At 37.2% G+C, this 129212-nt stretch overlaps 2 protein-coding genes and 2 long non-coding RNA genes across 5 annotated transcripts; 2 read left to right on the forward strand and 2 right to left on the reverse strand.

The window, feature by feature from the left end:
* Positions 1 to 13253: 13253 nt before the first annotated feature.
* On the reverse strand, positions 13254 to 17517 carry LOC137030618 (uncharacterized). Of its 2 annotated transcripts, XR_010896440.1 has the most exons (5): positions 16982 to 17517; positions 16817 to 16880; positions 16455 to 16543; positions 16065 to 16139; positions 13254 to 13796 (listed from the first exon to the last, which is right to left on the reverse strand). It is a non-coding gene; the product is annotated as an uncharacterized lncRNA (long non-coding RNA). The 2 variants fall into 2 exon arrangements; XR_010896439.1 differs by lacking the exon at positions 13254 to 13796 and having other exon boundaries at positions 15905 to 16543.
* Positions 17518 to 49385: 31868 nt separating this feature from the next.
* On the reverse strand, positions 49386 to 51447 carry LOC137030083 (uncharacterized). Its single transcript, XR_010896384.1, has 4 exons — positions 51364 to 51447; positions 51240 to 51277; positions 50519 to 50621; positions 49386 to 49772 (listed from the first exon to the last, which is right to left on the reverse strand). It is a non-coding gene; the product is annotated as an uncharacterized lncRNA (long non-coding RNA).
* A 2023-nt stretch (positions 51448 to 53470) lies between these two features.
* LOC137030623 (adipose secreted signaling protein) lies at positions 53471 to 86452 on the forward strand. The gene is made up of 6 exons (XM_067401039.1): positions 53471 to 53994; positions 66909 to 67007; positions 76304 to 76446; positions 79864 to 80002; positions 82074 to 82199; positions 85218 to 86452. Exons 2-6 carry the CDS (start codon positions 66989 to 66991, stop codon positions 85316 to 85318), a joined length of 528 nt encoding a protein of 175 aa, XP_067257140.1. The 5' UTR covers positions 53471 to 53994; positions 66909 to 66988; the 3' UTR covers positions 85319 to 86452.
* Positions 86453 to 90733: 4281 nt separating this feature from the next.
* On the forward strand, positions 90734 to 112608 carry vax2 (ventral anterior homeobox 2). Its single transcript, XM_067401547.1, has 3 exons — positions 90734 to 90983; positions 94205 to 94392; positions 112114 to 112608. The coding sequence occupies exons 1-3, from the start codon at positions 90734 to 90736 to the stop codon at positions 112606 to 112608; spliced, it is 933 nt and encodes a 310-aa protein (XP_067257648.1).
* The last annotated feature ends 16604 nt before the right edge of the window (positions 112609 to 129212 follow it).

Raw genomic sequence — 129212 nt, forward strand, 5'->3', positions numbered from 1 at the left:
CTTCTGAAATGCCCTTCCCTTTTCTGTTAATGTTCGATCTCTTTCACTTCTACGAGGTTCTGCAGGCTGTACTGTTTGTTGTACAAAGGTAGACTTCTCTGATTTTTGTTTTCTTTCACTTGTTTGTGACATCTTACTTATCTGGAAATTGCCTGTACACACTAAATTTTAGCTGCGTAGTTTACAGCAGAATTATTATTTTTTCTTTTCTTTCTGAAGTGAACGATCAAATTAAATTAATGTCCTTTAAATCAGCACTTCAATTTAAGCAAACAATGTAAAGGCTTGGTAATATTGTATGGTTGATTACACTTGACAAAAAATTCTTATGACCACACTTTAGTGAAAATGCTTAGAAGAAAAACTCTTCAAAATACTGAAATGTATATATCAGCTTACTCAAAAGTGCACAAATAAATTGTTTTCAGGTTATCACTTATTTCAACCACAGTTATTATTATTAAGGTTTCACACAGTTCCTTGTAGTGCTCAAACTTATTGTCACCTTTCAGTACACAAGCTTTAGTGTCTGCCTTATGGACGTCTTAATGAAACACTGATGAACTGCAAGTCCTTAACGCAAATGTGGGCTTATCTGTGTGAAGTTACATCTCTTCTTGCCGAGTTGTGACACAGCAGGTCCAGGCCGGGCACGAGCGGGTTCGGGAACGTTGGCGCAGGTCCGAGTTTGACTATCACTCCCTCCGGGAAATAAACGACGCCATGGTTCTGGATACTGATGGATTTATTGCCTTTATCGTTCTTTTCTCCGTTATCACGTTCATCGTCAATGAAATCCACCGTCAAACTACAGTATGACAATGTAAAATAAACACATTTACATATATTGCAAAAACTCTATACAAATACACTCGGGGAACACAAACATAGCCTACTTCACATACCTCGCTGGCTGCATATAACCAAGAGGGAATGAGTTCTTGAAATACCCCGATCAAAATACAAAAATGAAAAACATGCTTTCTTCTTTGCAACTTCTTTGTAACTTTAAATCCACATGCAGAGATATTAACTTCGCACCAAAGTCCGTTTTTTCCTGTTGCACCTTTCAATGTGTCCGTGTGTAAGGCATATATACTTCCTTCTTAACATAAGCACTCAATATGCATGAATTAATTTAAACAAACATAACAAAAACATGTTAAAAACGACAGAAAAAAATATGTATGGAAATTATAGAACATATTAATTGAAAGAAATATGTACGGCAGTTATAACTGGTGTGACCTACTTTATTATTAGTGAATTTTAAAAAATTAAAATAAAAATGGATTAAACTACTTAATTTAGTGAATATATCATGATTGACAACATGTGGATTGATACCTTGCAGCAGCCATAAAATGCTTTTTTCATGAAAAATGTCACTGGTGTTACTGTCACTGGTGTTGTTTATAGAAAAAAAAAACTTTATTCAAAGCTATTTATTTAGTTATTTTGCATAAAATAGCACTAAATAATGTGATTCTAACTTTTTTTTCCTATTGTTAATCCTCCTTTGGTCAGATATGGCTAAATTGAGGGTATTTGGCTAAACTGAGAAGCAGCGACTTTATGGACAGCGTATACCCAGCAAACAAGGGACGTCCCCCGGACGTTGTGAACGTCCTTTAAGGTCCGCGTTTGGTCCGCTTTGTAACGTTCGCTGGCGGACGTTCGGGGGACGTCCGCGTTTGGTCCGCTTTTTAACGTTCGCTGGCGGACGTTCGACGGACGATCGTGGAACGTCCGCGTTTGGTCCGCTTTGTAACGTTCGCTGACGGACGTTCGGAGGACATTCAAGTCCTTGCCAGTTTGCCAAAGTCCTACTGACGTCCCTCATCTGGTATTTCCATAACAACACTTGTAAAAAAAAAAAACAGCGTTGCCTTTTATCAACAGACCTGATACCTTGAAACTCAGACAAAAGGCAAATGAAACTAAACCTACTGGATTTAAAGGAGGTTGTGTTCCTTAAAAATCCCTTTAAACATGATAATGGATTTACAGAATGATTGTTTTGTTGTGCAGGTTGATATTATGGTTTTACTTCAAGTAAAAATAGTAGTTGAATTCGGGTCATTCCACAGAAAAGTCCACTTTTGGTATGACAAAATGTCTTAAAATGTATTTCTTTTTCTAACGTTTAAACTTAGACCACATTATTATATTACACACTGACTTTATGAATACAAATGACAGCTTTATGATTTATTATTATTATTATTATTATTTTGTGCATTTAAAGACAGCATGTACCATTTTTTTGTCACTGGTGTTACCATACTTCTCTGGTATTTTAAACATTTTTATGAAATTATATTTCTCAATTTTTTTTCAGCACATGCAGTCAGAGTTACAGAAAAAAAGATAATGAAAAAAATAAGGAGATTGTGTTTTTTTTTTTTTTCAATCAGGTTAGTTAAAAGTGATTGAATTATGCTAATTTAATTATGCATGTATTTGCTTTAACAATGGAAATATTTAATTCTTGAGTTTAGCAGAATTCAATGACTGTAAAAGTATTATCATGTCACATATGACACATTTTATTTAATGAGACAGACAAAAAACAGTAACAACAGTGACACAATGAATCACCAGTGACAGATACGACCAAAGATAGCTTATTCTTCAACTAATCAAGGAGAGGAGACTAAATTTTTTACATTTTTTATACAATCAAAGACTTTTCATTGACACTTAGTGAAAGCAGTCAGTAAAAGATCATAAACAACATTTTAAAAATGTCTGTAAAATACGCTGTCCATAAAGTTGCTGCTTCTCAGCTTCTCAGTTTAGCTAAATACCCTCAATTTAGCCATATCTGACCAAAGGAGGATTAACAATAGGAAGAAAAGTTAGAATCACATTATTTAGTGCTATTTTATGCAAAATAACTAAATAAATAGCTTTGAATAAAGTTTTTTTTTTCTATAAACAACACCAGTGACAGTAACACCAGTGACATTTTTCATGAAAAATGCATTTTATGGCTGCTGCAAGGTATCAATCCACATGTTGTCAATCATGATATATTCACTAAATTAAGTAGTTTAATCCATTTGTATTCTAGTTTTTTTTTTAAATTCCCTAATAATAAAGTAGGTCACACCAGTGACTTCAACTAAAAGCTTCATATGAAATTATGATTTTCTAATTAAAATTTCTGATAACTGAAAAGAGATAGTGGACTTTCCATTCCATTTCCATTTCCATTCCTTTCTTCATGGATCTTCAGGAAATAGGAAGAAGGTAGTCAATTGATGTCAACAGTGTGATTTTTATTTCAAAATAAGAGATTTTTGTTAAAGGTAACACCAGTGACACAACACCAGGTTTTTTTTTATATATATATTTTATAATATTTATTCAGCATTTGTTTTTGTTTTTTTATGTCATTTACATAATATATTTGACAGTTATGCATATTATTGTATTTAAACCCTGTTTCTGAGCTCAAAATAAAGCACTTTCCCACATGACTGTGGGGATGAGCACTTCTGTGCTGTTTGGAATTTTTATAATTAAAAAACAAATACTGCCACATTGATGCGCAAGAAGGTTTAATTGTTCAAATATTGTTTCATATTAAAATATTTTAAAAAAATGTTTTCAATATAAAAAAAAGTGTTTTCAAGTGTAATATTTCTGTAAAGGGACAGAAAAGTTGACTTTTCTGTAGATTGACCCATTCATTGTAAAATGAAGCAGTAACTTCAACCTACTACTAACTAATTAAAGATGTCATCAGATCATGTGTGCTTTCAGCAGTTATCATTTTAAACATTAAAATCATGATGCCCCCCAATAGTAGGTTACTGAATATAAGATGTGGGATAATATAAGAATGGGACATAAAATAATGTTAATGACTTCAACTGATGAATGCAGCCAAACAAAAGATGAAGAATGGAAAAGCACTTTGCTGGCAAAGAAATTGGAAAATAACACAGGTAAGACAATTCCTATACCCATAAATACCTGTCAAACATGGTTTTATTAAAGTGGTAGCTAATGTCTGCTAAACTAAAATTTAAAATACCTTTTCGACCGTCGAAAGAGAAAACTCAAGGCCTCATCTGAGAAAATCACCGGCAGGACCGTTAACTGTCGACGCAGCCGAGCGTTGCCATGGCTACATGCGCGTAACCTAAAGAATGACGTCACTCGACCGTCACTTGCTTGTAAGGTGTGGGAGTTCACTTTTAGTCCATCTCTTATCCTGAAATGTCCATCTTGCAGAGATGGACTAAATGATCTTCCAAAACTTACTGCCAGATTCTGGAAGATAAATTCTTCAAACAGTGGTACAAGAGGATGTGGTGCTGGTCCTTCAGGAGTCACTCTCAAGCTGTCTGTCTATAAGGCCTATAAAAACCCAGTCTTCATGTACTTTATAACACTTCAGCTTGTGATTCTTATTAAGAGCGGGTAATTTTTTAGGATTCTTCACCTAACCTAAGTCTCTGAGATCCTGACACCTCACACTTCTGAAGACTCCAGGTAGGTTTCAGTACTGGGAAATGGTGGCGCTGGAGACTAAAGGGTTCCTGATGGTTTCACACTTAATTCTTCACCTTAATTCTTAATTATTTTGCAGTTAACGTGTCTTTTCTTCTCCAGCTGTTTTTGTATGACCCCGCTGACCCAATGAGCATTTCACTGTCCAATGGTCATGCTTTAACTTTGCAATTTCTAGTATTACATTAGTATTGCGTCCTTCTCATGAGTATTTAATAATTTTTGACTTTTCAGTCTGAGTTAAATCTCTTTTTTGGCTCATTTTATCTGTAAAAGAAAACCTGCCTAATAATTCTGCACACCTGAATATAGGGCATTTTTCATTTCCAGCCTTCATGAACAATTATATATCACTTATAAATGATTAAAAACAATATTAATAGTAGTTATTAAGATTGATGTGGATTGGAATTTGTAAAATGTGCCTGGAAAAAAAATATGATCAGAAAATCAACTTGCCTAATAATTCTGCACACAGTGTATGCATTGTTAGTTTTAACCCAATGCAACTTTTATGAGTTTGAAAACTTTTATGTTTTCTGTTAAAAATTTTTATGTTAAACGTTTATGTTAAAAACTTTATTTCACCTAATGGTAATAGTCATAGTTATGAAATGTTTCTGAAGGATATTTTTATGCTGTTTTATCCCATTGTGACAATTGATTCTCTAGAAAATATTGTATGGTTTCTTCATGATTGAAATAAACATGTTCAAGTTGATGGTTGTGTCATATTTATATATATATATATATATATATCCTCACATCTGTCCATTTCTTTCAACAACACTCATCAGAAGTCATTATTTAATCCTTTAATTTTGCTTTATGTATCAGTGCACTTTTCATTTATGTCATTACCAAAACACTATGTCATTACCAGAACAGTATGTCATTACCGCCACGTTGCTTAATTTACAGAAAACATACCTTTAAAACCGTTTTATGTTCAATCTTGAGGTGCTACATGAAAAGCCTAATGAAATACTCATCCACCTATTCAAAGAAAAAACATCTCAAATTAATTTTCCAGAAATTAAACAAAAGTGTGCTTTGATGAACACAGAAAAACACATTTTGATGGTAAGAACAAGAAAATATATGTAATTCACTGAATGGAAACATTTTGTTTTTTATACGTATTGTTGAAGGTTAACAATGTTTACAAGATAAATTAGTTTAAATGATCTTCTTGATACATTCTTTGCATTATGATACTTTTTGATGTTGTGATGGTAATGACGTTTTGCAGTGCCAGTTGGCAAATAGATATAAAATACTCAAATTATATTTAAGCTCAGTCGTGGCCATTATTATATCTTTACATCAAAGCATGTAAACATTGCCATGACATAATTCTAACAAAATTCAACCAAATTTCATTCATCAAAATGGAAGATGGCAAAATAGCCCCCAATTGAAGAATCACCCATAAGCACTCAATATGCATGAATTAATTTAAACAAACATAACAAAAACATGTTAAAAACGACAGAAAAAATATGTATGGAAATTATAGAACATATTAATTGAAAGAAATATGTACGGCAGTTATAACTGGTGTGACCTACTTTATTATTAGTGAATTTTAAAAAACTAGAAAACAAATGGATTAAACTACTTAATTTAGTGAATATATCATGATTGACAACATGTGGATTGATACCTTGCAGCAGCCATAAAATGCTTTTTTCATGAAAAATGTCACTGGTGTTACTGTCACTGGTGTTGTTTATAGAAAAAAAAAACTTTATTCAAAACTATTTATTTAGTTATTTTGCATAAAATAGCACTAAATAATGTGATTCTAACTTTTTTTTCCCTATTGTTAATCCTCCTTTGGTCAGATATGGCTAAACTGAGGGTATTTGGCTAAACTGAGAAGCAGCGACTTTATGGACAGCGTATATTACAGACATTTTTAAAATGTTGTTTATGATCTTTTACTGACTGCTTTCACTAAGTGTCAATGAAAAGTCTTTGATTGTATAAAAAATGTAAAAAATTTAGTCTCCTCTCCTTGATTATAGTTGAAGAATAAGTAGGCTATCTTTGGTCCTATGTATCTGTCACTGGTGATTCATTGTGTCACTGTTGTTACTGTTTTTTGTCTGTCTCATTAAATAAAATGTGTCATATGTGACATGATAATACTTTTACAGTCATTGAATTCTGCTAAACTCAAGAATTAAGATGTAAAGGATTGCATTACTGTTTTTCAAATATTTCCATTGTTATAGCAAATACATGCATAATAAATTTGTCACGGCACACACAAAGACAAACAGGGTAGGTCCAATTGCAGGTATTTATTAGGGAAATCCAGAAACATAATCCAAAAACCAGTCAATAGTCCAAAATCCAGGGAGGCAGTCCAAAAAAATAATAACAGGAACAAAACAGAGACTCAGGAAACATGAATGAAGACACCATGACCAGAGCAGAAACAAACCAGGTATAAATAGACAAACACTAATGATGAAACACAAAACAGCTGAGTGCAATGAGTGGGATAATGAGTCCAGGAGTGAGTATGGGTAATGTAGTCCAAGGGGTGAAAACAAGAGTCCGGAATGGAGTGCCCTCTAGTGGCTGACTATGGCACTCTCACTAGTGACCATGACAAAATTAGCATAATTCAATCACTTTTAACTAACCTGATTTAAAAAAAAAAAAAAAAAAAAAACTCTGACTGCATGTGCTGAAAAAAATTGAGAAATATAATTTCATAAAAATGTTTAAAATGCCAGAGAAGTATGGTAACAGTGACAAAAAAAAAGGTAAATGCTGTCTTTAAATGCACAAAATAATAATAATAATAATAATAAATCATAAAGCTGTCATTTGTATTCATAAAGTCAATGTGTAATATCATAATGTGGTCTAAGTTTAAACGTTAGAAAAAGAAATACATTTTAAGACATTTTGTCATACCAAAAGTGGACTTTTCTGTGGAATGACCCGAATTCAACTACTATTTTTACTTGAAGTAAAACCATAATATCAACCTGCACAACAAAACAATCATTCTGTAAATCCATTATCATGTTTAAAGGGATTTTTAAGGAACACAACCTCCTTTAAATCCAGTAGGTTTAGTTTCATTTGCCTTTTGTCTGAGTTTCAAGGTGTAAGGTCTGTTGATAAAAGGCAACGCTGTTTTTTTTTTTTTTTTTTATACAAGTGTTGTTATGGAAATACCAGATGAGGGACGTCAGTAGGACTTTCGCAAACTGGCAAAGACTTGAATGTCCTCCGAACGTCCGTCAGCGAACGTTACAAAGCGGACCAAACGCGGACGTCCCCCGAACGTCCGCCAGCGAACGTTAAAAAGCGGACCAAACGCGGACGTCCCCCGAACGTCCGTCAGCGAACGTTACAAAGCGGACCAAACGCGGACCTTAATGGACGTTCACAACGTCCGGGGGACGTCCCTTGTTTGCTGGGATCTCACAGTCGAATCGTCGCAGAGGTGTTATGAAACGAGATATGGGGGGCGCGCGATATCTGATTTTGGACATACCGGTTCTCTCCCAATAGGTTAATATACAGCGTATTATGTCAATGCTGTAAATAAAAATGTGAAAAGAAAGAAGCTTTTAATACATATTTTTAATGTGCGTGAATACATCCAACCACCCCTGTGACAGATTTAAGTTTCACTTTCATGATCCGTGACCGAAAGAGGAGCATCCCAGCTAACCAAAATACGTGACTGTTACGTAACTGCAACGTAATTTGGTGACCAAACTTTCGTCGTGGCGACGTAACTAGTTACGTCGTGGCAACCGGAAAAGTGAAAGGTGCCTATACGTCGCCACAACGTAACTTTGTGACGTTGCCAGTTAGTAACTGCGACGTCGTGGCAACGTTGTGTATCAATAGTTGTGTGTTGGTCATCAGTTGGTAATTCTTATATTTATTTATTTTTCTATGGGCGGACATGCAGTAGTTTAACCTAATTTATGTCCTCATTTGCCCAAACTAATGTAAAGGCTATTCCAACAGCTGTGAACGATGAATGCAGACTCGAAATGAATTCAATTCATTTATTTTGAAAAACACACAGAACATGAACAAAACTCCAAATAAAAATAATGAAATACACTCAAACTATAAATAAAAACATATAGCCTACAACGAAACATAAAATAAAAGCATTCAAGACGTTTTGCTCTCAGTATCATTAAAAACATATGCTATGCTAACGTAACATTTTGCTAACATATATTTCAGACGATCAAGGAAATCACAGAGGTAAAAATATTAACAAAAGTACTTAAAGTAGACTGTGGGTAATGTTACTTAACCAATCTGACGCAGTTGTTGAACTTTATTGCTATAAAACTGACGAGAAACACGGAGAAACGTCGACGCTGTCCTCTCCAGCAGCTTGAATGTTTTCCCGGTTGCCATGGCAACTCTAACGGCCACCTGCACTAACGTAAACATAACAATAAAAAAAGGTTTTGCGTCTTTCCAAAGTTAACTTTATACATTTTTATAAAAGCCATTTATTCGTTGTCACCTCGGAAAAATAAATTCTTCTCTCAGAAAAATTAACTTTACACTCTTATTAACATACTGTGGGCACGCGCGCACTACATTTGTGGAGGCGCGCGCTGTATGTCACGTCACTATATATAAAAACCAGTCATCCATACTCTGATTTGGTGAAAAGAAACATTTTTTTTCTTAAGGGGACATTTCAGTCTTGTGTCTGACATTTAATTACACGTTTTATATTGCAAATTCTGGTAATAATAACATATAAAGAATGTGTAAATGATGGTAATGAAATTACGAGCACATGACGTTGCTGCTACGTTGCCAGTAAGTCATGGAATGACCATTATATTACGAATAGAGGACGTATCTGCACGTCCTTGGTAATCTTGTAACGTTTGGAGAACGTACTGACGACGTTGTGATATGGTAATTTGATGGTAATATTATTACGGGCATACAACGTTGTAGTTACGTTACTAGTAAGTCATGGAATTACCAATATATCACGAATAGAGGACGTATCTGGAACGTTCTTGGTAATCTTATAACGTTAGGAGAACGTACTGACGACGTTGTGAGATGGTAATCTGAAGGTAATGAAATTACTGGCATGCGACGTCGTAGTTACGTTGTCAGTTAGTAAGTCATGACCAAGGCCGGACTTACCATTGGGCTTGACTGGGCTCAAGCCCATGGGCCCCGCCCAATAGGGGGCCCCGCCCATTTACGTTAGATTTTTTCAATAATATGTCAGTCTTTTAATTTTTCATTTAAAGTTTGTTGATTGGACTAGCATTGTTACCTGGTCCTGCCCCTGCAATGAAAATTTTAATTTAATAGACCCTTTTCACAATGACGTCAGTTAACTTCCGCCTATCCGCAAAGCAGTGTATCAGTTGTTACCTTCGCGCCGGCGACTTCTCGGGAAAATGCTTTAATAACTTTAAATGCGAACGGTTTATGTCAAGGATTTACACAGTCGGCTTCTTCTGGTAATGATATTTATTATTTACTTTCTGAAACTGCCTTGGTTAGGGTTTCCACGAGCAGAAACTTTTGCAATGTTGTCATTGAATTGAGTTTTATCACAACGATTGTGTGTCCACACAAATCTGTTAGCCTATTTGGAATAAAAGGAATATTGTCTTTAAAAAAATCTTTATTTTTAGAAATTGGTAGGCTATATGATAATGTTCTTGTGAGATTTATTTACAAATAATGGACATCTGGAAGTGTACGTCCATAATAGTCCGAAGAATTAATAGTGTGAAGATTTGAGATAATTTTACATCATACCAGTTTAAACTGAACTGCTGCAATATATTAAGATTGTATAATTTGTAAGAAGTGTATTGAAAATACAAAACGGAAGTAGCCTATGTGTTCATTTAATGTTATTCCCTGGAGAAATAATTTGATTTTGTTCATTTGCTGCTATAACAATGAGTACTGTTGTAGATCCTCTGTATATTTTTGTATGCGACGATCTTGTTCTGCAATAAAGAGACGAATGACAATGTTTTTTTACTATGGTAAAAATGCCATGTACATGAGTCAGTTTTTACAACATTAACAGTTTTCACGTAGAAATAGTATTATATTAAACACAATTTGTATTATTATGTATGCCATATTTATCGAAATAAAAGTATAAAAATAGACTTTGATATTTAAAAAGAATAAGCTTATGTTGATCTTCATTGTACATAGGCCTGTAGGCGCTGAAATAAGTAGTGCATTAAGGTTTGAATGAATAGTTTTTTACTGCACGTAAATGTTGGAAACATGCGTTTATTTCACAAATATATATAAACAGCTTCATCTGCAATAAAGACAGCAAAGTGCATGTATGGCTTCAGTACGTATTCAACTCCTCCGACTTTAAGCAGCAAATCGCACCGATCGGTAAGTTTTTTTTTTTTTTGAGATCTGCGGCTGCCAAATACCTCACCTTGAATTTACATGAAATTGGCCGACTACAGCCATCCTTCATTCGAGTCGCGCTAGTATTCCACTATGCTAACAGAAGGCACTTCCTATATTAAAATTGCTATCTTATATTAGCCTACCACTAAATTTGAACAAAGTTAGGCATGTTCTATGAAGTTCTATTTATGTATTTTTGCTAGAGTACTAAATTACATCTAATGATCTTTAAAATGCCATGGTAATGAGAAAATGCTTATTTAATTTTGTTATATATTATTCTCTAAGATTGTAATTTATGTGATGTAGTAGACATACTGTAGGTCAAAGTCAGCCTAACACTGCCTATATGTATACTGGAGATGTATATAATCTATACAATATGTCAGTACTTACCAAGAACAGATTTATACACTCATAGATTTAGCTATTTATATGTAATACAAATGATTTGTAATGATTGCAACCTTACAAGGTATTTGTTTGTTTTTCAGTATGTTTTCCAGGTAAATAAGTGTTTTATTCTCATTCTGACCAAGATATTTGTGCATTGCAATAAACACCATGATCACTTTGAACTTTTTTAATCATTATTTATTTATTAGAAAACCTTTTTTAATAATTGATCATATAAATAAATTATAACGGTCTTTTTTTTAAACATGTAACTCTGTATACTGTACTAGTCACCTTTTGAAAGTAGCTTTGCACTTCAAATAACGAGTGGATCGATTATATTGTTACGCCACCAGATGGCGACAAATTACTTAAAAAAACATTTGTCATTGAATCGTTCATTCAGGAGATTCGTTCAAAATGCTGATTCATCTATGAAACAAGTGTATTTGATTGAGGAATTTAATCATTCATTCAAACCAAAGTTTTTTTTAAATAAATGATTCAGATTAACAATTAACATTTTTATAGACTTAACAAAATAACATAATTTATGTTTATTGCTGAAGCTGTTTGTTCAGAATCGTGATCTCTATTTTTATTCTCAGTTTATCCAGAATTGTGTAGCTCTAATACATAGCTTGTGTATGTATCATTTTGTTCTATTTAAAGTAATGTATAGAAGGTAGGGCCCGAAAGTGACTCAAGCCCAGGGGCCCCCACCACCCTAAGTCCTGCCCTGGTCATGACATTACCAAAAAGTACGAATACATTACGTAACTGTTACGTCGTGTGTTAGCTGGGATCTTGGCGGCAGGGATTAAATTTTTAACAATGTCTGGGGTAGGAAAATCTAAAGTGTAGAACTAGATGTGCTTTGAAATGGTAAAAGATGCAAAAAACAAAAAAACGTATGATGCAAGTTGTCCTATACAACTCAACTGTCTACACTAGCGCGCTTCTGCCGGCCAACGAGCTGACTATAGCGCGCTATTTGAAAAGACTCAAACGGCCACAGGCAGATCGCCTGAAAATCTGGATTTCTCTCTCTTGGTCAAGTACACTGTCAGAAAAAAGGGTACAATACAGGTACAAGTTTGTTCCTAGAGGTACAAAACTCATTTAAAGGTCCATAATTGGTCCTTAGGGTACAAATATGTACCCAAAATGGCTTATAAAGGTACAACATTTTAGGTTTAGATGTGAAAGGTCCATTTTTGTACCTTTTGAAACTTTTTTTCAGTTAAGCTCCAACTAACTTATGTCAGTTTCTTTATTAATTAAATGTATGTCAGGTCATAATAACAGCAAGACAACACATTTTTAGCAGTTTTAAATGTTAAAACTAAAATGGTGAGATGTTTTGTATATATAATATAATATATAAATATTCATGTAGTCTATCCTGTCTGTAAAATGAAATAAATGTTATTTTCAAACCCCCCTTACAGAAAAAACACATGAACTTCACATGTGCAAAAACACATGTGGTCACATGTGACCACATGCACATGTGTTTTTTGCACATGTGAAATTTAACATGTGAAAACATGTGAAAAGCACATGTGATCACATGTGACAAAATGCACATGTGAAATTTAACATGTGATCACATGTGAAAAGCACATGTGTTCACATGTGATCACATGTTTTTCACATGGGAAATGTGTGCTTTTGGAACATTTACACATGTGAAACACATGTTTTCCCATGTGAAACACATGTGAAACCCATGTAAACATGTGTATATTCCCATGTGAAACCCATGAAATCACATGTGAAACATGTATAAAATAGCCATGTGAAACGCATACATTCCCATGTGAAAACCATGTAATCACACGTGAAATGTATATTCCAATGTGAAACCCATGTGATGGAATGTGAAACCCATAAAGTCTCATGTGAACCCCAAGTAATCACATGTGAAATGTATATTCCCATGTGATCACATGTTAAACCCTTATATTCCCATGTGAAACCCATGTAATCACATGTGAAACGCATATTCCCATGTGAAAACCATGTGATCACGTGTTAAACCCTTAAATTCCCATGTGAAACCCATGTAATCACATGTGAAATGTATATTCCCATGTGAAATGAGATCACATGTGAAACATGTACATTCCCATGTGCGATCCTTGGAATAACATTTGAAACCCATCAACAATCATTTCTAACAAAACAACAACAGAAAATGATAGCATGTTCTTATGTAGGGCCTATAGCCATGTTTCCCAACATTAAAACAAACAATTCAAATTTATTTACAATTCTTTATTTATAAACAATTATTTTATTTAATTTCATTAGAAATACAAATGTGAATATGAATTTTTAAAACAAAAAAAGCAAAACCAAATATAAAAATATGAATTGTGAGTTTCTGAATGTGTGGAATGTCGTTTCAGTCCTCTGTGTCTCCTTCAGCAGGTTTCCTGTTTTGGGATAGTAAAACAATCAGATTAGGGCAGTGCAAACATCTATCCTGATAAAGTAAACTTAATAAATAAAGTAAACTATCCTGATAAAGTAACGTTTTATTTCTTTTCTTTATGGATTTCAGGATCATATATGATATGTTATATTGGTAGTAGCCAATCATATCCTGTGCGCACCTACAGCATGCCCTCTAGAAGCCATCCAAAATGGGAGTTCTAATGACTCTAAGGATTTCTAGTGAGGTAAAAACATAGCATATAAAGATTTGTATCTGACTCAGAGTATTCTATTTATGTCTACGTATATGCAGGGTTCGTAAGGGTGCTTGAAATCCTTGAAAGTGCTTGAATTTTGATGATGTGTTTTCAAGGTTTGAAAAGTGCTTGAATTTTGGATAAAGTGCTTGAAAATCCTTGAAATTGTAACTGTATTTCTTTTACAACAAATACCTATCTGTTTATTAAATGGAGAAATAAAATGGCGCGTTTATATTTTCGCCTGGCTCCGCATTGCGAGCATAGACCGTAAAATAGTGAACGATTCGTTCATTTTGAACGAGTCTTAAATATGACTCGGGACAACGAGTCATCTCAGAGAGCGATTCGTTCATTTTGTGTTGACCGCGCATGCGCAACATCTCATAAGCATACTACGGGAAACAGAAAAGATTAGTTCATTTCTCGAGTCCGTGGGTCCGAGTCGTTCGTTCATCAAGTCACAGCTCCATATTAGGGCACGGATATGCAGTCTGTACTGGCGGAAACAGAAAAGATTAGTTCATCTCTCGAGTCCTCGGGTCCGAGTCGTTCGTTCAAATCCCCATAGGCTGAATACAGAAACAGAAATATTAGTTCATCTCTCGAGTCCTCGTTTATAATAATATTTATTTTAAATAATTTAAATAATAACAACACCACATTTAACAATAAAAATATTCTTACACAAACAAGATGGAACTTTCTTTTTGTTCAGATGTTTATTGCAGACTTATTTTGATAATTTTATGAAAATTCTTAAATATAGTAAAATATACAGTCTATAATCCGAATGTAATGTTGTATATTTTGCGAGACACTGGACCGGGAAGCGGTCACGTGACAAAAGAACGAGACTCGGACCCGAAGACTCGAGAGATGAACTAATCATTTCTGTTTCTGTATTCAGCCTATGGGGACTTGAACGAATGACTCGGACCCGAGGACTCGAGAAATGAACTAATCTTTTCCGTTTCCGGATGCTGGTGCTGGTATGCTGGTCATCAGCATACCAGCACCAAAACACAACATATGTTGGTCTTGCTGGAATGGGATGCTGGTGCTGGTATACAGTTTTATTTTATTCTATTTACAACTACATTGAATTTTGTTATGATGAAAATCATGAAAATACAAGCTTTCATTAATACACATAAGTTAATGTAATAATAATAATATATTGTTCAGTAAACAACATTAACACAATAATAATAATTTTTTAACAAAAACAACAGTCATCTGGCTCAGCAAGCAAATTACAATAAAACATTAATTCAACAATAATTCATTGTAAGTGCTCAAATTTTTAAGGATTTTATGTTTTTTTTTTTTTGGTCTGTTGAGTTGCGAGTTATAGTCAGAATTGCTTGATATAAAGTCAGAATTGTGAGAAATAAAGTCAGAATTGTGAGAAATAAAGTCAGAATTGCGAGATATAAAGTCAGAATTGTGAGAAATAAAGTCAGAATTGTGAGTTATAAAGTCAGAATTGCGAGATATAAAGTCAGAATTGCAAGATATAAAGTCAGAATTGCGAGATATAAAGTCAGAATTGTGAGATAGTCAGAATTGTAAGATATACAGTCAGAATTGTGATATATAAAGTCAGAATTGCGAGTTATAAAGTCAGAATTGTGAGTTATAAAGTCAGAATTGCGAGATATAAAGTCAGAATTGCGAGATATAAAGTCAGAATTGCGAGGTATAAAGTCAGAATTGTGAGTTATAAAGTCAGAATTGTGAGAAATAAAGTCAGAATTGCGAGATATAAAGTCAGAATTGTGAGAAATAAAGTCAGAATTGTGAGTTATAAAGTCAGAATTGCGAGATATAAAGTCAGAATTGCGAGGTATAAAGTCAGAATTGCGAGTTATAAAGTCAGAATTGTTTTTACTGTATGTTGATCCAATGAACGCAGCCTTTGTGAACAGAAGATACTTTAAAAACATTAAAAATCTTATCGACCCCACACTTTTGAACATTAGTGTATGTTTAAGAGGCTTTACTTACTAGTCATTTGGTCCGACAGGAACTTTTTTATCCGCTCCAACTCTGCTATGGTGCAGGGCATCAACAGGGAAGGATCTAGGAACATAAACAATTTGTCACAGAGCCAACAATATTATTATTCAATGCCAGGTTCATTAAAAGAAAAGAAGCTAACGTTACAGCAGGAAAAGAAGAATACACATAAACTGAATTTATGTTTTTTTGTTTACTTATTCATTAAATATTGCTCATACAGTGTCACTTACATTTGGATGTCAAAGCCTTCTTAAAACAAATTAAATAAATAAAAACTGTAAATTTGAGAAAATAAAAGAAGAAAATAACAGATGCATGGTATAGGTAAAAAATATTGTGGAAAAAATGGATATGGAGTTAATTGGTGAGTTTCACCTGTGTTTCCTTCCTGTCAGCAGGTTCCTTCAGAAATGCTGAAATCTTCTGAGCTTTCCCTCTGTTGTAGAGGGGTTATTTTGTCGCTGCTGAAATCACAGAACAATGTTTATCAATATTTGTTTACCATGAGAGATCAAAACGCTTTTGAAAACTTGTGCTCCCTGCAAGTTACGTCACCGATTAACAGTAGGCTACATTTACGTTTATAAATTAGCCAGCTTCTAATCACCCATAGACAGCAAAACCTTTACAAAACTATCAAAACCTCTACACATAAACCTCTACACATCATCTACACATAAAGATGTGATTAAAAGCCTAAACTATTATAAACAAATCGATCGTTAGAGTTAGCCTACCTCTTCTGAAAACGGGATGCTAACGGAGATGATAACGGAGTTTTTCGAAGACACTAAACTGTTTCTGTAAAGTAAATATTCAACATAAGTGTGTCAATTACATGTTAGAGAAGTGTCAAGAACAGTTGTGTGTGTTATTCGTGTGATTTTAGCGACTAAACTCACCTGAAAGAAGTGAAAACAACAGCGAGAGGCTGCTGTTTTTGCTGCTTGTCAGTTGTTGTTTCTCCGTTTCCATGGCAACTCTGCGCCGCTCCAGTGTTTGAAAGCGGTTCGGCGCGCACACGCATTAAAACACGTCACAGTCATGCAGCACTTACATAAATAAACATCTAGAATTAAAACATTACATAAAAAAATCTCATTAATATTAAATCATGAATTTAAAACTCATTTTGTAGTTTTATGACCCTATAGGAGCAAAATGCCACCCCAGCATAGTGGGACAATTGTGGCACTTTTATAACTTAATAAGTGTGTAACTTTTATAACTTATTTATTTTTTTTTTTTACAAACATTCAACCACGTTATTTTATTTGAAAGCGTGCCCATAGGCAGTTTTTTTATACCAAGTTTTTGATATAGATATTAAGTCAGTCTTAATATTTTTTATTCAGACTTTCAGATTTTTTAACTGTAAAAATAATATAAAATAAATACACACTTATCAAAAAAGATGTCCTGTAAGCGCTTAGTAGAAACTGGACCGATTATCGGCTTGCCACTGGTGTACCAATGGTGACCCAGCAGCGGCAAACCGCTGGTGATGTGCCACCCAAAAAACGCTGTCAGATTGACGGCATTTTCAGATTGGTCAGCTTGCCGATGGTGTGCCGACGGTGGTCCGACCGTTTCAAGCCGCTGACTTTGTGCCGCCCAAAAAATTACAACATGTGAAAATATATTCCACATGTGCTCCACATTATAACCTATAGGCTAGTAACATGTTTTCCATATGTGCACTTGCTCCATTATGTTCAAACTTTGTTCACATGTGGTGAAATGTTGTTCACATGTGGTGAAATGTTGTTCACATGTGGTGACATGTTGCTCACATGTGATCATATAAGTTCACATGTGATCACATGTGGAAAACATGTGATCACATGTGAAGTTCATGTGTTTTTTCTGTAAGGGACATTAATGACTAAATTAAATTAAATATATTTATAATAATTGTTCATGTTTGTTGTAATGTAGTATACTTTTTTTTCAATGTTGTTGTCGCTTTAAGAATTTCCCGCTCTGCTTGAGTCGTTCGTTTTTCAGTCTGCGCGCGCGGTCCTGTCCTGACAGAAATTCAGAACACGATTTCGTCGTGTTTTTTGGACATATTTTTCAGGTAAATGCGAGATAATGGTATTTATTCATATTTCTTTACGTATTGTGCTATGTTGTGTTGATTTTGTCTAATTCGATGTTCCCCTGCTTAAAGCCGGAATAAGTCAGACGTCAGACTGGCTGTTGTACGACGGATTTGGGAAGCGCCTTCAAAAGTTCAGAATCGAGTTGGGGAAAAATGAATACCACACAATTAATAAAGGAGCTTATACAGTTTGTCATTGAAATCACTGATGAGGAGAGGAAAAAAATTGAGGGTGAGTATGATTATTATCACATGTTGAGAATGTTTTAAGAAAATCGAGTATAACAGCCTTCATCAATACAGACGATAAACTTTCATACCTTTGCTTCGCATACCATATTTATTTGATAAAAACGGTGGCCGACACTATATATTGGCAGGGCTAGCCATTGTAATTAGTGATTATCTAAGTTTTTTTACATTTTGAGACTAAAAATATCCTGCCTGTGATTGCGTCATTTTGTTAGGCCGCACGAGACTTCCCCGACGCAACCCTCTTGGCCATCAAACTTAAAATCAAGTGATTAATAAGTATGGTAAAATTTACAGCACAGAGGCGGTACGAATATTTATTCATTTGTTAAGCACACTTGATAATATAAAAATGATATTTGATATTAAAGCAGCATTATACAGCTCAGTGTCTTAATGCAGTTAATTAATAAACCATCAGTTTATTATATCCGCCTTTTTCATGCTATAGCCGATATGCCGATGGTTGTGAATTGTCAAAAATTGGCCAACAATCTCTAATACTAACTTAGTGATACATTTTCCTGCAGCGCCACCAAATCAGGTGCTGGCGCCTACCCAGCAAACACAAAACGTTTTTACAACTTTTCACAACGTTGTATTTTGGTTGCAATTAGGTAATGTTGTAGTACAACGTTTTAAAAACGTTTTAAAAACGTTTTTTAAAATAAAAAAATAATGTAACCAAAATAAAACGTTTTAAAAACGTTGTGAAAATACCAAGCTGGTATGTTTTCTTTAAGTAGTCAAAAAAACGTTAATATCACGTTTGTCTACTACGAAAACGAAACTATACCAAATTGCAACTTTTGGGAGACGTTTTATTCAGGTGTTAAAATAACGTAATCTGCACGTTGGAATACGACGTTTAAAAAACGTCATGACAGTACCAAAATACAACCATGTCAAAACAAAGACTATGCTAGGGCCAAAACACATACATTCTGTTTTTTTATTATCATTTGTTGTGCAATAGCCTATAGCCTACTTTTATTTGTACACCACGTTGATCATTTCTGGTATATAAAACATATGTTTTCTTTAGTCAAAAAGAAAAAAAGAAAAAGAAAACTTAAGTATTCTAAAGCTATTATATTATATTATATTAACCCCCCCCCCCCCCCCCCCATATTCAAATCCATCAGTTACAAATATTTCAACATGAAAATCACAGTAGATCTATACTAAAATATGTATAATTCATTTATTTTGTAACAATAATTTTGTTTATAATCGAATATGTGTTTGTCATAATAAATTAGTAAAAAAAATACCCCCTCCATTGAACCGATTGGTAACGCCCAACCAATGCGCATCGCATTTTCACCAAAACAACGCCAGTGGCGCTCTACTGTTTGAATGAATGAGAGCGGGTAGCACCAAAAAAGAAGAGAACCGCTGCCCAGCCGACTATATTAAACTTCTGTTCAAAGAGGGACGTTAAAAAGAATAAAGCATGTACTGAGAAGGAGGTATGAAAACATTGTAATAGTTAAGTACACTCCACATATATTTTAGCTAGCTAATCCATTGCAATTTAGCCATAACTATCAGTGTAACTTTAACCAATTACTAAAACAGCCATCTATTTTGTTACTTCATTTTTCAATAGCGTCTTATCAGTGACAAAAGTATTCAAATCGGTGTTTGTTTTCTTCCTTAATTAATCTGATTTTTGAATGAATTGGCTGAATGAACGATTTAAGTAGCTCACTCATTAACAGGGCCGGATTAACATAAGGGCTAGGTGGGGCTGAAGCCCCAGGGCCCGCGGGTAGAGGGGGCCCGTGATTGGCTGGAGGAAATGAGATTGACAAGTCATAGGTGGTTGATTTGTGTCTAATAAAATAACAAGAAAAAATTATTGGAAAATGTGCCTGACTGATAAATCATCGTCCAATCAAAATCACTTTACAATTCGTGCCATGACATCGGGAAACGCCTCTTTGCGTTACGCTATGGCATGTAGACTAGAAAATTGGCCTTTTTTGCTTTTTCAGCCTCGCTGGTGTTCAAAAAATGATTAAAAAAAGTGATAGTGGTGCGCAAAAACGGACAAATAAGCTTGAAAGCGAGAAAAGGGATGCTAATCTTATAGCAAAAATACCAAAACTAATTTCTTCGGTTCACATAAAACATCCGTACCAGTGGAAGACTCCGCGTGCAGCGGCAGCTTACAATTATCTTCACCCACCGACACCGTCGCCGATCATGCTTTACACGTTGAAGAAGGTGAGATAGCAGCTGCATCAAGTTATTATTCTTATAACGAGTTAAGCCCTATTCGGATGGATGGTAATTGTTTCTCATGAAAACGTAAGGTGTTTTCAACATTTGCAGGGACGAGTCGATTGATTTTATTGCCGTTTGAATTCAGAATGTCAGTGTTTTTCTCTCATCATCATCACCCGTGTAAAAATCCAGAATTAACATTCCTACAGTTTTTTTGACGAACACCAATGTCGTGTGACTTGTCTCCACTATCTGCCTTTGAAGCACATTCTATCAGTTGCAGTTCTGGTGCCTCCATCCGTACAACTCGACCTCGACACATTCACATCACACGTTAACACAGCGGTAGAGTTACTCACGGGACACTGCACTTATTCGCAATCACAAAAGTTCTTTATTTGCATGTGCTTTAAAGCCCTGCCAGTTAAACATGTAATTCGTGCGCTGCGCTTTTTCTGACCCCATACACCCGAAGCGTGCACACACACTTAAGCCTGTCAAACAGCACCTGACTACTGGACTTCATCTTTCGCGTCTGATTGCGCCACAATACTGTCAAATACACAAAAGGTTTACATAAACACAGTTGGTTATGTCTGAAGTGAGTTGAGAAAATGGGACGCATGCAGGTCTTAAAGTGACAGCGTCCTAATAGTTAGCATGCGGACCGTTGTCCTTAAAGGGATAGTTCACCCCAAAAATTAAAATCCTGTCATCACATACTCACTTTCAAGCTGTTTTAAACCTGAATGAGTTTCTTTCTTCTGTTGAACACAAAATAAAATATTTTGAAGAATGTGGGTAACCAAACAGTTGCTGGTCCCCATTAATTTCCATAGTAGGAAAAAAATATATATAATGTGGAAATCACTGGGGACCATCAACTGTTTGGTTACCCACCTTCTTCAAAATAGTTTATTTTGTGTTAATAAGAGGAAAGAATTATTGTGTCAGCAATATATGCAATACAATTTTAAAATATGTTAAATATTTTATATGTTAAATATATTTTAAAATATGTTAAATAGCATGGAATATTTAGTGTGCTTGTGCTTATATAAAATGATTTGATAAAATGAACTTTGTAAAAATATAAAAATAATGACAATAAAAAAAAAAAAAAAAAAATCTTGTGGTACAAGACACTGTGGCATGGCAATCATATGAAAGGGGGCCCTTGGTGTTGCTATAGCCCCAGGGCCCAATGTGTTCTTAATCCGGGCCTGCTCATTAAAACGTCGAATCGCTGGTTTCAATATATAACATAATTTATTTATTTTTAGAATCACTCCGTTATGTTAGAATTTGATGAATAGTTATATTCCAAAAAGTTATGATAGATAGATAGATAGATAGATAGATAGATAGATAGATAGATAGATAGAGAAGAAATAAATTATCCAATAACGCTACACATAAAACAGATTTTTTTTTTAATAAAAAAAAACACAAAAAAAACAGGCAGCATACCAACGCTCAACCCCCCCAATGTTGAAACCAAATCTACGCCCTTGACTCCATCAGTAGCCTATTGTTTTAACGCTGTAATGTAAACGATAGCTGCTTAACTTTTGACATGTTTAATTGGCGTGCGCATTTAACATTTCGAGTCCCGTGAGCAATCGGATTGGAGTCACCATGGAAACGGGGCGGCAACCAGGCGGCAACTCAACCAACTGACAAGTGTCAAGCAAGAGCACGACCGTCTGTCACTGTTATTTTCACTGCTTTCAGGTAAGTTTAGTGCCTAAAATTACACAAATAATACATACAACTGTTCTTGACACGTTCATACATGTAATTGACAAGCTTCTGTTGAATATTTTCTTCATAGAAAAGGTTTGTTGTCTTTGGAAAAAGATCGTTAGAATCTCAACCGTTAGGCAAACTTTAAGAGGTAGACTAACTTGACTTAAACTCTTATTTATGAAAGTTTGGGCTTTTAATCACATTTTATGTGTAGATTAGAGGTTTTGATAGTTTTGTAAATGATTTTCTGGCAATTTGTCAATGGATGATTAGAAAATATAACTTAAAAGTATGCGGTGTACTGTTAATCGGTGACGTCACTTATATGGAGCGTGAAAATGGGGTGAAACTAACGTTATTTCAAACATGTTTTGATATTTCATGGTAAATAAATATTGATTAAAATTGCACTGTGATTTCAGGAGCGTCAGATATATGAATAATTTATATTTATTGCGTCCAAACATAATTAAGTGACATTGTATGAGGAATACTAAATAAGTAAAGCTACAAATGTAAATGCTGGCATCTTAAGAATTTTTTTTACACACACACACACACACTCAGACAAACACACATAGCCTATATATACATATATATGTATATATATATACACATATATATACACACATATATATGTTCTGTATATTATTCTTTCTCATTTCTGCATTTCACCTCTATTCTATTTTTTTTTTTTTTTTTTTTTTTTAATAAACCTGACATTGAATACTACATTTTGTTGGCCCTGTGACAACTTGTTTATGTTCCTAGATTCTTCCATGTTAAAGTTTGATCAAAAGTTTATCAAGTATTCAAAAAATTCATCAAATATTTTTTGAGTCCTCTATGGCCATCTTGTTTAACTCTGCATTGAGGACACTTGGTATAGAGTTAGCAACCTACAGTAAGGTCCAACATAATTCAAAATGAGACAGATGATAATAAAAAAAGTACTGAGCATTGTGAATGTAAGAGCCTCACATTATATTAATAACAATCATTGTTGGTGTGTGAATTGCATTTCAGGGCAGTTTGTGAAGACGAGATGCTGTGACAACCTGGACAGAAGTCAGTTCCAGATCCACCTTCAACACCAGACTTCTCATATGGATTGCTGTATACTAGCATATTATTATTCGCTTCAGAATTGGGTGCATGCAGACAAATGTTTATAACATTCTTTCTTTCTGGTGTTGTGTCGAATTCTGTGACCTACCAAATCATATGACTATAGGCACTGCATTGACCTAATCTGACTAAACCTAACCCTAATCCTACCCTTTTGATAATTAACCATGGTTTTACTATAGTAAAATCTTGTTGTTGTTTTTTTTTTTTGTTGTTGTTGTTTTTTTGACGTATTGATTACCATTTGTATAATCACACAAATACCATAGTTAAAACTGTTTTTCTAGCAGAACCATGGTTCATTTGTGGTAACCATGGAATTACTACAATGACTATATTTTTTGCTTTTAATCATGGTAAAACCATGATAAATTTCCATAACCTACACCTTATAACCTACTAGGGTCACATAATTTAGTGGGTTACAGAATTCGGCATTATAACTGTTTGGATCAGCAATTAAAGGGTTAGTTCAACCAAAAATGAAAATAATATCATTAATTACTAACCCTTGTGTCAGTCTACACCCGTTAGACCTTCGTTGATCTTCGGAACACAAATTAAGATATTTTTGCTGAAATCTGATGGCTCAGTGAGGCCTCCATTGCCAGCAAGTTAAAGGATTAGTTCACTTTTTGAATGACAATGTCCTGATAATTTACTCACCCCATGTCATCCAAGATGTTCATGTCTTTCTTTCTTTAGTCAAAAAGAAATGAAGGTTTTTGATGAAAACATTCCAGGATTATTCTCCTTATAGTGGACTTCAGTGGACTCCAGACGATTGAAGGTCAAAATTACAGTTTCAGTGCAACTTAAAAGGCTTTCAGTGATACCAGACAAGGAATAAGGGTCTTATCAAGCAAAACGATCAGCCGTTTTTTTAAAAATACAACTGCATATGCTTTATAAACAGAAATGATCGCCTTGCGAGTGCTTTCATGTTCCGTATTCTTCTAATGCTGTATATCCAATGCCTTCCCTATTCTACGTACGGAAAAAAACTGAACTGGTGCCGGGTTCGTTCCGTAAGTTGAATAGGGAAGGCGTAGGACATACAGCGTAAGCTTTTTGAAGCATACACAACACAGGAGCACTCGCAAGGCGATCATTTGTGTTTATAAATCATATACAGTTTTTTTTTTTTTTTCGAAAATGACTGATCGTTTCACTAGATAAGATTCTTATTCCTTGTCTGGTATCATTTAAAGCCCTTTTAAGCTGCACTGAAACTGTAATTTTGACTTTCAACCATCTGGGATCCATTGAAGACCACTATAAGGAGAATAATCCTGGAATGTTTTCATCAAAAACCTTCATTTCTTTTCGACTGACGAAAGAAAGACATGAACATCTTGGATGACATGGGGTGACTAAATTATCAGGACATTGTCATTCAGAAAGTGAACTAATCCTTTAATTTACACTTTCAGTGCCCAGAGAGGTACTAAAACGTTTAAAACAGTACAGCGGGCCTACTAATATTAGTATTGGGTCTTAATATTGTAGAACAGCACAAGGGTGAGTAATAATATTGACATAATTTTCATTTTTGGGTTTACTATGTCATTAAGACAGCTCCTAGCTGCCACCTACTGGCATAACAATGTAACCTGCAATGAAAGCGCTGAAAAATCGAGAAATCGCTAACATAGTTTCTCAAAATCAGGTATTTATTGAACAATAAACTTCTTATTTAATATATATTATTTAAGTTCCGATGCCTATATATTTGTAATTTGTGTTGAAAAAAATCCTTAAAATATAAGCATTAGTTTTACTGCAAACAAGTGATTAAAATATAATTATTATAATCGCAATAAAATAATTTGTATCTATTTAAAATGAAATACTTTACAATTTACAAATTAAATGTTTTTTTCTTCTGTAAAAACATCTGTCCTCTGAAATTTCTTGGAATTTGTTAATGACCCCATATTTAAATTTGCCAGTAATGGCATAATTTTCATGTGTTTTATTTATTTACATATTTACCTTTTTTTCCATATCATGTTACTTTTTTTACATTTTGTGAATAAATATGAGTGACAAAATTTGTGTGTAGTATAAATTATTAGGCCTACATATATGTTAATGTAGGCTTATACAATGGACAACAACCACAGGTCTGCTCTACAGGTAAGGTAGTGCAATGTAAAAAAAGTTCTGCTGAATATTCAGATTTACAGAAATGTTGTAAACTGACATAATAGCTTATGATGAATTATAAAGAAATATAAAATACACCACTTAATGTATTTATCTTATTATACATTTATGTTTTATATATTTGTTTTATATGGTTTTAGTCATTTTATCTGGAAAGATAACACTAAAAAAAAACATTTTGATGGCAGCATATGAAGTACTAGTTTGGACGTGTCAAGTACGTTTTTAAAACGTTGCAAGGAGACATTCAGACGTGATAAAAACGTTATAAAGACTTTTCTGCAATGTTGTGAAAAAACGTATTTATAACGTAAAAAAAACCCGACATCTGTCGTATTAAATACGTCCGATTAAAACGTTATCACGACCTTTTCACAACGTGAAAAAAACGTTTTTACAACGTTATTGTGTTTGCTGGGTATCTGTATAATTTAGTGGCACTGGTGCCACTGCTCTCAAATGTTAGTCTGGAGCCCTGTGTCGCTGCAATTGACAAATTCAGCTGTCTGTTAGGGCGCGTGTTATTTCCATGTTTTTATATTTTAATCTCTATTAATTATTATTTATTATTATTATTATTATTATTATTTTAATCTTAATTTCATTGCAGAATTTATTTGTTAGCCCTGTAAAGTATTCCCCACTGGTTACTATTTTTGAGTGTGCATTTTACCTGACAGGCAGTGGTGCCGTGTTCCAGCCTCAAAAATACTGGTTTAGTGCATGGTTCTAATGATGGGTAATTCAGTTGTACTTTTCATGATCTCTTTTATGTTATAGACAATGAGGAGATTATTGGTGGGATGACTGTAAAGGATGCTGTTAGCAAATATCCATTCTTGAAGAGTTCATCAGGGGTAAGTGTGGAAATTATAAAAGTACACAAACCCATTAACATGTAGAACATGTAAAAATCCTGACTTTCTTATGTTTGTGTCTTTTTAACAAATTTCAGCTTTATCAAGAAATGATTAATCGTGCAGCTCTAAATTAGACTGATATCTTATTTGTGCTTTTGTCTTTTAGAGTGACCCATCTTCACCATATCCAACTGTTCAAGTACAGGAAGCCACAGACTGGAAAACTGTGCTTACAAGAAGAGTCACTTCTGTCATCAGAGTTGATGGGATAGAGATCTGCCGGGCTAGCGGTGTGGACGAAGGGGTTCTTGCTGCATTCTGCGCCTATTTTGTCTTCAATTTGACATATCCACCTCACTTGAAGAACACTCTGGTGTTTCTTCCGCGGTATGTTTTGAAACTTACTGTGGATGGTGACAAGCCTCTAATCATCCTTTTACAGTAACATCTGCAAAAATGCAGTACATTGTTAACATGGACACAGACTGGTTATTGTGTGGCAAGCTGTTAAAACCTGTATCCTTTTATCATCATTATTATTCGTACTGTGTGAAATATGAAAATGAATGGACTGTCCTTTCACCAGGTAAGGAGGTTGATTACCAGGCATTAGATACCTACAGTGTTGATGACAAATTATTTATTAGCAGTAGGTATTCTTGTTGAAAATGCCCTTTAGCTTCAATGTGCAGAACATGAAATAGCCTAATAATGAGCTTTATATCAGTTCTTGTATTTTTTTTATTTGATTTGTAAGGATTCTACAGTAAAGACAAATCTCTTGTATTCCTGATGATTTTATTGAAAAGGGCTGGTGTTTTAAACTGTTTTATACCTGTTTATATTTAAGTAATGTCTGATGAGCTTTTATGTAATTCTCTTTGTAATAGAAAGTTTATAAATAAAATTGCATCTGTAAAATCTGCGTGTCTGTAAGCCAGTTTAAGATATTTTATAGATTTTCACCCACATAGGATCAAAACTGCTTACAAAGTTATAAGGTACAATTCTGTACCTTGCTGTAAAGGTACAAAAAGGTACCTTTGAGGGTACCACCCCAGTGACGGCCACTTGTACCCTAAAAGGTACAGTTTTGTACCTTTTTTCTGACAGTGTGGGGGACAAAATTGTTCCTTAAATGGTACAAAGTTATAAGGTACAATTCTGTACCTTGCTTTAGAGGTACAAAAAGGTACCTTTGAGGGTACCACCCCAGTGACGGCCACTTGTACCCTAAAAGGTACAGTTTTGTACTTTTTTTTTCTGACAGTGTAGGGGAAAAGTGCCCAGCAAACATTCGGACGTCTATTGGCCGTTGAAAAGACGTCCGTCCGACACGTCCCGTCATGGTTGAAAAATAGTTCCAAAATGAAAGTTGAACCGACGTCTTTGACGTCTTCTGGACGTGAACTGCACGTCTTTTCTGCACGTCCGTGGACGTCTAAATGTGTCGTCTTCTGGACGTGTCAGTGCGTCGTCTTCTGGACGTGTAAATGTGTTGCTGCATATTTTAAGTGTATATTGTTATGATATAGACACGGAGGCAGAGATAAAAGCAATCCAGGTGAGTTTATTGGAACAATATGTGGAACACAGAGTGATAATGGCTGTTATCAGGTTCTTGAGAGATGAATATAAAGTAATACTGTCCTTGTGTGGTTTGTGGATCCAGGAGTTGAGCTGAGATGGAGGGAGACGTTGGAGACACTCACACACACAGAAGGGTAAGCACACGAAGGGACCAGGAGACGAAGGAGATGAAGGAGATCGCTGGAGTAGGTAAGTATGTTGAAGGGGAGTCCTTAAGGTAAGCATATACATGGCGTAGTGCAAACGAGACCGGACAGTGAGTGTGTGTGAGAGTGGTGGCTTTGTAGTGCTGGTGATTGCAGAGTGAATGAGGTGCAGGTGGCGGTGATTAATAAGCTGGTGATTGAGTGCGTGGGTACTGTGGTGAGGTGGAGCCTGGCGTGTCTGTGACAGTACCCCCCCTCCCACGGCCCGCTCCTGAGGGCCGCGGACCCCGACGTCGTGGTGGTCTTCCCCTGGGTCGCGGGGCAGGTCTGTCTGGATGGTTGGTATGGAAGTTCTGTAACAGAAGAGGATCAAGGATATCATTCCTGGGAACCCATGAGCGTTCTTCGGGACCATAGTCCTCCCAGTCCACGAGGTACTCGAGTTTACCACCACGGCGCCGGGAATCCAAGATCTCGTGGACCACGTAGGCTGTGCCGTCCTCTAGGAGAAGTGGAAGGGGGGGCTCGGCGGCTGCCACGTCAGGCTCTGTGGAGGGAACAACAGAAGGGTGGTGAGGTTTGAGTAGAGATACGTGAAATGTAGGATGGATTCTACTATACTGTGCCGGGAGTTGGAGACGATAGGTGACGGGGTTGATCTGCCGAAGGATAGTGAACGGGCCAATGAAGCGGGGACTCAGCTTTTTGCAGGGCAGACGCATCCTGATGTCCCGGGTGGACAGCCAGACCTTCTGCCCCGGCTGGTAGACTGGAGCCTCGGAGCGTCGAAGGTCGGCTGCCATCTTGCGTCTGCGCAGGGCCCTCTGCAGCTGGTGGTGAGCTGAGTCCCACACCCTCTCGCTCTCCCGGAACCAGTAGTCGACTGCCGGAACGTTGGAGGGTTCCCCGTCCCAGGGGAACATCGGGGGTTGGTAGCCGAGTACGCACTGGAAGGGTGTTAGTCCCGTTGAGGCTTGGCGGAGAGAGTTTTGTGCGTACTCGGCCCAACCCAGGTACTGGTTCCAGGAGTTCTGGTGGCCGTGACAGAAGGTACGCAGGAAGCGGCCGATCTCCTGGATCTTCCGTTCCGTCTGCCCGTTCGACTGAGGATGGTATCCAGACGATAGGCTGACGGTCACACCCAGGAGGGAGAAGAAGGCTTTCCAGACGTGTGAGACAAACTGGGGTCCTCTGTCGGAGACGATGTCTTCAGGTAATCCATAATAGCGAAAAACATGATTAAACATTAGTTCTGCGGTGGCCATGGCGGTAGGTAGACCCTCCAGGGGTATCAGACGGCAGGACTTAGAGAAGCGGTCCACCACCACCAGGATGCATGTGTGACCGTCAGACTCGGGGAGATCGGTGACGAAGTCCACTCCCAGGTGTGACCAGGGTCTCTCAGGAACGGGCAGAGGAAAGAGCTTGCCGGTGGGAAGATGGCGTGGGCTCTTGGAGATGGCACACTCCCTGCAGCCCTGCACGTACCTCCTGACGTCGTTGGCCATGTTGGGCCACCAGAAGCGTTGTTTGAGCAACGAGAGGGTCTCCTTGACCCCCGGGTGACCAGTGCCAAGTGAAGAGTGAACGTTGTGCAGGAGTGGAGTGCGACGTGTCCGTGTGATGTACTGCAAGCCCGGTGGGCAACCCGGCGGAGTGCGTGTGGAGGCATTGGCGGAGGGAATGGTCTCTTCGGACCACTGGATGGGGCTCACGAAGATGGACTCCGGCAGAATAGTATCAGGTTTTTCGGGCTTTTCCTCAGGAGCATAGAGGCGAGATAAGGCGTCAGCCTTCGTATTCTTAGAACCAGGACGGTAGGAGATGGAGAAGTTGAATCTAGAGAAGAACATAGCCCAGCGAGCTTGGCGAGGGTTGAGTCTCTTTGCGGCCTTCAGATATTCGAGATTCTTGTGATCAGTGAGGACTTGAAATGGGTGAGTAGCTCCCTCCAACCAATGCCTCCACTCCTCAAGGGCAAGTTTGACGGCCAGGAGTTCGCGGTCACCGATGTCGTAGTTGACCTCCGCCGGGTTGAGCTTGCGGGAGAAGAAGGCGCATGGATGGAGTCTACTTGGTGTCCCCTGCTGCTGTGAAAGGACCGCTCCCACTCCGGTGGTAGATGCGTCCACCTCTACTATGAACGGGAGGTCCGGGTTAGGGTGGACGAGGAGGGGAGCGGTGGTGAAGGCCTTCTTCAGGGTCTCAAAGGCGTCGGTGGCTAATGGAGACCAGGACAGAGACTTGGGCTGGTGACGGAGGAGGTTGGTGAGTGGACTGACGATTGTGCTGTAGTTTTTGATGAACCGGCGATAGAAATTGGAGAAACCTAGGAATCTTTGGAGTTCTTTGATGGTGGTAGGAGTGGGCCAGGACTGTATGGCGGAGACCTTCCCCTCGTCCATCCGGATGCCACTGTGATCAATCACGTACCCCAGGAACTGGACGGAGGGTTGGTGGAATGAGCATTTTTCAGCCTTGAGGAAGAGATGGAACTGCCGTAAGCGCTGGAGGACCTCCGCAACGTGGTGGCGATGTTCGGCCAAGCTCCGGGAGTAGATGAGGATGTCATCTATATAAACCAGAACGGACTTATGGAGAAACTCCCGGAGCACCTCGTGGATGAAATCCTGGAATACGGAGGGCGTTGACCAGGCCATACGGCATCACGAGGTACTCGTAGTGTCCAGTGGGCGTGACGAAGGCGGTCTTCCACTCGTCCCCCTCACGTATCCGGATGAGGTTATACGCGCTGCGGAGGTCCAACTTGGTGAACACAGTGGCACCGCGGAGATGTTCCAGGGCCGCTGGGACGAGGGGAAGTGGATATCGGAACTTGATGGTGATCTTGTTGAGTGCACGGTAATCGATGCATGGCCTCAAGCCTCCGTCCTTCTTTGCCACGAAGAAGAAGCTTGAAGCAGCAGGGGAAGTAGACGGGCGGATGTAACCTTGTTCGAGTGCCTCCTTGATGTATTCCTCCATGGCCTTCTCCTCCGGTATGGACAGGGGGTATATGCGTCCCCTGGGCACTGGTTCACCCGGCAGCAGATCGATGGCGCAGTCCCATGGCCGGTGTGGAGGAAGCTTGGAGGCGCGTTGCGGGCAGAAGACGTCGCTGAAGGGGGCGTAGTCAGGGGGAACATCCACGGAGCGCTTCTCAACAGGGCTCTCGATGGACGTGGCATTCACGAGAAGAGACTTGGAGAGTGGAAGTTTTGGAACAGGAAGCGCTGGGAAGCAGTCTGGGAAGCAGTGATCGCCCCACTTCAGGACTTCGCCTGTGCGCCAGGAGATGTTGGGGTTGTGTTGTTCCAGCCACGGGCGCCCTAGAACCACGTCAGCGGTGGATTCCTCCAGAACCAGCAAATGGATGTGTTCAGTGTGCAGGATACCGATGCTGAGTTGTAGTGGACCCACGCAGTGACGGATGTGTCTGCGGCTTAGGGGTTTGCCCGTGATGGAGTGGATTTGATAGCTCGTCGGTGAAGGAGAGATCTTAAGGTTGAGTTGTCTACAGAGGGTGCCTGAGATGAAGTTTCCGGCTGACCCTGAATCAAGGAGCGCCACCACTGGAACAGAGATGTTAGCAGCAGTAAGGGTTACAGTTGTAGTGAGTGGTTTCATTTTCTGAATGGAGGGAAATATTGCACTCACCACGGGTCGAGGAGGACGGATTGGGCATGTGGAGAGATTATGCCCCATTGTTCCGCAATAGAGACAGAGATTCAGGGCCAGCCTTCTTTGTCTTTCGTTAGGAGTGAGACGAGAGTGATCAATTTGCATGGGTTCGTTGGCTGGTTCTGGGGAGCTGACGGGTTCGGACCGACGGAGGAGGTTAGTGGTGGATGACTGGCCCTGGTGTTCTTGAATGCACGACTGCATACGGGACCCCACGCGGATGGCGAGTTGGATGAAGCGTTCTAATCCCATGGAGTCCTCGTATGCAGCGAGATGCAGCCGCACGGAGGGTTCCAGCCCCTGACGGAACGTGGTGATGAGGGCTTGCTCGTTCCATCCGCTGGTGGCGGCTAGCGTTCGAAACTGCAAGGCATATTCGTTAACAGATAGGTTTCTTTGCTTTAGATTATAAAGTTTCTCACCAGTCGAGGAATCAGTCAGAGGTTTCCCGAATACTTCCCGGAAGTGGGAGACGAACGCCGAATAGGATTGGACGACTGGGCCTTTCTGGGTCCACAACGAATCTGCCCATTGCAGAGCCTTCCCTTGCAGTTGTGAAATAATGAACGCTATTTTAGCCGTGTCTGTGGTGTAGAGGTGCGGCTGCATCTCCAGGACCAGCTCACATTGGAGAAGAAATCCGCTGCATTCCTCCGCCGATCCAGAGTAGGGCGCCGGTTTGGCCATGGGACTGGCGGTGAATGCAGGTGAAGGAGTGGTGCTGGTGGGTGCGGAGACAGCCGTGTTGTGGGATGACGATGTTGAGGGCTGTGGTGTGAGTGCTCGACGCAGCACGTCCACGAGTTCCTGGAATGGATCGTTGGTACTCATGCCGTTAGTTGTTATGGTCCGGTCTTCTGTTATGATATAGACACGGAGGCAGAGATAAGAGCAATCCAGGTGAGTTTATTGGAACAATATGTGGAACACAGAGTGATAATGGCTGTTATCAGGTTCTTGAGAGATGAATATAAAGTAATACTGTCCTTGTGTGGTTTGTGGATCCAGGAGTTGAGCTGAGATGGAGGGAGACGTTGGAGACACTCACACACACAGAAGGGTAAGCACACGAAGGGACCAGGAGACGAAGGAGATGAAGGAGATCGCTGGAGTAGGTAAGTATGTTGAAGGGGAGTCCTTAAGGTAAGCATATACATGGCGTAGTGCAAACGAGACCGGACAGTGAGTGTGTGTGAGAGTGGTGGCTTTGTAGTGCTGGTGATTGCAGAGTGAATGAGGTGCAGGTGGCGGTGATTAATAAGCTGGTGATTGAGTGCGTGGGTACTGTGGTGAGGTGGAGCCTGGCGTGTCTGTGACATATATAAGCCTGATTATGAAATAATCACACACCCATTGTGTAACATCGTGAAAGGCAATTAAGGTTCAAAATCGGTCCAGTCAGACCTGAACATACATTAAAAAAAAACACGTGTACATCACAAACAAGAACACATTATTTGTGGACATAAGCAAAAAAGAAGCATGTTCTGATTTAGCACTTTTTATTTTTTTGGAACGGTTTAGCATCTGTTAACCAATTAAAACAACAAGTACAAAATACTTAATTATATAAAGGGATAGTTCACCCAAAAATGAAAATTCTGTTATTTACTCACCCTCATGTTTCAAATCTCTATACCTTTCTATGTTCTGCTGAACACAAATATATTTGGAAGAATGTTTGTAACCAAGCAGATCTCACAACCCATTAACTACCATTATAGAAAAAAGTTATTATGATAGTTAAGGCGGCGAGATCTGGTTGGTTACATTCTTCCAAATATCTTTGTGTTCAGCCGAAATTAGAAAGTTTTACAGGTCTGAAACATGAGGTTTTTTTGGTCATTTTTGGGTGAACTTTCCCTTAAACACATTACAGCGGTTTGGCTTATTTTTGTCTATCCTCCACCCCCAGGTCTTCCTGGAGCGTGCTTCAGATGTTCCGCCATTGCTGCATCTATTACGGTGTCGGTAGTATTTGGGCTCCACCTCTTCACAGCATCTAAGGGGAGAGAATATATACATTTTTATTTCTGTTCATAACTTTGTTGACAGTCTCGAACAGAATATCCACCAACCCTGGACAGTTGCTGGACCTAAATGTGAAAACAATTGAAATAAGATAAACTTGACAGATCAACTTGACATCAACATCTTATAGATGGATTCTTCAAAGAGTTTTAGGTCACTCTCTGAATCCATCTTCTTTAGAGATGTTGTAGACCTGCCAGGGTCCAGAATGCCAACTATTTGCTTAAGTTGATCTTTCAAATCGAACAACATTGAAAAGAACTTCCTTTGAAATTCTGAAAGAAAAATTAGAGTAATATGTATACACAACTGGACACCTGAATAATTAAAAATTCTTCATTATGACACTTGCAGTCACTATTTGAGTTTATGCAGAGCATAACATTTTACAGTTTATTTGGACACTTTTTCCCAGTCTTTTTTGCCTGCTGATTTCAGGTAAAAATAAGGTTGTGAAAACAGAAGTGCAAGACTGAATTAACAGTGAGCAAAAACACAACAAAAATTGCATTTGCATTTTATTTTACTGGCCAGTGTTTTAAAACCACCACATATAATATTTCTTACTTGTGGTTGACATGGGGTAGGCGCTCCTTGAGGGTCTGGTACCACCTATTGAAAAAAAAAAAAATGAAAAAAGAAAATAAATAAAACATTGTAAAATGTTAATTCAATTGTGGATAGGACAACCCCATGGCTGGAACAAACATACCGTCAGGTCTGTGCTCACTCCTCGATGCAGCTGTCAAGAGGCAAAACAACATTACGAATTGCTGTTATTAATTTTTCCGGACCATCGTGTAGAAGATGTGATTCAAAGCTGAATTTGTCGTCATTACTACAGTCTTAAGAGTCACAAGATCCTTCACAAGTCATTCTGATATTCCGAATTAATGTTCAAGAAACATGTATTATCACTATAAATGTTGAAAAATTGTACACAACTGTTTATCAGGAATATTTGATGAGTATAGAGTTCAAGAGAACAACATTTATCTGAAATATAAAGCTTTTGCAACTTTGATCACAGGAATAAATGACATTTTATACTATTTTTAAAATAAAAAATAGTTATTCAAATTAAAAATATTCACAATATTATTTTATTATTATTATTATTATTATTTATTTACTTTTTTTTTTAAATGCAACCTTAATGAGCAAAACAGACTTCTTTCAAAAACAATCAATTAGTACAGTTTCCAAACTTTTGACTGGTAGTGTATATTGAGCTGTGTTGTCACTAAGGTGGACTGCGTTTAAAATAAGATGTGACTAAAGTTCTCACATACACTGGGGTGCCCTCTGGGATGGGGGCGTCCTCTGGGACTGCAGTGCCAGCGAAGAATTTGGGACAGGAGACAATACTGAATACACATTACAAACAAAAGGTGTGAAAAATACAAAGTTATTTAAGGCAGAAAATGTCACATTAATTGTTGAACACTGTAAGTGTACGATTAATTAAAAATCCTCTTTATGTGGATGAAATTAAACAAGAAAACAATACTATGCCTCTTTCGGTTGCCCCAGATGGCCTGGAGAACGTTTCATAAGTTCTCCGTCTGGCAGATGGCTGTTCGTTATGTGAACCTGAGAGACAAATTGCACGTTATTGCAAATTGCAAGTTATTTAAGGTCAGAAAGGTCACATTAATGAATGAATAACAGCATAACTGTACAATTACCAAAAAATAAATAAAAATCATCTTTAGGTGTATGACATTAAACAAGAAAACAATACTATGCCTCTTTCGGCTGTCCACGATGGCCTGCAGAACGATTCCTGATTTCTCTGTCTGGAAGATGGCTGTTCATTATGCGACCCTGCGAGACAAATTACACCTTGCATGTAATTTCATTAAGTACAATAAACATACACATGCAAAATATATTTAAAAAAAAAAAAAAGTACATAGTTGTCTAAAATATTAAAATAAATCACTTTTTAAAATCAATTTTTTTGGATATGTTGATATTCAGGCAAAACCCGGACTCATGGAATACATTTTTACCTCTAAATGAGAATGACATATTAAAGGCAAAAGTGACATTTTTTTTGTGTGCTATCACCTGTGTAAACAAAATACACTAAAATAATTTATGTAAATTTTTGAGTTTCATATCTTTTGGTACTCAGAGGACATGATTAGCAATTCTAAAATTACAAAATATTTTAAAGCAGTTACTGAAAACAAACATGTTCGAATCCAGCTAAACATTTCAATCTCTTTCAGATAATTTACTTTCTGAAAGAAACTCTCAAAAGGCTACATTAATAATTTACAGTAATAACTATGACTGTATCATTAAATATACTTTATACTATGGTGTACCATGTATAAATTCAAAGTAATTTTTAGCCTAACGTTAGCTAATTTTAGCCATACCTGGTGAATTTCAGTTGACAATGTACACATCATTTCTCTCGGTTCCTTCGTGTCAAACGCGTAAAACTCAAGCACGTTAATCAAATAATACAAAATGTACTTACCCAAAAGTAGATTTTATAAATATATACAGACACAACTCCCTCCTCATTTGCTCCTCTCCTCGTGGTTGTATGTTCCAGAACAGGTGAACGCTTAACCACTATCGCGCGAAATAATAATAAATAATCATCTTTCTCTCGAGTTTTTTTGGCGAATTGGCCAACCATCGTAAAAGGTGCATCCCAGCAAACAAGGGACGTCCCCCGGACGTTGTGAACGTCCGTTAAGGTCCGCGTTTGGTCCGCTTTGTAACGTTCGCTGGCGGACGTTCGGAGGACGTCCGCGTTTGGTCCGCTTTTTAACGTCCGCTGGCGGACGTTCGGGGGACGTCCGCGTTTGGTCCGCTTTGTAACGTTCGCTGACGGACGTTCGGAGGACATTCAAGTCCTTGCCAGTTTGCGAAAGTCCTGACGTCCCTCATCTGGTATTTTACATAACACTTGTAAAAAAAAAAAAAACAGCGTTGCCTTTTATCAACAGACCTGACACCTTGAAACTCAGACAAAGGGCAAATAAAACTAAACTTACTGGATTTAAAGGAGGTTCCTTAAAAATCCCTTTTTATGATAATGGATTTACAGAAACCATGATTGTTTTGTTGTGCAGGTTGATATTATGGTTTTACTTCAAGTAAAAATAGTTGAATTCGGGTCATTCTACAGAAAAGTCCACTTTTGGTATGACAAAATGTCTTAAAATGTATTTATTTTTCTAACGTTTAAACTTAGACCACATTATTATATTACACATTGACTTTATGAATACAAATGACAGCTTTATGATTTATTATTATTATTATTATTATTATTTTGTGCATTTAAAGACAGCATGTACCATTTTTTTTTGTCACTGGTGTTACCATACTTCTCTGGCATTTTAAACATTTTTATGAAATTATATTTCTCAATTTTTTTTCAGCACATGCAGTCAGAGTTACAGAAAAAAAGATAATGAAAAAAATAAGGAGGTTGTGTTTTTTTTTCAATCAGGTTAGTTAAAAGTGATTGAATTATGCTAATTTAATTATGCATGTATTTGCTATAACAATGGAAATATTTGAAAAACAGTTATAAACAAATAATGCAATCCTTTACATCTTAATTCTTGAGTTTAGCAGAATTCAATGAATGTAAAAGTATTATCATGTCACATATGACACATTTTATTTAATGAGACAGATAAAAAACAGTAACAACAGTGACACAATGAATCACCAGTGACAGATACGACCAAAGATAGCTTATTCTTCAACTAATCAAGGAGAGGAGACTAATTTTTTTACATTTTTTATACAATCAAAGAGTTTTCATTGACACTTAGTGAAAGCGGTCAGTAAAAGATCATAAACAACATTTTAAAAATACACTGTCCATAAAGTCACTGCTTCTCAGCTTCTCAGTTTAGCCAAATACCCTCAATTTAGCCATATCTGACCAAAGGAGGATTAACAATAGGAAAAAAAGTTAGAATCACATTATTTAGTGCTATTTTATGAAAAATAACTAAATAAACAGCTTTGAATAAAGTTTTTTTATTTTCTATAAACAACACCAGTGACAGTAACACCAGTGACATTTTTCATGAAAAATGCATTTTATGGCTGCTGCAAGGTATCAATCCACATGTTGTCAATCATGATATATTCACTAAATTAAGTAGTTTAATCCATTTGTATTCTAGTTTTTTAAAATTCACTAATAATAAAGTAGGTCACACCAGTGACTTCAACTAAAAGCTTCATATGAAATTATGATTTTCTAATTAAAATTTCTGATAACTGAAAAGAGATAGTGGACTTTCCATGTGTCTTTCTTCATGGATCTTCAGGAAATAGGAAGAAGGTAGTCAATTGATGTCAACAGTGTGATTTTTATTTCAAAATAAGAGATTTTTGTTAATATATTTATGTTTTTTTAATATATTTTATAATATTTATTCAGCATTTGTTTTTGTTTTTTTATGTCATTTACATAATATATTTGACGGTTATGCATATTATTGTATTTAAACCCTGTTTCTGAGCTCAAAATAAAGCACTTTCCCACATGACTGTGGGGACGAGCACTTCTGTGCTGTTTGGAATTTTTATAATTAAAAAACAAATACTGCCACATTGATGCGCAAGAAGGTTTAATTGTTCAAATATTGTTTCATATTTAAATATTTAAAAAAATGTTTTCAATATAAAAAAAAGTGTTTTTGTCATGATCACCGTCTGCTCCTGTCAGTTCCCGGACTACACTTCCCACAATCCTCACCTGCACACACTTAACACTAATCACTAATCACCACACCCAGCTGCTGCTCATTATCAGGACTATAAAGGACTTCCACTCACACCACCTCACCGCGAAGTATTGTTTAACTGTTGTTGCAATTTCCGAGCGTTCATTCCCTGTTTGCCTGTCTGTTCTCGACCTTGTCTGTTCCTGTTGTTTGATCCGTTGCTGCTTGTCCTGATCCTTGCCTTGCATACTGTTCTGTGAGTGATATCTGCCTGCCTTTTGACCTATCGCCTGTACCCTGACTACGACCCTGCCTGTCCTTTGCTGCTCCTGTTTGTTCCTGATTGACCCTGCCTGTACGACCATTCTCATTCTTAATAAAACGCTGCACTTGGATCTCCTGCCTGAGTCTCCATTCACAACAGAATACTTCGCCATCTACGATCCAGCAGCTTCCACAAGCGATTCCAGCTTCAACATGGACCCAGCTATACGTCTCATCCGCCTTCGTCAAGGTAATAGTACCCTGGAGGACCACATTCAGAAGTTTCTGGATATTGCCTATTATGCAGACTGGCATGACTGTGCACTGATAGACTTTTTCTGCGATGGCATTAATCAACCCCTCCAGGATAAACTTAGACAAGAGGGACCGCGTTCATCGCTTACTTGCTTTCTGGATTATGCATTATTGACTGTTGGTTCTCTGTTTACTGTGGGGGTCGCGGAGGAATGCGACACCATGGTAGATCACGTAATGGCCGCCTCGCCAGATGACACTCACAAAATGGCGGTCACCACAATAACAACACCAAGTCAAGTCAGCACTGATCGCCCAGAGCAACGTCACGTCTCCGCTGATCGCCCAGAGCAACGTCACGCCTTCGTTGATCGCCCAGAGCAACGTCACGCCTTCGCTGATCGCCCAGAGCAACGTCACGCCTTCACTGATCGCCCAGAGCAACGTCACGCCTTCACTGATCGTCCAGAGCAACGTCACGCCTTCGCTGATCGTCCAGAGCAACGTCACGCCTTCACTGATCGCCCAGAGCAACGTCACGCCTTCGCTGATCGTCCAGAGCAACGTCACGCCTTCGCTGATCACCCAGAGCAACGTCACGCCTTCGCTGATCGTCCAGAGCAACGTCACGCCTTCGCTGATCGCCCAGAGCAACGTCACACCTTCGCTGATCGCCCAGAGCAACGTCACGCCTTCGCTGATCACCCAGAGCAACGTCACGCCTTCGCTGATCGCCCAGAGCAACGTCACGCCTTCGCTGATCGCCCAGAGCAACGTCACGCCTTCGCTGATCGCCCAGAGCAACGTCACGCCTTCGCTGATCGCCCAGAGCAAAGTCACGTCGCCGCTGATCGCCCAGAGTCACGTCGCGTCTCTAGATCAGTCCGGGAGCGGAGAGGGTTGCGTTCCAGTGTGACTGATCCACCGCTGATTTCAGCACGAGCGGCTGGCATTCCTAAGCCTCCGCCGGCTGCTACGCTCTCAAGTCAACCGGCCGCTTCGCTCTCAAGGCCGGTGGTCGCTTCGCACTCAAGCCAGCCGGTCGCTTCGCACTCAATTCTGCCGGACGCTTCGCACGCAAGTTCGCCGGTGGCAACGCTCTCAAGCTCGCCTGGTGCAACGCTCCCAAGCTCGCCTGGTGCAACGCTCCCAAGCTCGCCTGGTGCAACGCTCCCAAGCTCGCCTGGTGCAACGCTCTCAAGCTCACCGGTTGCCATGGACTCAAGCGCCCTGGATGCTATGGACAATATGGCTGCTTTGCCAGTGCCCACGGGCAAGATGGCCGCCCCCTCGGTGCGTAAGGATGCAGGGGGCGTTCCAGCCACTGAGTCCGCTCCAGAATCCGCTCCAACCAGTGAACCATCGCCTCATCCTCAGAAGAGGAGGAGGAGGAAGAAGGCGTCGTCCTCTTCTCAAGACACAGACGCCCTTCAAGAGACCGCTGTGGGTCTGGAGACGATTCCAGTGGTCTCTCCTGCGCCGCCCAAGCGCCTTGCCCTGCCGGCGCCACTTGTACTCCTTGCCCTGCCGGCGCCACCGGTGCTCCTTGCCCTGCTGGTGCCACCGGTGCTCCTTGCCCTGCCGGCGCCACCTGTGCTTCTTGCCCTGCCGGCGCCACCTGAACTCCTCGCCCTGCCGGCGCCACCTGAACTCCTCGCCCTGCCGGCATCTACGGAGCTCCTCGCTCTGCCAGCACCACCCAAGCTTCCAGCCCTGCCAGCGCCATCCAAGCTTCCAGCCCTGCCGGCGCCGCTCAAACGCCTTGCGCTGCCAGCGCCACTCAGGTGTCTTGCCCTGCCAGCTTCACCCACACGCCTGGCCCTGCCGGCTCCACTCGAACTCCTTGCCCAGGAACCTGTGACGGACCCCGCGGAAATCCCCAAGAACTTTTTTGGGGGGGGCAGTATACCTGAGGGTGGGGAGCTTGTGGGTGGGGACCTTGCCCGACCACTGCTGGCATGGGCCTTTGAATTATTATGGCCACTAATGGACTCTGACCCGCTGGGGTCAACTATGGACTCTGTTCCGCAGTGGCCGTCCAAATCGCCTGACCTGCCGTGGCTACCCAAGTCATCTGACCTGCCGTGGCTGCCCAAGCCGCCTGACCTGCCATGGGTGCCCAAGCCGCCTGACCCGCCGTGGCTTCCTAACACCCCTGACCCGCCGTGGCTGCCCGAGGCTCCTGACCCGCCGTGGCTGCCCGAGGCTCCTGACCCGCCGTGGCTGCCCGAGGCTCCTGACCCGCCGTGGCTGCCCGAGGCTCCTGACCCGCCGTGGCTGCCCGAGGCTCCTGACCCGCCGTGGCTGCCCGAGGCTCCTGACCCGCCGTGGCTGCCCGAGGCTCCTGACCCGCCGTGGCTGCCCGAGGCTCCTGACCCGCCGTGGCTGCCCGAGGCTCCTGACCCGCCGTGGCTGCCCGAGGCTCCTGACCCGCCGTGGCTGCCCGAGGCTCCTGACCCGCCGTGGCTGCCCGAGGCTCCTGACCCGCCGTGGCTGCCCGAGGCTCCTGACCCGCCGTGGCTGCCCGAGGCTCCTGACCCGCCGTGGCTGCCCGAGGCTCCTGACCCGCCGTGGCTGCCCGAGGCTCCTGACCCGCCGTGGCTGCCCGAGGCTCCTGACCCGCCGTGGCTGCCCGAGGCTCCTGACCCGCCGTGGCTGCCCGAGGCTCCTGACCCGCCGTGGCTGCCCGAGGCTCCTGACCCGCCGTGGCTGCCCGAGGCTCCTGACCCGCCGTGGCTGCCCGAGGCTCCTGACCCGCCGTGGCTGCCCGAGGCTCCTGACCCGCCGTGGCAGCCCGAGGCTCCTGACCCGCCGTGGCAGCCCGAGGCTCCTGACCCGCCGTGGATGCCCGAGGCTCCTGACCCGCCGTGGATGCCCGAGGCTCCTGACCCGCCGTGGATGCCCGAGGCTCCTGACCCGCCGTGGATGCCCGAGGCTCCTGACCCTCCGTGGTTGCCCAAGCTCCTGGAATCTGCACTGGAGATCCGTTCCCGTTCCCCATTAGATCTCCAATGCACCCACCCCCCCTCCCTTATTGGTGTCCTCTACGGCGCGAGGACGCGCCTTCCGGGAGGGGGGCGCTATGTCATGATCACCGTCTGCTCCTGTCAGTTCCCGGACTACACTTCCCACAATCCTCACCTGCACACACTTAACACTAATCACTAATCACCACACCCAGCTGCTGCTCATTATCAGGACTATAAAGGACTTCCACTCACACCACCTCACCGCGAAGTATTGTTTAACTGTTGTTGCAATTTCCGAGCGTTCATTCCCTGTTTGCCTGTCTGTTCTCGACCTTGTCTGTTCCTGTTGTTTGATCCGTTGCTGCTTGTCCTGATCCTTGCCTTGCATACTGTTCTGTGAGTGATATCTGCCTGCCTTTTGACCTATCGCCTGTACCCTGACTACGACCCTGCCTGTCCTTTGCTGCTCCTGTTTGTTCCTGATTGACCCTGCCTGTACGACCATTCTCATTCTTAATAAAACGCTGCACTTGGATCTCCTGCCTGAGTCTCCATTCACAACGGTTTTCAAGTGTAATATTTCTGTAAAGGGACAGAAAAGTTTACTTTTCTGTAGATTGACCCATTCATTGTAAAATGAAGCAGTAGCTTCAACCTACTACTAACTAATTAAAGATGTCATCAGATCATGTGTGCTTTCAGCAGTTATCATTTTAAACATTAAAATCATGATGCCCCCCAATAGTAGGCTACTGAATATAAGATGTGGGATAATATAAGAATGGGACATAAAATAATGTTAATGACTTCAACTGATGAATGCAGGCAAACAAAAGATGAAGAATGGAAAAGCACTTTGCTGGCAAAGAAATTGGAAAATAACACAGGTAAGACAATTCCTATACCCATAAATACCTGTCAAACATGGTTTTATTAAAGAAAAGTTATTTTTAAAAAAATTACTTTAATTTTTACACATAAGAAAGGTATAGCATGTGGCAAAAAAGTGTAATATAGCCACACTGTGAGATACAAGCAAGTGACGATCGAGTGACGTCATTCTTTAGGTTACGCGCATGTATCCATGGCAACGCTCGGCTGCGTCGACAGTTAACGGTCCTGCCGGTGATTTTCTCAGACGAGGCCTTGAGTTTTCTCTTTCGTCGGTCGAAAAGGTATTTTAAATTTTAGTTTAGCAGACATTAGCTAACATAACCACTGTTTATCTTGTAAAGTTTAAATTATATGACAAGATTACATTTACAAACGTTTGAAGTTGTTGTCCGTCGCGGCTGACCGTTACGGCCTATCTTCAAATGTACGCTAATATTGGTCTCACGAATCCAAATTGTCAGTAACAAATGTTTCTTATTAGACAAACGATACCTGAAACATTATTGAATGTGTTCATTTTGTCGTTTTAGGTTAGAAGCCATCGAAAAAACTGCCATCAGACTACCACAGCTGACGAGAGACGCGCGTGCACAACGGCATAACACACACACACGGAAAGAGCACAACAATTATGAAACTGCTCATTTATAATAAATAAATAAATAAATGTATTTTTCTCCTTACAACGTGTTTGTGTTCTTTTGTTAACCTAGAAGTAAAATAAAAAACAATAAGAGGACTTAATCGAAAGTCCCCTAAACGTCCCGAATGGCCGCTGAACGTCCTGTGAACGTCCCCGTGAACGTCCGGAGGACGTCTTTGCGGACGTCCCCGGGACAGCCAGAGGACCCTACACATGGACGTTCGGGGGACGTTCGCAGAGGCCATTCAGGGGACGTCCTGGGGGACCTTTTTTTGTTAGCTGGGATGTCCGCCACCTATTGGTCTGGAGTGTGAAACGTACACGGTTTAACTATAGAAGAATAAATAAATAAAATAATCCTGATATTGTATACATAATTCAAATCTTCAAACTCTTTCCAATAATATTGTCTTTTTTAAATACTTAAACTTCTCCATATATTCTTTATTGCATTACTTTACAGAACTCCCATCAGTTTATTTTCTTGGCACCGCGAGATAATCTATCCTATCGCGGGATTTTGGAATATCCCCAGATGTTGGCAGCGCAGTTTTTGCAATTACTGAGACCTATATGGTGACCGGATATATATCTGTTTTACATGTACATTCCATGAAAATAATAACGAATAGACCTACATAAATCAGGTTGAAATAATGACTAAAAATCAGTATAGCTTGCAATCACTTTACCACACTGGGCACTTTATGATTACAATTTATTTAAACAAGATAAATTAAATATATTTACTTTGTATACAAATCATGTATTTCATAAAGAAAATTATTTTTTTCCCCTGCTAGTCTTGCTTGACGAGACGTGTAAAAGACGTCGGTGGACGTCTTTTCACGACCGTGACTACACTGTAATGAATTGCTGTAAAAATTACAGCAATATTTTACAGCCGATGGCTGTATTTTAATAATACAGCATATTGCTGTAAATTGCAATGAATTCCGGGGGCGTGGCGGTTTGAATCAAATTTACAGAATGATGCTGTAAATTTCAAATATACAGAGGCATTATGGGATCTCCAACGGTCAAGATTCGGGTAGCAGCAAGAGGAGTGATTTACAACTGTGGTAAGTGACTTATTATTTCATTTCCCCCCTCAGTCTTTGGTAAATATGTATGTATTTACATTCGCGATTCATATTGGTAACCCCGGATTGACGCATCCTCCGTCCGCGGGGCGCGAAGCAGACTTGCGCGGGGTTTTCCTCAGCGCGGTCGCGGTAGGATCTCACACATTCCCCGGTGCTTTAGCATAGCGGCTATGGGCCAACAATTAATCATTAGAAACAGTTGGAATTCACGAGAACTTCGTGTTCATCAGCGCACTTGGTCGTGATTATTTTATGGCGTAAATCACATTTGTACAGGCAGACAGTCATCTGTTAACGGGCCGAAACGAAAAGGCCTCGCGAGTCGCGACGCGATCAGACCGCTCACGGAGGATGTGTCACGCAAAATGGTGCTGCTTCATGCTGTTAATGTAACCAATGTGATGTATTTGTGGACATTTTCTAACTTAAGGTAATGCAAACACTTTAACATATCTGTTTGATATAAGTTTGCCTTGTATAGTTAATTTAATATTACCATTACCAAAACCAAATCTTTTTTTAACTTGAAATGAAATGTGCTATTTAACGTTACAGATATGAACAAACTGATCATCCTGTATCTTACTTGTCTTTTAGATGTACATTTTATATCTATTGAGGCCTTTAACACAACTACAACTAACTATTTGTTTCTCAACTAGATTAGACATATTTTTAGGGTGAATGTTTTAGATGTCTCTCTATTTGACCCTGGCAAACAAATTAGTTAAATAAGGTGTTTAGATTAGTGGGACATCTAAAACTTTCAGGGAGGTAAGTATTCAGGAATGGAGTTGTAGGCTAATACTGCTCTACCACATGGTATAATTTCAAAAACATGATTACATGCCTCAAAAGCTAAAACCAATCTGAATTCTTGACCCTTTAGGCACTTTGTAGGTATTTATCTGGAGAGAGGAACAAAGACGAAAGGAAAAGTGCCATCTAAAACAACAGGCCACAGTTCAGAAGAAACGGGTTGCGTTCAACCTACATGTTACCACTCTTCTGTGCAAAGTGATGGATTTTCAGTGGAATTTCTGAAATGTAAGAAATACACACACACACCAAGATCTATTTTTCCTTTTATTATATACTTTTATTATTCTATATCTGTATCTGACTGTATCTATCATCCCTCTATCTGTCACTGACTGTATCTGTCATCCCTCTATCAGTCTCTTAAAGTATTATGTTTTGTAATATATCTAATATATTGTCCTCTGTGTTCCTTTCAATATTTCTAGCCTCTCTTTGCATCCTGGGATGGAACATCATCTGGAGCAGAATTGTTCTTTTTTGATTGCAAGTTTGTTGGACTTATTGTTTGGCCATGTTGGTATGTTCATGAAGTGATAAAAGTGATCTGGGTTTTAAGAAATGTTTTATATGACCCTGTTGGTCAAGTTATAGTTATAATTGTATTTCTTTGTGTGAAGGGCCATGATGGCCAATAAGTAATTTAAAAACATTTTCATGACAAAATTTTGTCCCTTTAAAAAATAAAATGATTTTCTAAATAAAAAATAAATTCAAAATAATACACCTTTTATTGCATTTTTTTATGTAAATTTGAAAGATATATTTATTACATTTTGACCGTTTTTTCAAGATTAAGAAGCCTCAAATATCTTTTTTTTTGGGAGGGGGGTGAATTAAGTTATGCATTATACAACACTTTATGCAGTTAAAATTTGTTTAAAGCTTATGCAATTAATAGATTAAATTTAAAATTCAACTCCCATTAAGTGAGCAATAGCGAAAATATATTGTATACTGCATTTTACATATTCTACTTGACTAAACTACTTGAATGTGTGTATTTGCTTTTCAAAGAAGTATGTTAAATGCAGTATACAATATATTTTTTTATAAAAATGCAGAATACAAAATATATAAATTACTGTAAATTTTACAGTAAAATACTGGCAGCAGGGTTGCCAGCCAGTTACTGTAATTTTTACAGTAGTGTTTCTGTAATTTAATTTACAGAATTTTACTGTAATTGATAATACAGTAAAATTCTGTAAATTAAATTACAGAAGCACTACTGTAAAAATTACAGTAACTGGCTGGCAACCCTGCTGCCAGTATTTTACTGTAAAATTTACAGTAACTTTTTAACAGTGTAGACGTGTAAACGACGTCAGTGGACGTCTATTCACAACCTCTTAAAACCCTCTTAAAAACTACTTGGTGCACTTTAATTATTGCAGTATTAACCAAGGTGTAATCACAGCTTTTGCATATCGAACAAGGATTTCACAGAGGGTCATGACGGACGTGTAATACACGTGTAAAAGACGTCACCTACTGACGTCTTCTCACAACCGATTTACAACAGGGTATATATTAAAATACACGCAGCTAAAAGTCAAAGTAACAATTATACATGCAACCCCATTGAACTATAGACATGTACAAACATATCTGAATGCATTTTTAGGAAATGTTCTGTGTTACATATTTTTACCGATTTATGCCGTCCTACCGCGACTATTTTTGGCCGGGGACACGACGTCGCCGTCGGACCAATGTTTGCTGGGTGATTTCAAAACATTTCAGCCAGTTCTAATTTGATTTTTGGATGCTGTGAATGTTTAGCTAAAAAGGCTGCCACTCCAGTTTAACGTTTTGTCTCTGCAGATAAAATTCTGGCTATACTTTCGTTTTAATAATTTCTGTAATTTTAATTTATTTCTTGATAAGTGTTATCTGATTTAACTATTTATATCTTGTGTTTTGAATATATGTTCCCCTGCACTTCAGGCATTTGCAATTGTAATTAGGCTATATTCTGTTCTAATTCAATTCGGTAAATTAATATTTGATTAAAAAATTATTGAATTTTTGGTGCATCGATGTTGCGCTGTAGATTAGTTAAAGCTGGCTCGCACAGGCAATTCAGCCCATTTAATTTGATTTTCCGAAATGCATATCTATCTGCAGTGCGGCCTTTCTGCAGTTATTTACATAAATATAGCCTATATATTAAGGTTAAGATCCAGAACAAAAATGAAACTGGCACGAATCTTTTGCTATGTGTTTGATAACGCACATGCAAGTACCCAGAATCTACAACGATATATTACGCTACATTAAAGAGCGCCAAAACGGTATTTATTTCTTGAATTTCTTAATGAAATGGACAGAATTTTAAATCTGAGTGTTTGTTCCATATCAAAAGCAACACAAAGCTTTAAGCCTTTTGCAATTTATTGAGTGGTAGATGTCAACTGAAAAAGGCATATAGCCTGGAAATCGATATTGGTCTTATGAATGTGACCAAAACAGCAAGGAGACATTTGAATTGTTTATTAATAAAGTAATGTTTTCTGAATCGGTGTCGGCTGCAAAGATGAAGTTGACATTGACTCTCATCATCTCCTCATGGACGCGCTTAGAGAGACAATGAGCATTCCATTCGGTTTATTCTAAACAGAGAAGCCTATTTCTTTTCGTTTTGAATTATTTCGTTTTCGTTAAAGTAGATATTTCATGCTTTCTGTAGAGAAATTCCCCATGTATGTGAGGCAAGCAGCCTATACGCTGAGTTTCGGTTCATTTATGTAAGTGTTCCAGTTCACGCGCCAGTGATTGCGCTGGCACGTCATGATTATATTTTCTACTATATTTGCGTCTTACTTATTACATCCAGGTAAGTGGTTGATGAAATATTGATTAAAATTAAGATACAATTTTTACAAAACGAAATTCACTTTAAAGAAAGGCTTTCTACAAAACAAAACTTAAATGAATTTCGTTTTGTAAAAATTGTATCTTAACTTAAATCAATGTTTCATCAACCAATTGCCTGGATTTAATAAATAAGAAGCAAATATGTCTGACAATATAATCCTGACATGGAGGCACGGGCGCTCACTCGCAGGTGAACTGGAGCGTGCCCAAAAAAATAACTCATTGGAAGAACTCAATTCAATTGATGGCAGGTTTTCCATCCAATAAATATGTGTGGCCCCAACTCAAAAAAGACAAATTCATCCAATGAAATGTAATTGAGTTGGTCCAACTTAATTTTATCAAATACAGTTTAAATGAAATTAATTCATTTATAAAAAGAATTTTATTTATGCTTGTCCAACTCAAAATAAATCATTTAGTTTGACACAAAATTTATTTTAGTTTGTTTTTATTTAAAAGTCATAAAAGCAGGTATAAAACAGTTATTTACTGTAAAACAATCACAATATTAAAAACAATGGAAATATGCACTAGCTGTCAGTGATCAATATTAAAAATAAACATTTGCTGTTTAGTAATGAATTATTGCATTCATAACTTTGAAATATTAACCATTTAAACATTCATTTAGCCAACGTTTTTATCCATAGCAACTTAGAAATAAGGAACAATTCATCTTAAGGAGGCAATAAACACAAGAAGTGCTAAAAAATACAAAGATTCAAACATTATTCAGAATAGTACAAACTAGAACAGTGAGGGATTTAATAGTGAAAGCATAGTGTTTTTTAAGAGTCAGCAGGATGCCATTAAGTGTTCACAGAAGAGATGAGTTTTCAGTTGTTTCTTGAATATTGTCAGGGATTCAGCTGTCCAGTTAGGGTTAGAGAGATTGCAGATGTTCGAAGAGCGTTGCAATAGTCCAGTCTAGAAATGACAAGGGCCTGGATGAGAAACTTAAATGACCAAGTTGTCTTTGTAATGTGGTCTCTGAACGTCAGCTGGTCATCACAGATTACCACAAGGAATTACAGTTGATGAGCCTAGCTGGATGGTGAAATCATGCTGAATCATCAGAGTGGCTGGGAAGATGAAAAGTTCTGTCTTTGCCAGATTGAGTTGCAGGTGATGTTCTTGTATCTATGCCGAGATGTCCACCAGGCAGTCCAAGATCCATGCAGCTACTGTCAGATCATCAGCCTGAAATGAAAAGTAAAGCAGTGTGTCATCAGCATAGAAATGGTAGGAGAATCCATGTACAATTAGTATACAGTACTGGTCAACGGTTTGAAACAACTGTGCTGCTTAATATTTTTTTATAACCTGTTATACTTTTTTTCAGGATTCTTTGATAAACAAAAGTTAAATAACAGCATTTATTTAAAATAAATATTTTATAAAGTTTGGGGTCTGTAATTTTTTTCTTCTTTTTTTTTTAAAGAAATTAATACTTTTATTCAGCAAAGATGTGTTAAATTGATAAAAAGTGATAAAGATTTATATTGTTAGAAAAAGATTTTGAATAAAAGCTGTTTTTTTTTCTTCATCAAAAATTATCACAGGTTATAAAGACATTAAGCATTTCAAATATTGATAATAAATCATATCAGAATGATTTCTGAAGGATCATGTGACACTGAAGACTGGAGTAATGATGCTGAAAATTCAGCTTTGATCACAGGAATAAATTATATTCTGAAGTATATTAAAATAGAAAACCATTATTTTAAATTGTAATATTTCACAATATTACTGTTTTTTCTGTATTTTTATAATAATAAATAATGGTAGCCTTGATCAGCATAAGATTCTTCTTTCAAAAACATTAAAAATAGTAATGCGTCTAAACTTTTGACCGGTATTGTATATGAATATATAGAGAAGGGAAGGGTCCCAGAACTGACCCTTCAGGTATCCCTGTGATAGTGCTTGATTGAAAGACCTACCTGTGAGATTCACACCAGCAATGTACAGTTCCTATGATGCCCTGTGATGAGAGCGTGGATAAAAGTAATTGATGGCTAATGGTGTCAATACAGTTGCGCCAGTCTGTGGAAAGATGGGAAAAAATAAAATAAATATATTATATATATCATACATACAGTACTGTGAAAAAGTCTAAGTATTTTCACAACCTTCACAATCTTTTGCTGTTGTGTGTCAGTAGGAAATTTACATTTTCAAATATTAATTTTGCCATTAATTGTAATAATCCATTGTGATTTTTATATGCACAAGGAGCATAACAACAGCCGGTATGATCTGATCTCACCATCATCAAGTCCACCTGTGATTACATGAAGAAACAGAAAGAACTGAGATAGACTAAATCCAGAAGAACTGCAGCAATGTATCCAAGACACTTTAAGAAACCTTGCTGTGGTTCCTCTGGATTTAGTCTGTCTGAGATCTTTTGTGTTTCTTCATGTAATCGCAGACTCGATGATGGTGAGATCAGATCATACTGGCTGTTGTCATACTCCTTGTGCATACAAAAATTTAACTGGATTACTACAATTAAAAAAATGAATGAACTGATATTTCCGACTGACACACACATATACATATATATATATATATATATATATATATATATATATATATATATATATATATATATATATATATATATATAAATAATCAGTCTAGTAATAGAAAAACACATACTTTTTGTGTGGAGGGGTGTGTCTGCCACATTCACAATCCTGAAAATAAGAATAAAAGTATTATTACACACCATATTTAACAAATTACATGTAAAAATCAGATTATTTGAGTAAATATGACTTACCATCTCTAGGAGGTAGTCACAATGATGTTCAATGACGTCATCAAACTGTGAAAAAGATGTAAATTTTATTTGAATAACGTTAACGTATGAAAACAGACACTTTTGATTACAGGGTTCAATTTTATACAGAGTCCCAACAAACTCTGATGCTCCCCATTACACAGAAAATTTAAAAAATACACAAGACTCATCATCAGAGACACAGATCAATCATTTTAACAAAAAACAACAAAAAATTTTAAGATATTTTGGGTTTGCGATGTTATAAAATGGCGGGAATGCCACAGAACTAGCTAAGCTAACGTGTGTAGCAGTAACTTTGATGAGCGCGACGTTCAAGCTGGAAAAAAGTATGAAGCATGCATAATTATATTGGAAATATTGCTAGCCATAAATTAATTTGCATCACTTTGTTCCCTGGGCTAGCAAACTTGATTTGAATTGAGTAATGTACGTTAGTCGATCGCAAGCCAACGTATTCAATGAATGAAATCAAGCCAGTTAGCTATAGTCATATTCTGGACTGTACGCTGGTCTTGCTCACTGACAGTGCTATTTTGCACATTACGTGAGTCTGAATTTAAGCGAAGGTGCGTTTGTATCCAGTTGTTAAAACAATTCACCTCGATTAATTATTTTAACGCTGTATTTCACCCAACATATTTCACTCAATATTATGATATACACATTCCTTGGCATTGAGATCATTATTTAACCACAAAACAACTAGTACTTACCAGCAACGAATATCCAAAAGCAGCGAGTATCCAAAAGCAGAGACTCAGCCGAGACGGTCCTTTCACCAGCATGAGAAAATGGCGCCGGCGGTCACACGAGTGCGTTGTCTGAGCGTGTCCCGCGCATGCGCAGAAGGCACTCCCATTTCCCAAATGTAATTAAATTTAGTTGGTCAAATTTAAATACATTTCATAGATTAAACTATTTAAATATTTTATGTTAGACTCATTAAATATAAATACGTATTACTCCTAATTAGATATGTTTAAGTAAAGTGAATTAAATTTAAATGTGTCATATCTATGAAGGGCCTGAATCATTTTTTTGAGTGTAGGCTAAATGAACCGAAACTCCGAAAACTCAAAAACCGAAACTCAGCATATAGGCTCAGCATATAGGCTCCTCACAGACATGAGAAATATACAGAAAGCTTGAAATGTCTACTTTTAAACGAAATAATTAAATAGGCTACTCTCTGATTATGAAATGTGCATCTCTGCGGAGATGATGAGAGTCAGCAATGTCAACATCGTTGCAGCCGACACTGATTCAGATAACATTAGTTTATTAATAAACAATTAAAATGTCTCCTTGCTTTTTTTTTTTTTTTTTTTTTTTTTTTTTGCCACTTTTATAATCATACTTTTGCCGGTTCTTAATGCAATGTTTATGCTCAATGCAAGGTTATATCTATAGACTCCACAGATATGGTTTATTCTCTCCAGTATTTAAGAAATTATATGAATTTAAATGCGATTAGTCACTAATGGCTTAAATGAACTACTAGTCAACTATAAATAATTTATTTCACATAGTTTTGATACAGTATGTCACAAAGGTTTGAGCTTGCGCTCCGCACCCTCACCCATGTTCTGACACAAACACAGAGGGAGCATCTACATTATTATCAGTTTAAAATTATATTTGTGTATGACTAAACTGCACTATTTCTTTCAAAACTTTGCAGCAGGTCTATCGACTCAAGTCATATACCAATCTTCTTCAGTGTCCCACCCCAACACACACCAGAGAAAAAACTTTGCAGGTCATATGAGAGCATACTTGCATTCAGTGGGCTTACAATGCTGCATTTTATTGTCAGTAAAAGTAAGGGCGTTGTAAAATAAATAAAATAATAATAAAATAAAAAATGCATAAGTGGAAAAATTAAATCTATTTTTTCATTAAACAACAGTTTAAATATATTATACAAAATGACCAAATAAAAGAGCAGAATAAGCTGATCTAGCATGTTAAATGGTGGCATCTTAGTAAATGAATGGTACACCCCCTTAAGCTCACAGACATGGTTTGACCCAAGTTCTCAGCAGCCAATGACAATGACCCGTTCAAACAGATTTTTAACGCGTAATACACGTATTTAACGCGTTGATTTTTCACGCGTATTTAACTCGTGAAATACGCGTTAAATACGCGTGAAATACACGTATTTAACGTGTTGTTGACGTGTTAAAATTCACGTTATTTGGCCCTCATGGCCTTCCATACCGACCAGGCGTTTGGCTTGCCATAAAATAGTGCCCTATTTAAGGGCACGTGGGGCGATTTCGAACACAGACCGAGAATCTGTGAAATATTTATTTTGGTGAACTGACTAAAAACAACTTACTGGGATGAATCAAAATCCCCACCACTAAAGTCACTACTCAGGCGCTGTAAACACGCAGTTGTAGTGCACTAGCAGCAAAAACCACGTGATTAATGCGGAAGTTGTGCCTCTTAAGTGTGTGTGAAGTCGAGCAGTCGCTCGCAGACCAGGATTTTGTTGGTTCTGACAGCAGGCTGGATTTTGCAGGTTCAGGTTTCCGTTTGTTCATTTCTGTAGCATCTTTGGAGATCCTAGACTGAAATCTTCCACAGAAGTGATAATTGGTGAGTATGTCAAGTCATTTGATTAAAAAAATGATCGATGTTATATAAGTTTGTATACGACTACTAGAAGAGGACTCGAGAAGATCATTTGTGTCTCATTGTGTCATTCCTTCGGTCTTTTTCATAAGTTCAGCTTGACGTTAGAAGTCGGCATTTCATTGTTTAAATGTCTGCACAGATCTACACAGTCTTTCAGGTCCAGAATCCCACAGAGCTGCCTGCAAACTGCTCTCTCAACATCATGCAGGATTTGAAAGCTTCATCAAGCTCTTTTGTAATGCAACAGACTGAATGCCATTGTCTGAAGGAGCTTTATTGGATGCATTTGTAATTGTAATATATATTATAATATATATGCATGGGACATAGCCTGTATGTCTGTAAATTCAGGTTAGGGCTTATACTTCTCAAAGTCTTTTGCCTTAAGAAAATCACACTCTACAATTATCAAATAATTTTTTTTTTTTTTTTCCAGATGGCATGGCTTTCAGAATTAAGATGCATGCTGAATATGTTTTGGTTCTAAAGGGTTATGACATGGGCATATAAATGTCCTTGTTAGATCAATCCGTATGAGACATTGACCCAGTTCCCCCTCTGTGCCTTGTTAGTACAGACTGTAACTGGTTAATATCTGTTGCAGCGCGTGTGATGTACAGAAGGAGGGAAATCGGTGTGGTTTTAGAGTACGTGTGCAATTGTGTATTATTTCTGCAGTTCATTCTAAATTAATTTAGTCATTTGTGAAAGTAAGCATTGAGAAATATAGGACAGAGGAAAAGAAAAAAATAATAATTTATTAAGGGACACACCCAACCACAGCTGCCATGCTTTTTTTAACACTAGTTTTAACAGGATATTTTTCACAACCGTCCTGCACACTCGAGTTCTCACATCTTAAACTTTATCTGTGTCTGTTTATAATAAGTAAACAGTCTGAGTGATTAAAAGGATAACAGGTGTATTTGAATTAGCAAACACACCCTTTGAAAAGTATAATTTAATTATTGCATGTGGTGCACAAACATTTATTGCATCCGGAGCACAAAATATGTGTTATTTAATAACACATTTCTTTGTGCACCAAATGCAATAATGAAATAAAAAAAATGGTTATTACATTTGGTGAACAAAAATATTTATAACATTTAGTGCACAAAAAATTAGTATTTGGTGCATAAATAGTTTTTTTAGTAATTGCATAGATGCACAAAAGAATTAGTTATTGCATTTGCAGTACAAAAAATAAGTTATTGCATTTTGTGCACACGTTTCATCTAAGGGTGTGCACCAAATACAGTAACAAAATTTTTACATGTTCATAAGTGAATTTGATGGTGTTTGATCCATGCAAAACTCACTGATACGGTGCAGTGGTGTTGCTATGCGGTTGCTAGGTGGTTATTTGCTGGCCAAAATTGTAATCATAAACTGCTGTGGTTATGATGATCTGAGCTCTCTGCCACTTAATTACGTCATCAAGCTTCCTTCTCATCTTGATGTCCCGGTTCTTGCAGTATGTCTTCGATTTGACAGAGTGGATGTAGTATAGACAGGTTCTTCTCTCTCTCTCTCTCTCTCTCTCTCTCTCTTTCTCTCTCTCTCTCTCTTTCTCTCGTTTGCTGTGCGCATGTGCGGATGTCTGAGCGTCTGAGTGAGTTGCGGCGTGTTTGAGTGAGTTATTACTTTTTTCTTTTCCTTTCTTTTTCTTTGTTTAGTTATTTTAGTTTAGTGTAGATTTGTTTGTCGCTGATTTGATCACCTAAGGGTGGTAAAAATGGGGACAAATTCAGATGGATGTGCTTCTTTAACTGCTCAACATGGGTGTAAATGTTTACCTGATGAGTCCATAACAGTTGAAGACTGTCTAATTGCGATTAGCAGCGAAGTTGGTGCTCGGAATATTGTGTCTGCATCAAGAATAGAGAATAGATGAATAGAGCGGTTGTTGTTTTTTTGAGAGAAGTCTCTTTGGCTCAGCATTTAGTTGAATTTGGTTTATCCGTTAGAGATGCTTTCCTACCAGTTTTGCCGTTATCGAATCCTTCTAAGAAGGTTATTCTTTCGAATGTGCCCCCATTCATTACTAATGATTCACTCGAGCGTTTGTTGGGACGCTATGGTAAACTAGTGGGCCCGATTAAAATGATCCCCTTAGGATTAAAAAATCCAGAACTCAAGCATGTGATGTCGTTTAGACGTCAAACTTTCATGATCCTGAATGCTGAATTTCAATCCTTGAATACTTCAGCAAAAACTATTTTGCTGGGTAAAGAGTATACCATTTATATCAGTACTGAATCGATGAAGTGTTTTACTTGTGGGAAGTACGGTCATACAAAATTGGCATGCTCAATGAATGATGAGGTTAATATTAATGTGACTGAACCTAATCCTCCTATGGAACAATTGCCTTCTGCTCCGGCAAGTAATGAAGGCGGAAAAAATAAAAGTGAAGGTATTGTTCAAGAAAATGAAGCATCTCTTCCTAAAGATGGTGAGAGTGCTAACGAACTTGTAATGGATAAGCATTTTGATGATACGGTAACGGTACATGCTTCCGTGAATACCGCTGTAAGTGATGCAGTGTGTGATGGAGTAGAGAGCGAAATCAGTGAATTGGAGCGAACTGTAGTGAGTGTTGAGCTCGTGAAGCCTGGCGGTGAGTTAATAGAATTGCAGGCATCGGAACTCGACTTATCACAGGGTGATGCAGCAATGCTGATAGAAGGAATTGAAGTTCAGTCCATGGATTCTGACAGTGATATCTCTGATATAGCAGAAAGTCTTAGTAATACAAATTCTCAGAGAGGCTCTGCAGAGAATTGTCTCAATCCTAAATTGAAACATCCTTATTATACAGTTCGTCAAATAAATGAATTTCTTGACAATACTTTCAACCAGCGAAGACCAAGACTTGAAAAATACTTCCCAGATTTACAGCTTTTCATTGATTCATGTACATTGGCTATGAGAAAAGCAACATTGGAGGAGCTTGATCAACCTAAGCGATACAGGCTCAAAAAACACATGAGCACTGTTAAAAAAAAGATTAAAGGCTTGTTTTAAGAAATAATTTTGGGGTCATGATTGTTAGCTTATTTTTTTGGGTGTTTGGATACCTTAGCATTATTTTTCTAATGACAGTTATAAATATTGGATCCTTTAACATCAATGGATGTCGGGACACAACAAAGAGACTTGCTCTCTTTAGTTATTTAAATTTAAAGAGGGCGGATATTATTTTTCTCCAAGAGACTCATTCAAACTTACAGAATCAGACACAGTGGAATTGTGATTGGAAGGGAAGTATTTTAATATAAGTATTTTAAAATAAGTCACGGGACTAATGTTAGTGCTGGTGTTGCTATACTTTTTTCTCCACGTGTCTGTAATCAACCAGTTATGTTTGACATAATACCTGGTCGACTTTTAAGAGCAGATGTTATGGTTGGACAAATAAGTTTTTCTTTTTTTAATGTATACGCTCCAAATGTTGGACAAGAGCGTAAGATATTTTTTAAAAAATTGTCTGATGCTTTGTCACAGTGCCCACAGGATAATGTTGTGGTAGTAGGAGGTGATTTTAACTGCACTATAAATCCTGATTTAGATAGAAATCATGATGAACCTCACTTAGGTTCTGCAGAAGTTTTAAAAAATGTTATTGGTTATCATGATTTCGTTGATAGTTTTCCTGGGGTTAAACAGTATACATGGCTAAAAATGAACTCAAATGCTTTGTCTGGAGCGCGACTTGATCGGTTTTACGTTGCTAAGTGTAATAGTGGTAGGTTTTATAATAGTTTAATAGTACCATCTTTTTTATCTGACCACCACTATATTTCTGTAGCTGTTTCTGTCCTGTCTTCTAAAACCTGTAAGTCACACTGGCACTTTAATAATAGATTATTACAGGATCACTCTTTTATTCACTCTTTTAATCTCTTCTGGCAATCATGGAGAGAGGAGAGATGTAGTTTTCCTTCAATACGTCAGTGGTGGGATATGGGCAAAGTGCATATTAAGTTTTTTTGTCAACAATATACTGCCCATAACACCAGAACTCTTAAAGAAAAAATGAAGTCTCTTGAAGAAGATATTCTGAGACAAAGTAGCCATGGTGACTCTGCTGATTCTATTGAGAGAAACACATTTTTCTTTTAATAATTTAAGAATACTGATGATGTAACTAAACCTATTTCTTGTTTGAATAAGTTTCAGAAAGCCACATCTGCTCGTATTAACTGGGACAAGTGTGCATCTTTGTTGTTGGGAGACTGGGAGGATATAAGGCCTCCTCGATTGCCGCAACAGTGTAAATGGGATCAGACTGGATTTAAAATACTTGTTTTTTTTTGGGACACCCCAATACACTGAAAAGAATTGGGAGGGATTAGGAAATCGGGTGATCGGTAGATTGCAGAAATGGCGATGGCTTCTCCCACAGCTTTCTTTTAGAGGGAGGTGCCTGATTATTAATAATTTGGCAGCCTCAATGTTGTGGCATAGAGTTACTGTTTTAAATCCTCCTAAGGAAATGCTTACTACAATTCAAAAAGCTTTTGTGGATTTTTTTGGAACGGTCATCATTGGCTTATTCCTGGAATACTGTACCTTCCTGTGGCAGAGGGAGGGCAAGGATTAATACATTTAGAGTCAAAAATATTAGCAATGAGATTACAAACATTGCAGAGGCTTTTGTATTGTTCTGCTCATTTACGATGGGTTCCATTTGGTTTATCCATATTAACAGATCTAGGTGGAATAGGCCTTGATAAACAGCTGTTTTTAATGGAAAAACCATTTGAGGAAAAAGCAATTTGTTTGTTTCCCAATTTTTATATGTCAGTAATTAAATCATGGAAATATTTAAGTTTTTCAAGAACAGAAGATTTGCACTATGGGGTTTCAGAACCTTTGTTTTTTAATCCCTTTATGAAGCTACCATCTAATTTGACTTGTTTTATTCCACATTTTTTTAAATGCTGGTGTAAGTAAAATAATGGATTTGATTGATTTTACACAAGGTCAGTGGCGAACTGTACAATCAATTGCTGCACAGGTTAAATTAAAATCTTTGAGAACTGTGGATAGGGTAATTCAGTGTATTAAGGATGCTTTTCCCCCTGCATTCCTGAGTTGAAGGTGACATTTAAATATGGAGGAGATGTTGAACTTATAAATCAGAATACATTGTTAAAGGGATATGGGGATTTGGTTTTTCGTAATGTGGTGAAGAAAACTCTTTATTATATTTGTGTTAAATCTGTGCATTTTGGACAATTACAAGGAAGAACAGATACTAAATGGAGGGCTAAGATCTCTATTTGTGAAGGAGTATGTCCATCATGGAGAGTTCTATATAAACCTCCTGTCTCTAAGCGTTGTGGAGATCTTCAGTGGAGAGTGCTCCATGGTGCTATAGCCTCAAATAGTTTAGTTTCAAAATTTACTGAGACGGTCTTACTATGTCCATTCTGTAATGCTCATGATACTGTTTATCACATGTTTTTTGAATGTTCAAGACTTGCTCCTTTATTTGAAATACTGGAAAAATTGATCGACGCTATTTTGGGTGGGTTTCTCCCATCCCCATACAACACAACTTCTCTGTCTTTCACTGCTCTTACAAGAACATCAGTCTCCTCGGCTGTGAACCGCTCCTGGCGTGCGCCTGGTAAATACGCCATAATAATAGCAATCCATAATGGAACTTGCGCACCTGCTTTTAAAGGGAATGTTGGATGACGCTCTGATTGCTTTATTTCACGTTACGCCCAAACCACACCTATGAATAATGAAGCTACTTCAGACCAACCCATTTTAGATTTGCGCCGGGCACAAGAGCCATTTATCCCGCCGGGAAAATAGCAACAGCGCCGAGACCCGCCCACAAAGTTACTTGCGCTTCGCGCTTTGACACTTGCGTTTCAGATCGTTAAAATAGGGCCCAATATCTATAAAATTTTAAAGCTCAAAGTTCAATGCCAAGCGAGATATTTTATTTAACAGAAGTCGCCTACATCGAACGGCCAGTTTGGACTACATCCCTCTACTTCCTTCTTTAATGATGTCACTAAAACAGTTTTTTGACTAACCTCCGCCCACAGGAATACACAAAAAAGGGGCGTGGTCTTGTTGCGCTCCCACTGAGAAGAGCAAGAGTTGCGTTTGTAGAGTGTGTTTGTCGCCATGTCGTCGAAACGGTTTTATTTTCATCCCGCAGTCCAATCACCTTTGTTTGGCCTTCCCAGGGACGCTGTACTTAGAGATCAATGGTTACAATTTATGTTTAACTCGGTTCCGAAAATTATAATTGTGGTATCCTTACTGCAATAGTTAATGTTGGACTGCAGCGCACATAATGGCCACAAGAGGGGACTATGTTTATGTATATGGCTGTTTTCCGTATGAGGTACTCTTCTGAGTGAGTGCTAAAGTTGTACATTTTAATCTCCACAAGCAGCGACAGAAAGAGTTCAGTCTCTCGGGAATTATTGTCTTTTGTGTTCATTCGGCACAACACCACAATAATCCACATGTAAAACTATGTGCAGCACACGTTATGGTAAGAGGCGTGACCTTTCCGGGCAAGGAGCGCTAAAGCCGGGGACACACCTAACGATTGTAAGGCCGATTATGAATTTAATTTGATACTTACGACTGATCATGTCCAATCGGCTTGAGTCAGAGCCAGTTGCGTTCAGTCTGTGTTTACAGTTGGTGCTTAAAATCCTGCAGTGTGCTGCGTCTAAAGATTCTAGTCTTAGAATTTCAGAAACAGTCATTGCCAGTCCTCCTCACAAAGATTCTTCTCAAATTTGATAATTCCCACTTCTGAAGTAGTGATTATGAGCAAATCGCATTCAAGTTTCGTTCAATTTTTTTTTTTCAAGTAAAGTCATCTTTACAATAGCACTGAGAGCAAGTGAAGGCAGCATAATATTTGCGACCGATGACGTCTCTGTTTCCTTGGAGACTGTGTCAGGCGATTGTAAACAAGCGGCGAAATGGCGTCAAAAAACGTTTGAAACATAAAAACACATTAGACAACCGGTATGGAAGAAAAACTGGTTGAACTCTGGCAAGAGTACGAATGTCTATACAACATATCTTCGAAGGAATACCATAATAGAAGCGATAAGGAAAGAAGTTGGGCTGCTATTGCGGAAGCTTTGAACGTGTCAGGTAATGTACAGGGCCGGATTATCCATAGACGGGATTGGGCGAGTGTCCTGGAGCACCAGCCAATAGGGGGGCAACAAATGATGAAGATAATACTTTTTTTTTTTTTTTTTTTTTTTTTTATCATGTTTTTTATATATATTATTTATCTGATACGGATACAAAATTAACAGTTGATACAATATATACAGAGAGAATATAAAGAGTCCTGCCCCTTTGATCGCAAAAGTGAAAGTGCCTTTTGAGGTCGCATTGTGGTAGTATAACGTTACTTCTGTTACTTCTACTGTCTGTACAGTGCCGTTTCAAGTCGAACAAGCTTCATTGAGGATTGCAGCTTATCGTTGCTTAACAACGGGCCGACACCACCGGAGTGCAAGCCCTAAAAATAGATTTAACAAAGTTTACTCACCTCAAATTTTCTCTGTAGAGAATACAAATCCATGTTGCCTCTCCAGCCAGGACCTCACACATATCCTGCGCGTTTTTCCTCTTTTTTAGCTATTTTCCGCACAAATATAGCTGCAGATGAAGAGCGCGAGCTGTTTGTTTACATCCATTTTCAAGATCCCGCGCACAGTGTGTTGCTTAGCAGCGGTCTCAATCATAAACGTTTGTGTTCTTCTCCGACTGTCAACGATTAAAATCGGCTCCAGTCGAAGGAAACAATTGGTATGTGTGTTCAGTTCAGTCTTAGAATGTTTCAGCTAATCGTTAGGTGTGTCCCCGGCTTAAGCTGCTGTCGAATCACAACACAGGAACTGCTGGCTCAATCAGAACTCGTTACGTATTTCTGAAGGAGGGACTTCATAGAACAAGGAAGTCATCAGCCCGTTTTTATGACAGTGGAAACAGCGGTATACAGATAAGTAAATTTATGTGAAAAATGCTGTTTTTTTTTTTGTTTTTTTTTACACGCGAAACATGAACACATGTTATATTGCACACTATAAACACAATCAAAGCTTCAAAAAAACACGAAAAACAGGACCTTTAATTTGGACAACTTTAAAGACAAATTTTCTCAATATTTTCATTTTTTGCACCCTCAGATTCTTGCTCCTTTATTTGAAATACTGGAAAAATTGATCATAAAACTAGGATTTTCATATAACAATATTTTGTTTATTTTGGGATATCGATATAGAAGATCATGGCAACAACAGTGTGTTCTAGCAAATTTTTTAATTGGCCAAGCTAAGCTAGCCATTTTGAAATCCCACCAGTGTAAAAATGCAGGAAAGACTGTTGACATGGTAGCTATGTTTAAGTCTTTAGTAGAATCCCGAGTGATGATTGAGTACACATACTATCAATATACTGATAATGTTGCCTTTTTTGAATGGAGATGGTGTGTGAGAGAGGCACTGGTGTTTGTAAGTGAATATGAAAATTTAGTTTTTAATTGGTAAAATGAGTTTTATTTGTATTAAATTGTTTGTAATGCATGTTATGTTTTAACCCTTAGATTGTTTTGAATAACGGGGTTTAAACGTCTCTCTCTCTCTCTCTCTCTCTCTCTCTCTCTCTCAGTAGGTCAAGTCACCTTCATTTATATAGCGCTTTTTACAATGCAGATTGTGTCAAAGCAGCTGGTGGTGATTAGGTTATGAGTGGTGGTGATTAGGTTATGAGTTTTTCAGCTCCCAGGTGAATTAGAAAGTCCCTCTATATTCGCTCATCCTAGTCACAGCTCTTTTCTAATGAGTCGCAAAAAGATGAGATCAGATAAGGCACATTCATCATCACTCAGAGGAATAAGGGTGGAGTAATAGAAAGACAAAGACTGAAGCTTATAAAATGATGACTGTTCAAACAGCATCTAGAGTTTGGAAGGCATCAAGCATAACAATTTTTACAGAAGTTGTGTGAGGAAAAACAGACTTGGCAGATTCTGACAGGATAAAAAATGCAAAGTGCGTCTCTAAAACACAAATTTTTCTAATGTCCCCTTGGAAAACGTGTACCCCCAGTTTCACGGCCTGAGACTAAAATGCATGTTTGAGCTGTTTCGATTGAAAACAAACTTTGTACTGACATATCTTAAAATATGTGACCCTGGACCACAAAACCAGTCCCAAGTTGCACTGGTATATTTGTAGCAATAGCTAACACATTGTATGGGTCAAAATTATCGATTTTTCTTTTATGCCAAAAATCATTAGGTTATTAAGTAAAGATCATGTTCCATGAAGATATTTTGAAAATTTCCTACTGTAAATATCAAAAAATATATATTTTTGTGAGTGGATATGCATAGCTAAGGACTTAAAGGTCCCGTTCTTCGTGATCCCATGTTTCAAACTTTAGTTAGTGTGTAATGTTGTTGTTAGAGTATAAATAAAGGGCCCTATCTTGCACCCAGCGCAATTGACTTTGTACACCGACGCATGTCATTCCTATTTTGCACCCGCGCAAAGCGCGCTTTTCCCTCCACAGAAGCACGTTGCTAAACTAGTGAATGAACTTGCGCTCCCTGGGCGGTTCAGCGCAAAAAAGGAGGCGTGTTCCGGCGCAAACAATCCCTGGTGCTATTTTGCTTTTCCATTAAACAATTGCGCCACTGACCAGAAAAAACCTAGTCTAAAGTCAGTGGCGCGTTGCGCGTTGTTCATTATGCTATTTTAAGGGCGCATGCTTGACCATAATGTATAGCGCGCACAACGCGCATACACTTTGCTCATGTAATCTACACAGATGCAACAGTTATTTTTGCAAATCATAAATTGTTATACTAAAAAAATATTAACACATGAGATGACGGAAATCATTGTGGTGTGCCACGAAGATGTGAAAAAACCTGTTTAACCGACGCTATTTTGGGTGGGTTTCTCCCATCCCCATACAACACAACTTCTCTGTCTTTCACTGCTCTTACAAGAACATCAGTCTCCTCGGCTGTGAACCGCTCCTGGCGTGCGCCTGGTAAATACGCCATAATAATAGCAATCCATAATGGAACTTGCGCACCTGCTTTTAAAGGGAATGTTGGATGACGCTCTGATTGGTTTATTTCACGTTACGCCCAAACCACACCTATGAATAATGAAGCTACTTCAGACCAACCCATTTTAGATTTGCGCCGGGCACAAGAGCCATTTATCCCGCCGGGAAAATAGCAACAGCGCCGAGACCCGCCCACAAAGTTACTTGCGCTTCGCGCTTTGACACTTGCGTTTCAGATCGTTAAAATAGGGCCCAATATCTATAAAATTTTAACGCTCAAAGTTCAATGCCAAGCGAGATATTTTATTTAACAGAAGTCGCCTACATCGAACGGCCAGTTTGGACTACATCCCTCTACTTCCTTCTTTAATGATGTCACTAAAACAGTTTTTTGACTAACCTCCGCCCACAGGAATACACAAAAAAAGGGGCGTGGTCTTGTTGCGCTCCCACTGAGAAGAGCAAGAGTTGCGTTTGTAGAGTGTGTTTGTCGCCATGTCGTCGAAACGGTTTTATTTTCATCCCGCAGTCCAATCACCTTTGTTTGGCCTTCCCAGGGACGCTGTACTTAGAGATCAATGGTTACAATTTATGTTTAACTCGGTTCCGAAAATTATAATTGTGGTATCCTTACTGCAATAGTTAATGTTGGACTGCAGCGCACATAATGGCCACAAGAGGGGACTATGTTTATGTATATGGCTGTTTTCCGTATGAGGTACTCTTCTGAGTGAGTGCTAAAGTTGTACATTTTAATCTCCACAAGCAGCGACAGAAAGAGTTCAGTCTCTCGGGAATTCTTGTCTTTTGTGTTCATTCGGCACAACACCACAATAATCCACATGTAAAACTATGTGCAGCACACGTTATGGTAAGAGGCGTGACCTTTCCGGGCAAGGAGCGCTAAAGCCGGGGACACACCTAACGATTGTAAGGCCGATTATGAATTTAATTTGATACTTACGACTGATCATGTCCAATCGGCTTGAGTCAGAGCCAGTTGCGTTCAGTCTGTGTTTACAGTTGGTGCTTAAAATCCTGCAGTGTGCTGCGTCTAAAGATTCTAGTCTTAGAATTTCAGAAACAGTCATTGCCAGTCCTCCTCACAAAGATTCTTCTCAAATTTGATAATTCCCACTTCTGAAGTAGTGATTATGAGCAAATCGCATTCAAGTTTCGTTCAATTTTTTTTTTTTCAAGTCAAGTCATCTTTACAATAGCACTGAGAGCACGTGAAGGCAGCATAATATTTGCGACCGATGACGTCTCTGTTTCCTTGGAGACTGTGTCAGGCGATTGTAAACAAGCGGCGAAATGGCGTCAAAAAAACGTTTGAAACATAAAAACACATTAGACAACCGGTATGGAAGAAAAACTGGTTGAACTCTGGCAAGAGTACGAATGTCTATACAACATATCTTCGAAGGAATACCATAATAGAAGCGATAAGGAAAGAAGTTGGGCTGCTATTGCGGAAGCTTTGAACGTGTCAGGTAATGTACAGGGCCGGATTATCCATAGACGGGATTGGGCGAGTGTCCTGGAGCACCAGCCAATAGGGGGGCAACAAATGATGAAGATAATACTTTTTTTTTTTTTTTTTTTTTTTTATCATGTTTTTTATATATATTATTTATCTGATACGGATACAAAATTAACAGTTGATACAATATATACAGAGAGAATATGAAGAGTCCTGCCCCTTTGATCGCAAAAGTGAAAGTGCCCTTTGAGGTCGCATTGTGGTAGTATAACGTTACTTCTGTTACTTCTACTGTCTGTACAGTGCCGTTTCAAGTCGAACAAGCTTCATTGAGGATTGCAGCTTATCGTTGCTTAACAACGGGCCGACACCACCGGAGTGCAAGCCCTAAAAATAGATTTAACAAAGTTTACTCACCTCAAATTTTCTCTGTAGAGAATACAAATCCATGTTGCCTCTCCAGCCAGGACCTCACACATATCCTGCGCGTTTTTCCTCTTTTTTAGCTATTTTCCGCACAAATATAGCTGCAGATGAAGAGCGCGAGCTGTTTGTTTACATCCATTTTCAAGATCCCGCGCACAGTGTGTTGCTTAGCAGCGGTCTCAATCATAAACGTTTGTGTTCTTCTCCGACTGTCAACGATTAAAATCGGCTCCAGTCGAAGGAAACAATTGGTATGTGTGTTCAGTTCAGTCTTAGAATGTTTCAGCTAATCGTTAGGTGTGTCCCCGGCTTAAGCTGCTGTCGAATCACAACACAGGAACTGCTGGCTCAATCAGAACTCGTTACGTATTTCTGAAGGAGGGACTTCATAGAACAAGGAAGTCATCAGCCCGTTTTTATGACAGTGGAAACAGCGGTATACAGATAAGTAAATTTATGTGAAAAATGCTGTTTTTTTTTTGTTTTTTTTTTACACGCGAAACATGAACACATGTTATATTGCACACTATAAACACAATCAAAGCTTCAAAAAAACACGAAAAACAGGACCTTTAATTTGGACAACTTTAAAGACAAATTTTCTCAATATTTTCATTTTTTGCACCCTCAGATTCCATATTTTAGTTGTGTCTGGGGCTCTTGGCCAAATACGTTTACTGCATGTCATAACAACATTGAACAGATTTAACAAACAATGCAAGCCTCTTAACTGTATTAAAAGAGTATGATATTCCCCCTGTTTTGGTTTAAAAAAAATTTTTTTTTTTTCTATTTCATCTCTCTCTGTTTCTTACGCCATCAACTTCTGTTTATTGATTCCTTCTTTTATCATTCTCATTCTGTCTCTCAGGGTTGTTTTGAGGTCAGATGATATCTACCATGAGGCTGTAACAGAAGCTAATCCTGAGTTTGGGTTAGATTGATGCCGTGATGGCCACTGCTAAGAAAGGTACGTCTCTCTTTTCTACCCTCAAAAACAAGTTTTTAATTTTTGCAACAGCTTTGAATTTACATTGTCAAAATGGCCAGGAATCACTTTTTCTTTTTGGGAAGAAACTCGCTTCCTCTTTCATTAGTCTTGCTATATATACAGTACTACTGCTGAATACATTAATTACTCACCCTCATGTCATTTCACACCTGTAAGACTTTCGTTCATCTTCGAAACACAAAATAAGATATTTTTGATAAAATCCGATGGTTCAGTGAGGCCTCCATTGCCAGCAAGATCATTAACACTTTCAGATGCCCAGAAAGCTACTAAAGACATATTTCATTATCAGTTCATGTGACTACAGTGGTTCAACCTTAAAGGTGCCATCGAACGTTTTTTGATGTAATATAGGTCTAAGGTGTCCCCTGAATGTGTCCGTAAAGTTGCAGCTCAAAATACCCCATTTTTTTTTTTTTTTTTTTTTAACTGCCTATTTTGAGGCATAATTACAAATGCGCCGATTCAGGCTGCGGCCCCTTTAATTGCTCGCGCTCTCCGCCCCCTCCTGAGCTCTCGACTCTATCATTGCATAAACAAAGTTCACACAGCTAATATAACCCTCAAAATGGATACAAAGACTTCGTCATGCAGCATGTCTAATCGTGTAAGTATGGTATTTATTTGGATGTTTACATTTGATTCTGAATGAGTTTGATAATGCTCCATGGCTAACGGCTAATGCTACACTGTTGGAGAGATTTATAAAGAATGAAGTTGTTTTTATGCATTATACAGTCTGCAAGTGTTTAATAATGAAAATAGCGATGGCTCTTGTCTCCGTGAATACAGTAACTTTAACCACATTTAACAGTACATTAGCAACATGCTAACGAAACATTTAGAAAGACAATTTACAAATATCACAAAAAATATCATGTTATCATGGAACATGTCAGTTATTATCACTCCATCTGCCATTTTTTGCTATTGTTCTTGCTTGCTTACCTAGTCTGATGATTCAGCTGTGCACAGATCCAGACGTTAATACTGGCTGCCCTTGTGTTATGCCTCGATCATGGGCTGGCATATGCAAATATTGGGGGCATACACCCTGACTGTTACGTAACAGTTTGTGTTATGTTGAGATTTACCTGTTCTTTGGAGGTCTTTTAAACAAATGAGATTAATAAAAAAAGGAGGAAACAATGGAGTTTGAGATTCACTGTATGTCATTTCCATGTACTGAACTCTTGTTATTCAACTATGCCGAGGTAAATTCAATTTTCCATTCGATGGCACCTTTTAATGTTAGGAAGCGACTAGAATACATATTGTGCACCAAAATAACGACTTTATTCAACAATATCTAATGATGGGCGATTTCAAAACACTGCTTCATGAAGCTTCAAAGCTTTACGAATCTTGTTTCGAATCAGTGTTTTGGAGCGTTTGTCAAACTGCCAAAGTCATGCCCAACAGTGGTGAACCATTGAAATGTAACAAAGCTTTAATGAAATCACTATATATACCGTACTACTGCTAAATACATAAATGAATGTTATCATTAATTATTAATGTTGCTTGTATAGCGCATATCACTTTCAATTATATGCATTTTCTGTTTTTGTTGTTTCGTTCACTTTACACTACCAATCAAAAGTTTGGGGTCAGTTTTAAAAAAAAAATACTTTTATTAAGAAAGGATGCATTAAATTGATCAAAAGTGACAGTAAAAAACATATATAATGTTTCAAAAGATTTCTATGTCAAATAAATGCTGTTCTTTTTAACTTCACCATATTAACTATCAAAGTATCCTAAAATAATGTATTGCAGTTCCTTGAGCACCAAATCAGGAAATCATGCGGCTAAAAATTCAGCCTTGCATCACAAAAATAAATTACATTTTAAAATATATTCAAATAAAAAAATAGTTATTTTAAATTGTAATAATATTTCACATTATTACAGTTTATAATGTATTTTTGATCAAATAATGCAGCCTTGTTGAGCAAAAGAGACTACTTCAAAAACATAAAATCTCACAGACCTCAAACTTTTGAATGGTAGTATATAACAACTTTAAAAACTGCTTTTTGGAAGGAAATTTAGGAATTTGGATAAGTTTTTTTTTTTTTTTTTTTTTTTTATAAATAATAATCCCACCACACTGACTTTAAACTGCTTTTCAAAAATGTCAATCTGCTTATCATGAGTTTTGACAACCTGCTGTTTCCATTCACAGGGAATGGGGCTTTGAGTGATTTTAAAGGTCCCGTTTTTCGTGTTTTTTTGAAGCTTTGATTGTGTTTATAGTGTGCAATATAACATGTTCATGTTTCGCGTGTAAAAAAACACAGTATTTTTCACATTATTTACTTATCTGTATACCGCTGTTTCCACTGTCATAAAAACGGGCTGATGACTTCCTTGTTCTATGAAGTCCCTCCTTCAGAAATACGTAACGAGTTCTGATTGTGCCAGCGGTTCCTGTGTTGTGATTCGACAGCAGCTTCGCGCTCCTTGCCCGGAAAGGTCACGCCTCTTACCATAACGTGTGCTGCACATAGTTTTACATGTGGATTATTGTGGTGTTGTGCTGAATGAACACAAAAGACAATAATTCCTGAGAGACTGAACTCTTTAATCTCCACAAGCAGCGACAGAAAATGTACAACTTTAGCACTCACTCATCAGAGTACTTTATATGGAAAACAGCCATATACATAAACATAGTCCCCTCTTGTGGCCATTATTTGCACTGCAGTCCAACATTAACTATTGCAGTAAGGATACCACAATAATAATTTTCGGGAACCGAGTTAAACATAAATTGTAACCATTGATCTCTAAGTACAGCATCCCTGGGAAGGCCAAACAAAGGTGATTGGACTGCGGGATGAAAATAACACCGTTTCGATGACATGGCGACAAACACACTCTACAAACGCAACTCTTGCTCTTCTCCGTGGGAGCGCAACAAGACCACGCCCCCTTTTTTGTGTGTTCCTTTGGGCAGAGGTTAGTCAAAAAACTGTTTTAGTGACATCATTAAAGAAGGAAGTAGAGGGATGTAGTCCAAACTGGCCGTTCGATGTAGGCGACTTCTGTTAAATAAAATATCTCGCTTGGCATTGAACTTTGAGCTTTAAAAATTTACAGATTTTATTTATACTCTAACAACAACATTACACACTAACTAAAGTTTGAAACATGGGATCACGAAGAACGGGACCTTTTAATAAAGCAAAAACAATAATGAATTCTTGCTCACTTGGTGGTGACTCAGCAGTTGCAAAACATGTGGGCTGTTTCTTATTATCAGGAAATGTGCAAGAGCTTGCATCTGTTTTCACGTCTGTCTGAGAAGCCTTTTCAGAGTTGTCGGAAAAGCTCCCAAAAGACACTGTCTGTCTGCTGTCTTTCCACCATTTATTGTGGTAATCAATCCGTCTGGAGGCACAAAGATGGACTCCATTTTGTTTTTGTTTACGAATGCGATAAAGTTTCATTTTGGATGAAGGCAGAGGGTCTGTTGTCATGCTGTGTATTGTTGCCCCAGCTCCAGAACATCTACTGTTTCGTCAGGTCAGGCAGCTGTGCGACATTCACAAAGCATCTTCCAATCCCAGCATGCATGAGGCTTTTGTATAAAAGCACAAAACTGACGTCAGAACATCTTTTTTCGTAATGTCCATTTCCTCAGGGGCCATATTTCTTGTTGTTGCCATGGTTACGGTGTGAAGTTTTAGATGAGGTTCATAAAATGCGGTGCCCTCTATACCAGTGTTTCTCAACTCCAGTCCTCGGGACCCACTGCTCTGCACATTTTGTATGTCTCTCTTATCTGACACACTCAGTTCAGTTCATGCAGTCTCTCCTAACGAGCTGATGATCTAAATCAGGTGTGTTAAATAAGGGATACATACAAAATGTGCAGAGCAGTGGGTCCCGAGGACTGGAGTTGAGAAACACTGCTCTATACAGCACCACTATTAGCTTAATAGAGAGCCCGTCGATCTCTAGTCCCTGCCAAACAGCAGCGTTTCTGCTTTGTTTCAATCAAAAGAATGGAATTGCCTTTAGATAATATATACATAAAGAACAAATGTGATTTAGTCCAATCTGCCTTTTCAGGTATTTGGGTCTTAGGTAATTGGCTTAGAAATGGAAAAAAAAGTCACAGACATAAATACATAAGTTCCTCTGGCCCTACTTGTGTGGGGATAAATAAGAAATAATAAGATTCTAGTCTGTTGGGCTCATAGGTTATAAAATGTAGGCTGTATCAAGTTTAATTCTAGACTTCCCATCTCCTTTCTAGGACAGAGATTATTTTAATGCTGTGCAGATGCTCTGTTTTGGTCATCTAGACCATGAGACACTAGTTGGCAGGTCAAATAAGGTCATGTGTGAGAGTGTTTATAGCTTTCTACATTGGGCAAACAGTTGCAGTCCCATAACCTCTGTAATGAGGCCAATAACATGGTCACTTGTACTACAAATGTCATCCTGTCCCATGCAGCTAACCCTCCAGATTAAAATCATTTTTATATTTGTAAAATATACTCAAATATAGTTAAAATTATATATAGTTATTCTTAAAATTGCTCTCTTTCTTCTCTTTTCTACATTTCACTTCTACTCCAAGCTTCCATGATAATCATTCTCATACTGTAAACTAGGCACTGTGTAATGCAAATATTGTATGTATGCAATATTATATGACACACTGTTCGTGACCCTCTATATTTTCAAGTTACTTTGGATAAAACCATCTGCTAAATGAATAAATGTAAATTTTTATTGATGCTAGTTTGAGTGTGAATGTGAAGTATCTTGGCGATACCTTCATCTTTTATTTGTTCTAATTACTCTTGTTCCGCTCACAAGATGTCCTCTGAATTTAAAAAGTCATTTATTTTTATTTGTGGCGCAGGGATCCAAAGAGTCCCTGATGTAATCAGCAGTATGTTTGTCAATGGCCGGTCATTTCATGAAATGAGTCCCCAGGGCCGACACTTAACCCGGGATTAGCCAACTCTATTTTAACTGCATAGTATTTATTGTGCGATTGTCATGTGTGAGAAGATGGTTATTTGAATACCTTATAAGTAATGTCTGTAATATTGCCACTATTATTGTTGCTCATACTTTTGGTTAGTAATTTGAATACACTCTCAACATACATCCTGCACTGTTTGTGTTATGGACATGATTCCTTAAATTTCCCCATTATGCTATTTTAAAAGTTCCTAATAGGGTCTCTTTTAATAGGTTTACATGCATCTAAGGTCAAAAACACTTTATTTTTCTCATAATGTATATTGCAGCATCACCTCTTTTCTTGCAATGTCTGTAACAGTTCAATGAAGGATTCAGTCTCACTAAAACCTTCTTTTCTGAGAGCTTCCTTTGCTCTGATTCATCAGACAGCTCAGTCTGTTGTGATTGGTCAACCACTTGCAGTGCGTGTCTGAAACCAAATGCCAATTACCATATCTGAATTTCAGCTGCAGATCTTTCTCCGCACTTGTATACACAGTGATACAATGGCGTCAGTTTTATCGTATCAATTTGAACTTGAGTCCTCTTCCTTTTGAAGTGCATCAAAGTGTATTCACAGCACAGAAAACAACGTCTTCTCGACATGTCGACAACATGAACCAAATTCTTCCAGTCTCAGCAACAGATACAGTGTTTGAGGGCGGGGCAAAGTAGACGGTGTTCACAGGCAGCCAGTGAAGACCATAGACTGGCATTATGCATATTTGTTACAAACCTAAGTAGGTTCAATCAGGAAGTGAGACTGAAATTACCGATGACTCGTTTCAGGCAGTTTAGAATCGGTTCTTTCTTTTGGGAGACAATAACTCAACATTAATCTGCACTTTGATCTTTAAATCTTTGCAGACCTTTTACATTCACAAAACTCTATATTACACATACTTGAAAGGTAATATCTGAGTAAGCATAATTTGAGCACTTTAAATCATGTGGCTGTTTTGTTAGAGTTGTTACATTTAAAAGAACAATCAATCCTTAATTAATCCTATCTAGAAACTAGAATATCTATAGAAAGTGGGCTCTTTTGACTTTGACAAGTAAGAAGGCTGTAGCTCAAGCAGCATGCATTAGCAACCCCAAGGTCATGGGTTCGATTCCCAGGGAATGCATGAACTGATAAAATTTATACCTTGAATGCAATGTGAGTTGCTTTAGATAAAAATGTCTGCTAAATGCATTAATGTAAATGTAAGAAACAGCCAGAAGACTCTAGCAACCCCATAGCAACATGCTAAAAACCTCAGCAACCACAAAGAAATGCCCTGGCAAACACCCTAAAGGTTAGCATGAGCAATCAGCATGCACATGTTCTTCAGAAAATGCAAAAAATCGAGTTATCTTTATTGTTACTTGATAATTCAATTTAGATTCAAAGTAAAAAAGAAAAACTTCACACAAAGAAGGAAATTTAATTGCAATGTCTTATTGCCAAATTACATGAAAAGCAGGTTTTGTTTTTTGCAGAGAAATGAACAGACATGGATTTTAGAGTGAAAATGAAGGTCATATCCCCAAAGCTGATGTTCATTACAGTGGGCTTTGTGCTCTTTTGGTCTAGATTAGGGCTGTTCAACGATAACCGTGGTTATCGTGTACAAAATAAGAGTCTGTGTCTGTGATATATGTGTGTTTGTTTTGTGTATTAATATATGTATATATAAATACACACACATACATGTATATATTTAAGAAATAAGCATGTATGAATAAATATATAAATATTTAAATTATATATATATATATATATATATATATATATATATTATATATATATATATATATATATATATATATATATATAAATGTAAATATTTGTATAGAAATATAAGATATTCTTCTTAAATATATACAGTACAGTAGATTTTTAATGTTTTTAAAATAAGTTTCATCTGCTCACCAAGGCTACATTTATTTAATTAACAAAACAGAAAAAAAGTTATATTGTGAAATATTATTACAATTTAAAATAACTGTGTACTATTTAAATATATTTGACAAAGTAATTTATTCCTGTGACGCAAAGCTGAATTTTCAGCATCGTTACTCCAGTCTTCAGTGTCACATGATCCTTCAGAAATCATTCTAATATGCTAATTTGCTGCTCAATAAACATTTATGTTTATTTTCAATGTTGAAAACAGTTGTGCATTTTTTTTTTTCAGGATTCCTTGATGAATAGAAAGTTCAAAAGAATAGCATTTATCTGAAATACAAAGCTTCTGTAGCATTATACACTACCGTTCAAAAGTTTGGGGTCAAGAAGAAATTTTAATTTTAATTTTTTTGAAAAGAAATTAAAGAAATGAATACTTTTATTCAGCAAGGATGCATTAAATCAATCAAAGGTGGCAGTAAAGACATTTATAATGTTACACAAGATTAGATTTCAGATAAACACTGTTCTTTTGAACTTTCTATTCATCAAATAATCCTGAAAAAAATATTGTACACATATTTTGTACAATTGTACACATTAAATGTTTCTTGAGCAGCAGTTCAGCATATTAGAATGATTTCTGAAGGATCATGTGACACTGAAGACTGGAGTAATGATGCTGAAAATTCAGCTTTGCCATCACAGGAATAAATTACTTTGTGAAATATATTCAAATAGAAAACAGTTATTTTAAATTGTAATAATATTTCACAATATTACTGTTTTTACTGTATTTTTAATTAAATAAATGTAGCCTTGGTGAGCAGATGAAACTTCTTTTAAAAACATTAAAAATCTTAGTGGTTCCAATGTTTTTGACTGTACTGTACATGTATGTATGTATGTATGTATGTATATTTATATATATACATAATAATTATACACAAAACAAACACACATATATTAGGTAAACACAGACTCTTATTTTGTACACAATAACCACGGTTATCGTTGAACAGCCCTAGTCCAGATGTGAGCGTTTGGATACCATTCAAAAGTTTAGGGTTAGTATAAGATTCGACAAGGATGCATTAAACCAAAAGTGACAATGAAGACACTTATAATGTTAGAAATATTTATATTTGAAATAAATGCTGTTCTTTTGAACTTTCTATTCAAAGAATCCTAAAGAATTTTTACCACAAAAATATGAAGCAGCAACTTTTTTCAACATTGATAATAATCAGAAATGAGCAGCAAATCGGCATATTAGAAATCACATCTCAAACAAGAAACACTGTTTTTTTTTTTATCAATAAAATCTGTATTTTATTAATCAATATAAATACAACTTTGGTGAGCATAGAGACTTATTTCAAAAACAAAATCACCAACTTCAAACTTTTGAATGGCAGTAATAATGTGTACTGGAAGCAGATTTACCTTAATCCTGCTCCACAAATGGATTTTTAAAGAAGAATTAGCATTGATCTTGCTCTTTATTTCAAGACTGGGTTTGATCTCTCTGAGAAATGGACCCCTGAAGGCCTGATTACCTGCTTTATTAAATCAGATTGTAAAAGAGAAGAGCCTGGAAGAGCATTGCTTGAGAAAGCTCTTTTTTTTTAGTTTTGATATTTTTAATGCTGGTGCTTTAATTAGCACATTGAATGTGCTGTAGGTGTTAGACTGCTTGCACAGTGAAACCCTCTCAGAAACATTGCATCTTTTAATTTATTTCTCCTGCTTGTTTAATTTTGTTGCACTCCATCTAGCTGTTGTTGAATGCAAGAACATGTTAGACATAAGAGTCAAGTGATCCTAAAACCAGTTTTTCATTGTTTAATAAATCCTGTGGGAAAGAGACTGAGCCAAACTTGAAACCTAAAAATAAAAAGATTTGTTAGGCCTAAAACATACTCTGTGATGGCCAAGTGTTCATGTCTGCATACTTCATGCGTGTCATATCACTTTCTGTTGTCTGCATAATTTTTAATTCTTGTTTTAGGTGCTTGTTTGATCCAAGTGTGTTAAACGGATTTAGTTTATTATTAGTTTATAGTTTATGAATTTTGGCAGAAAAACTTTTAAATTGAAATGATTCAAATCAGTGCACAACCTGACTAATGTAAGCCCAATATGCTATACATTTCTTTGACTAAAGAAATTAAAAGATCTCTCACATTAGACTGAAGGTCTTTCAGGGTTTTCAGGTGTCAAATGGTAAGGTTGATTTGAATAAATTCAACTTTAAAAGCTGCTTGTTGAACATTTTTCATTCAGCATCTCACAATCTGGATGTCTATAAATCTGTGCCTAGTGTGTAATTAGCTCAGCTGTAAGTCTTTTGCTTTTGTTCTTCCTGCAGCGTTGTCTAAGACAGGGGGTGTTCGCTTCGCTGAGGAACCTGCTGTGGCTGCCGCTGCTCACTCTCATGTGCATTTTGACGAGAAACTGCACGACTCTGTCGTCATGGTGATACCCGAATCAAACGGGAACTTCCTGGTTAAGGTGAGAATGAGTAATATAGCTGAGGTTATTCATTAAGCCTTATTTGAAGGTCTTCAGTCATGAATATGAATTCCGAGTTCATATTACAGGAAGTACACTGAGATTATTTCTCAAGCCCACATCAAAGCTTCAGCTTCTTTCCTTCTGTCACTCTTTTCTATTTGAGTTCTAGCCTTGTTATTATGTGAAAAGATATTGACAGAACTCATGCCAAGAGCTGTATCTGGAATTTGAAGATAGAAAACAGGAGAAATCAAGCCAGATTTGAGCTTGTGTTGCATGTGAGCACCACAAGTCAATATGTCAGAGCATGTGCACTAACTGCTCGGCCACGGCTGTGATGAGACTATTTTTGACCCCTGAGTAGTTGTTCCATAACTTTTTGGCACAATGCATTGCCATCAAGTTAGATGCCTTCAAGATGCCATCAAAATGCCATCAAGTTTATGCATGCCTTGTGATAGAACCACCAGATAGTTTAACCTCACATATACCTTTTTTTTTATCTACGAATTTGTATTTTGATTATCTAAAATGATCATGTGATCATCCCTATGCCCTATGTGATCATCCCTATGTGCGCAGGGCATGCGTGTGCCGTATGTAGCCATTTGGAATGCACTTGGCAAAGGGAGCGGCATAATTTACTCATTATCTTCAGCTGGGATGTTCCCATGACAACGCAGCACAGTGTTCGTCAGCAGATGTCGCTGTTTTAACAGCATAATTCTTTATTTTATTTTTTTTAACTGTTGCAAATAAAAACATAATTTATATAATACTGTATATAAAAAGTAATATAAATTATATATATATATATATATATATATATATATATATAAACTTTTAAAAATATAAATTGTATATTATTTATGCCGACGCTGCGTTGTCATGGGAACATCCCAGCTGAAGATAATGAGGAAAATATGCCGCTCCCTTTGCCAAGTGCATTACATATGATTACATATGGAATGCGCGTGCCCTTCTCACATAGGGATGATCACATAGGGCTTAGAGATGATCACTTCCATTTGGTCCATGATGATCATTCCAACTTGCCCCCTGAAGCGTTCGGTACGAATACGCATACCGTTACATCCCTATCATGTATTTTATATGTTGAAACCTATATAATTTTATAAACAATCTTTAATAGTTTCTGCATCAACACCCAATCCAGTTACATATGCAAAATACCAAGCTGGAAGACAATGAGTCATAAACTTTCCCTCTGAAAGCTTAATTTACCATTGGCTCACTGACTGAAGAGTGACCATCCTTCGAGGTCTGTGTGGGGCCTCACCCGGCCTCAGAGTTGGAGCGGGCGCACCGACTGGCCTCAAACAAGCCATGTGTAACTTCCTCGACCATAACAGAGTCAAACTAACACCGCAAGTTCATCATCATTTCTTCGTTCAACATGGAAGAAATTGATAGCAACTTCAACATTGACTTACGGAACCATCAAGACTTTCTTCTGAGACTGCATCTGGATGCTTTTTCAAAAGCTGTGTGCCATTGCAAGAATTGTACATTTAAATAACTGAACTGATGTTTAGGATAAGCTGCAGACTCCTTGTTTAACAAGGTTCTTTGAAATAATTCTTATTTCAGTTCTTTCAGCTGGTTAAATTATTATTTTTTTCTTCATTCCTTGTTTCTTACCCATGTATGTGTGATTGTGTGTATGTGTTTTAGATTAGTTGTTCATGATTTAGTCAGTAAAACTTGTGCACAATACATATGAGAATTTGATTCTCTGCTTGCAGCAAAGTCAATTTAACGATTCCTGATCTTGCTACATGCTCTGAGCACTATACACAATAAGGTTTGTTTTTCTGTGGCCACAAAAAAATCCTTTCTGGGAATCGATACTAAATGTTCACTGGATTAACAGGCTAGTTAGTTTTAATATTAATTCTGCTACATCAAGTTAATTCCATTAACTGATCCGAATACTTATAATGAATTATAACGAGTTATGATTCATTATTAATATTTCCCTTTTGAGCTAATTTGCTACACCAACATGGTAAAACAGTCCTTGCATGGGCTAATGGATGGATGGATGGATGGATGTTGGTGGGATGGATGGATGGTTGGTTAGATGGATGGATGGATGGACTGATTGTTGGTGGGTTGGATTTAGGGATGGATGGATGGATGGTTGGTTGGTTGGATTTAGGGATGGATGGATGGATGGTTGGTTGGTTGGTTGGATTTAGGGATGGATGGATGGTTGGTTGGATGGATGGATTTAGGGATGGATGGAGGATGGATGGATATTTCTATTTGTCATTTTTGGAAGAAAACAGATTGGATGGTAAATAGTCTAAAAATGTATATTTATATAATGTTTTTGTTTACTGGTGTGTTATGATTTTTTTTATTTTAATTAATACACATAAATTAAGTGTGTGTTATGAAAGTAAATACGGTCTGTTTTGTTGTGGTGTTGACTCTAAACATGTTTTTAATGGTTTACACAAGTTGCTTGTTGTGAGAACAGTGAGTGTTTGAACATATTTGATCACACAGAGACTCAGTTATTTGTGAGTAACAGGAATGAAAACAAAGAGACAAGATACACAAACATGCTCGCATTCACCCCAGAGTGGATGTCATATTCTGTGACTCTTTTCATCGCGGATGCTCTCACTCTCTCGCTCCCTCCATCTAACTGCCCCGTTACTGCCCTGTGTTGCCATGGAGACTGCTGCAGTGGTTTCGAGCAGTATATGAACACCTGCACCTCTGGACTGTCTCTGTTTGATTTAATATGTTCTGATGAGGGTCCAATAAAATGTTATTTGATTCTGTCATCTTTTGCTGTGACCCAGATGCAGTTTGAAGGTTTCCTGGCATGAGTTCTATCACTCTCTTTTCCAGCAGTTCTCATTTTTTTTAACCCTCAAATTATTATCCCATTTTCCTTCCTTGGTTAATTAGATCTTCAAGTAATGAACATTTTAATCTGACAGAATATTTTTGCCGTTTCATCCAGTTACATCAGCGGATCATATAATAGATAATCTTTCATGTCTTCTGCACCTAAAATTCATACCATTCAGAAATTAGTCCTAAGACAACTATGATGTTAAAAATTATCATGCGGCTCTAAATTAAAATAAGTTGACTTTGATTTCATCATTGATCAGTCAAGACATCAGCTAACAATGAAGTCCTCAATGAAGCAGTCAACTATGATTCATTAATTTAATAAGTAAACTATAATTCATAATGATTTCATCAGTCAGCTAAGATTTCGCCAACATTAACAGTGAACTATGAGTCCACCATTTATCACAGTAATCCATGATCTTCATCAAAAGTAGCAGATCAAGTGCACACAGCAATTTGCCTCATATTGTCATAGACCTGATGACACCCAACCATAACCTCTGTTGATATCCTCAGGTGGGCTTCCTGAAAACGCAACACCGATATGAGATTGTGTTCACACTGCCAGAGATGCCAGAGCTCGGCAAAGACGCTTGTCCAGCCCCCATCCCCAACCCACACCTGCGGATCACTGATATAACCGCATCCTCAGAGGGTATGTCTCATCGCTGTCTGACCAACACACCTGAACATGCCGAACATTGAAGAGTCAAGCTCTGGTGTTTTGTGACTTATTGAAGGAACTTATTTTAAGTTAAAGGGTTGGTTTACCTAAAAATGAACACAAATGAAGTTCTTTGGAACACAAATATCTTTTTGATGAAATCTGAGAGCTTTCTGTCCTGCCATTGACATTCTACACCACTACCACTTTCAGTTCAATTCACATTTATTTGTATAGGGCTTTTCACAATACATATAGTTTCAGAGCAGCTTTACAGAAAATGCATGTCAACATTAAAATTTAGAGTGATCTGTTATCCGAGGTGACCCGTTATGTAATTTCAGAAATATACATATACAAATCATGCTGTTAGCTAACAATCTATTAATTAAAAAAAATAATTATTTAAGGCGGAAACAATGAGCTCACTGAAGTATTTAATACATGTTTCAAGATCCAGACAGGTAGTAAAGACATCATTAAAGTAATCCATGTGACTCCTGTGGTTTAACGTCAATTTTATGAAGCGACTTGAGTACTTTACGAGCTTTATGTCCCCTTAAGAATAAAATCCCTCCGAGAACCATATGGGATATTCCAGTTAAGGGCTCTCAGAACTGGTTTCAACCAGTTATTTCATTTAATGTCTCAAACACTCATTTGAGACTATTGGCTAGATCAGGTTAGCAAATGGATGCATACATATTATTTATTTACAGGTATTACAATAAAGCATTTATGGGTTATTCATTGCGCAGCGTATATGCACAACATCTGGTGAATTCAAAGGTTAAGTTTGAAATATTCAGTGTTTAATGTTCTCATATTGCAAATTAATGTGCAGAGAATGTGTTTGTTCGCAGAGTTTGTTGTGCAGAGAACGTGTGGAGTCTCGATGATCCTGTCCCAAATGCACACTTCATGATTTGTCACTCCACACTCTTGTGGACTTACATGGCTGTGTTGCATATCTGTTAAGTCTATGTTTTTGCTCACCCCCAAATAGGGACAAATTTGTGGGGTATTTTAAGCTGAAACTTGACCAGACCAGAGACTTATATAACATCATGTGAAATAATAGGCATAATAGGTGCCCTTTAACCCAACCTGCTGGGTTTGTCCATATTTTACCCAGCTTGGATTGTTTTTAACCCAGCATTTTTTAGAGTGTGAGCATTCCCTTTGCTCTCGATGCGCACCCTTGATGCACACTTTTGCTGAGCCCGCACTGAATTGAGTTGCGCAGCACACTTCTTTCCAACAATCAAAGCGCCGTTATGTCACAAAAGTGTGGACTTGTAGGAAGACCGCAAGGGTTTAAACCAGTGGTCTCAAACTCAATTCCTGGAGGGCCACAGCTCTGCACAGTTTAGCTCCAACTCACACCTGCTTGGATGTTTCTAGTAATCTTGAAGACCTTGATTAGCTGGATCAGGTGTGTTTGATTAGGGTTGGAGCAAAACTGTACAGAGCTGTGGCCCTTCAGGAATTGAGTTTGAGACCACTGGTTTAAACCCTCATGGTCTTTCTCGGAGTCTGCACTTTCATGACATAATGCCGTTTTGACTCCTTGGTAGAAGTCCTCTGTGTAGCTTGCGGGCTCAGCAGAAGTGTGCATCGAGGGTGCATATCAACCGCAAGGGGGGTGCTCACGAGCACCCTTCTGAAACCTAAAATGACAAAATCGTGTCTTGTGGACGACACGGACATGCACACGCAGTGGCGATTGTAAGTCCACAAGACCGAAAGTGCATATGAAGTGTGCCTTTTGGGACAGGGCTAATATCTCTCTTGCTGCTGAAATTACAGCTCATAGCAGCTTTAGGCATTTTCCAATGTGATGATAGATTGTGTGCGCATGTTACCAGGAACAGATGCCCAATAATGGGTACACGTCTAGCTGAACTCATGAGTGCGAGTCGTCCATTCCTAAACTGGTGTGACTGGAGCTAAACAAACATTTGGTCTGTGAGATAAAAATGGTTTTACATCATTCATGTACAACGCCTGGAGATTAACCTTTATAAATGACATTCTTCCATGACTTCGCATCTGTGTTCAGGAGGTCTGAGGGTGACGTGTGAATATATGGCCCATCAGGAGGGAGTGATGTGTGAGGAGGTGCAGATTCTTAGTGAAAGCAAAGAAGACGCATCTGTGAAGGTCAAAGTTCATGCCCGTGTCATGGGTAAGTGACCTTAGATTTTCCAGTATCTTAAAGACCCCCTGGGGTGAAAATCAAGTTTATGTTGTTTGTATGTCTATGTAGTGCTTTTAATATGCTTTAAGACAAACCATGTGCAAATGCATAAGTCAACACCATTGCTGAGTATTTTATGTTTGAAACTGCAGTAAACCAAAGACTAGTCTAAAACCCACGGTTTGAAATTGTGGCTGTTTGTGACATCACAGACTACCTTGTAACCAATCACAACAACGTGCCGACAGGCTTTAGTATATCATTAACTGTGACTGCTCTGAAGCAGGAAAGTCTCGAGAGAAGCCAGGTTATCCCAGTATATTTTCTGTTGATATGAAAAATGATGTACATTTAGCAATATAGCGAGTCTATTACAATGTTATGATGAACTATATGCCTTTCTCCACTGATATTCTGAGTTTTTCAAAGCTTTTGTAACGATACTGATTGTTAGAAGGCAGCTGTCTGACTGAGATGAAGAACAGGAACATGGTTTGTGTAACATTAGCAACACATTATTATCTGTTTGATAATGTAGTCAAGCAAAAGGCTAATCATATTAATTCATATTAATTAATGACAGAACCGTCGCAAGCTCACGCCAAAGTAAAGTGACAGCTGACTTGAAGTAATGCCAATAAAGTTCATGTTTTTGTCCTTCAAAATATTTTAATACTATAAAACATAGCTAAAATAATATTGCTCTGAGTGTGTGCGTGTGACTGTGATTCATGTGCATATGTCGGTCAGTGTGGCCTTGCATGTCAAGTTCTGAGAGAGCTACTCAGCCCATTATAAATTATGATTTTTGCTGCCTCTGGAATGGATCAAACCATAGATATTAGCCTACCTGATAAGTTCAAGTAAATATGCTGGAAATCCACGATCATTCAAGGATGTGCATTTATTTCATGTACGGAGAAGGCACGGGCGCCTGCAGGATTTCAGCTGAATTTTTTTTTTTAAATCTGACAATTTCGTTGCTTTTTGGAGTTTTCAAACATCCATTTAGTGCATGTTCACAGAGGAAAACGGCAGCTTGTTCTATAGATACTGTCTGTTTTACAGAGAATTTGCTTCAGGTGATTCAGTGAGAGAGCAGTCCAAACAAATGCAATTGGATTCAGACTGTTTTGCAAAGGCGTTTTACCGATTCATAATTTGAAACACAATTTAAGCATCAGAAAATATGTGAGCAGTTCAGTTGCACAGCTGTTAAACTGAATATACGAAGCCAAGCAAGCTTTTTTTCTTCAATATCCACAATACAAACAACAAATTGCTCGTCACTACAGCAACAGTAGACTCTCTGAGCTGGTGAGCAAGTGGAGGTGGGGTTAATTTGCATATTAATTGATCCGTGTATATTAAATGAGGCAAGGGTGTAAAGTTACATTCAAGCTATTTTAAGGCATTAAGACATTTTTTTCACTTGAACGTTTTTTTTTTTTAAATGTCATTTTGGTGATCAAAGATGAGTTTTAAGGGATAAAATAATTGACTACAGGGGGACTTTAACAGCCAAACTGGCTAATGTTTCTGGGAGTTATTGTTGTGACATTTTAGGACACCGTTTAAGGCAGGAGATCAAATGAGGTTATTTGGTGCCCTCTACTGGTGTCTTTATGTAAAAATTGATTAAAGGAATATTCCAGGTGCAATACAAGTTAAAATGATAGTTTACCCAGAAATTTAAATGTTGTCATTTACTTACCCTTAAGTTGTTCCAAACCTGTATGAATGTCTTCTGTTGAACACAAAAATGTTGGTAACCAAACAGTTGATGGGGCCCCATTGATTTCCATGGTATTTTTTCATACTATGGAAGTCTATGGCTACAGTCTTTTGGGATCAACAGAAGAAACTCATACAGGTTTGGAACAATTTAAGGGTGAGTAAATGATGACAACATTTACATTTCTTGGTAAACTATCCCTTAAATCTCATCTGACAACTCATCTGACTTTATGGCGTAATGTTCATCGCCACAAAATATTTAACTTGTTTCAATTCACTTAATTTAAGCAAAAACCTTAAAATGGAAGTAAATAAGGCTTTTTTTAAGGATTTAAATTCTTTTAGATTCTTAGAAGTATTTACATCAATTCTTCTGTTAAAATGTGTGTATTACACTACTGTTAAAATTTCTGATTTCTGAACGTGTCTTCTGCTCACCAAGGCTGCATAACACTAATATTGTGAAATATTATTACAATTTAAAAGAACTATTTGAATTGAATATATTTTAAAATGTAATTTTATACCTGTGATCAAAGCTGAATTTTCAGCATCATTACTCCAGTCTTCAGCCACATGATCCTTCAAAAATCATTCTAATATTCTGATTTGCTGCTCAAGAAACATTTCGGATTATTATCAATGTTGAAAAGTGTTGTGAGCTTAATATTTTTGTGGAAACCATGATGAATTTTTCAGGATTCTTAATAAGCACTATTTAGAAACAGAAAACATTTGTAACATGTCTTTTGATCAATTTAATGCATCCTTGCTGAATTCAAGCATTAATTTCTGTTAAAAATCTTACTGACCCCCAAAAAACTAGTGTAGTGTATGTGAGCTGTAAAGGTGCTTAAATCATCATTTTTGTGATCATTTTAGGGTTTTGGGGTTTATAACATTGTAAAATTGAAACTTTAGACAGAAAAGTGATTGCTCCCACACTAAAATCATGTTTATACACTATAGTTTACATATTGAATGTTACATTTATTGAGTATTTATTGGCCCCATTAATTTCCATTCTAAGTGATTCAATCTTCAGATTTTTTTCAATTTTTAAAGAAACAGAGGAACAAGTCAAAATTATTATTTTTTTTGTGGTAATCAACATTATGCCACAAATGCTCACAATTGAGCATTATTTGTACCGACCCCAGCATTTTAAATGTTAAAACAGCCTGTTTTGTGTGCCGGCGGTGCTGTCTATAGAGTATAAGTTGTATTGAATTCATAACATTCCTTTAAACGACTCTTTTCCTCTGTCAGACCGTCACCACGGTACTCCGATGCTGCTGGAAGGCGTGCGGTGCATAGGAGCAGAACTCGAGTACGACTCTGAGCAAAGCGACTGGCAAGGCTTTGACTAAATGGCTGAATCAACAGACTTCCATCTCAGTGCCACACATCGTGTGTCTGCAGCGACAGAGTGTTCCAGATACTACCGTCGCAGCATTCGGAAACACACTGTGGTTACTGCCTTGTTTGTACTGTTACAATGGAATGCAGGAATGATCTGTTGTTTACTGAAGATCTCTGTGATTTGTTGTTTTTCAGGTTTGGAAAAAAAAACAAATATTGTGTTTTGCTCTATCTGAATTCCAGTATTATGATTGAATGTTTCTTTTATATAACTCAAGTGTAATATGCTCTTATGTCTGTGTTACTGCACTTTGTTGCTCCAATCTTTGTGATTCAAATGATTTTAAACTAAATCTAGAGTGATGCTTGTGCTCACTGTGAATAAGCCCTGTTTGTACCAGTAGGGTGCGCTGCTGACCACAAAATCTAACTTACACAAAATTCATGGTGCAACATGTAAGTTTTGATTCATCTACTGCAATTGATTTGATAATTATTTACTCAGATCAAAATTTATTTTAGCTCCACCAAATGTCGGAGAGTTTGTTTGCCCTGATGGATTTTTAATAAGATCATCACTTTAAGGGCTTTTCAATCATTTCTATGTGTAATATTGGTCTATTTTGTAGAGCCAAAGTGCCTGTAATCATGTTCTTAGTTTATTTGATTGATGCCAGCATGTAATATGAGCCATTAAACACTGAATGTTTGCAGCCTTATTTGAGTGTAATATTGTAGGAGCTCTTAAAGGGACATGGTGGTGGAAAAAAATAAGACCAAGAAAATAAGTCAATGTTTTTGTGTTGTTTCGCACGTAGTATTGCATGTCCATTGAACTGCATTGTGGATCTCTGTAAAAGTTAATGTCTTTTCAAACTGCGTCAAAACCCAAAAAATCTTTACAGTAAAAAAAAAGAAAGAACTCTCCCAGAGCAAATAATAATGTCGGTCTTTACTGTTGAGGGCTTTTTTATGCGTCTTACTGTCATTTTTTTACTCTCAAACAAATAAAATTCACTTGTTGACTTAATGCTTTTAAAATGATTTGTGTGGTGTATTAGTTAATGAATCATTCCACTGAACAGCCACTAGTGGTCAGTGTACTCTAACTAATGAACCTGTTCACAGTTTCAGTAATAGGCAATAAAGGGTTGAACTTCTGGTGTTGTATATTGGTTAATTGATAAATGTACAATAAAATTCTACAGAGTTTTATCATGCTTGATAAATAAATTATGAATATATAATTGCACCAATATCCATGTATTTTCCTAATAAGTGAAAGACGTCCCTGCAGAAAACTAAATAAGCTCATTCTCTTGAGAGAACAGGTGAGATGAAAAAGACCTTTGGTTTTCAATGTGATGAAAAGCTTAATATCATCATAGAAATGCACAGTGGATCTGAAACCTTTAACATTGTTAAGGAACTTTAACTTCATTTTAATCTTATGTTCAGTTCATCTTGAAATGTAGCATTACACATTTCCATGAAACTACGCATGAAATAAAAAATGTAAATGCATTCTTCATTCCGTAAGTTTACTTTCAGAGTACAAGCATTCATTATTCGTGTAACCAACACAAAATTAATAGCGCATCAGATTCATGTAGGCTAAATAGGGTTATTGCATTTCTAGAGCGGTTGGTGGTATTATTTTTAATCGTGATGTGTAAATCTGATACAACTGGAAGAAGATTGTATTGTCTATCTAATTTTCACCTGTTCAATGACAAAGAGAGCTTCGTATTTTATACCGAGCCGGAATCAGCACGTCAAGGTTTGTTTTGTCTGTCAGTCACTCTTTGTCAAGATCTCTCCCCTCAGGGAGAGTATTGTCTCTATACCTGAGTGTCACTATACCTTTGTGCGTGACTGCAGTATCTGACACTGATGGACTGAAGCAGAAAACTCTGCTTAAAGTCAAATGAACACTCTTATAATCTTAGTTTTATGAAGATGTGGCAGCTTCCTCATGACATATCCACAGATGGTGCGAGCATGTGATACAGCTGGTCTGCATCTAGTTTTCATTATTGCTTCGGTTATCATTATTGATACAAACACAAAACTGACTCAATAGCGCATCAGATAGGCTATACACAATCGATTTTCTATTAATAAATGGCACAAGTAAATGCTGCGCGCAGAAAATGTTACTTACAAAATACTATAAGCGTCCATTTAGGCTAATTAATTAACTGTTCTTGGTCATTAAATCCAAAAATAAACTCAAGTGAAACTTAAATGTGTTCGCGAAAATAAGAAGCCTCCCTCACACACCCAAAACCCTCATCTGAATAATTTTGAGTAAAAATTCGCATGGATCTTTTTTTACAATATAAATTGTGTAAATGACTGTATTGCCCATGTTTACGTTTTATTTCGATAAAATACATTTATTTCTGTTTTTCATACTGAGCCTGTTCGTATTTCCCAAGAACCCCTAAATTGTTCCGAGTTAATTGGAGATTCTGTGTTATAATGTAGATTGCAATTGACATGAAAAGTTTTTGTTGTTCTAATTTAAACAGATGTTCCTTGGAAGATCATATTTTTCTTGAATGATAGTCTTCATTTTGGTTCTATTTTCTTATAAACTAATAGGAAAAAATGTAAATGAATAACATGCTGACAGTTTAATAGCCTAAATAATGTTGTCATGGTTGACTGAGTCACATTAAATTATATTTATGGCTTAAGTCATACATTATTACTACCTGACAAAACATGTCTAAATATCCAACTTAAGTTTTTTATTACAATCTGCAGAACGGAGAGACCGGGGCTAGTTGTCACGCTTCTGGTGTTTATTTTTTCAAGTCAATTTCTGTATACAAACTTTAAAGCCTTGACTAAGGTTTAAATAAATAAACAAATCTGGCTTAAAAACTTTTTTTTTTTTGCTATATCATACCCTTAAGAACGACTTTTGGTTAAAATCTGTGAAAAGACATGTCCAAATGTATTTTTATATGGTTTTGTGCTTTTGTTTATACACAGTATTACAAAATATGATGACACATTCAGAGTAACTGGTTATAAACAAACACATTAATCAAATTAATAGCCTATTAACACACTTTAACTAAATTCTGAAGATTAATTCTGATTAATATTTCTTAACTTTCTAAGTTTTATTCATATAATTACTATTAATATGGAACATCAAACTGGTTTCTTAGCATTTACACAAAGCACAAATTCAGTGTATTTTCCTGCCCTCTTTTGATTGACAGGAAATATCGGCCCTGAGTATGGATAGCCAATATAGTGTGAAAATGAGCTTTTGTCGCCGATACCGATTATTGGCCGATATATTGGTGCATCTCTAATTATATATATATATATATATATATATATATATATATATATATATATATATATATGTGTGTCATGTTTTGTTTAGTCAGGTAAAACCGAAAGCGCAAGGTCTGTTTGTGTATTGGCTGTGTTTATGGTACATTTGCTGTTTTGCAACATTAGAGTGTTGGAGTGAACAGTGTCTGAGACTGTGGGGCCAGAGAGCAGTGGAGGCAATTAAACCTCTCTTGACTGTACTGTTGGTTTGAGGAAGTGAGTGACAGCTCCATTCATCACTTTCACGGTTTAATCTGTGCTGAGCAGCTGAATTCAATAATAAGCCATTTCGGCACTGAATGATAAACACTGCTGAAAGTGGCAAAACTGCAATTATGTCATTGCAGCCTCCATAATGGGATTGCGCACTCAGATAAAAGATTCTAATTTTGTTTTTTGTGTATTATGGCAACGGTTCAATGATGAGATGAACACCTGCGGTTCGTGCACCGTGAGGTAAACACAAATAAACCCTTCGTTCATACTTGCACAATAACGCGTATAAGATTCAGTATTCCATCTTTTAAAATAAAGGTTCTTTATTGGCATCTATGGTTCCATGAATCAATCAATGGAACCTTTACAATATACAATAGGTTATTTATGTTCTTCAGTTCACAGTAAGAAAAAAAAAATGGTTATTTTGAGAACTGTTCACTGAAAGGTTCTTTGGGGAACCAAAATGGTTCCTCTATGGCGTCACTGCGAAAAAACCCTTTTCGGTGTACAAACCGAACCCTTCTCTCAATTTTAACACTTGAGAATGCACATTCGTCCTTACACAAACGTTGTATGAAGCTGTACATTTGTCAGTGAAAAAAAGTTGTCAATTAAAATATGCTTTTAAAATCTTTTAGTTTTTTTTTCTAGATTTTGCTCAGTTTGAAAGTTTAAGTTTATTAATTTATCTGTGCAAAATAAATATATCATCCCTCAGCGTGTTCCTCTCCTTAATTATTTAGTTTAGAAGACTTTAAAAACAATTAAATAATCGTGTCGTATTTTAGTTCAAGGCGCTTACTTTATAATCACATGACGCATCCGAACACATTTGCCTTGTCCGTTATTCAGCAAGCGCGATTTTTTAAAAAAACAACAACTGTGAATTAAAAATGTGAGATGTAACTGTCAAGTTTACTACTTACCGAGTATAACAAAGTCTAAAGACAACAGGGATAGTTTCATTCACATTTTGCTGAACGCTAACGTGCGTTTAAACCACCTCGTGCTCTTACTCTTCTGTTTACCAATCAATTGATGGATTACAGTCCGGAAGTGACGTCGCTGCTGTCAGCCAACGTAAAAAAAAAAATAAAAAAAAATACTTCTCTACTCTGGAATTACATGTTTAGGTAAAGACTGAAGCAAACAGATTGTGTTAAGAATATTCTTATCACACCGATAAAGGCCCGTTTATTTATGTATTTGCATTTTGTCGTTTATTATAGGATAGATACCTGACTTGGTCCACCGCCTCCCTCCTCCCGAAGATATCCTGAAATCCGATGGCTCTTTCTCCAGAGCTTGTACAGCCCAGAGCAAATACGGAGGAGAAAAAAACAAAAAAAAAAAAAAACACCAAGTGCAGTCAACGAGTAAATTGACTATATAAGTCATGTACGGGGGGAAAGGGAAAGTTTGCGCTGCTCGTATCCATGTTTGTTGTGAGGAATTACTTATACGTGGTTAAGCAGTGAAGCGCCTCCCAGTGCCTCGGTCATAGACCTTGAAACCAGCGCATATATGCAGAATGCATTTTGGGTTGAGCGCGATCCTATAGCTGAGGAGGGTCCTTCCACTTGCCCACAGGGCCCCCTCCACCTCAACCTTCCTTCCCTTCTTTATACGTCTCCTCCTTCATGGACGCCCGACGCTGGAACATGCTAAATTATTTGGGCAGAAACTCGGTTCCGTCGCTGGAGTCTGTGGCTGGATTCTAATTTGATGTTGTTTTGGGAATAATCTCCCCATTTCTGTCAGGAAAGAACTTACGCACACTATTTATTTAACCTGAAAATAGCCCAATAAAACTAAGTGGACACATAAAACAGTTAAATTATTAGATGTTTGATCAAGCCACGAGTATGGGCGATGGAATCGCCGAGGACGGAAACCACTGTGGATCCAATTCGTTGTGCCGTGACCGCAGCAGAGACTCCAAAAGCCGGACGGAAGTGGGGAACCGGTCACCTGTGCAGAGTTCCACCGACACTCCGGGGACATCGGCATCCACGCCGACTTCATCTAGCGAGGATGGACACGATAAACTTTTAGGAGTCGATCCGGACTACTGTCGAAGGATTCTGGTCAGAGGTGAGGGAGCGAATATTTACAGTAAATCTGTGGGATTAAAATATTCACTCTCAATAACAGTGAATCATTTCCTGTTTGGTTTAAAATAGATATTACGCAGTTTAAAATAATGTACTTTAATTAATAATGTCCAATAATTGCCTCAAATCCGTTTGAGTTTACACAAAACAATTTCTGTTATTTTATTTCGTTCTCGTAGTTATCTTGATTATTAGTATTAAATGTAACCAAAAATGTCTGAGATTAGTTTACAATTTACAATTAATGACACACATTAATACAAACATTATTGCACAAAATTGAGGGTATAAACTGCCAGTAGGCCACAACAAAATATTAAAAGGATGCCCATTAAATATAATTTTAAAATAACAGCCTATCAATATCTAAATTTGAACTAATATTTAAAACCATTTTATGCAGTGAGTTTGTTTAAAAATATTACATAGATATAAATAGGCCTATAAAATACATACAAATATAAATGTTTTCGAGAGGTCTGTCTATATTGCTTGAAATTATGAAAGAGATTATGTATTTAATGTCATACGAACTGGTAAACTAGCTTTCAAACATGAGTTTTGAGCTCAGTTTGTGTGTATACATAAATGTCGACGAGAGCTAAAAGAACAAAAACAAATAGAAGCCAAAACAACATTAAGCAAAAACATAAATGCAAACATTACGCCTCTTCGAAAGCGATCCTTTAAATTCACACAAAATATCTAAATATGTGGCCCATTTTTTAAATGTAGGTTAGTTTTTTTTTTTTTTTTTTTTTTTTTGTTTTTTAAACACAATCCATACTATAGCCTATTTGGAAAGCACTTTTTATTTACACAGGTAAAGTCAGTAAAATTAAGAAACCGGAATAAACGTTAGAGAAAAAAGTAAGAAAGAGGTCCATGCAAAAAAAAAAAAAAAAAAAAAATCATAATTTAGGGAATGTTTAATGGTTTACACCTCGTGATTGTTAATATAGGCCAATATCACTTTACCAGAAATTATTTTACAATTTATCTTTACTATGCATTTTGTTTCGTCTTCCTATTTCGGTTTTAAAAACAAGAAAGACGAACAGCGTGTGATGTAGCCAAAAGTGGAAAATAAAAACGCCACTAATATTGCTTAAATAATACAAAGATGTCAATGCACTAAATATTTGACCATCATCTGATGTGTTTGCACCATGTAACGACTATTATTTTTTATTATTATAGGGCCGAATTATTGTTAATATCAATGCTTTTGATATTATTTTGATAGTGCATGTATGTTTTTAGTTTTACATATATTTGTCATTTAATTATTTAATTTCCCTGATGTATATATTATACAATCAAATTAATTGTATAATATATACATCAGGAAAATTAAATAATTAAATGCTCTTAAAATACCAAGACTTTTCATTCAGATGGACATAGCATTCCACTATGGTTTATGAAATTTACTGCAACCACAAACTGTCAGAGCACGGAGTCCTGCAATAGTGGCGCAGTGGCTCTGTAAGCCTACAATCCCCGGTGTCACTATTTGTTTTTAAAGCTCACGATTGAATGTGCCGAGTCCTCGTGAGAACCAGGGTCACTGAAAGGTCAGCAAGTCTGTGTCATCATGGGCCGATGCTTGCGCTGATTTTAAAGAGTGAGGAAAAAGCAATTACAGAAGGTTTGGCCATTATCATTTCACTGCTCGATACAAACAAATACCATTACTTATTATGATATTACAGTTCATCCAAGTGTGATCCTATATATTGAGCTTGGTTGCCAGGCAGACATCCAGATAGGCGGAGCTATGAACGTCATGCTAAATATGAATACTTCTCCACATCATTTTTAGAAAATAGAGGTAATTAAATAAATTCTAATAATATCAAATCATACCAATATAATTTAACAATGACCATTTTTAAGTTCTGAAAAAGTTAGCAAAGCTAGGATTTAAGTATCTTCTTGTACTCTCAACCTGACAGATATGACTTCTTTCAGTGTATGATTCCCCCCCAAAGCGTCTTTATTCCAAAATAGTGCAGTGTGAGGTGAAAGTCTTGGTGCTGTTTTACTTTCGGTGTTTTCTAAGGTCTGATGCTGCCAAAAGAAGTCATTCAGTTGGTACAATCAATTTCTTCAAATCAATGATAAGCCAGTTTAAAAGCATATATATGCTTAATATGTCTCAAATGATGTGGTTTATTAAAAATATGGAATAAGAACGGGGTTGCTGGGAAAACTTCTGTATATACAATTTAATTACTTTACCTGAGGATTATTCTTCCTCAATTTAATCAGTCTGCGTATCTCATGCACAAATACTCAACTTGGATATTTAATTTTAATTATTTAATTCAAAGTGATATGGAAATTAATGATATGATGATAAATAAAGATGTTGCATTTTAACTTGGTTATGGCTTCAAAATGGCATAATTGCATGGTGTTGCATGTGAATGGAGCATGTGAACATATTGCCATATTTAGCACAGACATTTGCCTTAATCTGATATCACGATTTCTGATGTTGCATGTCAGTCTTGATATCTATAAATTGTTGTATTATTGTGTTGATAATTATGTTTCATGTTGATAAAAATAATCTTAAAGCGATTGCCAACTAATATGTACTTTCTTGTTAAGCTGCTTTGGTCTGCCTGGATGAATACGAACATAAATGTAATTTTATTTATTATACATTTCTTAAATACATTTTCATTATTTAATTCAACGTCAGACCAACACAAATATCCACAAATATGATACCATTTAAATCTAACACATCAGTCAGGGCAAAGGCATCAAGATGCTAGACTTCTCTTTGGCAACTCCTTTAGAAACTTATGAGTTGTGTTCTAGAAATTGCATGTTGGTAAAACAAAATTAAATCTCGATTAAAGTACTCTGCCCACCAAAAAACAAACAGTACTCAACAATTTGGCCGCTAAACTACTTTTTTCTAACCTGGCACTTACCATGATTAAATGTCTTTAAAAATCACAAGCAATACAAAACTTTATATTGAACTAAGTTAATTTTGTTTAATATGCAAAAATTAAAGAAGAAAAAAATATCTAAACTCATGCACACGCTCTCATGTCACTCATCCAGCTTTTTAAACACGTCACATATTTGACCTATTCAGAAAGGGATTTTCCCACTCAAGAGAAACTGGTCTATTTCAACACAAAAAAGTAAATAATTTCATTTGTGTGTGCTTAACAGACGCCAAGGGCACTATTCGGGAGATTGTACTGCCGAAAGGCCTGGATCTAGACCGGCCGAAGCGCACGCGGACCTCCTTCACGGCGGAGCAGCTCTACCGGCTTGAGCTCGAGTTCCAGCGGTGTCAATACGTGGTCGGGCGCGAGCGCACAGAGCTCGCCAGACAGCTCAATCTGTCAGAAACTCAGGTACGGATTAAAGCTTCATAGACCCGCTAGTGCGCTTCGCTTGTATAAGATGCTGCTTTTTAATGCAATACATAAATATGTATTTATGTAAAATATTTTGTTGCATGGTTGATTATAATTATTGTTATAAGCTATATTTTGTTGCATGGTTAATTATGATTATGGTTATGTACATTTTGTTGGCGAAATTGTATTGATTAATATTGACAATATTCAGTTTAATTGTCTCTGTAAATTCTGCAGAATTCCTCTTCATGTTTTAATGTCGTCATATCATGATAGTTTTATCGATATAAAGCGGTTATGTGTTATGTCTGTTGAAAAAAAAAAAAGTATATTTACATCAGCTCTACGCGTCTTTTTTTTTTTTTTTTTTTTACATTTCTTTTGGAGATTTAAAAATGGCTCATAATATGCATATTGTTCTTGACTTTTACAGTGCGAGTAACACAACCCATATTTACTGTGTTATAAAACTACAAAAATATTTTACGTGACAATGCATTAATATTCTCAACGACAATGTCAAAATACAACGAACACAAAGAAAATGCAATATTAAATGATATATATTAAATATAACTATATGTCAAAATAGACTATTACACAGAGAATATCCTGTATATTTACCTTATAAATCACCTCAATAAATCACAAAATTAAAACATTTAAGATAATTATACAAGTCGGGATATGAAGAACACGACCATATGTGTGTGTGTGTGTGTATATATATATATATATATATATATATATATATATATATATATATATATATATATATATATATATTATTATTATTATTATTTTTTGTCAAATCAATTGCAGATTACAGATGGTGTAGCAAATGGCAAAAATCTAACGAGTATATAGACGTCAAATCGTGCGCGAGAGTTAACAATCTTCTGTGTGCAAATGCTGCATGTCAGCCTCTATTGTTATGAGCACAATACTCATAATTAGTATTCGCACAGTGGGCGTTAGTGGGCGGAGCATTTCTTTGTCCAGACGTGAAAAAAAAAAGAAAGAAAAAATGGGGCCCCAGTCGTCCAGTCATCATTCATGCATTACGCACTGCATCAGATTTAACTATATCTATTTCGTTTAAGTTGTCAGAATTTTTAAAGTTGTATTTATTTCAGAGTTCGACTTTAGTCAAATTGTTTTATCCAAGTGATCAAAAAAATCGAATAATAACTTTACTCGGATAAAATTCATATGATTACATAACTAAGTTACTCGCGGATCCACCTGTTGGCCATGTAATATAACTATATCAGGCATGTGTCAAAATAGACTATTACACAGAGAATATCCTGTATAAATCACCTCAATAAATCACAAAAACTTGTAGACGCACAGGTAGGCTATTATATGGACATTCATGATGGCTCAGTTTTCAAAACACAAGCAATTTCGGTTTAATGCTGTATTTTTCTTTAAATAAATAATAGACAATGATGTAGTATTTTCAAAGCTATTTCAATTTATTACCCGCACAGAACATGGGCCTTAGATCGCCATGAAGTTGCATCTGAAAAGGATGATTCAATGCAATGTAAAACTGGCAATGATTTAATTCAAACAATGGTTTCACCGCATTGCTGGCACCTGCAAAGGTTTATTAAAACGATTAATATTATACAATTTCGACAAGCGTTTTGAAACAATAAATGGAGCCATTTAAAACCTTGCCTACCCGCCTGTTATACTTTGATATAATGTTTTAATCTGAGCCAAACAAAATACTGGCAAATTGTTGCCCAACTAGAAATTAATTAATTGAAACGAATTAATAAAAACCATATTCCTTATGGATCTGCATAGTTGTATAGTGTTCAATTAAATCTAAAAATATTTTAGTAGGCTGTAAATGTTGTTTGGCGGCAGGTCAGAAATGTAACACTAGGGGCGCATGGCTGAGATCATTGTTACAGCTGGAAATATTAGTAAGTGAACACGATGATATATTTTTCATACAAACACAGAGTTTGTGGGAAAAATTCATAGACAACAACAGCATTATGGTTATAATAAATAAAGATGCTGTTTTGTAACTTCTGGACGAGTATAGACATGGGTAATTGATATGAAACATTTTTGGAACCTGCTGTGACATTATCTAGAACGATACATTTTAATTATTATGCATACAGTTTTTGAGTTCATACACATGGGCTATTAAAAACATATTTTTCAAACTGCAGGACCATTCAAAATTAACTAGATCATTAAAATGGTGAAAAGCATAATAAAACCAGTCCAGTTCTTCTCTTAGCATTAATCTCTTGAAGATCCATGAAAGTTTATGATAAGCGTCAAAGGAAACCCGACGGCAATGAATTAAATCAAAAACTTCTACAGTCAGCTTTGAAAGGTGTAGCCTATATTACTGGCGCAAAATTACTCCGGTATATTTATTGTATAACACCTCTATAGAATTCTTGTAATATCTAATATTAATATACATATGTTTTTCATTCCAATCAAAACTATTTAAAAGAATTTGCTGAATGCCTGAATTTCCGTCTTGGACTGAAGAACACGCGGTCAGTGTAAAAACAATGTCAAAAGTTCTGTCAAAGCAGCGCGAACTATTGAAATTATGAATAACGAGCCAAAAACCACCAGGCACAGTGTATAGAGTTCATTAACTCTGAAGAAAATAATTAGCATATTCTGCATTAATTAATTTTTAACTGAATTTCAAAAGATAAATAAATCGTTTCTCTGAAATGATTTCAGTCTTGAACAGATGCGTGTATGCAATAAAACTCAACAGCAATGGTCAACCAAAGTGGTAAAATTATGACTTTGGAGACACTCAATTCGCACAATACAAAAAAAAAAAAAGCTCTTCCATTTCCATTTGAATGAAAATGCTTTTGAAATTTACATGTATAACACAGATTGTGAGTGCTAATACTAATTCATATTCATTCATGCTCATACAAATCCCCTTAGTGCATCAGCTTCTATTTCGGCGCAAAATGCGATTGGAAAATATATCTGCATTTGAGTTTATTCCCCTGAAATATTTATCTATGTAAATATTTTTCTCTTTTTTATAATTTCTAATATTTTCTGAAAGCAATATAACAAACTTTACCTTAAGTAGTGGTGCACATACTACGTTTTTAGCCTTTGGATAATTATGAGTCTATATAGAATCTAAATAATTTTATAATTAATACGCATTCATTTTCATATGCTTTGGCATCACAGTGACATCTGTAAGTGTCGTGTTCCTACTGGTGCAATAGCAGTGATATTAAAAAACATCGCAATATTATTAAATAATACAATATTATACATCATCTCTTTTTAATCCAACACTATAATATACTAAAGATTTACAATGATGCACAGAAATATAGTCGCGTTTTGTACAATTGATGGTTGTAAAGACAGGCATTTAACGAGATAACGAGCAGGAAGAAAGAAAGAAACATCTCCTGTCAGGCGCTCACACGCGACTTGTTGAGGAGACATTTGCAGTGGTACACATCGTGATAAACTTTACACATTTTCACTGAGTTTGTGAATCTCTCCTGAAAGAGAAAAAAAAAAAAAAAAACACGTGATTAAAATAAAATGGAAACAGTCATCTATAGAAAATAAACGAAAACTTAATTTTATTGTTATGGCTTCAAACCCAATCCACGTGATTCTAAATGGACTTAATGGGACTTAATGACTCGTTTGTGAAAAGTGACGGTATATTAAGGTTTCGAGAAGTCCTGGTTTCTTACATCAACTGCTGTTTAACCTGAAATGGAATGCTCATGTCCAGCCAATATTCAACTTAGAATTAATTATGTTCTATTATTGTGATTTAATAAGAACAGGAACCGGTCAGTCCTGTGTAAGAAGTGGATAGAGGTTCATATTATATTCAAACTAGATCGAATTGAACGATAATGCATGAGATTGAGCCTTTTTTCCCCTTTACTTTGTCAAGGAATATATAACATTAATGCAAAATATAGGCAAAGTATGACATTTTCCTCAGGGTAATTTCAGTGAGTGTATAGATAGATAGATAGATAGATAGATGGATAGATAGATAATCTTTAAGGGGTGCGCAGTGCAAGTTCCGTCGTTACATACATAGTTCAACGATTTAGTGTTTCCCGAAACCAAAGTTCAAACGAACATTCGCAAACTGCATCGTAAACTTGTGTGGTTGGAACAACAGCTGTTGAGCTGTGGTTAGCATAGTTTCCTGTTTTTATGACATGTGGACTTAATAAATCGTTATCTTGAGCAAAATAAACAAGCTGACATTAAATACAATGTATATCTTTTATTTCGAATAAAATATATAAATGTCATTTATATATTTTAGTTTGTCAAGAGATCTAAAGCACCGTTTTTGAAGAGTGCGCATGTGCGTACGTGCTCTAACAAGCATTTCATTGAATCTGGAAATAAAGCAAAATAACTGAGAGGACTAATTTTCATTTTCCTAATGCCATGTCCGTAATTTATAGCAGAAATTCTAGCATTAATTCGATCTCAAACGGATTAATTTAAAAAAAAAGTTATTACTCCACCACCTGCGTGACGTCATTCACCAACATGGTTGAACTACAGGGGCACGTTCAAGCTCAAACCGGTGCGCAACGTTTTGCTACGTTTTCCGGGTTGAAACTGGAAACGGTCTGCAACGGGTTTGAGATACGTTTTCTCTTGTTTGGTGGGTGTGTCAGAAAGGTCAGCCCAATCAGTGGCAAGATGTATATAAACCGCGCAGTAGGCTATTAAAGAGCTCGCACAATGGGTAATGTAGGCTAACATAAAAATACTATACTTAATATATTTTGCTATTTTATTGTGATGTGACACTTTAATAAACTTTTCTATAATCAGAGGAGAATAGTTGGTAAATATTACAATATCATACATATAGCACAACAACAGTGATCAGCTATTGATAAGCCTAATACAAACAATAAAAATATAGATCAACACAGTCACGGAGGTATTGGATTATCCTTCACCTGAAATGTTTGTCTTTTCATCATGAAGTGCAAGTAAAATGCTGTATAACAATAACAGAAGTTTCCACAAATCCCTTCACTCGATTGGGATGTTCTCTTTTATTCTGGACGGCAAGGGCAGTGACTGTAACATCGAGCGTATTTTGTAGTATTAAACACGTATTTATGCCGACTTCATCAGGCTCCGAAAATTATTCAAAAAGAACACAAAGAATGACCTTCTCAGCTGCCATAGTTGCAACTCTTGCGTCATCAGAACAGGGTGTTCAACGCGCCACCGTTTCCGTTTAAAAAAACGTTTTGCAACGTTTTGTCGGTTTCGGGAAACTGACGTCGTGACTAGCTAGTTGTTTAAAGATGCATCGTGGTAGTTCAGCAGCGAGTTAGGCCTATATCGTTGTTCGGGAAACGCACCCCTGTACCATAGTATTACCATATGATACCATTGTAATTTTTTGTAATTGTATATAGGAAACCACTCTTATGAGCACCAATAATGGACTTTTATTCAAGGAGTTTATTCAACTTTTAATTTTGCATTACAAATTCATAGAGCTGATGAGTGTGTAACACTGTCAAGGATGAAGATGAAGCTTCAAATGCAGCTTTCATAACTTTTCATCTGCAGCTTCTCAGAGGATTGGTTTAGTATTTTACACATGGGGTAAATGTAAAGTATTAAAACTCATAGAAATTCCCATCAAAATATGGGGTTTTGCCCAAACCCAGTCCCCAGCAGGTGGCTCCCCGCTCCAGCATAACACAGTACTGTATGGGGTATCCAGACACCATAGACTAATTAATCATGGAGCAGATCCCGTGTCTGCTAGATATGTATTATCCGAAATGCTGCTGTTAATTTGTATACAGACTGAATCTTCACTGGGGAGCCTTTATTCAGGGCTTTAGTTAAACTGTTAACCTTATTTCAATTGTGCTTAATGACTTGGCATCATTGAATGAGAGGCGATAAAATAGAGGCTCGTAGAAAAAATAAATTAAAGAACAACTACAGTTTGAGCCGCATCATCCTGACCTGCTCGTTTAAAGCTCAAGGAAATAACAGGTTTTGTGCAGCACTGTTTCTTTGTGTTTATTAAAGTGAGAGCTTTTTATTAGCGGATTGAGTGACAGTTCACCTCAGCGTTTCTCTCTTCAGGGCCAGAGATGAGCACAATGAGTATTTTTCACCAGTGCCTTAACATACATAAGCACGACACAGGGCTTGACTTCAACCTGGACATTTTGATAAAAGGCGACACAGTCAGATTATGATTTATTAGCTTGTAAAGCATTCACGCAGCAGCACGCAAACATGTTTGATAGAATAAACACGGGCAGGACATTCTTTGGGGAGAGGTTGATTTACAAACAAAGCTGGCAAACATTAAATCTGATTGCGCCTGAATTCGCAGGTCCTCGCAGCAGCTTTAATAATAATTAAATAGGCAGTTCTAAAAGCCTTGAGTGAGACTGTGTGTTCAATCTTTTTATCAATACAACCAGCAGCATGTTACCGCAAAGCACGATGCATGACATACTCTCAAACAGACACAAAGAATTGTGCTAATGATATAAGAATACAATTTTTTATCATTTTTTTTTTACCCCTTTTGTTAGAGCTGAACTTTTACACTTCTGAGCCTGTTTCTCTATACCTTAAAATTAGGGGTTAGCAGTAATATTTTGGGTTGAGAAACATCCTGTTTGACTCAGACATATGTAAATAAAGTGGGGTGAGGATGTCATTGATTTCAACACTGTCCATAGTCTGTGTCTTTCTCACTTGTTTTGTGTTAATCAAGCCAGAGACTTACCATTTTTCTTTTCTCTGTCTTTTGTAAATATAATATCTCAATCAAGGACAGAACACATTTGGCATGTTGCCGGCACGCAGACGTTCTTTACATGCACTTAAATTCTTGTGCTGATGATATTTAAGAATAACAGAAGGGGGGAAAAATGACAATAGTGGTAGAGTTGAACACTCTTTTGAGCCTGTTGTGTTTCTCTTTACCTTGAAATTAGGGTTTCCATTAATGTTTTGGGTGAAGTAACATCAACCTGTTTCACTTAGCATACGTTAGGCTATATAAGTGGGTTGAAGATGTTGTTGACTTCAACACTGTCCATAGTCTGTGTTTTTCTCACTGGTTTTGTATTTATCCAAGCCAGAGCTGTGAAATTTTTCTTTTTTTTATCATTTTAAATAAAATATCTCAGTCAAGGACAGAACAGAAGGACTCTTGCAACAACTGAAAAGGTTCACTCTGAATGGAATTTAAGATGGGAATGCATTGTTTGGTGAAGAAAAGCCAATGCCAATCAGCATAATCTGACAACTTGGTTTGTTTTTTCTGTTCTGTATTTACCTTGACTGTGTATCCAATTCAGAGGATCCATTTCATGCATTTGTGTTTGATATTATTAACAAATATCTTAGTACGTGTAGATGAACATTAATGAACTGAATGCAATTTCATTGTCTGTATATGATGCACTTAAATGTAACAATTTCTGGCTCTGCCGTGATCTTTATTCCCTGCTTAACATGTTGTAACCATTCTATTGTTGCTTTCAGTTCATCCATGAGAAAGCCATGGATTAAATGGATGAAAGGTTGTGTAACAACCAAACAAATGGAGAAGTTTGAGTGATTTGAAGCGTGCACTTTAGAAGGAAAAACAGACGGACAGACAGACAGACAGACAGACAGATAGATAGATAGATAGATAGATAGATAGATAGATAGATAGATAGATAGATAGATAGATAGATAGATAGATAGATAGATAGATAGATAGATAGATAGATAGATAGATAGTGGAGTTGCTTTTTACTTACTGATAATCATGTCTTGGTATACGTCTCTGCTGAGTTGGTGACCTTATGAATGCTTTCGTTGTCCATTGTTCTCTTCTACAGACAGACAGCATGTAAAGTAACGTAACGTCTAGCGTGAAGAGAAGAGATGGGGTCTAGAGAGGCAAACAGAGAAAGAAAGACACCAGTTTAGACAATCTGAAAGCTGAAAGGACACAGAGTTAGTGGACAGTGTTGGTAGGTAGGTTTCATAGCTGAACATGGTTGCTTCTGTAAGCTGAAAGTAACCAGAAAGTAGTCAGGACATCACCCTAAGTGTAGAAGCCATAGGGTTACTAATCTTGTAACTCAATGTCTTTATTATATGTTACTATATTTCTGTACTTCCATTTTAGGATTTTCTTGTAGGCAGCCATTTTAAACAGGAAGTGATGTCTGCTTACTTTGGAATCACAGTTTTGTTTTTAAGTTTTCACCTTTTTGTTACAAAAAAAAAAATATATATTTTTTTATATTTTTGAGAATACAATACACAAAGCACAAACACACACCCATCTTCGTTAATCTAATTTTGTTACAAAAAATCATATTGTTTTTATGTTTTTGAGAATACAATACACAAAGCACAAACACACACCCATCTTCGTTAATCTAATTTTGACTGTTAAAGTTTTATAATTTGACACAATTAAAAATTTCACTACACCTGCTCAAAAGCATTTTTTTTTATTCATGATTAATATTGCATTGCATAATGTGTGCTTATACAAACTGACAACCACGTGAATCACATTCACATATTTAATATGGACTAAAAATTTGTGTTTGCAATTTCAAGTAGGCTCTATTTACAAACAACTAACCTAACAGTCGAGTCTTTTACACAGGTTTTGTAATGAAAACTAGTCTAAAATTAAGAAACCCTTAGAAAAGAGTAAACATTGAGTTAACGTGATTCATTTAAAATACTTAATTTATTATTCCAATATCCAAATATGCTAAAATATTTGGATATTGGAATAATATTGGATATAAATCCCACAAAAAAAAAGGTATCTATTTGTAACATGCTGTATTTGAACAAGATAAACATTCGCTGATTAAAGGTTAACCAATACAAACATATTTATAGAAAACAGTAAACGGTGAATAGACAAGACCCATAAGTGCAAAACGAATCGAGTATTCAAGAATATAAAGAAGTTAGTTATATAACGAGGGGTTGTGTTAACTAAAGAGTCCGCCATTTACCGAATCTTAAATACACGGGTGGATAATTAAAAATGTTTTCTGACAAAAAAATAACAAGAACAAATTTTAAACCAAGGCAATTTTCATTTTACAATGATCTTCCCTCTCAGTGCTCGCGCGCGTTTGTGTGTATGAGAGAGAGCTCGCGCAGCACTGAGACAACGGTGCTTTTAAATGCATAAGTAACCAATGTGCTAGTTTTCATACAAAATAAGTAGGCTATGTAACATAATTAGGTACTTTAGTTAGTATTAACACAATAACGCAACACATGTAGGCTATACGTTGCTCAACACTGAGAATAAATAAATAAACGCCTGTTTCTCAAGACTCGCTCTTGTCAGTCAGTATACACATCACAGCACTTTCATAATCACTAAGCCATATAGCGATTTCAATTTTATTTAGATTTGTTGTTCAACATTACTTGAGCATTTTATACCCGTTTACCTCAAGGAGTCAGAAGTACCGTGACTGCTGTACTGTCCTCGCCTGAGAATTCAGTCACTGAGACTGCAAGAGTCGAGGATCGCGCGGGATTTTGTGTTGCTGTCGATTTGCGGTCTCGTTTTATTGATAGGCCGTATGCATTTGTCAATCATCCCCGCTTGCTATTTGGGGAAATGAACCCAGCGATATGATTGGTCAAACTCTTTCTTTTTTGGATTTGAGTACTACGCGCGCACAGAGGACTCACCGGGTTTTTGCGTAGTATAGAGTGACAAATCGTACCAGCGTACTTTGAGGTCAAAATGCGTACTTGGTACGCAAAATGCGTACATGTTGGCAGGTACTAGAGGTCTACAAAAAAGACCCGACCCGGGACCCGTACGGGTTCGGGACTATATTTTAAATGGTCAGCCGGGTCCGGGTCCGGGTCGGGTCCTAATCTATTACTTCGGTTCCCGGGTCTGATTAACATTGTGTGTATACCCGAGCCGATTTGATTCGGAGATCACCGGGCCGTATTGGGAGTCAGTCAGCGCTGTGCGTGTTTTGTAACTTGCAAAGTATGAGCCGGGAAAAAAAGGTGAAAAAACACGAGTGACCCCAGCCATCAGAAGCAGAGCGGGCGGAGTTAATGCAAGCGAACGGTGATCATCGAGTTTTCCTATTCCTATCGTGTGCAACAGTAATGCAAACAAACTTCAAATCTCAAGAACTGCTTGTAGCCTTGCACATTCGCAAAAAAAAAAAACATTTAAATAACATAGTTCATATTTTGTTAATGATTTGAAATAGGCTATCACACGAATGTCGAATCTGTGACGCTTAAAGCGTATGTTTCAGGTTGCTCCAGCTAACGCGCATGTCTCATGCGAGCACACTTTCTTTCTCCTATTTTTTATAATTATGCCGTCTTGTTATATCTAAAGTTTTGGTCAGACTCGGCTCAGAAAGCACAGAAATGACCGCAAATAAGTATGCTAACGTCAGCGGCCACTGTACAAGCAATCGTTATTATAGTTCAAAAGGGCAAACAGTCAAAGTTATTTTATTATGCGAGTTTAATCGAGTCTCGAGATACAACGAAATAATGCAAAACTGCAAAGTCGCATTGGTCACTTTTAAAGCTGGAATAATGAGTGGATTAAGCATTTCAATCGGCAAGAGAGGAATAACGGATGAACTTTCTTGGCAAGTGCATCACAGTCAGGTACAAGGGAGAAAGCTATAGCCTACTAATATTAGGTAAGACAACACGTTTTATTTTCGCAACTTGTTTATTGACTTATTAATAGCTATTTGCTGAGGAATAGACCTATGTGCCGATCGGGTCCAGACGGGTCCGGTCGGGTTCGGGTCCGGGTCCAGCTTAGACGGGTCCGGGTAGTACATTTATGGCATTTCTCGGTTCTGCACGGGTTCGGGTCCAACTTTCAGAATAATAGTCGGGCCGGGTCGGTTCCGTGTAGCACATTTACGGGTCTCTTCGGGTTCGGGTATGAACTTTTGGACCCGTGAAGACCTCTAGTCTGTACACTTCGCTCCATGTTAACCTTTAACTGGCAGGCACTGGTCCGGCCTTTACATTACACATCAGAGGAGCAGAAAAGTTGATGAGATTGAGGGGCCAATATTGTTTGCATGTAGTCTGTGGTTTGTCATTTGCTGGCCTGATTATAATACAATTAGGCTATCTGATAGGATCAGACAGAACAGAAAACTACAACTCTCAACTCTGCTTTAAAAGCCTCAGAACTGAACACTGGCAGGTCTAATGAATATTAATTAGCGGTGCTTGACAGATCGAACCAGGATGGATATGGATAGAATTACCACCTATTTTGTATTTAAAAAAAAATGTTTGGAAAAATCTGTAATTCCAGTTCAACTTCATGTGTGGTGTTCATTTAGAATTAAATTCACACATTAATTAAAAGAGAGCCAATTTTTGCACAACCTACAGACTTCTAGCATATGATTGGGTTTAGAAAAGAAATACAAAATTATAGCTTTCATTTTTTATTATAATAAGAAATTAAAGCATTTTTTTGCATTTATTTGCTACAACAACAGAGAGATGGATTATGAAAGCCAGAATAGACAAAGGTGGTAAGTGGCTGTATTAGAAACCCCCTCATATCCATGTTGAATTTGTTTATTATTATTATTATAGTAATATAACAACGTATAGTGTTTTAAAGGGTCATGAAACCCCAAAACACTTTTTTTAGATGTTAACATATATGTATAGGCTGCACATCATTGAAAACACTAAAGGTACTCATTAATGTTTTTCATAAGTGAAAAATAGTTATTTTTGCATTTTTCAGAGCGATTTCTGTCTTCCGGTTTGAAAAGCTGAGTCGGAGCAACGTCACAAAATCTGACGTATGTCTGTGCTTCATTGGTTGTTCTCTCCCCTCTTCCCCCTCTACACTTCCACTTTTCGAGAGATTTACATGCCCATTTTAAGACTTTTTTTTTTTTTTTTTTTTTGAGCTTTGAGGCATGAACAACCAGGGTAAAACAGGGGGGTTTCATGACCCTTTAAATATACATGAAAAAATAATATAATTGCAATTTAATTTAATATAAATATGTACAGTGTTTTAATTGTAAATGAAATAATTGAAAATAATTTAATTAAGGTGGGAATGCGTCATCACAGTGTGTCAAATGCTCCATTGGAGATCTGTTGAAGGTCGACCGCTAGAGGCGCTGTGGTTCAGCAGGGATGCCTTTTAATCCATTGGGAGGGCACAATCTAACAGTATCTGCCCACACACATAAGCCTAATTGCCTGATCACATATGCACGCGGGCAACGTCAGCTAGTAGTGCCGGGGGAAGGGAACTAATAATAGTCCAAATGCTTTTGCTGTTAGGAGGATTATAGAGCCATATCTACCAGCCATCGGTAAGACCGGGTTGACCCTTGGTTGAACCTGTGCAAACATGTGCTTTGATAAAATTAGGAAGTGTCAGGGTATGAGGGCAAGAGGGTCCACAGTTGCAACTGGGTAGGATGATCAGGTAATATGCAGCAAGTGAGGAAGAAAGAATTGAGATATGCATGCAATAACACTAATTTTTCCATTTCATTACCACATTACTCTACAGGTGTGCTGCATGTTACAGAATGTGTGTACAGCATCTAACGTGTGCAATCTGGATATTATAGCACAAGTATGTTCACCTCAAACCATATGTTGTGTCATAACCTATGTGCCAAGAGAGTCTCTAAAGACATCAACTCAGGCCTCAGCTAAAGCAAAAATCCTTCGGTAAAGATGCATGAGATTAATGACCTATAAGCTTTTCAAAGAAGAGAGGTCACAGAGTGGTCACCGAATAACCAGAATGCCTTCACGCTGCATGGTGTTATCACATGTGTAGGATCAAGAGGGCAGCTAGCAGGCAGTTTATCTTCTGGTAGGGGTCAACAAAAGTGTCAAAAGGATCAGCAGACGAACAGGTGCTCATCTCACTCTTTTTGTACACTAGAATTTGTTTTTCATTTCTTTGGATGTTCAATGTGTTGCTCAGGGTGTTGGAAAATTGACTTCCTTTCAGTTAATGAGTGTGCATTTGAATTGCACTGGACACACCTCACAGGAAGAGGAATTTACTGAAGAAATCCATCCATCATTCCATCCATCATTCTATCCATCCATAAATCATTTATCCATCATTCCATCCATTTTCCATCTATCATTCCATCCATCATTTTATCCATCCATCCATCCATCCATCCATCCATCCATCCATAAATCATTTATCCATTCTATTCATCATTCCATCGATCGTTCTATTTCCATTTCATCCATCACTCCATCTGTCATTCCATCCATCCTTCCATGCATCATTCCATGCATCATTCTAGCCATTGTTCCATCCATCCATCCATCCATCCATCCATCCATCCATCGCTATATCGTCATTCCATCCATCCATCCATTTATCCATTTTAACTTGACAAAAATTCAGGGATTTAAAATACAAATTTATGAGACCTCATTCGTGAAACATGAGCTGGAATGTGCAAAATGAATGTAAAATTCCAAAATGCATCAATTTATGTAAAAATTAAAAAAGGTACAATTTAGAAGTTTCATGAATGAGCCCCTTTGAACAGACTTAAAACCTCATTTTCATTTGTGCCACATTAAATACACCATTTACCCTGACTACAGTCCATGAAATCATCATCATGCATGCCTACAAACACAGAAGAACGACATATATGGAAGTACACAGAGAAGGTTATGGTGAAAAATGTAGGAGCTCAAATTACAAGAGCACTGATATGGTTTCAGGATGGCAAAAAGATCTGATGAATTGATGTACTGGAGTTCATTGTGCACCAGTGCACTCTGCTGATTCCGAGTTCACTGAAGAACGAGAGCGGAGTGGATTGGGATGCTGCAGGCGAGGGACCAAATCCAGGTCATGCAGATCCTGCGTTTAGTAATCTCTGCCCCAGCAGTGAACCCTCGATCTCATTAAAGAGGATTTCATTCCAATAGTGTAGATGTATGATTGAAGAGATTTGCTTTTGTCTTTTCTATCCTCTACTGCTCTACTCCATTTTCAACATTTTTCCTTTTACACTGCGAAATATCGCAGTCAGGTAGAATGCTGTTTTATGAAGTTTTGTAACCTAAAACAAGTTAAGCTCCGCCCACTATAGGCTAAAAAGCAACATCTGTCCCTTTAAGTACTGTATACTAGGGCTGCACAATATCTCGTTTTATCATCGATATCGCGATGTGCGCATCTGTGATAGTCATATCAGAGCATGTGTGATGTCAAGTATAGAGATTGTTAATCTGTATGAACCAGGCCCCACGGTTCAAAACACACGTGATTCTTCAATTAATTGCAAAGTTTAGCCATCATACAGTAAACGTTTATCATTTGCATGTGTTTTAGGTCCTGTCAGTTTAAACATTCGTGTATCCGTGAATCCGTGCAATTCCTAATATTCCTGCTGCTGTCTGTGTCATGAATGTTAATCAAACAACAACAGACAAAGAAATTCACTTTTTTTTTTAGCTATTAATATGAATTAAATTTAATTTATACAGTGAAGACTATGCCATGTTATTAGGGCCTGAGTGTTAGCATAAATCAGCATATTAGAATGATTGCTAAAGGATCATGTGACACTGAAGACTGGAGTAATGATGTGGAAAATTCAGCTTTACATCACAGAAGTAAATTATTATTTAATTTAATAATTATTAAGGTACATTGTAATAATATTTCACAATATTATGTATTTTAATGTAAAATTATTGTTTTTTTCTGTATTTATTATGAAATAAATGCAGCCTTAATGAGCATAAGAGACTTCATTCAAAAACATTAAAAATAGTAATGTTTCCAAACTTTTGACATGTTGTATATATTGCAGAAATTATTAGTGTTTTCCAATAACGTGCAGCCCTACTGCATACACAGATTATATGAATAAATGCTTTAAATATATACATGGTGAGCGTGTAAATATGTATTTTGCATACTTTTAAATACATCGATCTATTAATGAACTCTTGGAACACATAGCATCAGCAAGCTCGTGTAAGCTCTAAGGGATCACTACACAATCTCATTATCCTCACACTAATGGCCATGCCGAGTCCATGATATCAGTTTTACAGACCTCAGCTTTATTACTGCTTGCAAAACAGTTTGCTCTGGGTTTTATTCAGCTGTTAGCGACTTACAGGTTTTACAGAAATGGAAATTAATTTCCTGAGTGCGTTTGCAAGAACTGCTGTAACCATGGAGGTCAACAAAAGACGCTCATACACACGTAAACAATTCGGGTCCAGAGGTCATTCGTTCTTATAGCGTCCTAATAAATGCAGTTTATAATGAGAGGGACTGAAACAGTGTGACGTAAATGAATGCTTGAAATATCCTTCAAGTACTGACCAGCAATGTCTGGGCTTTTAAAGCTTGACAGGAAACACTGTTACAACCTGTTTTGGAATGTGTGTGTGTGTGTGTGTGTGTGTGTGTGTGTGTGTGTGTGCGTGTGTATACACATTGTCATTCAAAAGTTTGGTGTTTTTGAAAGAATTCTCTTCTGCTCACCAAGGCTATTTACTTTTTGAAAAACAAACTATTTATTTATTTATTTATTTATTTTTTAAATATTTAATTTAAAATAGTTGTATATTTTACATGAACCTTCAAATCATTCTAATATGCTAATTTACTGCTCTAAAAACATTTCTTTTTATAATGTGCTGCTTAATATTTTAGAAAAAACCTCAATACATTTTTTTTTCAGGATAATATTGAAATAACATATTTAGTAGGTTGTAGATTCATAGGATCATGTTATTCTTTCTTCACCAATGAAATATGTTCCTAGTGTTTCAAACCCTTTTTAAAGTTCAGTCAATTCTCAGTGGATAAAATGAAGTCCCACCCTAGGTTTTTCTCATTGAATATCCTGTTTCACTACAAATTATAATCACTGAATTAAAAAAGACTGCAAATGTTGTTTCATATTGCCTCAAGCAAGTATTGTAGACATGTTATTACAATTCCTCTGGCTACTGTATGTCAATGAGTCTAAAGCACTTGTAGCACAGCTAAAATCCTTTTGTTTTGTTTTTTGAGCACGGAGATATCCATATACAGAAAAAAGCATCAAAAGTGTCTTATAGAGCAGACAAGTGTTAAGTGCTCTGCTCGATGGCCGTGGTTCGTAGAAGTGGGATCTGAACCTCAATCATATGTTGTAGAGCTCTAAACATTAAGAGTGAGAAAATGAGTGTGAATGTGCATTTCTGAGAGCTTGCGAAGTGTTGATGCATTTGTGCTTATGTATAGCGGCATTTTCGACTGTCTCCTCCTTTATGGTCCCAAGGGTGGGACAAAGCAGCAGGTGACAGAGAAAATCAGGCCTATGAAAAATGCATTTCATCCTGACCGTGTTTTTACCTATGTTTATGAGTAGAGCTTGATCTCGACCCATCGTCGACCTCAGAATACACTCTACATTAAAGCAGCACTGTATCAATTATACATGCAGGACAAGGACATGCAGAGTTCAGTGCACTTTTTAACCTGAGGTCAGCAGCAGTTTAACATGAGTTCAGTGCACTTATCAACATGCTTCATTGATCTTCACTTTTCAAGAAGGCCATAAGGAGAAGCCTTGTTGTGGCATCGCATTTATGTCAGTGTTGTTGAATAGACAATCCCTGATTAGTGGTGCTTGCACGTTTTTCCAAACACAAAACCCAAAAATTTTAAAAACTTTTGAAAACCCCCCAAAAAACTTTGTCACATAACTCGAATATTACATGCTACAGACATGAATGACACCACAAACCATGTAGGAGGTTGTATTATTTTTGTAAGTGATCATTTGACAAAATATCCTTAAGAAATCATTCTAATATGCTGATTTGATGCTCAAGAAACATTTATTATTATTATCAATGTGAAAAGTTTCAAAAGAAATGTATCATGGTTTCCACAAAAACATTAAGCCGCAAAAAAACACAGTTCCTAGGGGAATGCAAACTTTTTGCGAGTGAACGCAAAGTTTATTGTGGGAACACAAACATTTTGTGAGCAAATGCAAAGTTTCTTGGGGGAACGCAAACATTTTGCAAACTGTTTGACAGCGAACACAAAGTTTTTTGTGGGAAAACAAACATTTTGGAAGCGAATGCAAAGTTTCTTGGAACACAATAGCGTTGACTTATTTTTCCTCCCAACTCCCAACATTTGTTTCCAACACCATATCCCTTTAGGGGCTCCATACGAATCCGATGCACTTTTATATTATGTAAAATTTTATCACTGATAATAATAAGAACCATTATCAATTATTGAATACCAATAATAACTGAGCAGCAATTCAGCATATTAGAAAGATTTCTAAAGGATCATGTGACACTGAAGACTGGAGTAATGATGCTGAAAATTCAGCTTTGCATCACAGGAATAAATTACATGTTAAAATGTATTCAAATGGAAAACAGATATTTTGAATTGTAAAATTTTATAATATATTACTGTTTTTACTGTACTTTTGATCAAATAAATGCAGTCTTAGTGAATCTTAATAATCTTATTGAATTCAAACAGCTAGTGTACAGCATTGTCAATTTGCTTCCGCTTTGAAAAACCATGTGGATATATTTAAAAATTTTGCTGTCGTTTCACAGGTGAAGGTGTGGTTTCAAAACCGCCGCACCAAACAGAAGAAAGACCAGACCAAGGACACTGACAAGCGCTCGTCGTCCACCTCCGAATCCCTCGCCACGTGCAACATCCTGCGTCTCCTCGAGCAGGGCCGTCTTCTGTCTGTGCCTGCGCCTGCACCTCCGCCCAACCCACTGCTTGCTCACCCGCACCCCGGCAACAGCTCTCTACTGGGGAGCCCATCCGTATCCACTTCCTCTGGGGTGAGTAGCACCACCACAGCTCCCGGGTCGGTTGGTGGCGGGACATTCGGACTGTCGCTGTCGTTAGGTGGCACTCCACCCTCGCCACGACTGGGAGTGCCACCGCCCTCGCTTTGCTTTACCATGCCTCTCCTGGGTGGCACTCATCACGAACTGCCATCGGGATACGGGTGCGGATCCTCAGCGTTTGAGCCCTACATGAGGATAGAGCGTAATAAGGACGGGGAGTTAGGTGGGAAGAAGACAGTTTCCTAAAAGCATTCCCTACCTAATGGTATCTTCCCCCCTCTACCTGTCTCAGGGGTCTCACCTGTGCCGTGAACTGCCGGTTGGATGGAACGGAGGTTCGCAAACTAACAGAAAGAGATTGACATAGTCTTCACTTTTGGATCCTCATCTCACTGGCCTCACTAGCGCTAGTGCCTACAACCAAATTTAGACCAGTCGGACTCCATCATTCGGTAAGGAGGAGCGTTTGGGACGAAGCCTGTAATTAAGCATCGCTGTGTTCGGTGAATTTTATCGTGCGCAGGTTTCCTTCCATTTTTGCATTACATTTGTGGTGAAGAAAGCCTCAGAATTAAGGCATGTTCACACTAAGAACAGAAACTATTGCGATAACTATATTAGCGTCCACACCAACACACAATAACGCTCTGTTTATTAGAAATGTGCTGCAATTTTGTCGCCTGCCACTTTAAATGCTCAAACTCTTTATAGCAGGGTGGATTCTGATTGGCTGTCAATGATTTTATAGCTCATTAGCTGGATAAAAATATATTCTGAAAGTGATTTCCTCTGTGCCGATATCTTTACAGTTTTGTTGTGGACTGTGCTATTCTTTTATATTTAGAATGATTTTCAAAGATATATGTTGATCGTTATAGTTACAGTTATCATCCTTGGTGTGAACTGACCTTTATTCTTTTTGAATGATGGAAAAACACTGTAATGTAATTGTAACTAAGGCAAAATTATTATTTTGCAAGTTTGTTTCAAAATGGGTGTTAAAAAAAAAAGAAAAAAGAAATGGATGAAAAAAAGATGATTGTTCAACAATGTGGTACGTTTTTATGCTGCTCTAAATTAATTGACTAGGGGAGCTTTTTGTCAATATAAATGTGTGTATGAAAGTATAAGAATAAGAGAATTATCTGAGTGAACGTTAGTAACAATAACAAGGCACTGACAAATTTTGTGGCATTTATTTTGCATTGGACCTTGGTGGTGGTAATAATGAGAGTTCAATGGACAGAATGATTATTCATATAGCAAGGATGCAACACTAATTGCATACAATTTAAGTGTGTGGAAAATTATACAGGTCTTTAGCAAAATGCTAAATAATAGCGTCTAAAAGGATAAGCTGTCACAATGCACACCCCTTTAAAATATTTCCTCTTCTCTTTGTAACACATAAAATTCTCAGTTGAAAGTGTTAGCCATAATCTATTGGCTCAACAACTTTATATTGCCCCATAACATGCTTCCTCTTTTTACTTTGAAATGAATTCAACACAAAGGGCTAATTATTGACTTCCAAGACAGACTGCCAGTCACTTTGAGCCTTTCAGCACCTCGGGCCAGTTGCACCAGCTATGGATAAGTTACAACTTAGCCTAGTTTTGACGTAAAAGGCACTAAGTTATAACTTACGCATTACTAAATATTTTTGTGTTGCACCATTAAACTTAGTTGAAACATAACTCTATGTATAAACTAAATATTTGCAGAAGCCTCCAATCAGGAGTAATGGTTGGAATAAAATGGCTTTGTTACTTTGTTAGCGGCTCTTCAACACGAACACAATCTACAGCACACCTCTGTGTGCATCAGTCCATGTTGTGCATGTCAAATGAAATCAGTCTTAATAAATAAAAGCCATTTTGTATCAGTATTTAATTATTGATCCTCATTCAATACAAATACATTTTCTGAATGTTATTTACATATTAAATAGCCTACCTATAATATTTTCCATGACTAAAGTAGTATCGTATTTAATGGAAACTTCATATTATGCGACTATGCATTACTTTACGGAGAATTTACGACCTACTAGCTACATTCTGCCTTAAGAACAAATGGTGCAACCGAATAAAGTACAGAATTAATTAAAAACTAGCTTGTAGTTACTAAGCCTCTAGTGTGGACTTTACATTACAATTTAAGTAAGAACTTATGAATGGCTGGTGCAACACTACTCTGGAGATCTTAAACAAGAGTATGAGCAAATCATGACCACAGTTTACATGTACTATTGCTTGCCATTGCAGTACTATAGCTTTGGAAACTGAATCAAAGCTATTACGTACAAATAGACTCTAAGTAATTAGATATATACCATGGTCCTGAATGATTTCTTTAAAGAATATTATGGTAGTAGTGAAATTTAGAAATATTTCCATCCCAAATTATGTCCTTTGTCCTCCCTTGTCAGTATTAGTTATGGATGCTAAGCCTCTTCTCAGAGTCATTGGGTCAGTTTGGTACTTGTGCTCATGCTTTATATGATTGCAGAATTACAACCCACAATTAATCAGCATTCTTTTATTACCTCGAAACTATGAAGCCCCTATAGGGACATGATGAAGGAAAAATATGAGAAGGGTGAAAAAAATTCAATGCTTTTGTGTTCTCTCGCAAAAAAGTTTGCATTCCCTCGCAAAGAACTCAAAAGGGGAACACAAACATTTTGCAAGGGAACGCAGAGTTTCTCGGGGAATGCAAATATTTTGTGAGTAAATGCAAAGTCTCTTGTGGGAATGCAATAGCACTGACCCCTTTTTTTCCCCTCCCAACTCATTTTTTTTATCATGTCCCTTTGGGGGCTCCATAAGGATCCAATGCACTTTATGTTAATAGACGTTGTCCTCACTCAAAACCTACCATGCATATCGGTAACAGCTTGCATTTGTTTTGTAAAAATTCCCCAAACATTGCCAGTTTGTTTTTTTTTTTTTTTGTTTTTTTATGTTTAAAAAGACAGCCAAAGACATCTACTGCAACAACTTCCCAATTTCTAAACGTATTCAATGAAATCATACACCAAAGCTAGGTGAACACATGCGGACACATGCAAAAGTTTCATATTTAAAACATATTCTGCAGGCTGCTGGTACAGGCCTGTTGAGCATTTTGCATGAACAATTCAAAAAAATCTATTCACATTGGGACGAAATTTGGCAGACAATCCTGTAAGTCAATTTTTTCCTGTGTGACAAAAAACCCACCAACAAATAAGATTTTAGAATAGATGCATCTGTGCTGAGTGAAATCATTACTGTCTGGTTGAGTTGAAATTTGTCTTGTCAGATGTTTTATTTTGCATTAAGCGAGTTGGGGTTGTATTTTGCATTAAAGCATGTGAAGTGCTTTTTAGCTTTGCTCTAGGGTAAACAGACCTTTCGTCTGCACTTATTTGTTTTGCTCTTAAGGAGCGTTCACAGTGACAGTGATTTCAACTGCTGGAAGTTGCTGAGTTTCTGTGCTTAAAGTTTGAACTTAATTTAATGTTGTTGCTCAACAGTTGCTGCCATTTACAGTATGTCACCCCTAAATCTCCAGCTCTCACAAAAAATTAATGACTTCTGGTCACTTTGACCCTTGAAATCACTGTCAGAGTGAACACCTCTTTAATGTGAATAGGCCTTTAGTGGCATTGCTCAGTGGCCTGTCGATCAACTACAACACTGTAATTTCATCACTATGATCTGACAGTATCATAGGTTGGACAATTTTAAGGAACAATTAAGCCCAAAATGATAAGTGTGACCATTGTGTCATTCCGAACCCATACTGACTTCCATGGAATGGCGGCTTTTCTATGGAACAAATGAGAAATGTTAAAGACAGCAATGACTGATACACTATATTCTAAAACTTCTGAAAGTTATACAAAAGTTTGGATGAGTATTAGACTAAACTTTTAAAGGGTTAGTTCACCCAAAAATGAAAATTCTGTAATTTAATTACTCACCCTCATGTTGTTCCACACCTGTAAGACCTTCATTCATCTTCAGAACACAAATTAAGATATTTTTGATGAAATCCGATGGCTCAGTGAGTCTTCCATTGCCAGCAAGATAATTAACACTTTCAGATGCCCAGAAAGTTACTAAAGACATATTTAAACAGTTCATGTGACTACAGTAAAGTGACAAGAATACTTTTTGTGTGCTAAAAAATCAGTGGTTTGCATTACATATCAAACTGCCAAAGTCACATGAACTATTGAAATATCAAAAGACTTATGACGTAATGAAGCCTTGTTTACTGAAATCATGTGACTTTGGTGCTCTGAACCACTGATTCAAAACAAAAGATTCATAAAGCTTCGAAGCTTCATTAAGCAGTGTTTTGAAATCGCCCACCACTAGATATTGTTGAATAAAGTCTTTATTTTGTCTTTTTTGGTGTACAAAAAGTATTCTCGTTGCTTCAGAATATTAAGTTTGAACCACTGTAGTCACATGAACTGTTTTAAATATGTCTTTAGTAGCTTTCTGGGCATCTGAAAGTGTTAATTATCTTGCTGGCAATGCAGGCCTCACTGAGCCATGGCATTTCATCAAAAATATCTTAAGTTGTGTTCTGAAGATGAACGAAGGTCTTACAGGTGTGCAACAACATGAGGGTGAGTAATTAATGACATAATTTAAATTTTTAGGTGATATAACCCTTTAAGTTGCTTTTTGAAGCTTGAAAGCACCAGTCTTCATTTACTGTACTTGAATGGAAAACAGTTTTCAACATTGATAATAATAAAAACCATTATAAATAACTGAGCATCAATAATAACTGAGCAGCAAATAAGCATATTTGAATAATTTCTGAAGGATCATGTGACACTGAGAACTGGATTAATGATGTTTTCATGACAGGAATAAATTACATTTTAAAATGTATTCAAATAGAAAACAGTTATTTCAAATTGTTCCAATATTACTGTTTTTATTGTACTTTTGGTCAAATAAATGCTGCCTTGGTGAGCATAAGACAGCATATTAAAAAGCATATTAAAAATAATAATAAAAAAGGTTAATTTTTCCAAACCTTTAGTGTAAATTAAATTCTCCAAGAAAGTCATGCAGGCTTGGAACAACATGAGGGTGAGTAAATGATGACAGAATTTTCATAGTTCGGTGAACTATCAAGCTGTCAGGCTGTAACAGATTTCATGTCACCTTATTGAATTGTTCTGCCATTGCTTTCTGAAGAAGACTGAGAAAGACATGGACATGATTTATGATTTTAGCTTCTTATACAGCTTGATTGCAAATGGATCTTAACTTGTATAAAAAGTCTCATGGCAGTAGTGGTGGTGTTGTTGTAGAACACGGTTATTTTCTATAAGCATCATGTATAATTCACTGCAGCATCATTCAGCCTGAACTGCTGAGACAGACACTGGTTCACTAACATTAGCGCATTCAGTCCAGGCTTAACACACCCGTATACCTCACACATTTTCTTTTCTCACTCTGTTTTTCAGTGAAATCTCTCAAAATGTTTCCTTAAAGAATTATGATGTGTTAGTCACTTATTATGGAGGGGATACAACAAAATGAAGCTCTCAGACCTGTACATTTGAAAAAGCGGCAGATTCTTTGTAAACTTTAAACTGCTTTAAAGAGAGTACTAAAGATCCTTTCCATCACTATAAAATTATATTTATATAAAAAATTCAACCCTTTAATCATGGAACATATGCCTGAAATGTTTTCCCAGTATGGCGAACATCAAAGACAGTATATATAAATAACATTGCCACAGAAATGATTGTAAAAAGTTGTTTGAGTTTGCTGTGATTGTGTGGAAAGACTTTATTTTATATTTTATCTCACTTCCACATTTCCTTCAATTGTTAAAGGGTCAGTGCTCTTGTTCTGGCACAAAGATTATGTGTAAGTAAGCCATACGTTTTTTGGCAGTACAGCATTTGTGTGACCGTGTCAAAAAATAATGATAATAATAATAAAATTACATAATGGCACCAGCTTCTCACAAATAAAGAAAACACTTCAACAGTATGTAAATATATATGTCTTTGCACAGTATTTTCATGTTGTATTATGTGATCTTACAGAAAAAAATGAATGGAAAAAAATATAAATGCTTTACAATTCTTTGTCTCATTAACTATTTGCACTTATTTAAAGAAGTTTGTGTTCTGTGGCAAAAGAGCCTTTCTCATGGTTTGGCTAAAGAGCCAAGATATTGTACAATATGTACATGTGTTTTTATTCATATGCATATAAATATATGTCTATGTAATTTGCCTACTTGTGTCTTTCTTGTGACTCGCTCAGTCGCTTAAACACACACATATACACATATAATATTTATTTATGCCCAAAATGTTATATATATGAACACAGAACAAATTAAATAAAAAATAAATTTTAGGCACCAAATGAAATAAATAAATGTCATTAAATAATGCTTAAATGTGTTTGGCTATAGCTATTTCAATTTCTCCTAATGAGAAAATAATTATATTGAGCTCCTTTTAATAACAGCATCAATAATAGCCTTTTCAGTTTATGAAATAGCATTATGCCAATATTTATACTATTTTTGATATTTATTATATGAGTTTAGGCTAACACACCGCAGGCTGATCAGGAATAGTTCTTTTAGCTCTTCTCTATCTCTAAACCTCCAGCTCTTTTCTCAAGATGAGGGGGCAGCACGGTTATTTTTCAGGAAATGATGGACAAGCGGACACAATATGTTTAACCACATGTTTAGTCCCCTCAATCTCCTCCCTGTGCTGCTCTCCCTTTCAGAGTCTCGCCTGGACAATCAACTCCAGGGTGCCAATTATAATGATTGGCGGCTTTTCTTGGTGGGAGTGGATGGATGGAGGGAACGGGGACTGGATGGGTGGCCTGGAGGTTTTAGTGTATGTAAAAAAAAAAAAAAAATGATGGGGGCAAAGAACTGAAGTAATAGAAACAGTGTTCACTAAGACAGTTGTTCTCAACTGGTTACATTTCAGGACCCAGATTTTATATTGGACATCAAGTGGCGACCCAACACAGGAAGGACACATTTGTACACATTTCTACCAATAAATTTCCATGACTTTTCCAAAACTTTTGAGGCAAATATTCATGACCTAAAGTTCCATGAACCATCTGTGTATACATGTAAAATAAGAATAAAAATCGATGTTCAAATTTTAAATCACAGGCTCAGCTTATCCTAATTAATGACAAGTTATGTGGTTTAATATACAAAAATAAAAAATTATCTACATAACGCTGACACACCAGTAAGACGGTTAGATAAAATACTTTGTCTGACCCTTAAGAACTCCACTGTGTAACAACAGATTAACATAAATCAATGGAAGGCAACAGTGTTAAATATGTACCTAAAAGTGTCCAGTAACACTGAGGTGGCAGTGCCAGAGACGGATGATTTTAAAAACAGCTTTGCCTCTTATTTACCATTAATCTCATTGGATAACCATCAATCATCAAGATAATGTCCCTATTTGAATTCCCCAAAAACAACAGTTTATTTTTTCATTTCTACAATTTACTACAATTTACTAGAATTCTGACTTTTTATCACGCAATTGCGACTTTATATCTCGCAATTCTGACTTTATATCACGCAATTGCGACTTTTTATCTCAGAATTCTGACTTTATAACTCGCAATTCCGACTTTATATATCAGAATGCTGACTTTATATCACGCAATTGCGACTTTATATCGCAGAATTCTGACTTTATAACTCGCAATTGCGACTTTATATCTCAGAATTCTGACTTTATATCACGCAATTGCGACTTTATATCGCAGAATTCTGACTTTATAACTCGCAATTGCGACTTTATATCTCAGAATTCTGACTTTATAACTCGCAATTGCGACTTTATATCTCAGAATTCTGACTTTATAACTCGCAATTGCGACTTTATATCTCAGAATTCTGACTTTATAACTCGCAATTCCGACTTTATATCTCAGAATTCTGACTTTATATCACACAATTGCGACTTTATATCTCAGAATTCTGACTTTATAACTCGCAATTGCGACTTTATATCTCAGAATTCTGACTTTATAACTCGCAATTCCGACTTTATATCTCAGAATTCTGACTTTATATCACGCAATTGCGACTTTATATCTCAGAATTCTGACTTTATAACTCACAATTGCGACTTTATATCTCGCAATTCTGACTTTATATCACGCAATTGCGTGTTTATATCTCAGAATTCTGACTTTATAACTCGCAATTGCGACTTTATATCTCAGAATTCTGAATTTATAACTCGCAATTGCGAATTTATCTCTCTACATTCTGACTTTATATCACGCAATTGCGACTTTATATCTCAGAATTCTGACTTTATAACTCGCAATTGCGACTTTATATCTCAGAATTCTGACTTTATAACTCGCAATTGCGACTTTATATCTCAGAATTCTGACTTTATAACTCGCAATTCCGACTTTATATCTCAGAATTCTGACTTTATAACTCGCAATTGCAACTTTATATCTCAGAATTCTGACTTTATAACTCGCAATTGCGACTTTATATCTGCAATTCTGACTTTATATCACGCAATTGTGACTTTATATCTCAGAATTCTGGCTTTATATCACGCAATTGCGTGTTTATATCTCAGAATTCTGACTTTATAACTCGCAATTGTGACTTTATATCTCAGAATTCTGACTTTATATCACGCAATTGCGACTTTATAGCCCAGAATTCTGACTTTATAACTCGCAATTGCGACTTTATATCTCAGAATTCTGACTTTATAACTCGCAATTGTGACTTTATATCTCAGAATTCTGACTATATATAAAGCAATTGCGACTTTATATCTCAGAAATCTGACTTTATAACTCGCAATTGCGACTTTTTATCTCAGAATTCTGACTTTATAACTCACAATTGCGACTTTATATCTCAGAATTCTGACTTTATAACTCGCAATTGCGACTTTATATCTCAGAATTCTGACTTTATATCACGCAATTGCGACTTTATATCTCAGAATTCTGACTTTATAACTCGCAATTGCGACTTTATATCTCAGAATTCTGACTTTATAACTCGCAATTGCGACTTTATATCTCAGAATTCTGACTTTATAACTCGCAATTGCGACTTTATATCTCAGAATTCTGACTTTATATCACACAATTGCGACTTTATATCTCAGAATTCTGACTTTAATTCAATTCGTCATTCAATTCATTTTTTAGTGTTTTTTTTTTTTTTTTTTTTTAGTGGCGGAAACGGGCTTCTACAAATACAATTTAAATACAATGTATTTTTTTTTGTAAACATACATTTGTATTATTGAATTTAAAAAAGACTAAATTCCAAATAGATTTTCACAGTAAATTATAAGGCAATTTTTACTTTGCGCTTGCAAAAAACATTTTTTACAGTATTTTGCAGTACAGTTTTGTACTGTACATAAGGTGGCTTACAGTTAACCAGTTGTTAGAATAAATCTCAAACTCAGGTAGATTATTTGTAGTCTCAGTCATCAGTTAGAAACAGGCGCCTCAGTGTGTGGCAGCAGCAGCACGTGATCTCGGGAGCATTCTCAGATTTATTCAGGAAGAAGGGTCATATTCATAGGCATAGGTCAAACATCAATCTCCAAGATGTCTTTAGCATCCAATCATACTACTTCAGAATCAAACCTTAGCATATATTTAATTTCAAGAAATATAATAACAAGTAAGAAATGTGTGTCCAAGGACTATTTCTTGTTTTGTCTAGGAGTGTCCATGATATGTCAATGATGTGCACATAACATAAGAAAAAGATTGCCCAAGACAAGAACACATTAACACCAATTAAAACATACATTTAATCTATATTTCATTAATGAAGATTAGAAATATTTTTCTGCTTTGTGTGAGCTACACAAACTATTTCAAACTGAAATTATCCCACTAGAACCTGTTGCTTCAGCTCTCATTCTCACCTCTCCATATTCAAAACAACATGCCATTGTTTTTTTTATACGAAAATACAGGTTTGAAATTACATGTAGGAGAGTGAATAATGACAGAATCTTCTCTTTTTGAGTGAAGTATACCTTTAAGAAAATGGCATTACACTACTGGACTTGAAAAATGAAAGAGAACATAAAAACGTTTTATTCATCCACACTCAATAGAACAGCTCGGCAACAATTCAAACGGCACCTTGGCGAAAAAAGAGCCCCATTAAAGCGACTCTGTCCATCAGCAACAGCAATATTTTCCTTTTCAGTGTAAAAGCCGTTTTGGCCTTCACGCCTTTAACCATGCATCACTGTACCGCTGCCGCCTCCCTTTTCCTTTCTGATTCTTTTCTCTAGCGCTCGCTCCCTCCCTCTCTTTCTCTGCCCCCCTTTCTCTACCCTTCTACACTCCCTAGACCCTGTTCAGTGACCCTGCAGGAGGTTTCATCACTAATTAGGGTCACTAATTGGGGGGGCAACGGGCCCGGGGTCCTCTCCACACCTGCACCAGTCATGTGACCCATCGAGAGGTGCGCGGGGTCAAAGGTCATGGGGAGGGGGGGTCAGCTGTGAAGGTTCAGGATTAGCGAGAGAAGAGGGAGCGCAATAAGGGTTAATTACAGGAAGACCCCTGGCCCGGCCAACTCAGCAGAGCTCCCTAGCATGAGCCGATTTTTGCAGCTCAGGAAAGATGAAGGCTGCTTGTTTTGAAAGACTTCACGCAAGCGCCTGACCCCGCCATGAAAGAATGATACTGCATTCCACAGAAAGAGAGGCATGAAATGAAGGAGAGAATGATCAGACGATGCCTAAAACAAACCCTTAACCCTAAGTGTTAAACTCCAGGTTGTGACTTGTCCTGCATCGTTTGTGCTATGTGAATGAAATCTCAAACAGTGTTTGTTTTGTTGGGAAAAGGTTTGCTGTAGCAATCAGACTTATACGGTCTTCATGGTGGATAATAAAATGAGCAAAGAGGGATATAAACCATATCTAGAGATCAGAATATTCAGATTCCATTTAAGCCAGCATCTGAAACACCCTAGAAGTTTCATAGTGATGTACTAAAAACCATTTAGAAACCTTATAAACTGCATACCATAACTAGGGCTAGGTAATAAACTATATCATATCAAGACTGCAATCAAATTTATGTCGATAATGATAAGCTCTTTGAGGAATCAACTTTTCCTTGTGCTTTTGATATATAAGAGGTCATAGAATATCCTGTAAGTTTTAGAACTGAAAACTTCCTTGTTAGTCTAATAAAAGCTTTTATTGTCACCAGGCCCGCTGAACGACTGATCCTGGAATGTGCCTATCTATGACATAGATAAGTGAAACGCCGCCTCCGCAGAAGAAATCAACACCAACTTCGTCATTGCAATGTTAGCCCTCACTAACACGCCCACTGGCGTGTTAGTGAGATGAGGAGGAGAGAAGAATGATACAGGACAAAAATAACATTACCTTTCAAAGGATCCTCAAACTAGGAATATGGTTATTTATTTTCAACAATGTGGATGTCTCAGTTGAGCTTTATTTATTTCTATTCAGTATTTCTTTGTGGATACTTTGGTAAATCAATCTATTTTGGCGCAGGCTTTGCAAACAGACTTTTAAGATATGGACTCGACAGTAATGCAACAACATGTAAGTAACTTTGTTAATTCTAATGCCTGATCTGGTATGTAAGGATTTATGTACAGTCAAATGTTCTTTGTCTATGTGTCAGTAAATCAAACCAGTGACTAAATGGTCAACTTCACGTTGTTTCTCTTATTAGGATGAAAATAATATGTTATTTAAACAGTGATTAAATTATTAAATTATATAAAGAAAGTGATCAAAGAAAGCTCTCTTTGCAAACGTTGGAGCTATCAATCAAGCGCAATTTTATCAGTGACTGGACACGTGCCAAAACTCCCATTTTTTTTTTTTTCAACAAATCTCTTAGATATACCACGTTTACACTCTTAGTTATGATGAAAGCAATTGTTAGTGTGTAGAAATTGAGTTACAATGACGAGATCAGATTTAGCAAGTGTGAACAGCAAAAACACACATTAAAAATTAGATTTTTACAAATCCGTTTTCGAGCTACCTACCTACTTATGAGGTAGTTTCTGTGTGCGCATGACCTGCACATGATGTCTGAGCTACTGTCTGTGTGTGCGTGTTACACTGCAGCACATTAGTTTAGAACGGCAATGTACAACAAGATGTTTAAAACGTGCATTCACCTGATCAAAATTGAGCATCCAGATGGTATAATCAAACATAGATTGTAGAGAGCTCTTGGAGTATGCATTTATTTGTCATTTTTAACTGGTGGAAACAGAGCGTAAAAGAAGACTTAAAAGATTTCTTATGTTGTACCCTCTATAGGCCATGATTAGTGACTAGTCGACATCATGCTTAAAGCGTCATGGCAGAGCATTAAAGTTGACTAGTCGATTAGTCGATTGGTTGACTAGTCTGTGCAACCCCTAGTGTGAACATAGCCTTAAAAGTGACGAAGCGCAGATTTTGGGCTGGTTCACACAGAGTGTGTTTTTGCGGTTAAAAATGCTAGATGAAGGTCAGTGGAAAAAAAAAAGCTTGAGACGTGTTTTTTAAAAGTTGAAGTTCTTTTAACAATAAACAGTGCGTTTTTCATCCACGACACGCGAGCGCAACAGTCAAACATGTCCGCCTAACGCGTGTTTACATTGAAAAACAATGGAAAAGTAGTGTAGTAAAATGCAAAAATGCAAAATATGTTGTCGGTCGGTTCGAGTCAAGGCAGGAAATGCAACAAACCTTTTCCATCACCTGAAAATGTTCCATCCCAGTGACCACACTGTGTGTAGCAGCATAATGACTGGTTTACAATGTTTACATTTGCACTTTGTACTCAAATTTTTACCTGCAAATCATTTCATTGATGTAAAGCCAGTGCAAAAAACTTTATTTTATATAAAAGTGAACTTTTTTTGTATGTATACATGTCTGGTTGGATTGGGTTGAAAGGTTTGGTCCATGGTGAGATGAGCACCACTCCAAACCTACAGCCCTTTCAAAGAGAATGAGAACGAGAAACAAACGTTGGAGTTTGAAAACAGACAGCTGCTCTTTCAACAACACAGATACTTCCTGAGAGCTGAAGAGAGAATGACGACATTAAAATGAAGAGCACCTGGTGAAAAGACCGGGAGTGTCATTGTTTGTTGCAACACTAGAGAAACCAAAGCAGTGTCCTGATATTGGTGGCTCAGTGGAGACAAAGAATATGTTTTTGGTGGCCCTTAACAAAGTAGTCTGCACTATAATGAGTCTTTAACTAGGTACAATAAAAGCTTTGTTGAGCTGTGTGAAGCAACTGCTTCTGAATGATACTGAAATATATACATGAAATCCTATTATTCGCGACTGTTCAACTTCGTCTCAGACATTTCTCCTAACACTAGAAATATAAAAAGACAAAATGTTGACATAGGTGTAAAAATGCATTTGAGAGGTTTAATTAAATTGGAATAAATCATAGATTTTTTGTACATAACTTTTAGCCTGGAATAGATCTTTCAGTTATTAGTGTCTTTAACCTTTCATTTTTCTTATGCTGCACTTTCTATAAGACTATTCTATTTCTCCCATTTAGTCCACAATACTGCAATGATTATTTAATTGTTAGTATAAAAAAGATTGTTCTTGGCTTTCTGCAAATGGTAAAATCAATGTGATGAATAAAACGTTGATTGTTACTTTTTCTTTGAGAATAAGTCAATTCCTCACCAAAATCCATCCCATTTTTATGACCCAATGACCCCAATTTTCACATGTAATACAACTATAAAAGCCAAGGACGTGTTTTCACCATCTGTGTGATCAAGACTCCTCCACAGAGACCATGAATTTGCTTTGTGTCCTCTAACATTTGTTCAAAATCAATTAAACCTTGCATCCCTGTATTCTTTCTAGCTTCTTTTGCACAGTGCAGTGTGATGCACTACTGAACTTGCTGCCCTCATACAACATTACTTCAAAAGCTTTTTTACCTGTCTGTGCTTTGATTTCATAGTGCAGTCTTGACGTTACCATAACTATACTAACTCTGTGTTTCAACAGTTCACTGTGATCAATGCTACTATGAACTAATATGAATCATTACAAACAGATTTTTCTGTTAGAGTTGACTACTGAAAGGACACATTCAGGTCTATCTGCCACTCCATTTATCTATCTAACATCCATTTCAGCTAAACTTTCTAGCATGTTTGCATGAAAGTTAATGTTTATTTGATCATGCAGTTGGTTTCTCAAACTTTCTATGGTACAACATGAGTGCATTCAGAACTGAGTTGACAATGTTTTTACTGTAATTGGCAGTTCTTGAATTTACATTGAGGTTATTAAACATGATTCAGAACTACAGACAGACAGATAGAACAATAGACCGATAGATAGAATGATAGACAGAAAGATAGATAGAAGGATAGAATGATATAGATAGAAGGATAAAACCATTGATAGAACGATAGAACAATAGATAGATATACAGTATCTCACAGAAGTGAGTACACCCCTCACATTTTTGTAAATATTTTATTATATCTTTTTATGTGACAACACTGACGAAATTACACTTTGCTACAATGTAAAGTAGTGAGTGTACAGCTTGTATAACAGTGTAAATTTGCTGTCCACTCAAAATAACTCAACACACAGCCATTAATGTCTAAACTGCTGGCCACAAAAGTGAGTACACCACTAAGTGAAAATGTCCAAATTGGGCCCAAAGGGTCAGTATTTTGTGTGGCCACCATTATTTTTCAGCACTGCCTTAACCTTCTTGGGCATAGAGTTCACCAGAGCTTCACAGGTTGCCACTGGCGTCCTCTTCCACTCCTCCATGACAACATCATGGAGCTGGTGGATGTTAGAGACCTTGCGCTCCTCCACCTTCCATTTGAGGATGCCCCACAGATACTCAATAGGGTTTAGGTACCCTCAGCTTCTTTAGCAAGGCAGTGGTCATCTTGGAGGTGTGTTTGGGGTCATTATCATGTTGGAATACTGCCCTGCGGCCCAGTCGCCGAAGGGAGGGGATCATGCTCTGCTTCAGTACAGATCATGCTCTGTCACAGTACAATGAACTGTAGCTCCCCAGTGCCGGCAGCACTCATGCAGCCCCAGACTATTACACTCCCACCACCATGCTTGACTGTAGGCAAGACATACTTGTCTTTGTACTACTCATCTGGTTGCCGCCACACACGCTTGACACCATCTGAACCAAATAAGTTTATCTTGTCTCATCAGACCACAGGACATGGTTGTCTTAAGCAAACTGTTTGCGGGCTTTCTTGTGCATCATCTTTAGAAGAGGCTTCCTTCTGGGGCGACAACCATGCAGACCAATTTGATGCAGTGTGCGGCGTATGGTCTGAGCACTGACAGGCTGACCCCCCACCCCTTCAACCTCTGCAGCAATGCTGGCAGCACTCATGCATCTATTTCTAAAACACAACCTCTGGATATATGGGTATTCTTTGCCATGAGGTGCCATGTTGAACTTCCAGTGAGAGAGTGAGAGCGATAACACCAAATTTAACACACCTGCTCCCAATTCACACCTGAGACATTGTAACACTAACAAGTCACATGACACTGGGGAGAGAAAATGGCTAACTGGCCAAAACTGACATTTTCACTTAGGGGTGTACTCACTTTTGTGGCCAGCGGTTTAGACATTAATGGCTGTGTGATGAGTTATTTTGAGTGGACAGCAAATTTACACTGTTATACAAGCTGTACACTCACTCCTTTACATTGTAGCAAAGTGTCATTTCTTCGGTGTTGTCACATGAAAAGATATAATAAAATATTTACAAAAATGTGAGGGATGTACTCACTTCTGTGATATACTGTAGATAGAACGATAGATTGATAGAAGGACAGAGCAAAAGATAGAACGATAGAACGCTATATAGATCGAACGATAGATAGAATGAAACATATATATAACAATACATAGATACATAACAATACATAGATAGAATGATATAACAATAGTCAAGTCAAGTCAAATTTATTTATATAGCGCTTTTACAATTGGTAATTGTTTCAAAGCAGCTTTACATATTAGAAGCACAGAAAAAAGGGAAGTGGTTAAAAATAAACTGTACAAACAAGCGTGGTAATATGTAACATATACAAGATGGTGCTACATTAAGCCAATGTCGGCTGACTTCCAGGGGTGGAAAAAAACCCCTAGGAGAAAAACCCAGCGTGCTAGCACTGGGAAAAAAGTCCTAGGAGGGAAAAAACCCCTTGGAAGATATATATAATATATGTAAATGTATATGGAGATCAAAATCTGAATTATACATTTTTATTATAGAGATTAAAAATAGATTATATATAAATATATGTAAGCGGATACGGGGATTAAAAATCTGAATTATAGATGCAGCCACAATTGGATCTTTAGGCCCATTGTCTCCTGGGCTACGTTGTAGTCAGGTCCAGACGCAGGTTCTCCATCTGATCTGGATACGGCCTGGATCCAGCACCCGGCAAACCTCAGGATAAGCAGAGAGACAGATATTAGCGTAGATGCCATTCTTATTCTGATGTACAGGTATATCTAGTGTTATAGGAAATGTTCTCGGTTCCGGCCGACCTAATTATTGCAGCGTAACAATCCTTTAACGGATTTGAAAAATGTTAATGTATTGATAATGTGTTATGTGTATGCAAGAGCAAAGAGATGTGTTTTTAGTCTAGATTTAAACTGACAGAGTGTGTCTGCTTCCCGAACAATGCTAGGAAGATTGTTCCAGAGTTTAGGTGCTAAATAGGAAAAGGATCTGCC

Source organism: Chanodichthys erythropterus, chromosome 11 (genome assembly GCF_024489055.1).
Source record: "Chanodichthys erythropterus isolate Z2021 chromosome 11, ASM2448905v1, whole genome shotgun sequence".
NCBI classification, from domain to species: domain Eukaryota; kingdom Metazoa; phylum Chordata; class Actinopteri; order Cypriniformes; family Xenocyprididae; genus Chanodichthys; species Chanodichthys erythropterus.

Excerpts from the sequence above, each read along its gene's own strand:
- LOC137030623 (XM_067401039.1), top strand. Across the intron at positions 80,003-82,073 it reads TATAACCGCATCCTCAGAGG|GAGGTCTGAGGGTGACGTGT; the intron begins GTATGTCTCATC and ends ATCTGTGTTCAG. Across the intron at positions 82,200-85,217 it reads AGTTCATGCCCGTGTCATGG|ACCGTCACCACGGTACTCCG; the intron begins GTAAGTGACCTT and ends TTCCTCTGTCAG.
- vax2 (XM_067401547.1), top strand. The coding sequence starts at position 90,734 with ATGTTTGATCAAGCCACGAGTATGGGCGATGGAATCGCCGAGGACGGA. Across the intron at positions 90,984-94,204 it reads TCGAAGGATTCTGGTCAGAG|ACGCCAAGGGCACTATTCGG; the intron begins GTGAGGGAGCGA and ends TGTGCTTAACAG. Across the intron at positions 94,393-112,113 it reads TCAATCTGTCAGAAACTCAG|GTGAAGGTGTGGTTTCAAAA; the intron begins GTACGGATTAAA and ends GTCGTTTCACAG.